General features: G+C 37.3%; 1 protein-coding gene, 1 non-coding gene and 1 pseudogene across 2 annotated transcripts; 2 read left to right on the top strand and 1 right to left on the bottom strand.

Annotated features, from left to right (window-relative positions):
* Positions 1–49472: 49472 nt before the first annotated feature.
* Positions 49473–49581, top strand: LOC112768255 (small nucleolar RNA R71). Its single transcript, XR_003185691.1, has one exon. It is a non-coding gene; the product is annotated as a small nucleolar RNA R71 (small nucleolar RNA).
* Positions 49582–70348: 20767 nt separating this feature from the next.
* Positions 70349–91029, bottom strand: LOC112765414 (DNA repair protein RAD51 homolog 3-like; annotated as a pseudogene).
* A 22239-nt stretch (positions 91030–113268) lies between these two features.
* Positions 113269–114292, top strand: LOC114925640 (protein FAR-RED IMPAIRED RESPONSE 1-like). The gene is made up of 3 exons (XM_029294275.1): positions 113269–113420; positions 113508–113674; positions 114030–114292. Exons 1-3 carry the CDS (start codon positions 113269–113271, stop codon positions 114290–114292), a joined length of 582 nt encoding a protein of 193 aa, XP_029150108.1.
* Positions 114293–144179: the final 29887 nt, after the last annotated feature.

The following is a 144179-nucleotide window of genomic DNA, read 5'->3' as shown; positions in this document are numbered from 1 at the left end:
GCGACGCAGCCACATGCCAGCGCGAAAAGGCATTGACGCGGCCGCATGACTGACGCGACCGCGCGCCTTAAGCAGAACACATATGACGCGGTCGCATGACTGACACGACCGCGTGACAAGAAAAACTCCGAATGACGCGACAGCGTGACCCACGCGGACGCGTGACAGAGGCCACGCACCAGATATTGCAGAAAACGCTCATAGCAAATTCTGAAGCCCTTTTTGGCCCAAATCGAAGTCCAGAAGGTATAGACCAGAGGTTATGAAGTGCAGGAATGCATCCATTCGAAGGAGAGTCTCCAATTAGTTAGTTTTTCATGATTTAGATTTAGTTTGGAGAGAGGTTCTCTCCTCTCTTCTCTCTTTAGGATTAGGATTTAGAATTAGGATTTTACTTGCTTTCAGGATTATCTCTTTATCAGGTTCAATATTCCCTTTTATTTACTTTTGCAATTTGATTTATGAATTCTTCCATATTACAAATCATTCTTTTGAATTAATGTTAATTGAGGTATTTCAGTTTAATATTGCTTTCTTTTATTTACATTATTGTTATTCCCATCTGAAGACATTTTTATTCCAGTAGATTTACTTTTCTCCTTTTGGTCTTGGTTAAGAAATCAGTAACTCAGGAGTTATCAAACTCAAACATGATTGATAATTGTTATCTTTGTTAATTAAATTGAACTTCAATAATCCCAATCTTTTCTTAGGAAATAAATAGGATCCGAAGATCAAACCAATTAATCCCTTGACCTTCTTTTGCCTTAGTAAAGGTTAACAAAGTGGAATTAAGATTCAATTTTCATCATCATTGATAAGGATAGCTAGGATAGGACCTCTAATTTCTCATACCTTGCCAAAAGTTTATTTACAGTCATCTATTTATTTTACTTGCCATTTAAATTACTTGTTCTTTATTTACTTTAATTGCTAATTAAACCATTAGCTCCTCATTCTCAAAACCCCAATTTATAACCTCCATAACCAATAATAAGAACATACTTCCCTGCAGTTCCTTGAGAAGACGACCCGAGGTTTGAATACTTCGGTTATCAATTTATTTAGGGGTTTGTTACTTGTGACAACCAAAACGTTTGTACGAAGGGATTTCTGTTGGTTTAGAGACTATATCTACAACGCGATTGTTTTTATAAAATTCTTTACTGGCAAAAATCTCAACGTCACAATGCAATCTACATTCAGTCTCCACCACAACTAAGGTGGAATTTCCACTGTAGTTAAAGTATAACATACACCAATTTCTTAGGATTCACTCAATCGTTTTCTCTCAAGTTCTCAAATAACTTGACTTGGTTATGCTAATACCTAACTCTTCACTCTAAGTGCTAACGCAACTTAGAAAGGGGCACCTCACAGGTACAAGACACAAGACATAAGAGACAACCTAAAGAAATCTGAAATCACTCTAGGCTTTTTTCTCAAGTGTTTCACTCAGCCTTTTGTCACTCATAGACTTTTTCTTAATTTTTCTCTTTCTGCCTTTTGCCTCTCAAGAAATTACAGAAAGATATACATTGAAAATAAAATACAATCTTTAAAATATAAAGGAAATTGATGCATTAACAGCCTCTATTGCTATAAGTTGAACTGAATTCAGCTAACTCTGATTAAGTTCTTCATCTTGGCAGAATACTTCTTTAACTAGAAAACACTGTCCAAAGTTGATAAGCTCTACAGAGAAGATCTTCGAAACAAAACTCAAAACTGGTTCTCTCTCATTGTCTTCAGAAAGATTAATATTTTTCTTTTTGTACCTCTTTGCAAGTTGCTGTACTGATCTCTTCTGAGTCAACTTTTCGAGTTGTATGCTTCCCAAACTTGTCATTTCACTTTCTTCTATTAACCCCCAAATTAGGGATTTCAAAGCTAGTCTTTTTTGTTTGACTGAAGACCTCATACCAGCAAAGAGAAATGTTTCAATGGTAAACCCAAATCTGAATCCTTGAGCAAGTGCTTTGTCCCCAGGAAATAATTTTAACCTTTGATTCATAGCAGTGATTATCAGAGAACACTTTCTCCAATCATCCCAAATTGGAGTTGTAGAAATTTAGAGAAGGAGTTAAGAAAGTAAATTGCAAGCAAATGGAAATAAATCACCTTTATCCTCTGACTTAGCTTAGCTTTCTTTGATTTGGGTTATTAGACATTAGCTTTTTTGTGATTTACTTTTTTCTCTCTTTCTTTTCTGATGAATGAACGAGAAGAAGAACGAAGCTCTCTCTTTCTTTCTGATTCTGACCGAAGCAAGCTTGTGAACATAGGCATTGAAATGCTTCTACTTGGTGGACTCTTCTTGGACTTGGGTTGGATATTTTCCATTCAGCCCAAATGTCTTCTTTCTCACATTTTGTTTGGGCTGTGTTTGTGAGTTTTGCACACTATCACAACTTCTGTTTCTTTGTTCCATTTGTTTTAGGCTGCTGCCATCTTATTTCTTTGACATGAAACGCTAATCAAACACAATCAAAACTAATTGGGAGTTTAACCCAATAAAATAATGTTTGTCATCATCAATTTAAAATTAGTTATACACTTCACTCAAAAATCTTTCCCTTGATGATAAACATAATTGTGACATTGATCAAAGTAATTGAATTTTTTATTAAAGTTAAAGTACTTCCCTTTAGGTGATGTTACTTGCATTTGAATTGCTCCCCCTTTCCTTTCTAAGAGTTGCTCCCCCTGAATTTGTGCTCTTCTCTTTGTTTCCTATATTTACATAGGGAACACAACAATGTGCTATTTACATATGGATAAAGCATACAGCACAAGTTTCAACCGTTTCAATCATCACCTAAACCAGACCCTAACAATGTACAAAACAGCAAGAACAAACAGCCTAGAATATAAATATCAAACTACAAAATGCTACTACCACATATGCAAAATTACTAATACTTCTCCCTTTTTTGTCATCAAAGGAGGGAATAAAACGAAAGCAAGACCTACAAAAGAGCTGTTAGAGTGCAGAGTTCATAAAACTAAAAGAATCAATAAAACAGTGGGTAATCAGTTTAAAGTTATCCGAGACAAACAAAGGGAGTCCAAAACAAATTACCAGTTTTTCATGAGACAAAATAAAAGGAACTTAACAGAGAAAATGAATAAACGAGTCAATCTCAGGAATCCGAACCATCCCCCTTAGAGTCAACAGGTTCTTCAGGGTCAAAGGCCACATTTTCATCCTCAAGAGTGTTTTCAATGAACTTCATGAGAACTACCACCCTGTCTCGAGACTTTCTGAGGTAGTTTTCATGCTTGGCAGCTAGTTTTCTTTGCTCTTTGCTTAAGGTAATCAGATGGTTGGATTGAGAGACAAATTCCTGTACCACATCCTTAACCACTCCATATAGTAGTGATTTGTATTCAGTGGAGGCTGAAGTCCCAGAGGAAGATGGTGGAGAAGATTCTTCTGGTTCATAGTCGTCATCATCATCATCATCAATAACCACCCTTTCAGTTCGAGTTGGTCCCTTTTTCTACTGTTTCACTGAACCACCTCCTTTTAGATGTGAGTGTCTATTTTCATATGTCTCATTTAACAAGTCAATACCAAAATGTTCAAAAATACAGGTTAAGAACATGCCATAAGGAAGAGTTTTATCTTTCTCACTTCTAACACAATCAAGCATGTATCTTACCATTAGGTATGCAAAAGAAATTTCAGTTTTTGTGAGAATAGCATACAAAACCAAAGTGTCACAGAAAGACACTCTTTGATATGAGCCACTCTGAGAAAGGATGATATGGTTCATTATGCGATGTAACTGAGCACCAGTGTAACCAAGAGCTTTGTGGGTTGGAGTGATGCCATCAATCAAAGATATGTGTTCACACACATAGGCCAGAGCATCATTGTAAGAGAGACCTACCCCTTCATCCCACTTACCCGAGGTGTATGCACAAGCACCAACATCGGTGTATTTTAAAGAGTCACTGATAGTTTCATTGTTCAGAACAAGGTCTCGACCTTTGACATAGGAGTGAATGCTACCCTCATGATAGGTCATATTTGCATAAAACTCCTTGACTAAAACTGGATAAACTGGTTTTTTTTATTTTAAAAATGTGGTTCCAGACCAAAAATTCAAAATTTTTAGCAAATACAAAACCTTTCTTTTTCAAATTTGGTAAATCAACCAAAAAAATGGGACATATGGTACAATGAGCAATAACACCATTATAGAAATCATTGTTCATGGCAAATCGAAAACGGTGAGGATTATAGCTTGAGTGAGAGGTCATAAAGTGTGATTTGTGTGTATAAAGGATCAATGGAGGGTTCTTTAACAGATTTGAGAGGAATACGAGTGTTACCTCTTTGAGAACGAGAAGGAGCAGACCTAGGTTTAAGTCTTGTAGGTTCAGGTGTAGGTTCCTCTGCGGCAGAGCGCTTCCCTTTCGAAGTGCTTGGCTTGGAAGGAGTGCTAAAAGGTGCCGTCGACTTGGAGGAAGAAGGAAACCTTGAGGGGTTTTTAGTTTGTACCATAGGGTCTGTACGAGGAGGAGAGGTAGGAGGAGATGGAGATGGTGTGAATGTCTGATCTTGGGAGCGAGTAGAGGGTCTAGGTTTCTCTAGGAGTTTGAGGATTTTAGCCCTTGGACTCCTTTGAATCACAGTTTTCCTCCTCATTGGAGTGAACTCGGGTTTTGAATGAAGCAAAATACTAGTGGTAGTGAGGAAGAACAGAAGAGGTAGTGGAAGGAGTTATGAAGAGAGAAGTTTGGTAACCGCACTAAGAAAGGAGGTTTCTTGAAATATGCAACTGCATCACCTATGACTAGACCTTGAAAAGACTTGACATCACGAAAAAGATGATTTGATTTTATTAGAAAATAAAATAAAACATAGTTAAAAGAAATTTTTTCACTAAAAGACAAAACACAAAATATCAGCAATATGCAAATAATGAATGATGACTTAAAATCCCTAGACTGGTCCTAAGCTTGTAAAATCTATCTTCAGCTAGTGGTTTAGTGAAGATATCTGCTAATTGATCTTCTAATTTAACAAATTGAATGCTAATATTCCCTTTTTGAACATGTTCTCTTATTGAGTGAAATCTCACCTCAATATGTTTAGTTCTAGAGTGCAAGACTGGATTTTTGAAAATATTTATGGCACTCATATTATCACATAGTAAGGGAATATTTTCAACATTTAATTTATAATCATCAAGTTGGGTTTTCAACCAAATAATCTGAGAGCAACATGAAGAAGCAGCAATATACTCAACCTCTACAGTGGATAATGCCACTGTGGACTGCTTCTTACTTGACCAGTCGTCTAGAGACTTTTCAAGAAAATAACATATGCCTGATGTACTCCTTCTACCCACTCTATTTCTAGCAAAGTCTGCATCACAATAACCAACTGCAAAAAACTCATCAATCTTAGGATACCATAAACCAAAATTAGATGTGCCATGAATATATCTAATAATTCTTTTAACTGATGAAAGATGAGATTCTTTAGGTTTTGATTGGAATCGTGAACACATTCTAACAATTTACATAATACCAGGTCTAGAGGAAGTTAGGTACATAAGAGATCCAATTATTCCTCTATACCTAGTCTTATCAACATCTTTCTCAGTTTCACCCTTTTCAAATCTTGAATTAGGGTACATGGGAGTTCCCATGGGTTTGGCATTTTCCATACCAAATTTCTTAACTAGTTCCTTAGCATACTTCTCTTGATGAATAAAAATACCATTTTCACTTTGCTTAATTTGAAGCCCAAGAAAAAAATTAAGTTCGCCCATCATACTCATGTCAAATTTACTAGTCATGAGTTTTCCAAATTCAGTACAAAGGGTCTCATTTGCTGATCCAAAAATAATGTCATCAACATAAATTTGGACTAAAATAAAAGAATCATTAGAATTTTTAATAAATAGAGTAGTGTCAGTGGTGCCTCTTTGAAATCTATTTTTGAAAAAAAAAAGAGCTAAGTCTTTCATACCAAGCCCTAGGAGCTTGTCTTAACCCATAAAGGGCTTTTGAAAGTTTGAAAACATGATTAGGAAATTTCTTATTTTCAAAACCAGGTGGCTGCGCCACATACACTTCTCTATCTATCACACTATTTAGAAATACACATTTCACATCCATTTGGTATAGTTTAAGACCACAATGAGCAGCATAGGCTAGAAGAAGTCTTATGGCTTCCATTCGGGCAACGGGTGCAAAGGATTCATCAAAGTCTATCCCTTCTTCTTGATTATATCCTTGTGCGCCAGTGTTGCTTTGTTTCTAGCAATGCTACCATCCTTTCCTAACTTGTTCTGAAATATCCACTTGGTGCCAGTCACTTTCTTTCCATTTGGCTTTGGAACAAGTGTCTAAACTTAGTTCTTATCAAATTCACCAAGCTCTTCCTCCATAACCTTTACCCAAGAGGGGTCTTTGAGAGCTTCATTGATGTTTTGTGGCTCCATTTGAGAGAGAAAAGCTAAATTTGTTTCTTCATTTGCTTTTCTTGTGGAGGAACATGTCTTAACACCTTGAGAAATATCCCCAATGACAAATTCTTGTGGATAATTCTTTAAGAATCTCCACTCACGGGGTCTCGTAGACTTAGGAGTAGTTTCGGTCACTGTAGGATCCAAAGAAGTTGTATTGTCAGAAATTTCACCAGATTCGTGAGATAAAACAGAATTATCTCCTGCAGAATCTCCTGCAGCAGCTTTATCATATTCAGATGGCCCAAAAATTTTATTCTCTTGATTTTTGGATTCTCCTTCTTTGCCCTGAACTTGATTTCTTGCATCACAATCTTTCAAGATACTTTGAACCAAGTTAGTGTCCCAAAAAATAACATGTATAGACTCCTTTATGATTCTAGCATCTTGATGATAAACTCTATAGACTTTGCTAGTTGTGGAATATCCTACAAATAAGCATTCATATGCCTTCGGATAAAATCTTCCTACATTTTCTTTGTTATTTAAAACAAAACATTTGCATCCAAAGATATGTAAGTAATTTAAGTTTGGTGGGTGACCTTTCCAAAGTTCATAAGGAGTTTTCTTCAAGAATTTTCTTATGATTGTTCTATTCAAAATGTGGTAGGCTGTGTTAACAGCTTCAGGCCAAAGAAATTTTGGAACATTACTTTCACAAAGCATAGTTCTTGTCATTTCTTGAATGCTTCTGTTTCTTCTTTCAATAACACCATTCTGTTGTGGTGTTCTTGGATAAGAAAAATTTTATGGCATTCCAAATTCCTCACAAAAGGATTCAGACGATTGATTTTGAAATTCAATTCCATGGTCACTTCTTATTGAAGCTATCTTTAAATCCTTTTCATTTTGAATTTTCTTACTAAAAATTTCAAAAGCCGAAAAGGCTTCATTTTTGTGTGCAATAAATAAAACCCAACCAAACCTAGTGTAGTCATCTACAATCACCAACCCATAATGTTTACCACCTAAGCTTTGAGTTCTTGTTGGACCAAATAAATCAATATGTAGCAATTCAAGTGGTCTTTTAGTAGAGATGTCTTTCTTTGATTTAAATAAACTTTTTGTTTGTTTTTTCATTTGACAAGCATTACAAGTGATATCTTTTTCAAATTTTATCAAAGGAAGACCTCTTACTAATCCTTTCTTAACAAGCTTGTTTATTTGAAACATGCTAGCATGGCCCAATCTCTTGTGCCATAGCCACTTTTCAGATTCTTTAGAATGAAAACAAGCTACATTTTGATCTTTTAGTTCATCAAGGGTAAGTCCATACATATTATCACAACGCTTAGCAATGAACAATACCTCATTGGTCTTTTCATTCACAACACAGCATTCCAAACTTTTGAATACCACCAAATAACCCAAATCACACAATTGACTTATGCTCAAAAGATTATGCCTCAAACCTTTAACCAAAAAATATCATCAATGAAAGTAGAATGATTGTTACCTACTTTTCCAACAGCAATGATTTTACCTTTTCCATCATCTCCAAAAGTCACAAAACCTCCATCATACTTATTGAGTTTGATGAAGAAGGTTGACCTTCCAGTCATGTTTCTAGAGCATCCACTATCCAAGTACCATATATCTTTCTTCTTATTGGATGCTAGGCAAATATGAATACAATCTCAAGTAACCTTAGGTATCCAAATTAATTTGAATCCTTTGAAGTTAATCCACCTTGGTTGCCGAAGTGCATTAAAATCACAAACAACATTGTAAGTTTGGTTTCCTACTTTTTGTTTTCAATGAAGCATTGTACGTAAGAGTGACCAGTTTTCTTACAATTAAAGCAATGATTTCTTGATGCATGTTGCTGAGGTTGATTTAAGTTTAGATGCTGAAAATGATTAAAAGGTTGAGGTATTCTAATTTTTGAAGAATGATCATTTTTCTTGACAAACTTATTTTTGTTATTTTTATTTCTTTTTGCAAGATCATTCGAATAAGAATTTTTGAAAGCATATGGGCTTCTTGAATAAGAGGTTCCTTTTTGAAGCTGTAGAATTTTGAAAACAACCTCATTATTTGAGACATGGCCCAGACCCAACTTGTTTGATATAGGTTCAGTTCTTAAAAATGATGCAGTTTCATCAGAATAAGATTTTTTAAATTTCTTTTCATAGGTGGGAACATGTCCCAAACCAGAGTTGTTGATGATAGATTTTGTTTTTGAAGATGATGCCATGAATTTTGTAGAAGAACTATCAAAAACTGCATTATCTTTTGTCATATATCCTAAACCAGATTTTTCAAAAAATGATCTTTGATTTGCAAGTAATTTATCTAAGTTGCTAGAACTTTGAACAAATTTTGCTAAATCACTATTCAATCTTTTAATCATTTCATTTAATCTTGATTTTCAGCAATAAGCTCTTGAGAAGGATCCTCAATGTGCTTTCCTTTTAGTTTCTCAAGTTCAGATTTCAAAAATCAATTTTTCTCAATAATATCCAAAGCACATTCGGTTTCTTTCACATTTTCTTTCAAAAAATCATTTTCAACTTTCAACATTTCTTTTTCAGATTTGCATTTATTGTATTTGTTCAGCAATTTTTCAGAATTGAGGGTGAGATCATCTATGATAACATGTAAATCACCTATGGACAGGTTATAGTAATTTACCTCATCAAGTTGATCCTCTCCAGCCATGAAGTAGATTTGAGCTTCGCATTCAGAGTCTTCTTTCTCATCCTAGTCGTTCTCAAGATCCTCCCAAGATGCCATGAGCACTCTTTTCTTTTCTTTCTTTTCTTTGTCTTCCTTCTTGAGTTTCGGACAGTTGTATTTGAGATGTCCGGCTTCCTTACAGTTGTGACAAATTACTTTGCTCATGTCCTTCTTGTACTTCTTTGAGCTTGAGTCCTTGTACTTGCCTTTGGTCCTTATTAGCCTTCTAAGACTCCTAGCTAAAAACACAAGTTCATCATCTGAAAAACTATCATTAGACTCACTCTCTTTTGATTTAACTTTTGACTTAAGGGCTATTCCCTTTTTCTTTGAGTCTTGGTTTGTGTGTGTGGTTTCATAAGCAAGAAGTTTCCCTATCAGCTCATCATAGGTTTTGGGACTTAGGTGGTTACTCTTGACTAGGATAGTGGCTTTTGTTTTCCATTCTTTTGTGAGGCTTCTAAGGACTTTTCTCACTAGTGTTTGTTCTGTGTGTGTTAAACCCATAGCATCAAGACTGTTTATTATAATTGAGAATCTCTCAAATATTTCATCAATACTTTCTCCATCCTTCATGTTGAACATCTCATACTCTTTTCACAGTATATCAATCCTTGTTTCTTTGACTTGTTAGGTGCCTTCATGTGTAACCTGGAGTTTCTCCCAGATTTCTTTGGCTGTCTTGCATCTAGACACCTTTTGGTACTCCTTAAAGTTGATAGCGCAGTGTAGAAGGTTGATGACTTTGGCATTCAGCTCCACTTTCTTTTTGTCATCATCATTCCATTCAGTTTTCTCTTTTGGAGTCACCATTCCTTCAGCACTTGTCTTTGTTGGAATCTTGGGGCCGCTCACAACAATCTTTCATATGTTGTAGTTAATGGATTGGATGAAGATTTGCATCATTTATTTCCAATAGGAATAGTTTTTCCCATTGAAGAAGGGAGGCCTATGGTTTGACTGATCTTCTGTTAAAGTGTAGGCAACTGTGGTTGTGCCCAAGTTGTTCGCCATTGGACCTTAGCTCCTGATACAAATTGAAGGTTATAGAAGCCTTAGAGAAGGGGGGTTGAATCTATGGCCTTCTTTTGCTTAAATATTTTAAGCCTTTAATGACAAACTTTCACTTAGAATCTGTTTGAACTGTGCAGTGGGAACTTTATAAGACAATTCCATTTTGTCTCATAAATATCAGAAAACAGAACTTAGATAAAGAGAAGAAGAATAACACAGGCATATATCCTGGTTCAGTTGCCTTGTGCAATGCAACCTACATCCAGTCTCCACCACAACAGTGGTAGAATTTCCACTATAGTCAAAGTATTACATACACCAATTTCTTAGGATTCACCCAATCCTTTTCTCTCAAGTTCTCAACTAACTTGACTTGGTTATGCTAATATCTAACTCTTCACTCTAAGTGCTAACACAACTTAGAAAGGGGCACCTCACAGGTACAAGACATAAGACAAAAGAGACAACCTAAAGGAATCTGAAATCACTCTAGGTTTTTTTCTTAAGTGTTTCACTCAGCCTTTTGTCTCTCATAGGTTTTTTCTTGATTTCTCTCTTTCTACCTTTTACCTCTCAAGAAATTACAGAAAGATATACATTGAAAATGAAATACAAACTGTAAAACATGAAGGAAATTGATGCATTAACAGCCTCTGTTGCTATAAGTTGAACTGGATTCAGCTGACTCTGATTAAGTTCTTCATCTTGGCGGAATGCTTCTTTAACTAGAAAACACTGTCCAAAGTGGATAAACTCTATAGAGAAGCTCTTCAAAAAAAACTCAAAAACTAGTTCTCTCTCCTTGTCTTTAGAAAGATTAAGATTTTTCTTTTTGTACCTCTTTGCAAGTTGCTGTACTGATCTCTTTTGAGTCAACTCTTCAAGTTGTGTGCTTCCCAAGCTTGTCATTTCACTTTCTTCAATTAACCCCCAAATTAGGGATTTCAAAGTTGGTCTTTTGCTTGACCGAAGACCTCAGATCAGCAAAGAAAAATGTTTCAATGGTAAATCCAAATCTGAACCCTTGAGCAAGTGTCTTTGTCCCCAAGAAATAATTTTAGCCTTTGATTCATAGCAGTGATTATCAGAGAACACTTTCTCCATTCATCCCAGATTGGAGTTGCAAAAATTTGGAGAAGGAGTAAAGAAGGAAATTACATGCAAATAGAAATAAATCACCTTTATCCTCTGAGTTAGCTTAGCTTTCTTTGATTTGGGTGATTAGATATTAGCATTTTTGTGATTTACCTTTCTCTCTCTTTCTTTTCTGATGAATGAACGAGAAGAAGAATGAAGCTCTCTCTTTCTTTCTAATTCTGACCGAAGCAAGCTTATGAACATAGGCATTGAAATGCTTCTACTTGGTGAACTCTTCTTGGACTTGGGTCGGATATTTTCCATTCAACCCAAATGTATTCTTTGTCACATTTTGTTTGGGCTGTGTGATAAACCCATATTTCATGAGTTCTTTTGTGCTTAATTAGAGTGATTTATTCAACTCTTCACCTACTTATTCACATTAATTGCATGGTTTTACTTTTCCTTCATTATTATGTCATATTGTGAAAAACATATTTCCTAAAGCTTTAAAATTGATTAATTTAATTACCTTTATTTCCATTCGATGCCGTGATTAGTGTGTGAGTAGTTTCAGATTTTCTAAGGCAGAATGACTTAAAGGATGAAAAAGGAAACATACTAAAATGGAAGGAGAAAGCAAAACGAGCTTTAAAGGAACTGGTATCCACGCGATCGCATGGATGACGCAATCGCGTGCCAAGAACGAATCAGCAGCGACGCGGCCGCATGACTGACGCGACCGCGCGCCTTAAGCAGAACGCATATGACGCGGTCGCATGACTGACGCGACCGTGTGGCAAGGAAAAGCTCCGAATGACGCGACCGTGTGACCCACGCGGACGCGTGACAGAGGCCACGCACCAGAAATTACAGAATACGCCCCCAGCGAATTCTGAAGCCCTTTTTGGCCCAGATCCAAGTACAGACAGCATAGACCAGAGGTTATAAAGTGTGGGAATGCTTCCATTCAAAGGGAGCTCGCATATTTTTTTACCTTTCAATGATTTAGATTTAGTTGAGAGGGAGATCTTCTCTCTCTCTTTTAGGATTTAGGATTTCTTCTTGTTTTAAGAGTAACTCTGGATCCCAGGTTTAATGTTCTTTTAGCATTACTTCTATTTATTTATTCCAACATTTGAATTGATTATTATAATTTGATTTATGAATTCTCTCATGTTACAGACTGTTATTTGAATTAATGATATTTGAGGTGTTTTCAGTTCATGATTGTTCTCTTTGATTTAAGTTACCATTGCTTCCTATCTAAGGATATTTTTATTATTATTCCAGCAATTTTACTTTTTCCCTTTTGGTTCTGGTTAAGAATTTAGTAACTCAACAGTTATTAAACTCAACATAATTGATAATCGTAATCTTGCTAATTGAATTGAACTTAAATAATCTCAACCTTTTCTGAGGAAATAATTAGGATTCAAAAGTCAATTTAATTAGTCCCTTGACTTTCCTTTGCCCTGGTAAAGGTTGACCAAGTGGAGTTTAGATTCAACTTTCATTATTGTTGAGAGAGATAACTAAGTTGGACCTCTAATTTCTCTACCTTGCTAAAAGTTGCTTTACAGTTATTATTTATTCTTAATTGCCATTTAATTCACTCGTCATTTAAATTACTTGCTTCTCACCTTCTAAACCCCGATTACAACCTTTATAGCCAATAATAAGAACATACTTCCTCGCAGTTCCTTGAGAAGACGACCCGAGGTTTGAATACTCGGTTAACAATTTTTAAGGGATTTGTTACTTGTGACACTCAACACGTTTGTACGAAGGGATTTTTGCCGGTTTAAAAACTATATCTACAACGCAACCGTTTCTATGAATTTCTTTACTGGTAGAAAACACGACATCACTGTGCTTGTGAGTTTTGCACACTACCGTAGCTTCTGTTTCTTTGTTCCATTTGTTTTGGGCTGCTGCTATCTTCTTTTTTTGACCTGCAACACTAATCAAATACAATCAAAACTAATTAGGTGTTTAACCCAATAAAATAATGTTTATCATCATCAATTTAAAATTAGTTATATACTTCACTCAACACAATTTGTTGTAGCGACTGGTCATCATTTGTCAATTGCTAGGTATGCGTTCTTCGCATTTTTAGAAATCATAATCTGCAGAAAATCAATCGATTTTTTCATTGGAATAATCAATTGGTTAGTGAATGGAAGTGTATGCCCTTCAAGGTTTAGACAAAAATTAATTTTTTTATTCAGTGATTAGCTAGTGAATGAAAATCTTTTCTTTTGCAATTTTTAGAAAAAATTTGATTTTTTTTTCAAGAAACCAATTGATTAGTGAATGAAAATCTTTCCTTTTTACAACAATCGATTATTTTACAAGAAAAAGTAAGTTTTTATGCAAGTCAATCAGTTTTATTACTTATTCAATTGGTTGGTTGAAGAAAATAATCGATTAGATTAATAGCAAACACGATTTTTCAATCGTTTACGCCTTTGAACAGATCAAAACAACAAATAGATCCAAAATGAAAGTTTGTTGATTCACGTTGTTTTTAATTTTTCTTAAATTCAAAAGAATTGTTTTACATTCTTAATTTTACAATATACACTTAAGTTTTAAAAATTAAATTAGTTGAACTTGTTCAGAAGTCAACCTCTTAATCATCATAGACTAGAATTAAGGTCACTGTTAATGGATATTCTATTTCTTGATCGTTTTCAATTGTTAATGATACAATTGTGAAGATAATATAAATGATGAATAATAAAATTATAATTTATGAAATAGAAGACAAATTTTAAAATAAAATAATATATAAAAACTAATTAATAAATAGTTTAAAAAAGAGTTATTCAACAATTATTAAATTATTTATAAAATATATTTTATTGGACTATCTAATTCTTTACTCCTTTTTTGATAAAAAAGAAATGCTCAAACAAGGTCATCCATGAGAGAGAAGGGAAAAAAAATAACAGAGGCTTCTGCCCCCTCAATCTCTTTGTATTTGTCACCTTCCTCGCTTCTGTGTGGATTTGGGCAAAGCTAAAGAAAAGAAGATCACGAAAAATAACCAAAAAAGCTTAGCAGAGGGAGAGAAGTGGAAAAATAGAGAATAAATGTGGAAAAATATAAAAGGGAAGAACTAAATTAGAACTTTAAAAGAAAAAGCAGGAGTAGCACTACAAAAAAATTGGTAATTACGGCAATTTTTTAGGGTTATTACGACGGTTTGAACCATCATTATTACCTTAAATAGAGATTAAGAAAAACCGCCGTAATTCTAAGCGTCATTTGGTTATTACGGCAGTTTTTAACATGTTAACACAGCAATTCAAACAGCTGTTATTTCTAGATAAAACATCAACTTTTTGGTTGGTTAAAACGTTAGTTCAAACTGTCATTGTTTCCAAATAAAATGGCATTTTTTAATTTGTTAAAATGACGGTTCAAATCGCTATTTTTACCAAGTTAAAATGACGTTTCATATTGTTTAAAATGATGTTTATGAACTGCCCATTTTTACCCTGATAAAGCTGCGCATTTATTATTAAAAAATGGCGATTTGAAACCACCGTTTGACCGAGTTAAAATGACATTTTAATTGTTTAAAATGGCAATTACAAACCGCCATTTTTACCGGGTAAAAGTGACATTTTTTTATCATTTAAAAATACAGTTTTAACCGTCGTTTTTACCGCATCAAACAAATAATTTTTTGTTTAAAATTTTACAATAACAAGATATCATAACCCATAAATAAAATATTACGTAACTCATAAATAAAATATTAAATACATTATATAGTTTTTTAATATTGAAAATCAAAAGGAATAACTTTTATACAAATAAAGTATCAAACATAACATGATTTTTTAATTCTAAATGTCTTAATATATAGTTCTTAATACATTAAATCTCCATCATAAAAAAATTACACTACTCTATTACTTACTCTAAAAGATCTACTTTCTGATTCTTTTGGTGATGGAATCTCATTATTTTTTTATCTAATTTCTACAACAAAAGTATAATTTAAAAACATAATAAAAAAGAATAAATAGATAAACCATTTCAGATTATAGCAGCAATTCAAGAACTAATATTTATATTTAAAACACTCCCATAACTATATTTATATTTATATACAGAAATATTAAATAATAACCATTCCTTAAACTAGTGTCTTGCATGTCCTTGTCATCAATCTACCTCAAAGAAAAGAAAATTATAATTAGCTGAGTTTCGGATTTAAGATAATATTTTACGAATAAAACCCATTGATCAGGATTTCAAATTTAAGATAATATTTTATGAATAAAGTCTATTGATCAGGATCAATATCTTTAGGTGTATTACTTGCTGAGGATGTTCTTGAATAATGTGACCTGAGAGTTAAAATTTGTGACTTGATAGTTGAAACTTGAGAGCACTAGAATGTCGTGTTTATCCTTAGGGCTCTATCTCTCCATACCTCAGTATCTAGCTAACTAATATTGTCTTCTCCTTATTTATATTGAGTTAACTCTTTTAACACTAAGTATTCTATAATTGTGTAAAAGGAAGAATTTAAAAGGGAAAAAAATTACGAAAAAAAAAGAATATAGTATTCTATCACATATTCACATGAGCAAAGTTCTAGAAAGAAGGAATAACAAAAGAGAATAGAAAATGAAAAGGAACAAATAGGAGATATTCATTTTATTTTATTTTATTTAAATTTAATTGAGATACTTTTATTTTCCAATATTTTATGATCAATATTCGTTACTGATGAATTAACTGCGTGCACACCAAGCCAGGCCAAATATAATTTTTATCAATAGGAGGTATTAATTTTATTTTATTTGTGATACTAATTAACTAAGTCATAGATAAAGGAACTACATGAAAATTGTGAACGAATTGCATATCAATTATATTGTACATACATAATGTTGCAATTAGAAATTCGGCAAAGAAAGAAAGAAACATGATTACAACGAGGTATATACTATTCGAGACGTGTGCAGCACTTGATGATGTCATGGGTTGAGAAAGAGAGTTTGGTTAACAGAAGCAATTAATCAAACAAGTGGTGACCACTCATCAGTACCACAAAGAAAATAGGGACAAAATGTGTTTGTGTTTATTTAGGCGTCATTAAATTAATAAAAAATAATTTTTTTATAAAAAAAGATTTTTTTAATTTTTAGTGTGTTTGACAAATTTTTAGTAATAAAAATAAAAGTACTAAAAAAATAAAAAAAATTTTAAGAAGTTACAATTTATATTTTTTTTAAAAGATTTTTTTTCTTTAAAAAAAGATATTTTGTATATAATAAATAAAAAAAAGTACTTTTATCTTATTTTACTCAAACAAAATTGATAAATAAAAAGATCATTTCACATGAGATATTCAAACATAAAATCACTTTTACTTTTATAAAAGATCTTTTAAAAAAATATCATTTAAAAAATATCTTTTTTAAGAATCGCGCCTAAACAAATTCAAAGTCTAATAGAAACAATTTTCATTCAAACAACATAATCTCCTTAACAAGTAACATTAGCCACCTAAATCCAATTTATAAAAGTACGGTCCTTATCAAACTAACCAACTAGAACTAGCAAGAAAAAGTAATAGTAAGTAGTAAAACCACAGAATAAAAAGTCAAGAATAAAAATTTTGAAGTACCCAACTAGGATAATGGAGAAAAGGATAGAAGAAGCTGAAGAAAAAGAAGTACTGGCCGATGAGAGCATTGGGGTGAACAATTGCAGTGGGGTGAATGAAGCATGGGTTTGTGGATTAATATCTTCTCTAACTCCGAATAAGTCTAATAGAAGAAACCGTAACCGCCATTAGAAAAATCCGAAGCTGGACAAAGGAAAACAAAGATGAATTGGATTTCTATCCAATTCTATAGAAAAAATCACACAAGTGTTAATTACAAAAGTAGTTCTTTTCACAAATGCAAAATAAGAAGATATTGAACTGTTCTTCAAAACATGAATTTATCCCTAAAACTATCAACCAAGATAATATGTTCGTGTCTATACTCTATACTGAATGCACGATTGAGGGATTCTAAACCCTAAGTTGTAAAAGGTAAAGAAAGGAATAGAGAAGAAATAAACTAGTCCAACATTTACTAGAAGAGAAAGGATAGCATGAGCTGCAATGCTTTCATCAATGGAACCAAAGTAAGAGTCCATTGTAACTTATTGCACTGCTCTAACAAAATAACATCATAAAAGCTGACCTGTAAATCAACAAACGATATCCTTTTCTGCTGAGATTTACTAGATATGGAAAGCTGCTAGATATATCTTAGCTTCCTTCTAAGGCACATCGATGGTGCAGCGTTGCCATTTCTTTTTAGTTCCCTACAACATAATGCAGCCAAAATTTTTCTTAATAACTATGAAAATAATCATTAGGAAATCAACCTCACATGAGTCACTGCTATTTATTTTATTTTTCTTATTTCATCATCATCATTGTTATTATTATTTTCTTTTACTTAGCTAAACTTTCAAGCTTCGGCTGCATAAAGCTCTTAATCTTCTTTGAAGTAAGAGCGTAACCAACAGTTAAGAATTTTTTTGGTGAAGAGAATCCAACATTCACCATCGAACACCATTGATCTTGAACCTTCTCCAATACCTTCTCCTCCTCCTTCTCAACCTCATCCATCATCCTCATACTTACGCACCAAAGAATCAAAACCCTAACACCTTACCGCAACATTAAAACTTGAATTGACTAGTTGATTTTCACAATATCACGGGGTATAATTATAAATTTAGCAAAAAATAAAAAATAGAGAGCATTTACCGCGAGCAAGTGAGAATAACGGTTCTTGATCTCATCAATCATGTCATGTGCATTTGCCAGAGTCGGCACTGCCTCCACGATTATCATTGGAGCTACATTGCGTCGAGACGGTTGCGACGGTTCTCTCCTCATCAATGCGCGGTAAAATTCTACCACTTCTGGCACCTTCGACAACAAAAACAACAATGCAGAAGAGTAATCAAAGTAAAAAAGAACAAGCATTCTCTGTTTCTTCCTACTATAGCATGAACTAAATCTAAAAATATAAAAATGAAGGAAAAATTAAAAGAAGATGAAGTAGATTACCTATTAGAAGTGATAAAAAAGGGGAACCAAATTGCAAAGGCTCGCTAAAAGAAGCAACAAAGACATTTCTTGCGGTAGTGACTAACCTTTAGATCGAAGCTAGAACCTCATTGAAGGCAACGACACGATTTTGCTTGATATGGTGATGGGATAAGTGACGGAGAAGAGATGAACAATGACGATGAAATAAGCGGCGGCGACAAACCTTCAGATCGAGGCTAGATCGAGAACTAGATTGAAAACTCGCTGAAGGAAACAACAACGATGTTTCTTGCGGCAGCAAGGATATGAGCTACAATAAGGGGACGAGCGGCAATGAGGAGATGAACGACGACAAGAGATTAGGGTTTGTCATTCACATCAGCCACACTTTTCCGCATGTAACCACACTAATCACTCTCAATATCTCATATAGTCATATGTAACACATCATTCGAGTTAATAAAAGAAAAAGAAAAATGATAGTGGAGCTTTTAAACCATCACAATCAACTAAAACTACCACAAAAAATATGAAAATTCTGGCATACGCTAAAACCGTTGAAATTAGTGCAAAACTGGCAGTTCGTAAAACCGTGATAAAATTAATATCATTTTAATATATTCTTTTTGTATTGTGAAATGATAGTGGGAGTAGTGGTTATCATTGCCACCATCGTGTGATCCAAAATGACATGTTCTCTTCTTCCTCTTATGGTTTGCCTTCTCCGTCTCTCTGGTGCACGAATTCCCACACTTCGTATAACTGAACTAGCAAGTGCACTGGGTCGTCCAAGTAATACCTGAGTGAGTCAGGGTTGATCCCACGAGGATTGTGATTTGAAGCAAGCTATGGTTATCTTGTAGATCTTAGTCAGGCGAATAGAAAAGTTGTTTGTTTATTTAATTTGCATGAAAAGAAAATAAATAAAACGTTACTCGGTTGATGGTGAATGCAATGATTTGGAGATTGTTAAGGCTTGGAGATGCTTTGTTCTTCTGGATTACTCCGGTCTTACTGTCTACTTCAACTGTGAATGATTTCTTCTATGGCAGGCTGTATGTGATCAACGCCTGTCTTACAAAGTCACTAATGCTCCTCTAGATCTGAACCCTAGGGTTAGTGCGAATCCATTCTGATTGAGGGTGAAGCCCCTGCAGTTCATTCTCCTTATTGATCCTACTCAAAATACCACAGACAAGGTCCAATCTTCTGGATCAGAGGATGCTGTGCCTTTGGTTCTAGCCTCTACCACAATGAATCTAATGTCCCCATACCTCGGCTAAACTAGTGTCTCAAGAAATCTCCAACGAAGTCGTGGATTAGCCATCTAAGAGATATATAATCAAGCTGGTGATTCATCATTGTCCGATGAAAGACTCACTCAGAACCGCTGTAGAATGAGATAACCTTGTGCCAGTTCAACGCATTCATAATCATGAAGAACGGATATATATATTAGAATAGAGAATTAAACACGTATTGAGATAGAACAGTAGTACTTTATTAATCAACCCAGCAGAGCTCCTCCCCTCAACCTAGGAAGTTTAAAAACTCATACTGATAGAAAATACAATGATAAACGAAAATATGATAGGTCCTCCCTTAGTCTATAAAAGTTCTCAAATAAATACTAAGCTAATGACTAAGGATTACATAAGAAGGGTAAAACAATCTTTTAGTGCTAAAATCTACTTCTAGGGCCCACTTGGTGAGTGTTTAGGCTGAGCTTGATTGAGATCCATGTGCTAGGAGGCCACTAGAGCGTTGAATGCTGGCTAGGGGGTCCTTTTTGGGCATTGGACGCTGGTCTCTTCTCCTTTGGGTGTTGGACGCCAGAATAGGGCAGGAGGCTGGCGTTAAATGCCAGTTTTGGGCCCTCAATTCTGAAGAAAAGTATAGACTATTATACATTGCTGGAAAGCTCTGGATGTTAGCTTTCCATAGCCATTGAGAACGCTCCATTTGGACTTCTGTAGCTTTAGCAAAGCTCTTTTGAATGCAAGGAGGTCAGATCCAAATAGCATCTACAGTGCTTTCTCTGTCTCTGAATCAGACTTTTGCTCCAGCTCCTCAATTTCAGCCAGAAAATACCTGAAATTGCATAAAAACACACAAAGTCAAAGTAAAATCCAAAAATGTGAAATTTTCACTAAAACCTATGAAAACTTAATAAAACTTAAACAAAACATACTAAAAACTATATGAAAATGATGCCAAAAAGCGTATAAAATATCCGCTCATCAGAACATCAAACTTAAACTGTTGCTTGTCCCCAAGAAACTTAAAATAAAGTGGGATAAAGAGAAGAGAAAGATACAATAAATTTTAGAGTTTTCAATGAAGCTCAGTTTTAATTAAATGAGCGGGAGTTAGTAGCTTTTTGCTTCTGAATAGTTTTGGCATCTCACTATCCATTGAAACTCAGAAGTGTTGGTCTCTTTAGGAACTTGGAATCACAGCTTTTAGAGTCTTGGTCGTGGCCCTAAGCACTTTGTTTTCCAGTATTACCACCGGATACATAAATGCCACAGACACTTAACTGGGTGAACCCTTTCGGATTATGATTCAGCTTTGCTAGAATCCCCAGATAGAGGTGTCCAGAGTTCTTAAGCACACTCTTTTTTCTTTGAATCGCGACTTTAACTGCTCAGTCTCAAGCTTTTTACTTGACACCTTCCACCACAAGCATATAGTTAGGGACACTGTTCATTTGAAGTGCTTAGGCCAAGATTTTACTCCTTTTAGGCCCTCCTAACCATTGATGCTCAAAGGCTTGGATCCCTTCACCTTTGCCTTTTGGTTTAAAGGGTTATTGGCTTTTTGCTCTTGCCTTTTGGTTTAAAGAGCTATTGGCTTTTTCTGCTTTTTATTTCATTTTCAACTTGCCTTTTTTTTTTTTTCGTATAAGCATATTTATATTTTTTCTTTTATTGCTTTTTTGCTGTTTTTTTTTTTTTTTTTTTTTTTTGCTTCAAGAATCAATTTTTGAATTTTTCAGATCATCAATAATATTTCACTTTTATCATCATTCTTTCAAGAGCCAACTTTTTTAATTTTAATTTCAAATATGCACTGTTCATTCATACATTCAGAAAACAAAAGCAATGCCACTACATCAAGATAATTGAACTATTCTTAAGATAACTCGAAATTCATGTATCTCTCAATTCTTTTCAAATAAAATCTTCTTTTAAGTAAGGTGAGAAATATATGGAACATTTTATAACTTTAAGACATAGATAGAAATGATCATGCAACAAGAACACGAGAACATACAATAAAACATGACAGAAAATAGAAAAATAACATAAGAAAAGGGGATTAAGAGAATGAATCCACCTTAGTGATGGCAGCTACTACTCCTCCTTGAGGATCCAATTTAATGCTTGATCTCTTTAATGTTACGCCCTTATCTTTGTTGTTCTTCCCTCATAGCCCTTTGTTCTTCCTTCATAGCCCTTTGGTCTTCTCTTATTTCATTGAGGATGGTGGAATGCTCTTGATGCTCCAACCTTAATTGCTTCATATTAGTGCTCAATTCTCCAAGAGAATTATGCAATTGGTCCCAATAGCCTTGAGGAGGAAATTGCATCCCTTGAGGTATCTCAGGGATTTCTTGCTGAGGCGGTTGCATAGGCTCTTGTACATGCTCTCTAGTTTGCTCCATCCTCTTCTTAGTGATGGGCTTGTCTTCCTCAATGAAGATGTCTCCTTTTATGATAATTTCAGCTGAATTGCATAGGTGACAAATGAGGTGAGGGAATGCCAACGTTGCTTTGGTGGAAGGCTTTTTATCTACCTTGTACAATTCTTGAGGTATCACCTCATGTACTTCCACCTCACTCCCAATCATGATGCAATAAATCATGATGACTCTGTCAATGGTCACTTCTGACCGATTGCTAGTGGGGATGATAGAGCGTTGGATGAATTCCAACTATCCTCTAGCTAAGGGCTTGAGGTCAAGCCTTCTTAGTTGAATGGGCTTGCCTTGGAAATCCCTTTTCTACTGTGCTCCTTCCACATAGATGTCTGAGAGCACTTGATCCAGTCTCTGATCAAAGTTGATGCTTCTAGTGTAAGGATGTGGGTCTCCTTGCATCAAAGGCAAGTTGAACGCCAACCTCACACTTTTCAGACTAAAGTCCAAGATTTTCCCTCGTACCATGGTGCTCCAATTCTTGGAATTTGAGTTCACACTAATGTCATGGTTTTTTGTGACCCATGCATTAGCATAGAACTCTTGCACGATTAAGATCCCAAACTCTTGGATGGGATTGGTTAGGAATTTCCAACCTCTTCTCCGGATCTCTCTTCGGATTTCCGAATACTCATTCTTCTTAAGCCTAAAAAGGACCTCAGGGATCACCTTCTTCTCTGCCACTACTTTATAGAAGTGGTCTTGGTGGGCTTTAGCGATGAATTTCTCCATCTCCCAAGATTCAGAGGTGGCGGCTATGGCCTTTCCTTTCCTCTTTCTAGAGGATTCTCCAACCTTGGGTGCCATAAGTGGTAATAGAAAGCAAAAAGTAACACTTTTCCCACACCAAACTTAAAATCTTTGCTTGACCTCGAGCAAAAATAAACAAAAGAGAAGAACGGAGTAGAAGAAGAAGAAAATAGATGGAGATGGAGGGAGAAAGCAATTCGTCCAAAGGGGGCTTTAGGGTGTATGAAGTGTATGTATGAAGGGTTAATAAGAGGTGGTATTTATAGGAGTGCGTTAGGTTAGGGTTCGATCATGGGTGGGATAAATAGGAGGGAAATTTGATTTTGAAGTGGGTAGGGGTTGGTGTGAGTTATGATGATTTTGGAAAAGTGATATGGATGTGATTGGGCTAGGGTTTATAGGGAAGAGTGTATGGGGAAGTGTGAAAATAAAGAAGGAAGAAGTGGGGTAGGTAAAGATGCTGTGGGACCCACTGGTCTTGAGAGACTAGGGAATTCAGATTCCCTGCCCTCTGCATGGGCGTTGAACGCCCAGCTAGTGCTCCCTGGCTGGCGTTCAACGCTAGCAAGACACTCCATTCAGAGTGGTCTGTTTTCATTGCTGAACCTTCCTGTCTCTATTCTGACTGCTTCACATGATCATGAACCTTAAAGAAATAACTTAAAGAAAATAAACTTAAAGAAAAACATAAATAATAACTATGGTTGGGTTGCCTCCCAACAAGCGCTTCTTTTACGTCACTAGCTTGACGGTTTGCTCCTTACAGAGATGAGTATGGGCTCAGAATTTTGCCCCTTACAGTGAACTTTCTTCCTATCTTCTCATGAATGAGCTCCACATGCTCTAGAGACAGGACACGACTCACTGTATGTGGTATAACTGGCTTCTTAGTGAAGACAACTCTCATGCCAGGTGAAAGGCCTTCAGTGGGGACTTTCTTGTCCCTCTAGCCTTTAGGTACTTTCTTCTTAATACCTTTATTCTCAGTGCTTGTTGATGGCTGTCCAACACCAAACTTAGAATTGGTGTTTGGGGGCTTAGTAAAGCTCTGCACTGAAAGAGATGGTTGGAACACTAAGTGCTGCACAATTATCTCTCTATTTTTAGAGGAAGAGTTGGGGTGAGGCATATTGAATAAGATGTGATCCTCCCCTAGTTGTAGAATCAGTTTTTCCTTTGCTACATCAATGATAGCATTGGCAGTGGCTAGGAAAGGTCTTCCAAGGATGATGGATTCATCCTCATCTTCCCCATTATCTAAGATAATGAAGTTTGTAGGGATGTAACGGTTTTCAACTTTCACCAATACATCCTCTACTAAGCCATATGCTTTTTTCATTGATTTGTCTATAATCTCTAGTGAAATGTTTGCAGCTTGCACCTCAAAGATTCCCAACTTCTCCATTAGAGAAGGTGGCATGAGGTTTATACTTGACCTTAGGTCACACAGAGCCTTCTCAAAGGTCATGGTGTCTATGGTGCAAGGAATTAGGAAGCGTCAAGGATCTGGAAGCTTCTAAAGTAGCTTCTGTTGAACCAAAGCATTGAGTTCTTTGGTAAGCACTGAAGGTTCTTCCTCCAAAGGCTTTGTACCAAATAACTTGGCATTCAGCTTCATGAGAGCTCCTAAGTACCGAGCAACTTGCTCTTCCCTAGTGTCCTCATCCTCATCTAAGGATGAATATTCATCAGAACTCATGCACTATAGGAGTGCATGCAAGGGAACCTCTATGGTCTCTATATGAGCCTTGGCTTCCTTTAATTCTTGGATAGGAATTTCTTGAGTGGGTATTGAGCACTCAGAGAGTGTGCCATTACTGGCGTTCAACGCCAACTCTGGTGGCTCTTTGGGCATTGAACGCCCATGATGTATATCTTTACTGGCGTTCAACGCCGGTTCCCTTACCATTTTGGGCATTGAAAGCCCAGTAGGGCTATCCTTGCTGGCGTTCAATGCCAGAGTCCCTGCCTGTTTGGGCGTTGAAATGCTCAGTGAGGACTTCTTCACTAGCGTTCAGTGCCAGCTTTGGTGCCAAGTTTGGCGTTGAACGCCCAGTGATATGCTCTTCACTGGTGTTCAATGCCATCCCAATTTCTCTAGATTCGGCCTCAGCCTCAGTGGTGATGGCCTTACACTCTTCTCTTGGGTTCACTTCAGTATTACTAGAAAGAGTGTTAGGAGGAGTCTCAGGGATCCTCTTGCTCAGCTGACCAACTTGTATCTTCAAATTTCTAATGGAGGATCTCGTTTCAGTTATGAAACTATGAGTGGTCTTAGAGAGGCTGGAGACTAGAATGACTAAGTCAGAAAGGCTCTGCTTAGGAGTCTCTATATTCCCTTGAGAAGATGGGAATGGTGGTTTGTTGTTGAACCTATTTTGGTTCCTTCCACCTTAATTGTTGTTGAAGCCTTACTGAGGCTTCTGTTGATCCTTCCATGAGAGGGTAGGATGATTCCTCCATGAAGGATTGTAGGTGTTTCCATAGGGTTCTCCCATGTAATTCACCTTCTCTATGATAGGTTGATCAGGATCATAAGCTTCTCCTTTAGAGGAAGCTTCTTGAGTGCGGCCAGCTGCAGCATGCATTCCAGTCAAATGCTGAGAGATCATATTGACCTGTGACGTCGGGATTTTTGCCAGTAAAGAAGTTCATAAAAATAGTCGCGTTGTAGATATAGTCTCTAAAACAACAAAAATCCCTTCGTACAAATGTTTTGGTTGTCACAAGTAACAAACCCCTTAAAAATTGTTAACCGAGTATTCAAACCTCAGGTCGTCTTCTCAAGAAACTGCAAGGAAGTATGTTCTTATTATTGGCTATGAGGGTTGTAATCGGGGTTTAGAAGGTGAGAAGCAAGTGATTTGAATGACAAGTAAAGTAAATGGCAATTGAAATAAATAAATACTGTAAAGCGACTTTTGGCAAGGTAAGAGAAATTAGAAGTCCAACTTAGTTATCTCTCTCAACAATAATGAAAGTTGAATCTAAATTCCACTTAGTTAACCTTTACTAAAGCAAAGGAAAGTCAAAGGACTAATTAGTTTGACCTTCGAATCCTATTTAATTCCTAAGAAAAAGTTAGGATTATTGAAGTTCAGTTCAATTAGCAAGATGGCGATTATCAGTTATGTTGAGTTTGATAATGTTGAGTTACTGATTTCTTAACTAAGACCAAAAGGGGAAAAAGTAAAATTGCTGGAATAAAAATGTCCTTAGATGGAAAGCAATGGTAACACAAATTAAAGAGAAAGCAATCAATAACTGAAATACCTCAAATAATCATTAATTCAAATAACAATCTGTAACATGGAATAATTCATAAGCCAATTGGGCAACATCTGTAGATACGAATAAAAGCATTAAAGTAAAAGTAGCATAGAAACACAAATTAAAGTATATATTAAACCTGGATCGAGAGTCACTCTTAAAAACTAAGAGAAGTCCTAAATCCTAATCCTAAGAGAAAGAGGAGAGAATCTTCCTCTCAAAACTAAATCTAAATCATGGAAAGTAATAAAAAATGCGAGCTCTCCCTGAATGGATGTGTTCCCCCACTTTATAACCTCTGGTCTATGCCTTCTGGACTTGGATTTAGGCCAAAAAGGGCTTCAGAATTCACTATGAGCGTTTTTTGCAATTTTTGGTGCGTGGCCTCTGTCACGCGTCCGCGTGGGTCACGCAGTCGCGTCATTCGGAGCTTTTCTTGCCACGCGGTTGCGTCAGTCATGCGACCGCGTCATGTGTGTTCTGCTTAAGGCGCGCGGTCGCGTCAATCATGCGGCCGCGTCGCTACTGATTCGCGCTTGGCACGCGATCGCTTCGTCCATGCGATCGCGTGGATGCCAGTTTCTTCAAAACTTTGTTTCGCACTTTCCTTCCATTTTTGTACGTTTCCTCTTCCATCCTTTAAGTCATTCTACCTTAGAAAATCTGAAACTACTCAACACACTAATCACGGCATCGAATGGAAGTAAAGGTAATTAAAATAATAAATTTTTAAGCTTAGGAAACATGTTTTTCACATACATCACAAAATAAGGAAGGGAAATTAAAACCATGCAATTAATATGAATAAGTGAGTGAAGGATTGAATAAATCACTCAAACTAAGCACAAAATAACTCATGAAATATGGGTTTATCAACCTCCCCACACTTAAACAATAGCATGTCCTCATGCTAAATCCAAGGTAAAGAATAAGGTAAGGTTAAAGTGGTGGAATGTTATGCAATGCAACCTATTCTAAATGTATCTACATAGATGAGTCATGCAAAATGTTTCTACCTACTTGGTCAAAAGTAAATAAGATCTTCAAGACAAACATAAATCAGATTTCACTAATTCAAAGCGTACAATAAAAAGCAAGTAAACTTGTAAGAAGATAGCTCATGAAAGCAGGAAACATAGAATCAAGCATTGAACCCTCACTGGAAGTGTATATCACTCTAATCTCTCAAGTGTATAGGGTAATTCACTCTAATCTTCTCTAATCATGCTTTCTAAAACTTTGTTCTTCATCTAACCAATCAACAAATATTTAATGTACCCATGCAAACATCATGAGGTCTTTTCAAGGTTGTAATGGGGCTGAGGTAAAGGTAAGGATATATGTATGGCCAAGTGAGCTATAATGTGAATCTTTAATTGACCTAAGCTCTCACCTAATATACATATACTCTATATACTTTTAAATCATACCTAGCTACCCATAATTCTCACTTTTGTATAATTCCCATACTCATGTACCAAATTCTCTTTAATTTTTATCACATGTGCATTGATTTTTCATTAACTTAAGATTGGGGTAATTTTGTCCCCTTATTTATTTGCTTATTTATTGAATATTTCTTTTTCTTTTTCTTTTTCTTTTCTTTCTTTCTTTTTTTTTTTTTTGAATCATAAAAGCAAACATAACTTATCAATGCACATGGATTTTCCATTATTTTTCTATTTTGATTTTTCATGATACATTCCCTTATTAACCCATGTTCCCACAGTTTTCCCACACTTAGTTGATGCACAATCTCTATCTTAAGCTAACCAAAGATTCAATTGGGATATTTAATTTGTTTTCCGCTTAAGGCTAGTGATGTGGTAAAATACAAAACAAATGGGGATTAAAAAGGCTCAAAGTGGCTGGCAAGGGTGATTTAAAGGGTAGGCTTATTTGGGATAAGTGAGCTAAAATCAAATAATGGCCTCAATCATATGAAAGCATGTAAATACACTAAATATTGGACATATAGAATGGAACAAAGCTAAGATTACAATTATAGAGAAGAAAAGACACAAGAATAAAAATATTACGGTTAAATAGTGTAACCATATAAATAAGCTCAAAATCTCACAGGTTGTGTGTTCTTTAGCTCAAAAACCATGTTCCAAATACAGCTTCAAACAAGTTTTAACACATAAAAATTAAAATATTTTTTTTCAATTTAAATTAGTAAAATTTTTCAAAAATGGAGTTACTTTAACCAAGTAGTAACTAAATGCAAACAATCAACTACACATGCAATCTATTATGCAATGCAACAATGAACTAATGAAGAAAATAAAACATTGGTGTTGAGATAGAAGATAACTAACCCCTGGAAGTCGGTATCGACCTCCCCATACTTAAATATTGCACCGTCCTCGGTGCATGCTGAGATGTGCAGGTGGACGGGTTGTTCCAACTGATGCTTTTCTCCAAGGATTGTGCAGATGGACCTTGTTTGTCTCCCCTTGTAAACGTCTTCCGATTCTCTTCCTGGTGGCCATCCTGAAAGAAAAAAGGGAAGAAAGGTAACCCAATAATAAAGATAAGAAAATAAATGAAGTATGGTTGGGTTAATGCCAAATGATAAGGGTCTCATTTACATGGAAGCTTCAACATGTACGTGAGAAAACAATAGAAGCCATGACATACCAGTGGTGCAGAATATGCAACAAAGGGGAGGAGTGTGGGTAATGAAATATCAATATAAGTTCATGTCAATGCAATTTGAAGTGCAAATAAAAGATTGGCATTGGCAGATAATTAATATCATCCCACAGTGTAAAACAAGTCACTAAGCACCAAAATAATTCAAGATACAACAGTTGAATAAGAGCATTTAACACCAATGGTAAAATAATAAATTTAGAAAAAAGAAAGAAAAAATAAAAATATGCACAAAATTAAAATGCAATGAATGAAATATGCAAATAAATTAAGTAAAATAAAATAAAAGATAAGAAGAATGAGAAGGGAAAGGAGGGAAGAAGAAATAAGTAAGAAAGGAGGGAGGAAAAATTAGGATTGGGGAAGAAAAGATAAGATATTTGGCAAATTAGGATAAGTTGTGCGGCGCAAGTGACACGGTCGCGTGGGGCACGCGGTCGCGCGGCTCGCGCTTAAACTGATTGACGCGATCACGTCGGTCACGCGGTCGCGTGACCCGTTTTATGCTACTGGCGCGAGGGCAGCCTCGCTCTCGCACAACTCTCTGTTCAAAAATCATTAATTGCCAAATATTGGGTGACGCGATCGCATGGGGCATGCGATCACGCGAGTGGCCACTTAGTAGGATGTGACGCGGCCGCGTGGGGCACGCGATCGCGTGAGATGGGCTGCGCGTCCAGCGCCAGTCCAGCACCACTCTAGCACAACTTTCGGCTGTGCACCATTATTACGTCGAAATCCTGGTCACGCGGCCGCGTGGGGCATGCGGTCGCGTGGGAGGCCATTATTCCCATATGACGCGGTTGCGTCAGTGATGCGGTCACGTGGGTCGATTTGTGCCACTGGCACGCCTCCAGCCACGCTCCAGCGTGACTCTCTGTTCGTTTTTATTTTCTCCCCTCTCCTTGCGACGCGGACGCGTCACTGATGCGGTCGCGTTGCGTGGCATTTTTCTCTCTTTTTTTTTGTTTTTTTTTATATATATATGCAATTATGTAGTATGCAATATGCAGTGCTAATGTAGATGCTATGAAAACTTCCAGGTTCAATGAAAATAAAATAAAATAAAAATAAACAACACGAAATAAACTTGAAAAAGAACGATCATACCGTGGTGGGTTGTCTCCCACCTAGCACTTTTAGTTAAAGTCCTTAAGTTGGACATTGGAGGAGCTTCCTGTTGTGGCGGCTTATGTTTAAATTCATCCAAAAATCTCCACCAGTGCTTGGAATGCCAATAGCCTCCGAGGTCCCAAACTAGGCATGTAAAGCTTCTGAGCAGCTTCAAACAGATTTTCAGGCTCCCGGGGTGACGAATGTCAGAATAGATTCCAGGATCTCAAGCTTTGCTATTAAATCCACCTCTGTCTTGATCTATATGTTTCCATCCGGGCGGTTTAAAAAGTAGAATCTCACCATGGTGACCAAACGTTCTCTGTGATCCATGCAATTGAGCATGATACCAATCCGTGTACTTCGAGGTGAAGCGTGGAACCTTATTGAACCTTGTGCACCAGCTCTGAGTACGAGCCATTTCCCTCTTACTCTTAAAGCCGCAGAGAGCTCTAAGCTGGCCATCTGTTTCAAGTAAACCATATTCAAGTGAATAAGTAAAGTTATAGGTTAAGGATTGTACCCACTTAAAGCTTGTATTAGGTGGTGATGGTCTTGGGGTAGGTGTTTCTGGTGGTTCTGTAAGTTCTACTCCCTTGTTCTCTTCTGTGAATTCCTCCACTTTCTTGTAAGGTTCTTCAAATGCATCTGAGTCCTGGTCAAAGTCTTCTATGTCTTCCTCATCACTTGAGTCATAGATTGGAGGTTGAGAAATCTACCTCTGCATCATCTTCGTATTCATTTGGGGAAGATTCTTCAATCTCAGAGGATTCACTTGCGGATGCCAGTTCATTACTAAGAGAATTTGACTTGTGACTATCATCATCAAGAGAATTTGTGTCCTGGGTTATTCCGTCCGATTCTTCATAAACAACTTGCCTTGGAGATTGTACAATATCCTCCTTAGCATCAACTGTAGCGTCCTTGACGGAGTTCTCCTCAGTTCTGGATTCCCATGGAGGTTCAGCGTCTCCTAGATCTTCAACCAACTCTTCTTCTTGAACAATGACAGCTTCTTCTACTTGTTCTAGTACGAATTCATTCTCTGTCTTGTCCACTGGAGCCTCTAGTATCTCCTTCATGCTATGCTCTTCATGAAATTGTCCACATGGGGCTGTGGTTGATCCTTGTGTATTTGAGCGCCTAGAAACCCATTGAATTATTGCTTGCTCCAGTTTTCGAATGGTTGTTTGAAGTTTATTTACTGTTTCCTTTAGGCGAACCTCTGCTTCTCGGGTTGCCGGACTTGGACTTGATACATAGGAAAGTGGCGGTGATTGGGAGTGATTGGATTGGTACTGGGGTAAGGAAGGATCATATGGTGGCGAATGGTGAAGAGAAGCTTGTGAGTGTGGTGGTTCGAGGTTATGTTGAAAGGATGGTTTATATGCACGGGGTGGGGCTTGTTGGTAGTTACGATGTTGTCCACCACATCTTTCAGCTGGGTATGCACGGTAGAATGGTCTTTGTCCAGGATATCTCGGAGGGTGTTGCTGCCTAAAGGGTTGATTAGATCCTCTTGGCTCCATCCATCCTTGATTGGTCTGACCTTGATGCATATTCCTGCTGTAACTTCTATATCCTTCAACAAAGTTAGAACCAAACTCAAAGCGAGAGGGGTGAGAATTCATGGTAGCAAATGAAAAATAAAAAGGAAAAACAGAAATAAATAAACAAGTAAAAGAAAAATATTTACAATAACCAATAATAAGGCACACGTTAGCAGTTCCCCGGCAACAGCGCCATTTTGACGTCAGGATTTTTGCCAGTAAAGAAGTTCATAAAAACAGTCGCGTTGTAGATATAGTCTCTAAACCAACAAAAATGCCTTCGTACAAACGTTTTGGTTGTCACAAGTAATAAACCCCTTAAAAATTGTTAACCGAGTATTCAAACCTCGGGTCGTCTTCTCAAGGAACTACAAGGAAGTATGTTCTTATTATTGGCTATGAGAGTTGTAATCGGGGTTTAGAAGGTGAGAAGCAAGTGATTTGAATGACAAGTAAAGTAAATGGAAATTAAAATAAATAAATACTGTAAAGCGACTTTTGGCAAGGTAAGAGAAATTAGAAGTCCAACTTAGTTATCTCTCTCAACAATAATGAAAGTTGAATCTAAATTCCACTTAGTTAACCTTTACTAAAGCAAAGGAAAGTCAAGGGACTAATTAGTTTGACCTTCGAATCCTATTTAATTCCTAAGAAAAAGTTGGGATTATTGAAGTTCAGTTCAATTAGCAAGATGGCGATTATCAGTTATGTTGAGTTTGATAATGTTGAGTTACTGATTTCTTAACCAAGACCAAAAGGGGAAAAAGTAAAATTGCTGGAATAAAAATGTCCTTAGATGGAAAGCAATGGTAACACAAATTAAAGAGAAAGCAATCAATAACTGAAATACCTCAAATAATCATTAATTCAAATAACAATCTGTAACATGGAATAATTCATAAGCCAATTGGGCAACATCTGTAGATACGAATAAAAGCATTAAAGTAAAAGTAGCATAGAAACACAAATTAAAGTATATATTAAACCTGGATCGAGAGTCACTCTTAAAAACTAAGAGAAGTCCTAAATCCTAATCCTAAGAGAGAGAGGAGAGAATCTCCCTCTCAAAACTAAATCTAAATCATGGAAAGTAATAAAAAATGCGAGCTCTCCCTGAATGGATGCGTTCCCCCACTTTATAACCTCTGGTCTATGCCTTCTGGACTTGGATTTGGGCCAAAAAGGGCTTCAGAATTCGCTATGAGCGTTTTCTGCAATTTCTGGTGCGTGGCCTCTGTCACGCGTCCGCGTGGGTCACGCGGTCGCGTCATTCGGAGCTTTTCTTGCCACGCGGTCGCGTCAGTCATGCGACCGCGTCATGTGCATGCTGCTTAAGGCGCGCGGTCGCATCAGTTATGCGGCCGCGTCGCTGCTGATTCGCGCTTGGCACGCGATCGCTTCGTCCATGCGATCGCGTGGATGCCAGTTTCTTCAAAACTCCGTTTCGCACTTTCCTTCCATTTTTGTACGTTTCCTCTTCCATCCTTTAAGTCATTCTGCCTTAGAAAATCTGAAACTACTCAACACACTAATCACAGCATCGAATGGAAGTAAAGGTAATTAAAATAATAAATTTTTAAGCTTAGGAAACATGTTTTTCACATACATCACATAATAAGGAAGGGAAAGTAAAACCATGCAATTAATATGAATAAGTGGGTGAAGGATTGAATAAATCACTCAAACTGAGCACAAAATAACTCATGAAATATGGGTTTATCAACCTACTGGGTCAAGATCTTGTTCTGAGTCAATATGGCATTCAGAGTGTCAACTTCAAGAGCTCTTTTCTTCTGAGGGACCCCATTGTTCATAGGATTTCTCTCAGAGGTGTACGTGAATTGGTTGTTTGCAACCATCATAATGAGTTCTCTTGCTTCTGCAGGTTTTTTCTTCAAGTGGAGTGATCCACCTGCAGAGCTGTTGATGATGACCAAGAGCATAGGTTTGGATTTTCACACTAAAAATAGAATTTGTCCGTTGCAAGTATAGTCCAAACCCAACAATTGATCATCAATCAAATTATCATTCTAAAGATTGTCACAAAACAAAGCAAATATAAACCGAGAGTATTTAGACTCCCGGGTCGTTCTCCCTAGGAACTAATGCCAAAGAGTGCACACAATTTTGGTTGTGGGAAACAAGTGGTGTTTTCAATAATAAGGAAGCAACAAATAAAGAGATAAAATAACTAGACAAAATTGCAATTAATAAACTAATGAAGGAATTAAAGAACTATGTATGTAATATGGACAAGTAAGACTCAAAATTGATGGAAAAGTGGTTTAAAACATGAATGAAACCTTGACTTGGGATGAGTTATAGAATTCCTTCCTTGCCATAACCACAACTATGATAATTATGATGTGCACTAAGTTAACCCTCACATCAGAGAGTAAGTTAAATGAGCATAAGTGTTCTTAACTCACAAATCCTAACTTGCTTGCTAATTACCTTAGCAACAAATTAGCGTTAGTGGGAACAAGAACAATTAACAACCCAAGAATTATCACTAAATGTTGGACATTATGGCTCTAGTAATCCATAAACTCATTTTCCCCAAGCCAAGGGGTGGAAATTACCCCATAATCAAAATTGACATTTTATCAAACACATAGTGGGCATAAACATAAAACATGGCAAAATTGGTAAATTAATGAACGTTGTGAATCACAAATGCTCAAAATCAATAAAGGCAACTCAAACAAACATAGAATAAGCATCAAACATTAAATTCATCAACTAGAAATTCAAAATTGCAAAACTATATATATATTGACAAAGGAAAGTAAAATATATGAAAGTGTAGAATAAAAGAGAAATTAAAGAAATACTTACAATGAGATAGCAAAATCCAAAGCCAAAATTGAAGTATAAAATGCTACAAACCTTAATTAAACCTAAGAGATAATTTCCTAATCTACACTACTCCTACTCCTACTATGTGTTTCTACCCTACAAGTGAGCTCTCCTTTGTTATGTGTTGATATGCCCTTAATATAGCCTCTCAAACCAGCCTTTAGCACTTCAGAAATGGGCCTAGAGACCCCCAAAACCATGCAGCATGTGACTTTTTAATGGATTCATGCGCTAGTACCTGTGCGGACTGACGAATGGATTTTTGCTAGTAAAGAATTTCACAAATAAATTTTCGTTGCTAGTATAGTTTCTAAACCAACAAAGAATCCTTCCGTACAAAAGTTTGGTTGTCACTTAAGCAAACACAATAAAAATATAAACCGAAGTATTTAAACATCGGGTCGTCTCTCAAGGAATTGCAGGGCGGTGTATTTATTATTTGTTTTGGAAAAGTATCTTTTTCGGTTTTGAAATAAGGAACAAGGAAATAAATGGCAAGAAAGTAGATTAATAACTAGAAAAGCTCTTGGCAAGGTATGAGAACTGGACGTTCTATCCTAGTTATCCTTATCAATTGTGATGAGAATTGTTCATTGCTCCTACTTAGTTAACCTCTAACTATGAAGGAAAGTCAAGTCGACCAATCAATTTGATTCCTCAAGTCCTAGTCTACTCCTAAGGAAAGACTAGCTTTAGAGGGATCCAAATCAACCAGCAATTTCTAATTATCAATCAACAAAAGAGTTTGATAACTCAAGTGTCTCCAATTACTCAACCAAAGCCAAGAATATAAAAATCTAACTTAAAACTCTCCCAAGCATTTTGTCAAACACTTGGAAGGCATAACATAAAAAAATAGAAAAGTAATAGGTAATGTAAAATCTAAAACCAACAATTGGAAGCATCAATAATAACAATTAAAGCAAGAAGCAATAGATCTAAAATACCTCAAATTACATTAAATAGGAAAATAAAATCTAACATGAAAAGTTCATAAATTCAATTGGAAAGATAAATAAACTAGAATGCTAAGACAATTAAAAGTAGGGAAAAAAACTAAATTAAAGCAACATTGAACCTGGAATTGAGAAGAAATAAACCTAAAACTAAGAAAAATCCTGAAACCTAGAGAGAGGAGAGAGCCTCTCGCTCTAGAAACTACATCTAAAACCTAATTGTTGTGTATTGATGAAAGAATAAATGATTGATTGCATGAATGAATGATTCCCCCATTCTGCAGCTTCTATTCTGTGTTCTCGGGCTTGGAATTTGGCCAAAACGGAGCCCAGAAATCACTCCCTGTGCTTTCTGCAACTTTCCACACGTGGCGCATGTCACACGTACACATAGGTAACGCGAGCACGTCATTTGGAGATATTACTTGTCACGCGTATGCGTCGGTCACGCGTACGCGTCGCTCGTCTTCTGCGCTAGGCACGCGTACGCGTCGCCCATGCGTGCGCGTCGCTGCCAGTTTTTCAAATACTTCATTTTTCGCGTTCCTTCCACTTTTGCATGTTTCCTTTCCATCCTCTAAGCCATTCCTGCCCTCTAAAGCCTGAAAGTACTCAACACACAGATCACGGCATCGAATGGTAATAAAGGATAATTAAAATTGACAGTTTAAAGGCCTAGGAAACATGTTTTCAACTAAATTACAGAATTAGTAAGGAATTGTAAAACCATGCAAATTATATGAATAAGTGAGCAAAGAATCGATAAAAACCACTCAAATTAGCACAAGATAAACCATAAAATAGTGGTTTATCAATCTTCCACACTTAAACATTAGCATGTCCTCATGTACGAATCTTAGCACAAGTGGTTAGGAAGTTTTGAAAAAGATATGATTTGAAAAGGGTTTTAAATTTCGAAAAAAAAAATCTGGATTTTAAAATTGATTTTTGAAAAAAAAAAGCTTTAAAATAGAGAGAAAATATATTTTTGAATTTAAAGAGGAAAGAGAAAAACAATAAGATAGCACAAGATTTAAAATTTTTAGATCTAATGCTCCTTGTTTTCGAAAATTTTTGGAGGGAAAACACCAAGGAACACCAAACTTAAAAATTTTAAGATCAAGACACAAGGAGAACTCAAGAACACTTTGAAGACTCACAAGAACACAAGAACATGAAGAAAGAACACCAAACTTAAAATTTTTAGAAAACCAAATTAAAATTTTCGAAAAACAAAGAAAAATCAACAAGAAAACACCAAACTTAAGGTTTGGCACAAGATTTATTCAAAGAAAAATTATTTTTGAAAAAGATTTTAAAAATAGGATAGCCAAATACCAAGAACATAAGCACCACGCTCTAGCTAATTGAGCTATAAATTTAAAGTGTTTTAACAATGTATAAATAATAAAAGACTCTAAACCAAAAAGAAAAATTTTTCCTAATCTAAGCAACAAAATAAACCGTCAGTTGTCCAAACTCAAAAAATCCCCGGCAACGGCGCCAAAAACTTGGTGCACGAAATTGGAAATCACAATTCTTCACAAATTCGCACAACTAACCAGCAAGTGCACTGGGTCGTCCAAGTATACCTTACGCGAGTAAGGGTCGATCCCACGGAGATTATTGGCTTGAAGAAATCTATGGTTATCTTGTAACTCTTAGTCAGGAAGACAATAAAATAATTCACTTATCAAATTTGATTGCAAGGAATAAAAGGGCAGAACACAAATTATACTTGTATGCAATGATGGAGAATATGTTGGAGTTTTGGAGATGCTTTGTCTTCTGAAATTCTGCTTTCCTCTGTTTCTGATTCATGCACGCACGTCCTCCTATGGCAAGCTGTGTGTTGGTGGATCACCATTGTCAATGGCTACCATCCATCCTTCCAGTGAAAAGGGTCCAGGTGCGCTGTCACCGCACGGCTAATCATCTGCAGGTTCTCAATCGTATCGGAATAGGATTTACTCTCCTTTTGCGTCTGTCACTACACCCAGCACTCGAGAGTTTGAAGCTCGTCATAGTCATTTAATCCCTGAATCCTACTCGAAATACCACAGACAAGGTTTAGACTTTCCGGATTCTCTTGAATGCTGCCATCAATCTAGCTTATGCCACGAAGATTCCAATTAAGAGATCTAAGAGATATTCATTTATTCTACGGTGGAACATAAGTGGTTGTCAGGCACGCATTCGTGGAGGAATGATGATGATTGTCACGTTCATCACATTCATATTGAAGTGCGAATGGATATCTTAGATAGGAACACGCATGTTTGAATGGAAAACAGAAATACTTGCATTAATTCATCGAGACACAGCAGAGCTCCTCACCCCCAACAATGGAGTTTAGAGACTCATGCCATCAAAAGGTACAAAGTTCAGATCTAAAATGTCATGAGATACAAAATAAATCTCTAAAAGTTGTTTAAATACTAAACTAGTAACCTAGGTTTACAGAAAATGAGTAAACTATGATAGATGGTACAGAAATCCACTTCTGGGGCCCACTTGGTGTGTGCTGGGGCTGAGACTTAAGCTTCTCACGTGCATGGGCTGTTTTGGGCGTTCAACGCCAGGTTGTAACCTGTTTCTGGCGTTGAACTCCAACTTTTAACTTGTTTCTGGCGCTGGACGCCAGACTGCAACATGGAACTGGCATTGAACGCCAATTTACGTCGTCTATCCTTGACCAAAGTATGGACTATTATATATTTCTGGAAAGCTCTAGATGTCTACTTTCCAACGCAATTGGAAGCGTGCCATTTGGACTCCTGTAGCTCCAGAAATTTCATTTTGAGTGCAGAGAGGTCAGAATCCAACAGCATCAGCAGTCCTTTTTCAGCCTGAATCAGATTTTTGCTCAGCTCCCTCAATTTCAGCCAGAAATTACCTGAAATTACAGAAAAACACACAAACTCATAGTAAAGTCCAGAAATATTAATTTTGCCTAGAAACTAATGAAAATAAACTAAAAACTAACTAAAACATACTAAAAACTATATGAAATTATCCCCGAAAAGCGTATAAAATATCCGCTCATCACCCAACCTTGATCCAAGCTCTCATTGTAATCTCCTCTTGCTACAACATGATTGTAACCAAACTCATAGCCAGAGGGGGTGAGAATTCATAGTAGCAAGAGAAATAAAAACTAATAAAAAGTAATGAAAATAAACTCCTAAAACTAGAAACACTAACAAATAAATGAAAAAGCAAGATTATTCACAATATTCACAATAACCAATAATAAGGCACACAATTGCAATTCCCCGGAAACGGCACCATTTTTTTACGAACGGATTTTTGTTAGTAAAGAATTTCACAAATAAATTCTCGTTGCTAGTATAGTTTCTAAACCAACAAAGAATCCTTTCGTACAAAAGTTTGGTTGTCACTTAAGCAAACACAATAAAAATATAAACCGAAGTATTTAAACCTCGGGTCGTCTCTCAAGGAATTGCAGGAAGGTGTATTTATTATTGGTTTTGGAAAAAGTATCTTTTTCGATTTTTGAAATAAGGAACAAGGAAATAAATGGCAAGAAAGTAGATTAATAACTAGAAAAGCTCTTGGCAAGGTATGAGAACTGGACATCCTATCCTAGTTATCCTTATCAATTGTGATAAGAATTGTTCATTCCTCCCACTTAGTTAACCTCTAACTATGAAGGAAAGTCAAGTGGACTAATCAATTTGATTCCTCAAGTCCTAGTCAACTCCTAAGGAAAGACTAGCTTTAGAGGGATCCAAATCAACCAGCAACTTCTAATTATCAATCAACAAAGGAGTTTGATAACTCAAGTGTTTCCAATTACTCAACCAAAGCCAAGAATATAAAAATCAAACTTAAAACTCTCCCAAGCATTTTTTCAAACACTTGGAAGGCATAACATAAAAACATAGAAAAGTAATAGGTAATGTAAAATCTAAAACCAACAATTGGAAGCATCAATAATAACAATTAAAGCAAGAAGCAATAGATCTGAAATACCTCAAATTGCATTAAATAGGAAAATCAAATCTAACATAAAAAGTTCATAAATTTAATTGGAAAGATAAATAAACTAGAATGCTAAGACAATTAAAAGTATAAGAAAAACTAAATTAAAGCAACATTGAACCTAAAATTGAGAAGAAATAAACCTAAAACTAAGAAAAATCTTAAAACCTAGAGAGAGGAGAGAGCCTCTCTCTCTAGAAACTACATCTAAAACCTAATTGTTGTGTATTGATGAATGAATGATTGATTGATTGCATGAATGAATGATTCCCCCATTCTGCAGCTTCTATTCTGTGTTCTCGGGTTTGGAATTGGGCCGAAACGGAGCCCAGAAATCGCTCCCTACGCTTTCTGCAACTTTCTGCACGTGGCGCATGTCACGCGTACGTGTAGGTCACACGTGCGCGTCATTTAGCGATATTCCTTGTCACGCGTACGCGTCACTCGTTTTTTGCGCTAGGCACGCATACGCGTCGCCCATGCGTGCGCGTCGCTGCTAGTTTATCAAATACTTTATTTTTCGCGTTCCTTCCACTTTTGCTTGTTTCCTTTCCATCCTCTAAGCCATTCCTACCCTCTAAAGCCTGAAAGTACTCAACACACAGATCACAGCATCGAATGGTAATAAAGGATAATTAAAATTGACAGTTTAAAGGCCTAGGAAACATGTTTTCAACTAAATCACAGAATTAGGAAGGAATTGTAAAACCATGCAAATTATATGAATAAGTGAGCAAATAATCGATAAAAACCACTCAAATTAGCACAAGATAAACCATAAAATAGTGGTTTATCACGGACGCACAGGTGTGTGCGTCTGCACACTTCGCCGAATTTCCACTTGTGCATACGCACGTATGGTTGTGCGCACGCACGCATGCTGATTTCTTCCTTGTGCGTACACACGCATCCCTGTGCGCACGCACGCATGGTTGTGTGCTTTTCCTTTGTTTTCTTCATGTTTTCCCCCTTTGTACATGCTTTCTTCCACTTTTACCTTGCCAAACTTGCCTCTAGGACCTAAAATCACTCAACAAACATGTCATGGCATCGAATGGCATAAAAGTGGAATTAAAAATTACTAATTTAAGCTCAAAATCACATGTTTTCACATTTAGGCACAATCTAGAGAGAAAACACAAAGCATGCTATTTTAGTGAATAAGTGTGAGTTTATGTGATGAAATTCATTCAAATCAAATAAAAATACATCGTCAAATATGGATTCATCAATTCCCCCACACTTAAACAATAGCATGTCCTCATGCTAAACCAACAAGGAGAATGATCAAAAAGGGTAATCAACTTATTGAATGCAACTATCTATATGCATGCAAGTATGTATATACTATAAATACCTATATATACTATAGTATCCTATTGAATTGGTGAAAACAAACAATCAAATTCCCAAGCAAGTATATAGACATATAGGACTGAGCAAAGAAGTAGCTCAATGCAATCAAAATCTAAAGAATTGATTCAACTCATCAAAAAGAAGCAACTTGCAAGAATGCATGATAAGAAGTATGGAAACATAGAATTGAGTGATCGAACCCTCACTAGGTGTGTATACACTCTCAACGCTCGGTGTTTAGGGTTTAATCACTCAAGTCTCCTCTAATCATGCTTTCAAGGATTTGCTCTTCATCTAACAATCAACAAGTATTTGATGCATGTATGAAACTATCATGAGGTCTTTAGAAGGTTGTAATGGGGTTGGGGTAAGGGTAGGATGAGTATATGGCTAAGTGGACTAAAGGATTGAATCTTTGATTAGCTCAAGTACCCAACTCAACCTATATCAATCAACCCACAAAAAAAATGCATTCTAGCCACCCATTACTTCTTTTCACACACATTCATGCCTTAGTTTCTATTCAAAACACATATGCATTTCTTATTCAATTTTTTTCTTTGGGGCAACCTTTGTCCCCTCTTATTATTTTTTTTCATTTCATTTTTTTCTATGACAAATGCATATGGTTAAAGCAAATTAACACATGAATGCGCACCCATTTTTTCCAAATTTTCAATAAGTACTCAAAACAAATTTTTCAATCACTACCAATGTTTTCCAATATTTTTCCCACACTTAAATGACACACACATCTCAACCTAAGTTAATCAAAGATGCAATTCAAGGTAATTCATGATTTTTCTCTTAGGATTGTGATGTGCTAATAATTAGAACAAAGGGGATTAAAAAGCTCAAAAGGGGTTAACAAGGGTAGATGCAAGGGTAAGGCTATATGGGTGAGTAAGCTTAATTTAAAGATGGCCTCAATCATGCTAAATGCATTCAAGACATCAAACATCGGAAATAAAGAATCAAGCAAAATCAAGATCACAATCATAGAAGGAAAAAAATCACACTATGAACAAAATTAGTGGTTAGAATGTGTAACCACTCATTAAGGCTTAGTAACTCACAAGGCATTTTATTCTATCTCTCTTCTATGTTCCATAAAGATTCATTCAAGCAAGTTTAAAAACGATTTTCTCAATCAATTCAATAGAATGCCCTTGAAACAAAATTTGTTGTTTTTCACCAAAATTATTTCCTATATGTATGTAGGTTGTGATGGATGCAATTTTTCAAAATTTTCTAGTTCTTTTCCTAATTTTCAACAAGAAAAAAATAACATGAACAATTAGGACAAAATTGAACTAGGTGCTATACTATTCACATCATCCAATCACAACTTCTATCTATAAAATATATACTAAGAAAAATATGCAAAAATGCAGCATATATAAAATATATACCAACTAAAAATGCAAAATGCAATAGTATAAGCTAAGATATATATACTAGAAGAGAATGCAATGCAACAATTAAAAAGCACTCTAAATATCTATAAGAAACATAATAAAAAGAAACAAAAATAAAGTGCAAAGTGTTTGAAAAAGAAAGTTTACGCCCCAAAATGACGAATCCTCCCCCACACTTAAACGTTGCACAGTCCTCCGTGCACGAACATAATCCGGGGGAATGAAGCTTTACGTTCTTCCACTTGGCATCTCCATCATCGGTTTCCTTCTCCTCTCCCGGCTCAGCTCCTTGCCTTTATGTCTCATCCTCAAAAAGAAGGAATAAAGTATAATTAGGAATCATAGGGCAATTAGCACAAAAAGGTAAAGGAGGGAGTAAATAAGCATCTAATTGAGTAATTTTGCATAGTGGTATGGTATGATAGAAAGATGAGCCATGTGTGTATTCCAATTATGCGCGCGGTTAGAATACACACAATGGCCGGTTAAAATGGAATCCACACAATCAAAAAGTAAGCATGAGTTCCTCAACTAAATGGCCTAAGATGCAACTAAGAGATGAGCATCAATTAAAAGACAAGCAAGCTTAGGCAATTACAACAAGAGTGAATTAAATGTAGGAATTATTGGATATTGAAGGTGTGCAAGTGAAAGAGCAAAATTGATATAAAGTAGCACAACAAACAATAACCAAGGCAATGATGAACGAAAAACTCCTTATTCATCATGAAACATAAGGAAAAAGTCACATGGTAAAGATACTTGTTACAAAAAATGACAAGCTTGATGAGAATCAAGTTGAGTCACTCAAACAAATGCAAAGCATTAACAAGGAACAAGTACCGGTCATGTGATGAATTTAATATAAAGATCATGATGAACAAGTAATTTCAACTCAATTCACTTGATTTAATGTGCACTCATAAAAGTTTTACCTAATATGCAACAAAATGTAGATGTGCAAATCCGATTAGGTGCTAGTAATTTAAGGCAAAGTACAAGTGCATTGACGAAATTCAACCAAGAAACAACCCAATCAACATCAAACAAACACTTGCAACTTATTCAAATAACAAACAACTAAAGCAAAACGAATAGAATTACTAAAATAAAAATGAAATGCAATGAAAACTAATTAAAACAAGTAGAAAAATATGGAAAAAGCAAGGTAGGGGAGGGATGGAGGGGAAAAGAAGAGAAGAAGTAGAGAGAAGAGAAGAAAAGATATAAAGCGAGAGAAAACAAGGGCGTGTGTACGCACAGGCACGTGTGCGTATGCACACTACATAAAAATAGGGGAGGTGTGCGCTCGCACAAGGTGTGCGAGGGCTCCAAACAGAAGAGAGATTGAAAAGTGTGCGCACGCACAAGCTTGTGCGTGCACATAGAACACTTTTTTTTAGGGATGGATCATGTGTGCGTGCGCACAAGGGTCCGTGCGCACGAACAAGAGCGAAAAGAGGTATGGGGTGTAGGCGCACAGTCTGTGCTAATGCTCCCAATAGAAGGGCTACAACCTCGCGTGCGGGCGCACAAGTCTGTGCGGCCGCACAAATAGTGCAATAAGGAACATGCGTGCGTGCGCACAAGGTGGTGCGCACGCACAGACCAAGGGAAACAAGGGTGCACCCATGCACAGACTATGCTGGTGCTGCAAACAGAGGGCAATACACAGAGTGTGCGGGCGCATAGGCTTGTGCGCTCGCACAGGTCGCAAAACTCACAGTTGTGTGCGCACACACAGCAAAGTGCGTACGCACAGATGCCCGATTTTGCAAAAAAAAAAAATTTCATTTCTAAGGTGTTATGCCTTAGCTCAATCAATATTTCAACCCCAAAACATTCAAAACATCACAAAATCATGGTCCATTTGCAATTCAACCTATCTAACTCGAATTTAAACTAATCCTAAGCTATCTAAGATGAGCAAACATGCAATAAACTAAGACTATAAACAAAGAGAAGGGGTAAGAAAGATGTTACCATGGTGGGGTGTCTCCCACCTAGCACTTTAGTTTATAGTCCTTAAGTTGGACTTATTGGGGAGACTCTTGCTAGGGTGGTTTGTGTTTCCACTCCTCCTTGAATCTCCATCCAAGCTTGCACTTTGAGGCTCCTCCGGGATCCTATATTCTAGGCATCCGGTCACCTTCTTGTTGATTTCTATGCTCCAGGCCGGATGGAAAAGCTCCTAATTGACCCTTGTAACAACCCAACATTTTCCAAAAATCACCGAACCGTGCTCTACACACCACTTGAACTCCGATTCTTGAATTAACCTTCTTGATGATCCTTGGAGTCCTTTGGCTACCAACACTCCTTTCTCCACCACTCACCAACCCAAGAAAGATCTTGAGTTGGTAATCCGTTTCCAAGATAGCATATTGATGGGGGCCAATGAAGTTCATAGATGAGATTGCCACCCACTCAATGTGCTCTTGGTTGCTAACTCCTTCCTCACCAACCTCTTCCTCCTCTTCCCCATCACTTACATCATAACAAGGAGGTTGTGAGAAGTCTACCTCCATGTCTTCCTCAAACTCAATGGGAAGAGGCTCATTAGGGTCATTAAGGGGATTGACCAAGGAGGACAAAAAATCATCAATGATGGAATCCTCATCTTGATCAATCTTCTTCAATTCACCCTTTCTCTCCTCCGGTTCACATACTTCCCCTTCTCCTTCTTGTTGCACTTCATGCTCTAACCCTTCTTCTTTTCCTTGTGGCTCCATGCTCTCCTCTTCACTACACCCTTCAATTTCTACTTCACACTCTTCAAGAGGAGTGCCTTGATCGGATAAGCGTAGCAAAACTGATGACAAGTCATCTTAGGCTAATTTCACAAGCCTATTTCATTAGTTTTCACTTGGTTTTCATGCATTTTTAGGAAATAAGTAAGTGTTTGAGTGAGAATTTTATGCTTGTCTAGATTCAATCAAACATTGGTAATTTTATGTATTTTCATTAGATTTCTTGCAAGATTTAGTTGATAATATGAATGATGCAAGAGTTGATGATTATGCCAAGGCTTTGATGTATTTGTTTAGTTGATGATAGGTGAAAATATGAAGGAGAAGGAGCAATAAAAGCACTAAAAGAAGAATCACAACCCCAAGGTGGCAAAAGAGTAGAAACAGACTCAAGGAGGAGGAAAGAGGATTTGCAATCCTGACCTCTTTACACTCAAACAAGAATAACTCGAGCTACAAAACTCCGAATGAGGTGATTCTAGTGACATTGGAAAGTAGGAATCTAGAGCTTTCTAAGAATATATGGCATTGTATGGTGGACACTAAATCTGAGGGAGAAAACTTACCCCGAAAGTGCAAAGATGAATATAGTATGAACTTGTAGTAAGGCCAGCTGACCTCTCCATCTTCCAAGGAGGATAACTTGAGCTGTAGAGATTGGAATGATGCGCTCTCAAATGCATTGGAAAGTAAACATCCAGATATTTCCAACGATATATAATAGTATGGGGTGAACATTAAGTTTGGGCCTCAAAAGCTAGTGATAACTTTGGCCTCCAATGTAGCGTTCACTAAGTGAACGCCTTAGTGAATGCCACGTTCACTAAATTGAACGTTTTCGGCCTCCAAAACAGCATGACCATGCCTTCTTCAAAGGACCATAACTTGAGCTACAGATGTCCAATTGATGCGCTTCCAGTTGCATTTGAAAGCTGACATTCATAGCTTTCCAACGATATATAGAAATCTATATTTGGCATGAAATTGAAGCACAAGTGATAGGCATCTTTAAGGCCCAAGAACCACACTCAGCAACACTTTTGGAGTAACGTTCACTTCCAAAGTGAATGCTACGTTCACTAAAGGCAACATTTTCATGACTCTTGGGCAAGGGAGCTGGGCGTGCATCAAATCAATGAAGGGTAGCACTTAAAAATTTGAGCGCAGCGTTTCCTTTTGGCAATGTTTTCGTACTTCTCATGGGGAGGAAGGCTCAGCATCAAGCATAGCGCTCACAATTTGAGCGTGGCATTCAGAAATTGAATGCTATAGGCAAGAAGAAATAAGCACGTGAGGAAGCATGCTTGGAGCAGTGAATGTAGCGTTCACTTAAGCAAACTGAGCGCTCTACTGGAGCATGCCTCCAACCCAATTTCAACCAAAGCCACCCGGATCCATTCTTCATTCAAGGCCACATTTGAAAAGCCCATTCCAAGCTTTGAAAACCAAAATAGAAAGTGTATAAATAGGATTTAATTTGATTTGAGAGAGAAACTTTTAGCTCATTTAGTTTTCACTTTTAATTTTCATTTGTTTTGAATTTGGGATTTGGGGATTGGATCTATTTTCTTTCTTTTTGTTCTTTCTTCTACAACTTCTACTTTCTGTTTTGAATTGAGATTGAAGAGCACCATTGATTCTTAATCTGAGAATCATCTTTTGCTTTTCTTCTCAATAGTTCTAAGAATTGGATCTTAATTTTCTTTTCTGGTTTTCATTTTCATTTTCTTGTGCAATTTCTCTTCTGCTTGGTCAAGAGAGTAATTGAGATCCAGATCTGCTCTCTGATCTCATTGCTCTTCTTCGATCTTCAATTTCTCTTTTAGAATTTCATAATTGAGCTAAGTTTTATTATTGTTGGTTTCTTCAAGCAATTTTTCATTTCTGTTTTGCTAGTGAGCTGAATCTCTTCATCTCATAGCTCTTTGATTTACTTTAGTTTACATTTTCTGGTTCAATTTGAATCCCAACACCCAAATCCCTTTACTCTTAATGAAATTTACATTTTCCAGCAATTTAGATTCAGCAATTTAAATTTCTTTTACTTTAAGTTTCAGTTATTTATTTTTCTTGCAATTTAAGTTTCAGCTTTTACTTTCTTGCTCTTTAAGTTTCTGCAATTTACTTCTTCAGCACCTTTAGATTCAGCCAATTTTCATTCTGCGCTTTTATTTTCTTGCAATTTAGCTTTTGTTGATCAAGTTTCACTCAAATCATCAAACATTCGCTTAACTAAATTCATCACCTAACTAAAATTGCTCAATCCATCAATCCCTGTGGGATCGACCTCCTTCTTGTGAGTTATTACTACTTGATGCGACCCAGTACACTTTTTGGTGAGTTTTGTGGGAATCATTTTTCCCTCATCAAAACCAAGCGGTTCACCGCTTCGGCTATGGTAGCCATGAATTGTCCTTGTGTGCTTCGGAATCCTTCTTGCTCTTGGAGAAAGGCTTGAAGGTCTTGTTGGTCTTGGGCCAAGGATGGGAAAGCTTCACATTGGGGTGAAAATTGAGATTCATAATTTGGGAGAAAGGTTGTATATGTGGGAGGTGACTCATGTTGGCAAGTGTTTAGAGGTGGTATGTAAGAAGGTGTATAGTGGTGGTGGTGTGGTGTTTGAAAATATGGTGATTAAGAGTTATGTAGGGGTATGGATCATAGGTATATGGTGGTGGAGGTGTATAATCAAAGTGAAATCCACCATATCCTTGGTTTGGATATGCATATTGGGGATGGTTTGGTTCATCGTAATATAGAGGAGGTTGCTCCTTCCAAAATTGATGCTCCAATCCCATGATGCAATCCAAAGTAGAAGTTATCAAGCCCTACAAAATGATAACAACCAAACTCCAAATCAAGAGGGTGATAACTCATAGAGGAAATAGAAAATAAAAACTAAAGACATCAAGTAACAAAAGAAACAAAATCCTAATTAATAGCAAAAACAGGCAAACAACCCAAAAAGTATCTATTCACACTATTCACATATTTACAAGAACCAAAATATAGCACTCATGACGCTAGCTCCCCGGTAACGGCGCCAAAATTTGACGATGACCAAGAGCATAGGTTTAGATTTTCACCCTAAAAATAGAATTTGTTCGTTGCAAGTATAGTCCAAACCCAACAATTGATCATCAATCAAATTATCATTCTAAAGATTGTCACAATGCAAAGCAAATATAAACCGAGAGTATTTAGACTCCCGGGTTGTTCTCCCTAGGAACTAATGCAAAGAGTGCACACAATTTTGGTTGTGGGAAACAAGTGGTGTTTTCAATAATAAGGAAGCAACAAATAAAGAGATAAAAGAACTAGACAAAATTACAATTAATAAACTAATGAAGGAATTAAAGAACTATGTATGTAATATGGACAAGTAAGACTCAAAATTGAGGGAAAAGTGGTTTAAAACATGAATGAAACCTTGACTTGGGATGAGTTATAGAATCCCTTCCTTGCCATAACCACAACTATGATAATTATGATGGGTTAATCTCACTAAGTCAACCCTCACATCGGAGAGTAAGTTAAATGAGCATAAGTGTTCTTAACTCACAAATCCTAGCATGCTTGCTAATTACCTTAGCAACAAATTAGCGTTAGTGGGAACAAGAACAATTAACAACCCAAGAATTATCACTAAATGTTGGACATTATGGCTCTAGTAATCCATAAACTCATTTTTCCCAAGCCAAGGGGTGGAAATTACCCCATAATCAAAATTGACATTTTATCGAACACATAGTGGGCATAAACATAAAACATGACAAAATTGGTAAATTAATGAACGCTATGAATCACAAATTCTCAAAATCAATAAAGGCAACTCAAACAAACATAGAATAAGCATCAAACATTAAATTCATCAACTAGAAATCCAAAATTGCAAAACTATATATATATTGACAAAGGAAAGTAAAATATATGAAAGTGTAGAATAAAAGAGAAATTAAAGAAATACTTACAATGAGATAGCAAAATCCAAAGCCAAAATTGAAGTATAAAATGCTACAAACCATAATTAAACCTAAGAGAGAATTTCCTAATCTACACTACTCCTACTCCTACTATGTGTTTCTACCCTACAAGTGAGCTCTCCTTTGTCATGTGTTGATATGCCCTTAATATAGCCTCTCAAACCAGCCTTCAGCACTTCAGAAATGGGCCTAGAGACCCCCAAAACCACGCAGCACGTGACTTTTTAATGGATGCATGCGCTAGTACCTATGCGGACGCACAAGTGTGTGCGTTCGCACACTTCGCTGAATTTCCACTTGTGCGTACGCTCATATGGTTGTGCGCACGCACGCATGCTGATTTCCTTCTTGTGCATATGCACGCATCCCTGTGCGCACGCACGCATGGCTGTGTGCTTTTCCTTTGTTTTCTTCATGTTTTCTCCCTTTATACATGCTTCCTTCCACTTTTGCCTTGCCAAACTTGCCTCTAGGGCCTAAAATCACTCAACAAACATGTCATGGCATCGAATGGCATAAAAGTGGAATTAAAAATCACTAATTTAAGCTCAAAATCGCATGTTTTCACATTTAGGCACAATCTAGAGAGAAAACACAAAAGCATGCTATTTTAGTGAATAAGTGTGAGTTTATGTGATGAAATCCATTCAAATCAAACCAAAATACATCGTCAAATATGGATTCATCAGCTGTCCAATGATATTTTGGACATCTCAGACAAGCCATCATAGAAGATGCCTAGGATAGACCATTCTGAGAGCATGTTAGGAGGACACCTCCTGATCAGTTGCTTGTATCTTTCCCAAGTTTCATAGAGGGATTCACCTTCTCTTTGTCTAAAGGTTTAAACTTCCACTCTGATTTTGCTCATCCTTTGAGGAGGAAAGAATTTGGCCAAGAAAGCATTGACCAGCTTCTCCCAGGAGTCTAGGCTCTCTTTAGGTTGAGAATTCAACCATATTTTAGCCCTGTCTCTAACAGTAAAGGGAAAGAGCATAAGTCTGTAGACCTCAAGATCCACTCCATTGGTCTTAACAGTGTCATAGATTTGCAAGAATTCAAATAGGAATTGATGTGGATCTTCCAATGGAAGTCCATGAAATTTGCAATTCTATTGCAGAAGAGAGACTAATTGAGGCTTAAGCTCAAAGTTGTTAGTTTCAATGGTACGTATGGAGATACTTCTGCCACAAAAATCAGAGGTAGGCATGGTGAAAGCACCAAGAACCTTTCTTGCCTCTCCTTCATGATTAGGCTCGGCTGCCATGTTGTTAACTTCCTGTTCAAAATTTTCTGAGAGGGTTCTTCTAGAGTGTTGTACTTTAGCTTGTTGTAAACGCCTCCTTAGAGTTTTCTCAGGTTCAGGATCAAGATTAAAGAGAAGTTCTTTATCTTTGTTCCTGGTCATAAACAAGAAAAAAAACTAAGAAAGAAGGAGAATAGGAGCTCTATGTTTAAGAACAGAGGACCCCTTGTGAGATGTGAAGAAGAAAGGAAAGAAGAATGAAGATAGAAGAAGGAGAAGAAGAATTCGGCTATGAGGAGTAGAGAATTCGAAAATTAAAAGTGAAAAGAGAAACAAGAATTAAAATATTTTTATTTTTATTTTATTTATTAATGAAATTTGAAAATAGAAGCTAATTAATTAAAAATATTTGAAATTTAATTAATGAATTTTTGAAAATAGAAGAGAGAGAAAGAGAGAAGATATTTTCGAAAATTAGAAGAGAGAAGAATTAGTTAGGAAGTTTTGAAAAAGAAGAAAGAGAAAAAACTAACTAATTAAGAAAGATTTGAAAACAAGATAAGATAGAAGATTAGAAAAGATTTAATTTTAAAATTTGAAATTAGAAAAGATAAGATAAGAATTTGAAAAAGAATTGAAAAAGATTTAAAAATATAAAATTCAAAATTTGATTTTTGAAAAAGATTTGATTTTGAAATTTGAAATTTAAATTTTGAATACTGAAATTGAATTTTTAAATTTTGAATTTGAAATAAGATAAGATAAGATTTTTGAATTTTAAAGAAAAGATAAAAAGATAAGATAGTGGTTTGAAAAAGATATGATTTTTGAAAAGATTTGAATTTTGAAATTTAAAACTAAGATAAGATAAGATAATGATTTTGAAATTAAAAATTGAAAAATTGGTTGTAATTTTCGAAAACTGCAATTAAAGATAAGAAAAGATATTTTATTTTTTTATTTTTGAATTTAATGAAGAAAGAGAAAAACACACAAAAGATATCAAACTTAAAATTTTTAGATCTAAGGACACTACTGTGCGAAAATTTTAAAGAAAAACACAATAGGACACCAAATTTAAAAATTTTAAGATCAAAACAAGAAGAAAAACAAGAACACTTTGAAGATCAAGAAGAACACCAAGAACAAAATTCAAAGAAAACAAAGAACATGCAAAAGACACTAAACTTAAAATTTTTGAAAACCAAAGACACAATTTTCGAAAATTATAAAGTAAAGACATAAGAAGACACCAAACTTAAAAATTGACACAAGATTCAACTAAAAGACATTATTTTTGAAAATCTTTAGAAGAAAGACTCAAGAAATTCGAAAAAGACTCAAACAAGAACAAGAACAAAGACTCAAATAAAAAATCAGAATTAATAAAGAAAAGAAAAGGTTTTTGAAATTTTTTTTTAAAAGAAGAAGAAAATAAAAAACTCAAACAAAATTAAAAACAATACCTAATCTAAGCAACAAGACAATCCGTTAGTTGTCCAAACTCGAACAATCCCTGGCAACGGTGCCAAAAACTTGGTGCACGAATTCCCACACTTCACACAACTGAACCAACAAGTGCACTGGGTCGTCCAAGTAATCCCTGAGTGAGTCAGGGTCGATCCCTCGAGGATTGTGATTTGAAGCAAGCTATGGTTATCTTGTAGATCTTAGTTAGGTGAATAGAAAAGTTGTTTGTTTGTTTAATTTGCATGAAAAGAAAATAAATAAAACGTTACTCGGTTGATGGTGAATGTAATGATATGGAGATGGTTGGCTTGGAGATGCTTTGTTCTTCTGGATTACTCTGGTCTTACTATCTACTTTAACTGTGAATGATTTCTTCTATGGTAGGCTGTATGTGATCAACGCCTTTCTTACAAGGTCGCTAATGCTCCTCCATATCTGAACCCGGTTAATGCGGATCCATTCTGATTGAGGGTGAAGCTCCTGCAATTCATTCTCCTTAGTGATCCTACTCAAAACGCCACAGACAAGGTCAAATCTTCTGGATCAGAGGATGTTGCACCTTTAGTTCTAGCCTCTATCACAAAGACTCTAATCTCTCCATACCTCGGCTGAACTGGTGCACGAGAAGTCCCCAATGAAGTCGTGGATTAGCCGTCTAAGAGATGTATAATCAAGCTAGTGGTTCATCATTGTCCGATTAAAGACTCACTCTAAACTCCTGTAGAATGAGATAACCTTGTGCCGGTTCAATGCATTCATAATGATGAAGAACGGATATACATCTTATAATAGAGAATCAAACACGTATTGAGATAGAATAGTAGTACCTTATTAATCCATAAAACCCAACAGAGCTCCTCCCCTCAACCTAGGAGGTTTAGAAACTCATACTGATAGAAAATACAATCATAAACAAAAATATGATAGGTCCTCCCTTAGTCTATAAAAGTTCTCAAATAAATACTAAGCTAATGACTAAGTATTACATAAGAAGGGTAAAACAGTCTTTTAGTGCTAAAATCCACTTCTGGGGCCTACTTGGTGAGTTTGGGCTGAGCTTGATTGAGATCCATGTGCTAGGAGGCCTCTAGGGCATTGAACGCTAGCTAGAGGGTCCTTTTTGGGCATTGGATGCTGGTCTCTTCTCCTTTGAGCGTTGGACGCAAGAATAGGGCAGTAGGCTAGCACTGAACGCCAGTTTTGGGCCTTCAATTCTGAAGCAAAGTATGAACTATTATACATTGCTGGAAAGCTATAGATGTTAGCTTTCCATAGCCATTGAGAATGCTTCATTTGGACTTCTGTAGCTCCATAAAACGTCTTTCGAATGCAGAGAGATTAGATCCGGACAGCATCTGCAGTGCTTTCTCTGTCTCTGAATCAGACTTTCGCTCCAGCTCCTCAATTTCAGCCAAAAAATACTTGAAATTGCATAAAAACACACAAACTCAAAGTAGAATCCAAAAATGTGAATTTTGCACTAATACCTATGAAAACTTAAATAAAACATACTAAAAACTATATGAAAATGATGCTAAAAAGCGTATAAAATATCTGCTCATCACTCTCCTCTCCTTATTTTTCTGGTTTTGATGAAATCTACTGCGGTTATGACTAAAAGGATTAGAGATGGCAAAACTTTCCGAAATGCAGGGATTCTTGCGGGAACCGACCCAAATGGAGATTCAAAAATTGGGAATTTTTCCACAAAGATGGAAATGGGGGAAAAAATTTTTCCGAAGTAAACATGAAAACTCGAGCCAAAATCCTCGTCCCATTTCCACTAATCTCCGAATTATTAAATTTACTTAAATATATTTCTGTTATAAATTTTTTAGTCATTTCACATACCATATATATATTAAAAAACTTAATCCTAATTTTAAAAATGTCTTCCCTTCTCTCCATAACACTAACACTGTGTCATCTCATTCCTCAGTCACCCCAAAAGGTCAAAACTCACAAATCTCAATCTTTCATAGTGTCACAACCATACCCCTCGCCACTCTTGCTTAGTACTCATCGTGTCATCACCCTCTTGCCGCCTCATTGTCTCTTATCGCGACGTCCTTTCTCCTTTTCACCGCTGTGTAACTGTGTCCTTGTATGTTGTAATAATATTATTTATTTATTTTTTTAATTTTTCATTACAACTTTGATATAAATTATCAATATAGAAAGATGGGAAATGAGACTCCGCAAAAAATGAATATGGGGCAATATTCGAAAATTGGGACAGAAACGGAAAGCAAATCTAGAGTAGGAATAGAGAGTAGGAAGGTATCCCCCACCCTACCCCCATTGCCATATCTAAGAAGGCTTGAAAGTGTGTAAAATGGGTGAATAAGTAGATACTAGGGTTAGTATATTTTAGGTCTAATTCTTTCAGTTTTATTTTAACCCAAAATACATTTTCTTCTTCTTTTTTGGTTTCTTAAGATTTTTTTACTGTTTTTTAAGATTGATTCTTGATAACATATTTAATTTTTTTCACTATATGTTATAATTATTTTTAAAATATTAACATAAAAAGTTTTGATAGCCTAAAGAATGGAAGTTTAAATTTAGGGATATTTTTTTAGCTTTTAAATTTTGATACAAAAATAGATTTAGAAAACAAGTTGCAGTTGATTTTGGTTTAACAATTATGCAGGGGATAAAATAATTTTGTTTCATAACAAACATAATAAAACAGAGCAGAGGAGAAAAGTTTACATCACCATATATCCTAGTTCAGCCACTTTATGTAATCCTATATCTAGTCTCTACCACGACTATGGTAAAATTTGTACTATCTTTTTCAAAGATTACAAACACCAATACCCTAAGATTCTTCCTAATCATATCAAGGAACTCACAAGCTTCTAATAAAACTTGTTTCGGCTAGGCTCTCTAACCTAGACCCTCAACACTAAATGCTCACCCAACTTTATGATAAGCACCATTTTATCGTTCTAAATTTTGTTAAAAAGTATGAAATTTATCAACTATCTTATAAAATTTTAGCCTAATTAATTGAGTTTTTTGAATCTTGCTTGTGATGAAATTGTAAATGAAAAATATGCTTTTTGTGCTCCAAATCATTAATTTTTTAATCTCTATTATGTCATTTGATGCCATGATCAAATTTATTTAAGTGTTTTAAGGTTAAGGAACATCAATGGTTTCAAAAGATTGAAAAGAATATAGTAAAGAAGTTAATTCGAGAAGCAATTTGGAAGAGAAGCTATCTGGCAGCTGATGAGCGGATATTTTATACGCTTTTTGATATCATTTTCATATAGTTTTTAGTAGTTTTTGTTTAGTTTTTATTGATTTTTTATAGGCCTTAGTGTTAAATTCACATTTTTGGATTCTACTATGAGTTTTTGTGTTTTTTGGACAATTTCAGGTATTTTCTAGCTGAAATTGAGGAGCTAGAGCAGAAGTCTGATTCAGAGACAGGGAAAACACTGCAGATGCTGTCCAGATCTGACCTGCTTGCATTTGAAAGACCTTTTCTGGAGCTACAGAAGTCCAAATGGAGCGCTCTCAATGGCTATAGAAAGCTGACTTCCAGAGCTTTCCAGCAACATATAAGAGTTCATACTTTGCTTTGGATTTGAAGGCCCAAAACTGGCATTCAACGCCAGCCATCAGACCAGTTCTAGCGTCCAGCACCAGAAAGGGATTCCAAGCTGGAGTCCAACGCCCCAAAAAGGTGCCAGGACTGGAGTTCAACGCCCAAGGAAGCCTAAACACGTGGATTTCATCAAAGCTCAGCCCAAACACTCACCAAGTGGGCCCCAGAAGTGGATTTTAGCACTAAATAGACTGTTCTATCCTTACTAGTCATCTGTTTAGTATTTAAGGGATTAAGTTTATGTAATTCGCACCTTTTATCAGCTTTTAGACACGTTTTACCATCATACACATTTTATCATTGTTTTTACTTCAGTATGAGTTTCTAAACCTCCTAGGTTGAGGGGAGGAGCACTGCTGAGTCCTATGAATTAATAAAAGTATTACTGTTTCTTCTTCGATCCGTGTTTGATCTATCTCTAAGATGTATATCCGATCTTCATCGTGGTGAATAGGATGATCTGAAAAATTAGCTCTGTTAATCACATTAAGATGAACGTGTCTGACAAACACTTGCATCTACTTGGGTTCGTGTGAATACTTGGAAGGAAAGCACGAGCCAACAGCTATGTTTATACATCTCTCAAACGGTTAATCCACGACTTTATTGGGGACTTCTCAAGACACCAGTTCAGCCAATTTCTGGGGAGATTAGGGTCTCTGTGGTATAGGCTAGAATCCTAACAAGTAGCATCCTCTGATCCGGAAGATTTGACCTTGTCTGTGGCGTTTTGAGTAGGATCGCCAAGAGAATGACTTGCTAAGAGCTTCACCCTCCGTCATATTGAATGACCATGGGCAATGGCATTTGACCTGTAGTTGAGGAGATCAATTACTACGGGAAATGACTTTGATCACTTACAACCTGCCATAGAAGAAGATCATTCACAAGCAAGGAAGACAGTAATACCAGAGTTCATTCAGAAGGACAAAGCAACTCCGACTCTCAACTCTATTCATATCATAGATTCCAATTCAGTATTCTTAGCATACATTACTCTTACAACTTCAAACCAATGACCTTCTAATCTGCCTGACTAAGACTTGCAAGATAACCATTGCTTACTTCAAGCCACAATCCTCGTGGGATCGACCCTGACTCGCTCATGTATTACTTGGACGACCCAGTGCACTTGATGATACTGATGTACGGAAGTGTGGGGTTTGCATACACGCACCGTTTTTGGCACCGTTGTCAGGGATTGTTGAGTTTGGACAAACTGCCAGATTGTCTTGCTCCCTAGATCAGGTAATTTTTATTTTTGTTTGAGTCTTTTAATTTTTGTTTTCTTCTTCCTTAAATTTTCGAAAATCTTGAAACTTTTTTTAAAAATATTTGTCTTTTCTCTGTTTGAGTCTTTGTTAGTGTTCTTGGTTTGAGTCTTTGAGTCTTTTATTTTTATTTTACTCTTCAAATTTTCGAAAAACCATAAAAACTTTTTCAAAAATATTTTTATTTTTCTTGTTTAATCTTTGTTCTTAGTTTGAGTCTTTTTGTTTTATTCTTGTTGAGTTTTTCGTCCCTTTTAAGTTTTTCTTTCAAAAAAATTTTCAAAAATATTTTTCTTTGGTTAAATCTTGTTTCAATTTTCAAGTTTGGTGTTTTCTTGTTTATTTTCTTGTCTTTTTCGAAAATTTTGTTTTGGTTTTCTAAAAATTTTAAGTTTGGTGTTCTTTTTATGTTCTTAAGTTCTTTGAGTCTTTAAATTTTGTTCTTCGTGTTCCTGTGAGTCTTCAAGGTGTTCTTGAGTCTTGTATGTGTCTTGATCTTAAAATTTTTAAGTTCGGTATCCCTTGGTGTTTTCCTCCAACAACTTTCGAAAAACAAGGGTGCTAGATCTAAACATTTTAACTCTTGTGCCTTTTTTGTGTTTTTCTCTTTCATCATAAATTAAAAAATCAAAAAATATCTTTTCTAACTTAATTTCATCTTAATTTTCGAATTTTTTCATTAAAATTCAGATTTCAATTTTAAAATTTTATCTTATCATATCTTAGTTGTCAAGTTTTCAAAAAATCAAATCTTTTCAAAAATTAAACATCTTATCTTTTTCAAAAATTTTATCTTTTTCATATCTTTTTCAAAATTCAAAAAATCTTATCTTATCTTTTTCAAATTTCAAATTTCAAAATCATATATTTTTCAAAATCAAATTTTAAAATCTTATCTTTTTAAAATCAAATTCAAATCTTTTTCTCATCTTATCTTTTATTTTTTTTTTATTTTTTATCTTTTCTTAATTAATATCTTATCTTCTCTCTCATTTTTTTTAAAACCACCTAACTAACTTTTTCCTCTCTTAATTTTCGAAAATACTTATCATTCTTCTCTCTCATCTTTTTCAAAACTTCCTAACTAACTCTCATCTATCTTAATTTTCGAAAATTCCTCTCTCTTCTCTCTCTTCTATTTTTCGAAATGTACATTTAAATTTTAAATTCTTTTTAAATTATTAACATAGTTTTCGAAAACTTAATTTAATTAATTAATAAAATAAAAACAAAAAATATTTTAATTTTTCTATTTATGCTTCTTCTCTTCTCATCTCTATTTATTCGAGCTCTACTTTCTTCTCTTTACCTACAATTATTTATCTTCTTTCCTTTCTTCTTCACATCTCACTTGAAGCTCTTTTGTCCAAGTGGTACAAAAAGCTTTCTTGTGGTTTCTTTTCTTCTTTCTTTTATTCTATCCTCTTTTATTTACTCTTATCTATTATTTCCAAGGTATTTTTTCTTCTACTTCTTTTATTTATTTTTAATTTTATTTTTTTATCTTCTTCTTCTTTCTCTACTTCTGACTTTAAGGAGGAGCTTCTTGTCTATTGGCATAGTCTCTTTTCTTCTTTTCTTTTCTTCTTATTTATGACTAGGAACAGGGATAAAGAACCCCTCTTGACTCCTGATCCTGAACCTGAGAAGACTCTAAGGAGGCGTTTACAACTAGCTAAAGCACAACACTCCGAAAGAGACCTTTCAGAAAGTTTTGAACAAGAAGCAGAGGACATGGCTGAACTACAAGAGCAGCCCAGAAAGGTCCTTGGTGACTTCACCATGCCTACCTCTAACTTTTATGGCAGAAGCATTGCTGTACCTACCATTGGAGCTAACAATTTTGAGCTAAACCCTCAGTTAGCCTCTCTTCTGCAATAGAACTACAACTTCCATGGACTTTCAATGGAAGATCCACATCAGTTCTTAGCAGAATTCTTACAGATCTGTGATACTGTAAAGACTAATAGAGTAGATCCTGAAGTCTATAAGTTGATGCTCTTTCCCTTTGCCTTAAGAGACAGAGCTAAGTTTTGGTTGGATGCCCAACCTAGAAAGAGTGTTGACTCTTGGGAAAAGCTTGTAAATGCTTTTCTAGCTAAGTTCTTTCCTTCTCAAAGGATGAGCAAGATTAAAGTGAAAGTTTAAACTTTCAGACAAAGTGAAGGTGAATCCCTCTATGAAGCTTGGGAAAGATACAAGCAACTGATCAGGAGATGTCCTCCTGACATGCTCTCAGAGTGCTCCACCATAGGCGTGTTCTATGATGGTTTGTCTGAGATGTCCAAAATCTCATTGGACAGCTCTGCAAGTGGATCTCTTCACTTGAAGAAAATACCTGCAGAAGTAAGAAAGCTCATTGAGATGGTTGCAAACAACCAATTCATGTACACCTTTGAGAAGAATCCTGTAGATCATGGAACCTCTCAGAAGAAAGGAGTTCATAAAGTTAAGACTCTGAATGCCATCTTGGCTCAGAATATGATCTTGACCCAACAGGTCAACATGATCTCTCAACATCTCACTGGGATGCAAACTGCACCTGGCAGTAATCAGGAAGCTTCTCTTGAAGACGAAGCTTATGATCCTGATCAACCCACCATGGAGGAGGTAAATTACATGGGAGAACCCTGTGGAAACACTTACAACCCTTCATGGAAGAATCATCCTAACCTTTCATGAAAGGATCAACAGAAACCTCAGCAAGGTTTCAATAACAACCAAGGTGGTAGGAACCAGAATAGGTTCAATAAAAGACCACCATTTCCATCTTCTCAAGGGAATATGGAGACCTCTAAGCAAAGCCTTTCTGACTTAGCCACTCTAGTCTCCAGCCTCACTAAGACCACTCATAGTTTCATTAATGAAATAAAATCCTCCATTAGAAATTTGGAGGTACAAGTTGGTCAACTGAGTAAGAGGACCCTTGAGATCCCTCCAGACACTCTTCCCAGTAATACTGAGGTTAATCCTAGAGAAGAGTGCAAGGCCATAACCATGGAGGTTGAGGCCGAATTGGAGAAGAATGGGAAGGTGTTGAACGCCAGTGAAAAATACTTCACTGGGCGTTCAACGCTCACAATGGTAGCAAGCCTGGCGTTAAATGCCAGTGAGAAAGCCCTCACTGGGCATTTAACGTCCATCCTGGCAAAAAAGTTGGCGTTGAATGCCAGCCAGGGAGCACTGGCTGGGCGTTCAACGCCCAAACAGGAAGGCTTTCTGGCGTTGAACGCCAGTAAAGAACCCCTCATTGGGCATTCAAAGCCCAACCAGGCAGCCATGCTGGCGCTGAACGCCAGTGAGGAACCCTTCACTGAGCGTTCAACGCCCACCAGCCCAGGGAAGCTGGCATTGAACGCCAGCAAAGACATCCCTGCTGGGTGTTTAACACCCAGAATGCTAGAGGGATTGGCGTTTAACGTAAGTCAGTGTGGACAGCAAGGGCGTTTAATGCCCAATAAGCTGACAGAGCCGGCATTGAATGCCAGTCAAAGCACACCCTTTGAGTCCTCAAAGCCTACTTAAGAACCCTCTAGCCCAGAACCAAAGGAAACCATAAAGATTATTGAGGTTCCTTTGAATGCACTTCTGCAGTGCATGAGTTCTGATGACCACACATCCTCAAGTGAGGATGAAGACACTAGGAAAGAGCAAGTTGCTCGTTTCCTAGGAGATCTAATGAAGCTAAATACCAAGCTATTTGGTACAAAACCTTTGGAGGAAGAACCTCCACTGCTTACCAAAGAACTCCATGCTTTGGTTCAGCAAGAGCTACCTCAGAAGCTTCCAGATCCTGGACGCTTTCTGATTCCTTGCACCATAGGCACTATGACCTTTGAGAAGGCTCTATGTGACCTAAGGTCAAGCATCAACCTCATGCCACTCTCTGTAATGGAGAAGCTGGGAATCCTTGAGGTACAAGCTGCACATGTCTCTTTAGAGATGGCAGACAAGACCATGAAGAAGCCATATGGCTTAGTAGAGGATGTCTTGGTTAAGGTTGAAAACCACTACATTCCAACAAACTTCATTGTCTTGGACATAGGAGAGGATGAGGATGACTGTGTCATCCTTGGAAGACCTTTCCTAGCCATAGCTAATGCTATCATTGATGTGGCTAAGGGAGAACTAACCCTAAAGTTAGGGGAGGATCACATCTTATTCAAGATGTCTCATCCTAATTCTCCCTCTAAAAGAGAGATAACAGTGCAATACCTAGTGTGCCAACCCTCTCTTTCTGTGTAGAGCTCTACAGAGCCCCCAGACATCAATTCTAAGTTTGCTGTTGGGCAGCCCTCAACAAACTCTAAGCACAAAGGTACTATGAAGAAAGTACCTAAAGGCTGGAGGGACAAGAAAGTTCCTACTGAAGGCCTCTCACCTGGCATGAGAGTTGTCTTCACTAAGAATCCAGTCCTACCATATACAGTGAGTCGTGTCCTATCTCTAGAGCATGTAGAGCTCATTCATAAGAGGACAGGAAGAAAATTCACTGTCAAGGGTGAAAATCTGAGCCCACACTCTCCTCCAAAAAGGAGCTAAAGGTCAAGCTAGTGACTTTAAAAGAGCGCTTGTTGGGAGGCAACCCAACTTTACTCAATTGCATTTATTTTTTATTTTTCTTTCAGTTGTTAGAGTCATAATCATGTGTATCAGTCAAGAGACAGAATTCACAGTAGTGAAAACAGAACACTCCGGAAAGAGTGTCAAAGTTGAACGCCAGTGAGGAAGTCCTCACTGGGCATTCAACACCCCAAGAGGGAAGCATTACTGGCATTGATCGCCAGCCAGGGAGCATCCCCTAGGCATTCAAATGCCAGTAAAAAGAAGCAGGGAATCTGGAATTCCCTAGCCTCTCAAGAATTGTGGGTCCCACAGAATCTTCACCTACACCACTTAACCCCACCTTCTCTCACACTTCCCTATACACATGCACTTCCCCAAAAACCCTAACCCAATCACATCCATTTCATTTCCCCAAACCATCATAACTCCCAACTACCCCCACCCACTTCAAAATTAAATTTCCCACCCAAACCCACCCTATGGCCGAACCCAAGCCCTACCCACTCCTATAAATACTCCTCTCCATCACCCTTCATACACACACCTCTCATACCTTCTCCACCCCACAAGGTCGAGCCCTCTCTCTCTCTCCCTCTCCCTCTCTCTATTTTCTTCTTCTTCTTCTCTATTCTTCTATTTTTGCTCGAGGACGAGCAAAGTTTTAAGTTTGGTGTTGGAAAAGCATAGCTTTTTTTCTTTCCATTACCATTCATGACACCCAAGGTTGGAGACTCCTCTAAGAAGAGAAAAGAAAAGGCAGTAGCCAATCCCTCTGAGTCTTGGGAGATGGAGAGATTCATCACCAAAGCTCATCAAGACCACTTCTATGAAGTAGTGACTGAGAAGAAAGTGATCCCTGAGGTCCCTTTCATGGTCAAGAAGAATGAGTATCCGGAAATCTAAAGAAAGATCTGGAGAAGAGGTTGGGAAGTCCTAACCAATCCCATCCAATAGGTTGGGATTCTCATGGTGTAAGAGTTCTATGCTAATGCATGGGTTACCAAAAACTATGACACTAGTGTGAACCCAAATCCAAGGAATTGGATCACCATAGTCTGAGATTTCAGCTCTGAAAGTGTGAGGTTGGTGTTCAACTTGCCTCTATTGCAAGGAGACCTTCATCCTTACACTAGGAGAGTCAACCATGATCAGAGATTGGATCAAGTGCTCTCAGATATCTATGTAGAAGGCACACAGTGGAAAAGGGATTCCCAAGGCAAGCCCATTCAGTTAAGAAGGGTTGACCTTAAACCCATAGCTAGAGGATGGTTGGAGTTCATCCAAAGATCCATCATCCCTACTAGCAACCGGTCAGAAGTGACTGTTGACAGAGCCATCATGATTCATTGCATCATGATTGGAACTGAGGTGGAAGTTCAAGAGGTGATTCCTCAAGAACTGTACAAGGTAGCTGAGAAGCCTCACACTAATGCAAGGTTGGCATTTCCACACCTCATCTGTCACCTATGCAATTCAGTTGGAATTGTCATAAATAGAGATGTCTCCATTGGGGAGTTTAAGCCTATCACTAAGAAGCGAATGGAACAAGCTAGAGAGCATGCACAAGAACCTGTGCATCTGCCTCAGTATGAGATCACTGAGATGCCTCAAGGAATGTATTTTCCTCCGTAAAACTATTGGGATCAATGGCAAACTTCTCTTGGAGAATTGAGCACTAACATGGAGCAATTGAGGATGGAGTATCAAGGACATTCCACCACCCTCAATGAAATCAGAGAAGATCAAAGAGCCATAAGGGAAGACCAAAGGGCTATGAGGGAAGAGAAACAAAGGCAAAGGGATGACATAAAAGAGATCAAGCAGCACATTGGATCCTCAAGGAGGAGCACCAGACGCCACCCTTAAAGGTGGACTCGTTTTCTTTTTATTCCTTTCCTGTTATTTTCTATTTTCTATCTATTTATTTATCTGTTTTCTTGTCTTAGTTGCATGATCATTTGCATTGATGTCTTAAAGTTGTAAAATATTCCATATATCGATCACCTTGCTTAAATAAAAATTTTTATCTGAAAAGAATTGAGAGATGCATGAATTTCAAGTTTAAAATAAGATTAGTTTAATTAGTTTGATGTGGTGTCATTTGCTTTTGTTTTCCGAATGTATGATTAAACAGTGCATATTTGAAGTTGAAATTTTAGAATGTTGGCTCTTGAAAGAATAAGGAAAAAAGGAATTTATTGATAATCTGAAAAATCTGAAAATTGATTCTTGAAGCAAGAAAAAGCAGCAAAAAGAAAAAGAAAAAGCATGTTCTTAAAGAAAAAAAAATATATATATATATATATATATATATGCATGCAAGAAAGAAAAAATGGCAAAAAAGAAAAAAATAATAAAATGAAAAATCCATTACTGCCCAAAAATGCAGGAAAATGAGGGCAGATTGAAAAAGCCAGTAACCCTTTAAACCAAAAAGCAAGGGTAAAAGGACCCAAGGCTTTGAGCATTAATGGATAGAAGGGCCCAAAGGATTAAAATCCTGGCCTAAGCGGCTAAACCAAGCTGTCCTTAATCATGTGCTTGTGGCGTGAAGGTGTCAAGTGAAAAGCTTGAGACAGAGTAGTTAAAGTCGTGGTCCAAAGCAAAAAGAGTGTGCTTAAGAACTCTGGACACCTCTATCTGGGGACTCTAGCAAAGCTGAGTCACAATCCGAAAAGGTTCACGCAGGTAAAGTGTTTGTGGCATAAATGTATCTGGTGGTAATATTGGAAAACAGAATGCTTAGGGTCACAGCCAAAACTCAGAAAGCTGTGTTCAAGAATCAAAATAAGCTTAACTAGGAAAGTCAATAATATCATCTGGATTCTAACTTCCTAAAGATGCCAACATCTCTGAGTTTCAATGAATAGTGAGATGCCAAAACTATTCAGAAGCAAAAAGCTATTAAGTCCAGCTCATCTTATTTTAACTAAGCTTCATTTGAAACTTAAAAATTTATTGTATCTTAATTTTCTTTTCTATCCTACTATGTTTTTAGTTGCTTGGGGACAAGCAACGGTTTAAGTTTGGTGTTGTGATGAGCGGATATTTTATACGCTTTTTGACATCATTTTTATATAGTTTTTAGTAGTTTTTGTTTAGTTTTTATTGAGTTTTTATAGGTTTTAGTGTTAAATTTACATTTTTAGATTCTACTATGAGTTTTTGTTTTTTTGGACAATTTCAGGTATTTTCTGGCTGAAATTGAGGAGTTGGAGCAGAAGTCTGATTCAGAGACAAAGAAAGCACTGCAGATGTTGTCCAGATCTGACTTGCCTGCATTCGGAAGAGCTTTTCTAGAGCTACAGACATCCAAATGGCACGCTCTCAATGACTATAGAAAACTAACTTCCCGAGCTTTCCAGCAATATATAATAGTTCATACTTTGCTTTGGATTTGAAATACCGGTCTTTGGGTACGAAAGAAGGAGAAAAAGGTATATATAGAATCGCAAAGAGCCGGGAAAGAAGAACGAGAGATTTGGATCAGGTTAACTGCATAAAGGATAAGGATGGAGAGGTGTTGGCTCAAGAGGAGAAGATTAATCAAAGGTGGAAGAGCTACTTCTACGAGTTATTTAATGAGGGACAGAAGACTCTTCCGAGCCTTGGTCAATTATGCACAAGGGAAGAAGATCAAAACTTTGACTACTATCGAAGGATTCGAGACTTCGAGGTAAAAGAGGCTCTAAAGCAGATGAAAAATGGCAGGGAAGTAGGACCTAATAATATCCCGATTGAGGTTTGGAAGGGTCTTGGAGAAAAAGGCATTAACTGGTTAACCAAGCTTTTTAATGAGATTTTAAGGTCAAAGAAGATGCCTGATAAGTGGAGAAAGAGTACCTTGGTACCTATCTACAAGAATAAGGGGGATATATAAAGTTGTGGAAACTATAGAGGAATCAAGCTTATGAGTCATACTATGAAGTTATGGGAAAGGGTGATGGAACGGAGGTTGAGAAAAGAGATACAAGTAACAGAAAATCAATTTGGATTTATGCCAGGTAGATCTACCACTGAAGCGATATACCTATTAAGAAGGATGATAGAGAGGTATCGTAGTAATAAAAGGGATCTACATATGGTGTTTATTGATTTGGAAAAAGCGTATGATAGGGTTCCAAGGGAGGACTTATGGAAGGTTTTAGAAAAGTAGAGAGTAAGGATCGCATATATTCGGGCAATTAAAGACATGTATGATGGGGTCACAACTAGTGTGAAGACTCAATGTGGTGTGACAGAGGAATTTCCTATTGGTATAGGATTACACCAGGGATCATCCTTAAGTCCATACCTTTTCACATTAGTCTTGGAAGTACTCACAGAGCACATCCAAGAGCCTGTGCCATGGTACATGCTTTTTGCCGATGATATCGTCCTTATGGGAGAGTCAAGGGAAGACCTAAATAAGAAGTTGGAGTTATGGAGAGAAGCTCTAGAAGTGTATGGTCTGCACATAAGCCGTAGCAAGACGGAATATATGGAATGCAAGTTCAGTCCGAGAAGGGAAAACCCTAATATAGAGGTGAAGATTGGAGAGAACATCCTACGAAAAGTTAAAAGTTTTAAGTATCTTGGGTGCATCATACAGGATAACGGAGAGATTGAACAGGATGTAAATCATAGGATCCAAGCAGGTTGGTCAAAATGGCGGAGTGCATCTAGTTTTATATGCGACAAAAAAGTGCCTTTAAAACTTAAAGGTAAATTCTATCGCACCGCTATAAGACCGGCTATGCTTTATGGTACGAAGTGTTGGGCGGCTAAAGGGGAGCACGAACATAAGCTGAGTGTGGCAGAGATGAAGATGATGAGATGGATGAGTGGTCATACGCGATTAGATAAAAAAAGGAATGAAGATATAAGGGAGAGAGTTGGAGTAGCACCCATTGTGGAAAAGATGGTTGAATCGCGTCTCAGGTGGTTTGGACATGTGAGAAGAAGACCGATAGAACATCCAGTCAGGACCGATGAGATGGAAGATAGACAAAGGGCGAAAGGCAGAGGAAGACCTAAGAAGACCATCTGTGAGGTGGTCAAATGAGATATACATATAAACGGTCTCTCTGTAGACATGATACATGATAGAGCACAATGGCGTCGTTTGATTCATGTAGCCGACCCCACTTAGTGGGACAAGACTTTGTTGTTGTTGTTGTATAAAAGGATAATTTGATAATTTTAAAGCAAAAATTAACTGAGTCAACTATAAATTTATCAATTGAATAATTTTATCGAATAAAATTTATTTTAATAGGTATAAAATTAGTTTTAATTTTTTATTGTTAGTTTTGTCGGTTTTTAAATATTTGATGAAGATTAGAAAGAATTATTTACTCTAAAAACAAAATTTAAAATGTTTTTATGATTGTGCCAGTGAAAATGTGAAAAATTTTGAGTTCCCATTTTAGCTGATGGTACCAGTAAAAGTACACCTAAATTTTTATGACGACCGGGTTCTCACACACACACACACTCGTATATGCTTTCCACCCATAAATTATTTAAGGAAACAACAGAAAGTCACAAACACAACATTATATATATAAAATAAAATAAATTTGATATTTATACGTTTGACTTAATTTAGTAATAGGAATAGTAGAAATGTAGAACTAAGTTGATATTTATACATTAATGTAGTGTTATTTTTGGTATTGCATTAACTTAGTGTTTATTTAGTAATATTATTCCATGGGTCGTCATATAATATTATTCCACGAAATTTTCATGTCGGCATCACAAGTCGGACGTTGCCACTTGAAGGAATCTGGACCTCACATTCAGTTCCAAATCAACATTGTAGGTAATCTCAGAAACATTGGCACCCACAACCCTTGATAATGGCGGATGATAAAAAAGATGGTCAAACAACCACTCGACATAGATAGCATGCAAGCATATTAAAAAGAAGTTGGAATACAGTTTCTATGGATACCAGAAACTCTGAAAAATCTTCTCTTAATGGACAAATGATATCAAATAGGGATGATGATTCTATTTCTACAGTTAATTTGGATTAAATATACCAAGCGGCAAAAACGAGGATAATGCACTCGTAGACACCAACCATGGTGGATTGGAAATTGCAAATTCTTCACCATCGTCAAATAAAGAAAAAAAGAAAAAGGGAACGTGAATTCCTTGCCTATCCCGATTTTCTTGTAGGATGGACAACAATATAGTACTTGGCTTCTTCTCAAACTCGGAATTTGTCATTGTTGTGCCGACTTACAACCTTGGAAAGAATCACGATATCCACCCATGGTAATGGAGCAGTTGTATGTTCCAAATAAATAAAATATCCCATATTGGCCAGTAATTGAAGGAGGAATAGAAAACGTTGGTAAAAACAATGAAACTTTTCTTCCCAACTTATGTTAGAAAATGCAGCATCAGCCAATTTAAATGCAACCCAATCAGAAGATCCTCAGGGCACATCTTTTCTTGGTTGTTAACAAATTGCATCACCAATAAAGATGGATGACATCTAGAAAGGAAAGCTCGACCTTCTCCCTGAAGTCTGAGAAAGAGATCGGATTAAGGAGGAAGTTCTAAATCAAAGGATGGCTCTAAGATACAACCAAAAGGTGATCAAGAGGAGCTTCACCACTAACGACCTCATCCTGATCCAAAATGACATCGGAGTATAGAAATCAGGAGAAGAAAAGCTGGTTGCTAATTGGAAGGAACCTTACAAAATAGTTGAGATACTAGGCAAAGGTTACTACAAAATGTCCGACCTCCAAAGGCAGGAGCTCCCAAGGTCTTGGAACGCATGTAACCTAAGAAAATATTATAGCTAAGTAACAAGTCTTGTGTCTTAGAGCATTCTTTTTTCTGACCAAAGGTTTTTTAACGAGGTTCTAACACAAGGGCTAGCGGTACTCAAGCCCCTAGTTCTATGTAAAGGAAATTTTTGGTTATTAACAAAAATTCCTATTTCTTTCTTTAAAAGCTTCCTATTCAGAACACATTATTTTAAGCTTGACAAACTGCGAAAATCATTGTCCGACCTCAATGGTTGACAAGATGAAACGACGAGGTACAAGTTAATGTAAGAAGCTATATAAACAACTCGTACAAAGTGACCTCAAGAAGGACGGATAAAAAACGAGTTGTAAAAGTAACTTAATAAAGACCGACTACTCGAAGTTAAAACTAGAAAAGGAAACTAATAACCTAACAAAGTTGCTAAGACTTAAAGTCAAGCAAACTCTGTCGGAGTAGAAGTCACAAAATGCTCGAATCCGACCTATGAAAATATCAGGACTCAAACAGAGGCACTGTTCATACTCTGACCCAAAACAAAAGTCAAGCCCAATAAAAAAGAAAATGGTGGCTTTTACCGTATACCCAACCTCCTTAAAGAGGTCGGACACGTCAAAAAGGGGCAACTTATGCTTATCTAAGTAAGTAACTGCCTCCCTGAATCTCTCCAACTATCACTCTCTTTCCTGAAATATAGATCCTAACAAACTCCCAAAATAAAGGGAATGGTTATCCATAAAAAAAGATGAAACTACTCCAACAAAAGTGGTTATCTACTCTATTATAAATATATTGACACCCCTCACGTATATTCACTCTCCAATCTACTTAAAATCTGCTTAAACCCCTTGCTAACTTAAGTATCAGAGTCTTTTGCAGGTAGCCCCCTTTTCACGAGGAACTCGGACAGATAGCATCTTGACATCACAAGTCAGACGCTGCCACTCGAAGAGATCTGGACCTCTCATTCAGGTCCAAATCAACATTTCAGATAAACCCAGAATAGATTTCTAATTTTGGTTTGATCCAAAAGGGAGGCTAATAAAATTGCCAATTGATAGCTAAAGAAGGAGCTCAATCAGAATTAGATTTCCGGGAGTGGCTAAGTGTAAATAGTCCGGTTCATGCCACTATTATGTTGTATTGTGGTTGTTAGGAACTGATGCGTGAGCATCTTTCCTATCTTTTCCTAGTGAATTTGCATGTAATTTGTTGAGTTTAATTAAGAATTAATTATATTTTAGCCACTATGGATGCTATTTTGAGTTTTGTGCAATACTATTTATTTTAGGTAGCATTCGGCGGAATTTGATGGAGTTTCTGCAGCACAAGAATCAAAGGAGATGGCAGCGAGGAGCGACGCATACGCGTGACTGACGCATACGCGTGAATTGAAGATTTGCTCAACGATGCGAGCGCGTGACCGACGCGTCCGCGTGACTCGCAGAAAAGACCATCGACGCGTACGCATGACTGACGTGTACGCGTGACATGCGCCACGTGCAGGAAACGCAGAAAAACGCTAGGGGCGATTTCTGGGCTGTTTTAACTCAGTTTCCAGCCCAGAAAACACAGATTAGAAGCTGCAGAATGGACAAAACAAGTGGTCTCCATCCATCCATTGAAGACTTGATTATTTAAATTAATTCAAATTTGAATTCTAGGAAAAGATATTATTTTAATTTTGAAAATTAGATTTTAAATTTATTAGGATTAGTTATAAAAGGGAGAAACTTTCCTTCCTTTAGAGATGTCAGGATCCCATTCCAACCCAATTTACAATTCGTATTTTCTCTAAACCATGAGCAACTAAACCTCCACTGTTAAGGTTAGGAGCTCTGTCTATTGTATGGATTGATACTATTATTTTTCTATTTTAATTCATGTTTTGATTTATATTTAAGAATTGTTTTTGTTCTTTATTTTATGAATTTGGGTGGAACGGAAGTATGACCCTCTTTCTAAATGCGTTCTTGTATAACTTGGAAAAGCTCTTTACTTGAACAACAGCTTGAAAATATATTCTCCTAAATTTCTAATTTATCTAGATTTAATAGGATACGTGACATATAATCCTTTTATATTTGGGTAATTAGGATTTCTGTGGCATATAACTAGAATTGAACTTCACCCCCTAATTGGAATTAATTGACCACGGAATTGGCTGTTAATGAATTTTAGAGGAGACTAGAACGGTCTAAGGAATTAAGGTCTAGTCACATATAGTTGCCATAAATTAGATCTTACATGATTGAAATAAAATAATAAGAAAAGTCAATCCGGAAAATAGATAACTCTGAAACCTTAACTGTTTCTTCATATTTTATTCCTCACCTATTCACCTGCCTGTCTTCAAAATCTTCTTTATTTTTTATGCTTTTGAACTTCCAAATACTATTTTCTGTTTGTCTAACTAATCCTATCAAATACTATTGTTGCTTAATCCATCAATTCTTGTGGGATCGACCCCTTACTTACGTAAGGTATTACTTGGTACGACCCGGTGCACTTGCCCGTTAGTCTGTGGTTAGAAATAACGCACCAGGAACTTAGTTATATTAGTTTTTTTGTCTTTAGATTTGCCTTTTCTTTTCGTTCTCTTTTGTATCTCATTCACTCAAAATAAAAGAAAATTAGGCTAGTCAAGAAAATGAGTTTTAGAGTGTATTCCCAGCCAAAAAGAATCTCACACCATCTTGATTCGTTTGCAGCTTGAATTAGAGTTACGGATCCCTCTAGTGGTCACGAAAAACGTTGCAAATGCTGATTTTAGAGAGGGAAATTTGTCAATATATGCATGGCGTTCATCGCCATTCCAAAATAAGATGATCCAATTCGTGCATGAATGCGACTAGCTATCGCCTGTTCAATCGTTATAAACAACAAACAAAGCTTTCAACAAAAATGCATCTGATCAAGGGATGAATTCAATAAAAGTAAAAAATAAAACACTTACCTAGTGCAAGGGTCAATTGATATGAACCTTCAATGTACTTGGTTGTCACTTGATTCAAAAGAACAACCTACCAAACACAAAATCAAGATTTAGTTTTTGTTCACTGTTAATGGAAAAAAAATATACAGACATCTATTTATATATGATTACATCAGTAAGCATAAGAAATATTTATATCCACAATATAAAAGAATAAATTTGATCGAATGGAAAAAATCTAAGGTGGTAAATGTTACGGATCCGAGCCACGGATCCTGGACCCGGGACTACACCCAAACCCGGCTTCCCGGGCCCGACCCGCACCTCTCTCCTAGAAGGCCCGAAACCGGCCCTCCAGAGCTCCTAACCAACTTTCGAATTCAAACGTCTACCTTATCTTAGCCAAATAAGATAAGATAAGATACTCGTCATCACCTATAAATAGGGGACCCAAGTCCCTCCAGGTATTAACTAATTCCACACACTTTACACCTCTCAGATCCATTCTTACTTGAGCGTCGGAGTGTCTTTGCAGGTACCTCCCCCCATCGCCCCAGTCACGTGACCCGGTTTTCGCCTTGACCCGCAGGTTCCCGATCTATCCTTCAACCCGTACCAGAGACATCTTGTACATTGGCGCCGTTTGTGGGGAACTGCGCCGTCCAAAGCCGGAATGGGGGACATATTGGAAGAAACCTCCTCAGGCCGGGATGACTCTCGACCGCTCCATCCAACCCTAGAACACCAGGAGGTCATAGACCAAGGCAGGATAGCAAGCACTATCCACCACATGAACGATCATATCACGGAACCGCGACACCCTGAGAAAATAGGGGACAAAGCGGCATAAATCATTCAAGACCTCTGCCTCCGGGTCCAAGAACTCGAAGGCAAATTGGCCACCAAGGAAAGACACAACAACGAACACGGAAGCCATGCAACTTCCCGATCAAAATCTCGCCACTGCAGGTCGCCAACTCGGCGACACGACAGAAGAAACGGTCGCAGCACCTCCTGCAACCACGGACGAGAGAAATCGCCAAAACGGCGACACAGCAAAAGGCACAACCGTAGCACTTCCCGTGATCTGAGTCGTCAGCACGACTCGGACAAAGATCGGCGACATCGAGATACCAAGCGCACAAGAAACGACCACACAATAATGGGAGCCACACCTTTAACAGAAAGGATTTTAAGAGCAAAACTCCCTAAAGGTTTCGACAAACCCACCGACATAAAGTACGACGGAACCAAAGATCCCCAGGAACACCTAACGGCCTTCGAGGCCAGGATGAACTTAGAAGGAGCAGCCGACGCGGTCTGATGCAGGGCCTTCCCAGTAACCCTAGCTGGACCGGAAATCAAATGGTTCAACGCCCTCCCAAACGGATCCATAGCCAGTTTCCACGACATAACGCGAAAGTTCATGGCCCAGTTCATGACCAGAATCACTAAAGCCAAACACCCCATCAGCCTACTAGGGGTCACGCAAAAACAAGAAGAATCCACAAGGAAATACCTCGACCGCTTCAACAACGAATGCTTAACGGTCGATGGACTCACAGATTCCGTCGCAAGCCTTTGCCTAACCAACAGGCTCATGAACGAAGACTTTCGCAAACACCTCACCACCAAACCAGTATGGACCATGCACGAGATCCAAAATGTCGCTAAAGATTACATCAATGACGAGGAAGTCAGCCAAGTCGTTGCCGCCAATAAACGGCAACACGGCAACGCCCAACACGGCAACTCGGCGCCCCGACATAACCCACCACCTAAAGAAAATCAAAGGGACCACCCCAAACCGACAAACACAAACCGACCACCAAGAATCGGAAAATTCTCTAATTACACGGCCCTGACAGCACCAATTACCGAGATATACCACCAGATCGCGGATCGAGGCATCATCCCAAAAGCCCGACAACTCAAAGAAAGAACAGGCGACAACAAAACCCTTTACTGCGACTACCACCGAGGTTACGGGCACAGAACACAAGATTGTTTCGACCTTAAAGACGCCCTCGAACAAGCCATAAGAGACGGCAAGCTCCCAGAGTTCGCCAAAATCATCAGAGAACCAAAACGTGCAGAAAGAGACAGGATGCCAGAAAGAGAAGGGCGCAGCCCAATAGCGCAAAAACAACCCCCTAGGAAAAACCCAGAAGAAGACCCAACCATCATAGTAAACGTCATCACTGGCAAAGACATAACGGGCAAGTCAAAATCAACATTGAGAAAAGATCTCAAGGTCATGGCTGTCAGAAACCAAGCCCCTACCACCTTGGCTGACAATACGATAACCATCCTACCCGAGGATTGCCAGCACGGCACCTCAGCTGAAGACGCCCCTTTCGTCATCTCAGCAAGGATCGGAACAGGACTAGTACAAAGGATACTGGTAGACACCGGAGCAGACTCAAACATCCTTTTTCGAGGAGCCTTCGACAAGCTTGGACTCCACAACGACAACCTCTAAACACACCGCAATGGTGTCACGGGACTCGGAGATAACTTCCTTAAACCAGACGGCTCGATCACCCTCCCCATCACCATAGGGACAGGTAACCAAAGGAAGACAATCCTAGCCGAATTCGTGGTCCTCAAAGACTCCACAGCCTACAACGTCATTCTCGGAAGGAAAATAATCAATGACTTCTCCGCTGTCATCTTCACCAAATACCTCCTCATGAAGTTCACAACTGACGACGGCGCGATCGGCACTATCCACGGAGACAGAGAAGTCGCAGAAGAATGCGACAACACCAGCCTAGCCCTACGGAAGAAATCCCGAGATGCGGCCGGAATATTCCTAGCCGACTTGGACGCCCGACAAGACGGCCAACCCAGGCCAGAGCCAGAAGGCGACATTGAAAAACTGCAAATAGGGCCAACCAAAGAGGAATACAACTTCATCAACAGGAACTTCCCATACGATCTTAAAGAGGATCTTTCCCAACTCCTGAAGCAAAATAGAGACCTATTCGCATTCACACCAGCCGACATGCCGGGAATAAACCCCGACCTAATGTCCCACCGGTTAGCCGTGGACCCCAAAGCTAAACCCGTAGCACAAAGAAGACGAAAAATGTCACCAGACCGAGCCGTCGAAGTCAAGAAGCAAGTCAAAGCCTTACTCGAAGCCAACTTCATAAGAGAACTCCCCTACACGACCTGGCTAGCCAACGTCGTACTGGTGAAAAAATATAACGGGAAATGGCGAATGTGCGTCGACTACACGGACCTCAATAAAGCTTGTCCAAAAGACACCTTTCCCCTACCAAACATCGACGGATTAGTAGATGCCGCATCCGGCCATCGATACCTCAACTTCATGGACGCATACTTCGGCTACAACCAGATTCCGATGCACCGACCTGACGAAGAAAAAACAGCATTTATCACCCCAGAAGGGACATATTGTTACACGGTAATGCCCTTCGGCCTAAAAAACGCCGGAGCCACTTACCAAAGACTTGTCAACAAGATATTCCAGAATCTGTCCGGAAGCAAACTAGAAGTCTACATAGATGACATGCTCGCCAAGACCGAGTCAGGCAAACAACTCGTCAGCGACCTTAACCTCATAAAGAACACCCTACGGAAACACCAGATGCGACTCAATCCAACAAAATGTACCTTCGGAATGGAGGCAGGAAAGTTCCTCGGCTTTATGATCACGCAACGCGGAGTCGAAGCCAACCCGGAAAAATGTCGTGCCATCCTTGAAATGACAAACCCTAAAAACCTTAACGACATCCAAAAGCTCACCGGACGGCTCACGGCGTTATTCCGCTTCCTCGGAGCATCGGCACAAAAAGCAATACCCTTCTTTAAGTTAATGAAGAAAGGAGCCCCTTTCAACTGGGAAGCAAAATGCGAAGAAGCATTCCAACACTTCAAAAGAGTCTTAGCAGAACCACCGGTTCTCGCCAAACCCCAAACAGGAGAAACCCTGTACCTATACCTCTCCATAACAGAAGAAGCGCTCGCAGCGGCGCTCATCTGCGAAAACAAGAGAAAGGAACAAGAACCTATCTACTTCATAAGCAAAGTCTTGCAAGAAGCGGAAAATTGCTACTCACATCTAGAAAAATTAGGTTTCGCACTCCTCACGGCTTCCCGGCGCCTGCGACAATACTTCCAGGCCCACCCCGTGACGATCCGAACCGACCAGGCGGTCAAACAAGTATTACAAAAACCCGACCTAGCGGGAAGAATGCTAGCATGGTCCATTGAACTATCTCAATTCCAAATCAAGTTCGAACCCCGAAACGTGATCAAAGCACAGGCCATGGCCGACTTTATCACTAAGATGACCCCAGGAAACTCCACCCCCGAATCATGGAAACTACATGTTGACGGCTCATCGAACGTCACCTCCGGAGGTGCCGGAGTCATTCTCGAAAGTCAGAACGGAGTCATAATCGAACAATCAGTACAATACGAATTTCTAGTATCGAACAACCAAGCAGAATATGAGGCCCTCTTGGCAGGCCTAGCCCTAGCCCGGAAAGTCGCAGCAAAGGTCCTAGAAGTAAATATCGATTCACAGGTAGTCAGTTCCCAAATTAACGGAGACTACCAGACACGAGATCCCCTACTCCAACAATACCTCACCAAGGTAAACAAACTGAAAGAAGGATTCGAGCACGTTACCATACAACACGTTCCTAGGGAACGAAACGCCAGGGCAGACCTACTTTCCAAACTAGCCAGTACCAAACCAGGACACGGTAACAAATCGCTAATTCAGGAAGTCGTTAAGTCGCCCTCCGTGTCAACGACAACCAACGCTCATCTGACATTCTCGAACCAGGGATCTTGGACCTACCCTATCCTACAGTACCTCCTCAACGGAACGCTACCGCCGGACCCCAAAGAGGGAAAACGAATAAAAAGGAAAGCTGCCAACTATACCGTTGTCGCAGGACAACTATACAAACGTGGATTCTCGCAACCTGATGAACAAGTTTTGCTCGATGGTCTAGATTTTCTTCTTATAGAAAGAATTACTTCGTTGTAAGCATAGCTCCAAACCATCAAACAATTCCCACATCAAAAATATGAGTTGTCACAATTAACAGACCCCAAATAAGAAATAACCGGAGTATTTTAAACTCCGGGTCGTCTCACGAGGAATTGCAATGAAGTGCTCAATTATTGGCTATGAAGGGGTAAAAGCGGGGGTTTGGTTGATAATTGGGCAAGAAAATAAATGGCAAGAAAAGTAATTCAAACAAGTAACTAAAGAAAGCAAGTAATAAAGAGAGACATTCATGGAAAGTGTTGAGATCATAGGCTTTCTATCCTAGTCATGCAATGATTAATTCATCTTATTTAGTCAACTCCAACAAATATGGAGAAAGTCAAACAAGACTAATCAATCATACCATAATAATAAACAAGCATTTATCTTATTACGTCATCTCCAACATTGGAAGAAGGTATCATATTATCTTCCATGAGAGAAAGTCTAATAAGACTAGCTAATCTCAATCCAAAAGTCCTAATCAACTCACTAATTTAATTAGCAAAAGATTAGCGTCAATGGAAACAATATTAGCTAACAACTCTAGATCACCAACATAAGTTGGATTTTCATGACTCAAGATTGCCTAATTACTCTTTCCAAGCCAAGAATGCTCAAAATCTACTCTAAAGACCAACCAAGAATTTTATCAAACACTTGGAAGGCATAAAAGGAAAGCATAATAAATGATAAGAAATAGTAAAATCTATCAACTACCAATTGCAAGAAAAGTAAATCAACAATTCAAATCATCAATTAAAAGAACATCAAACATTAAATTGTATTAAAAGAAAATGGAAATCCAACAAGGGTTCATCAACATAAAAATAACAAAATAAAGGAAATGAACAAGAGAAACTAGAAGAGTAGAGATGTAGCAACAAGAAATTAAAAGAGAAAACTAAATCAAAACAAGAATTAAAAGTGAGATTCAAGAAAATTAAACCTAAACTACCCTAAATTCTAGAGAGAAGAGAGAGCTTCTCTCTCTAGAATTTTATCCTAAAACATGATGGAAAACTAAACTATGACTACTTAGTTCATTCCCCCTTCAATCCTTGGGTTCAATAGCATCAGAAATGGGTTGGATTGGGCCCAAAATGAGCTGCAAAATCGCTGGGGGCGATTTCATAAAAGTGGGCCACAGACAGCATCGGCGCGCGCGCGCAAAGTGCGCGTGCGCGCTCCTTAACGCGAAGCAAGATATGGAAAAATTTATCATTTCGAAGCCCCAGATGTTAGCTTTCCAACGCAATTGGAACCGCCTCATTTGGACCTCTGTAGCTCAAGTTATGGTTGTTTGAGTGCGAAGATGTCAGGCTTGACAACTTTATGGTTCCTTCATTTCTTCATGAGTTCTCCCACTTGCATGCTTTTCTCCTCACTTCTTCCATTCAATACTTGCCTTATGAACATGAAATCACTTAACAAACATATCAAGGCATCGAATGGAATTAAAGTGAGTTAAATTTATCTATTTTAAGGCCTAAAAAGCATGTTTTCACATTTAAGCACAAATCAAGGGAGAATTGCAAAACCATGCTATTTCATTGAATAAATGTGAGAAAAGTTGATAAAATCCCCCAAAATAAGCACAAGATAAACCATGAAATTGGGGTTTATCAAATCTCCCCACACTTGAACCAAGCATGTCCTCATGCTAAGAATAAAGAAGGACAAGAAAAGGGTATGAACATTTATTCAATGCAAATAAACTATATAAACCTATCTACATGCATGCAGCTAAATGCAAAATGATTCTACTTACTTGGTTAAAAGTAAATCAATCTCCAAGAACATATATAAGCAAGTAGGACAAAGGTCATATGATGACTCACAAACTCTACCAATTCAAATATCAAAATGAAGTTCAAATAGACTTGCAAGAAGAACACTCATGAAAGCCAGGAACAAGGAATTGAGCATCGAACCCTCACCGGACGTGTATCCGCTCTAGTCGCTCTAGTGTATAGGGTTGATCCACTCAATTCTCTTCTAATCATGCTTTCTATGATTTATTTTTCATCTAACAATCAACAATTATACAATGCATGCATACATTCATCATGAGGACTTATTCATAGGTTGTAATGGGGCTAGGGTCAAGGTAGGATGCATATGGTCAAGTGAGCTTGAAATTTGAATCTTTGATTAACCTAAGCTCTCACCAAACACATATAACAACCTATACAATTCTAATACAATACCTAGCTACCCATGATTCCCACTTTTTCCACATACTCATGCATTCTTTTTAATTCACATTCCATATGCATTGATTTTTATTGAACTTTAGCTTGGGGCATTTTTGTCCCCTTTTTATTTCTTTTTCTATATATTTTTCTTTTTTCTTTTTTCTATATTTCTTTTTATATATATATATATATATATTTTTTTCTACATTTTTTTTGAAAATTATATACAAACACATCAATGCATATGGTTTTACATATTTAATGCATAAGCATGTACCCAATTCCCAAAAATCTTCAACAAAAATACAAAAACACACTTTTCTCTCAACCAATGTCCCTAGTTTCCCATACCCAAATGATACACACCCTCACTAGCCTAAGTTAATCAAAGATCCAAATTAAGGGATATTTATTGTTTTTCACTTAGGGGTAGTGATGTGCTACAATTAAAAACAAAAAGAATTAAATAGGCTCAAAGTTGGCTAACAATGGTTGATGAAAGGTAGGCTATTTGGGTAATTGAGCTAAATAAAATGATGGCCTCAATCATATAAATGCATGTATACATGGAATAATGGACATAAAGAATCAAACAAATCAAAGATTACAATCATAGAAAGAGAATAATGCACACAAGAATGAAAATAAGTGGTTATAAAATGTAACCACACAATTAGGCTCAAAACTCACATGCTTGTGTTCTTAGCTCAAAAACCATGTTCCAAAATACATTCTTCAAGCAAGTTTGTCACAAATTTTTTTTTTTCAAATTGGTAGGGTGCCCTAAAAACCATTTTCTTGGAAAAGAAATCATCACCCTAACCAAGTAGTCCTAACATAAAAAGAAGTGGTAAAATATGTACAAATTCTAACTAGCATGCAACCTATCATGCAATGCAATAACTAACTAACAAAGACAAAAATTAAGAATTTGGTGTTGAAAAAGGAAGTTGTTACCCATGGAGGTCGGTCGGACGACCTCCCCACACTTAGAAATTTGCACCGTCCTTGGTGCATGCAAAGAATAGCAAGGTGGACGGGTTGCTAGAATTGATGAGCTTCTTCAAAAGGTTGTGCGGGTGAACTTGTTTGTTGCCTCATTTAGAAGCTTCCTTATTCCTTTCCTTCTTGGTGGCCAACCTAAAAGGAGAGAAAAAGAAAGACAAGTAAGCCTACAACAAAGATATGAAAGCAATTAGAACATAGGCGGGGCGCATGCCAAATAAGAGTAAGGTTCTCACTACATGTTAGCTACGCATGTAAGTGAGAAAACAATTCAAGCAAAGGCATATTAACTAATACTTGATGCAAGAGGAAAGTCAAAGCATAAGTGAATAACATGAAGAGCATGTCGAGCATCAAGTTCAAACAACAATTAACACAAACAAGGTTAGTGATAAGCATGAGAGCATTTGGTCCCATCCTAACTCAATGATGATGAGGTATAAAAACAAGGAATCATGAGTTAGGAAGGACTAAAGCACTAATCTTGTGTGTAGAGCAAATATTACAATTAATGTCAAACAAGTCACAAAGCACCGAGATTAACCAAGAAATCCTCAACAATTGAATATAAGAATCCAACACCATTATTAAAACAAGAACTTAGAAAAGAAAATATGAACAAGCTATAAAAACAAAATTAAAATGCAATAAATGAAAATAAGCAAATGCAATAAAAGAAAATGGAAGAAAAGAAAATTTTTTTTTTGACCTGCGCGGACGCGTCATGCACGCTTCCGTGTCGATGCGCAGTTTGGCTAAAGGACGCGTACGTGCCAGGTGCGCGCACGCGTGGGTTGCAGGCGTAGAATAGGCACAAACTTGGCATAACTCTCTGGTTTTTTTTGGCTGAGAGGGCAGGTAGCGCTATCGGTGCGCACGCGCACAGCGTGCGTCCGCGCGCATTGCGTGACTAACATCAACGGCGCGTACGCGCCAGGTGCGCGCATGCGCGGGTGGTTTGTGCTCCAGGCATCGTGCTGGCACAGTGTAGGCACAACTCTCGGGTCAATGTATGGAGGGGTGAGGTTTTTGCATCCACGCGTCCGCGCATATGGCGCGTCCGCGTGGATGATCGAAAATGCTTGAGGCGCGCGTACGCGCCAGGTGCGCGCACGCGCGGGTTGGTGCTCTGTTTTTCAAAATTTTTCCAAGTTCTTGCACCAAACCAAGCATTCTAAACCTCCAAACAGCTACCCAAACACCCTAAAACCTTATTTAACATCTTATACTACCAAATAAACTCAACAAACAAAATAAAACATGAAATCAAACCTATTCTACCAATATTTACAAAAGAGAAAAATGAAAAGAGTTTACCATGGTGGGGTGTCTCCCACCTAGCACTTTTGTTTATTGTCCTTAAGTTGGACTTATGGGGAGCTCCTCTTAAGGTGGCTTGTGCTTATACTCATCCTTGAACTTCCAGGAATGCTTGCTCCTCAACTGGTTGTCAGAATTTCCAACTATCTTCACCAAGCTTTGGGGAAGTTCTTCCTAAGATATGAGCTCCCAAAATTGGTCTTCATGTTGTGATCCGGGATCCCATATCTTGTTTTCACACCCATCTTCAAATTGATCATCATGGTTCCAATTGGGTGGCATGACCTTAGAATTCTCAAAGAAGCTTCCAAACAACCTCCTAGACCCATGCCATTTGGTTTTACACCAACCATTGCCATTCAACTTTGAGCATGCAACCATCATGAACTTAGAATGGTGTTTCTAACCACTACACAACTCTCTCTTACTCTTAACTCCACAAAGAGCTCTAAGTTGACCATCATTTTCAATCAAACCATATTCAAGTAAGAAAGTAAAGATTAGAGATAAGGATTTTACCCACTTGAATGTTATGTTGGATGGTGACTTAGGAAGAGACATCTCCAATGGTCTTGTAAGTTTCATTCCCTTGTGCTCTTCTTTGACTATCTCCACCTCTTTACAACTTTCCTCAACTTCAACCTCTTCCTCTTGGTGGCTTGCTTCCACTTCAATTTCTTTTTCATTGCTCACCAAATGCATGAGAGGTTGTGCATCTTCTTCTTTGATCTCAATTTCAAGCCTAATGGGAGAGGATTCAATTGTAGATAGGAACTCCTCAATGATTGAATCCATCTCTTGATTAACCTCTTCAAAGTTTCAATCATAATATTCTTTGGAGGTTGTACACCCTCCTCAACATCAATATCAAGCTTCTTGAAAGAGGGCTCTATAATGATACATTCCCATGGACTTCCAACATCTCCTAGGTCTTCAACCACTCCTTCCGGCTCAATTGTCTCATGTTCCTCCCCTTGTGGCAATCCTTGTTTCAACTCTTCTTCTCCACCTTGAAGCTCTAAACTCACTCCCTCACTATGCTCCTTGGTTTCTTCTCCACATTTGTTAATGGGAGTTCCTTGATTGCTTAGTTGGGAGGAGGCCATATTGCTAACTGCTTCCACTAGGATAGCCATCTTGGCTCCTAGCTCTTTAAACTTCTTTTCATCCTCCTCTTGTCGCCTTAAGATATGAGATTCAAGATCTCTCAATTCATGCGTGGGGGTTTCATCGGGAGGTGATGGTGGAAGAGAAGGTTTATTATTTGGGAGGAAAGTTTCATAATTGGAAGGTGGTTCATCTTGGTAAGGGTATGGAGATGGAGCATATTGAGGTGGTTCTTGAGAGTAATTATGTTGGAATGGTGGTGTTTCCATGTGTGGTTCATATGGTTCATAAGGTGGTTGGTATGGTGGATAAGGATTAGGGTCATAATGAGGTGTTTGGTGGTAGGGGACTTGTGAGTAAGGTGGTTCAAAATCATGTTGAGGGGGTGGTTCATAGGCACGTGGTGGTGGTTGTTGACAATCACAATAAGGGTCACCACATCCATTAGATTGATATGCATTAGGATGAGAGTTATACCCATAAGAATCCGGAGGTTGTTGTTGCCAAGAAGGTTGATCAATCCCTTGAGGCACCTCCCATCTTTGATTGTTCCATCCTCGATGCACATCCTCATTGCAGCTCTCATTTCTTACAACATAATTTGAGCCAAACTCATAGCCAAAGGGGTGAGAATTCATAGTGGCAAATAAAAACAAAAGCTAACAAAAATAAGCAACAAAGTTCTAAAACTAACAAAAACTAACAAACAAGCAAAAGACAAACATATTCACAATATTCACAATAGCCAACAATATAACACCATTGCAACTCCCCGGCAACGGTGCCATTTTGATACAAGTTTTGCTCAATGGTCTAGATTTTCTTCTTATAGAAAGAATTACTTCGTTGTAAGCATAGCTCCAAACCATCAAACAATTTCCACATCAAAAATTTGAGTTGTCACAATTAACAGACCCCAAATAAGAAATAACCGGAGTATTTTGGACTCCAGGTCGTTTCACGAGGAATTGCAATGAAGTGCTCAATTATTGGCTATGAAGGGCTAAAAGGGAGGTTTGGTTGATAATTGGGCAAGAAAATAAATGGCAAGAAAAGTAATTCAAACAAGTAACTAAAGAAAGCAAGTAATAAAGAGAGACATTCATGGAAAGTGTTGAGATCATAGGCTTTCTATCCTAGTCATGCAATGATTAATTCATCTTATTTAGTCAACTCCAACAAATAGGGAGAAAGTCAAACAAGACTAATCAATCATACCACAATAATAAACAAGAATTTATCTTATTACGTCATCTCCAACATTGGAAGAAGGTATCATATTATCTTCCATGAGAGAAAGTCTAATAAGACTAGCTAATCTCAATCCAAAAGTCCTAATCAACTCACTAATTTAATTAGCAAAAGATTAGCGTCAATGGAAACAATATTCCAAAAGTCCTAATCAACTCACTAATTTAATTAGCAAAAGATTAGCGTCAATGGAAACAATATTAGCTAACAACTCTAGATTACCAACATAAGTTGGGTTTTCATGACTCAAGATTGCCTAATTACTCTTTCCAAGCCAAGAATGCTCAAAATCTACTCTAAAGACCAACCAAGCATTTTATCAAACACTTGGAAGGTATAAAAGGAAAGCATAATAAATGACAAGAAATAGTAAAATCTATCAACTACCAATTGCAAGAAAAGTAAATCAACAATTCAAATCATCAATTAAAAGAACATCAAACATTAAATTGTATTAAAAGAAAATGGAAATCCAACAAGGGTTCATCAACATAAAAGTAACAAAATAAAGGAAATGAACAAGAGAAACTAGAAGAGTAGAGATGTAGCAACAAGAAATTAAAAGAGAAAACTAAATCAAAACAAGAATTAAAAGTGAGATTCAAGAAAATTAAACCTAAACTACCCTAAATTCTAGAGAGAAGAGAGAGCTTCTCTCTCTAGAATTCTACCCTAAAACATGATGAAAAACTAAACTATGACTACTTGGTTCATTCCCCCTTCAATCCTTGGGTTCAATAGCATCAGAAATGGGTTGGATTGGGCCCAAAATCAGCTGCAAAATCGCTGGGGGCGATTTCATAAAAGTGGGCCACGGACAGCATCGGCACGCGCGCGCAAAGTGCGCGTGCGCGCCCCTTAACACAAAGCAACATATAAAAAAATTTATATCATTTCGAAACCCCGGATGTTAACTTTACAACGCAACTAGAACCGCCTCATTTGGACCTCTGTAGCTCAAGTTATGGTCGTTTGAGTGCGAAGAGGTCAGGCTTGACAGCTTTACGGTTCCTTCATTTCTTCATGAGTTCTCCCACTTGCATGCTTTTCTCCTCACTTCTTCCATTCAATACTTGCCTTATGAACATGAAATCACTTAACAAACATATCAAGGCATCGAATGGAATTAAAGTGAGTTAAATTTAGCTATTTTAAGGCCTAAGAAGCATGTTTTCACATTTAAGCACAAATCAAGGGAGAATTGCAAAACCATGCTATTTCATTGAATAAATGTGAGAAAAGTTGATAAAATCCCCCAAAATAAGCACAAGATAAACCATGAAATCGGGGTTTATCACAACCCCTGCTCAAATGCGTCGAACCCGGGGACACAGAGTACATACTCCGCTAAATCCACGAAGGTTGCTGCGGCCACCACGTCCGAGGTAAAACATTAGCCCAAAAAGTCATCAGGGCAGGCTACTTCTGGCCCACGATTATCCGGAATTCCATACAAATAGTTAAAAACTGCGACAAATGTCAAAGGCACGCCAATATCCACCAAGCCGCCCCTCACCAGCTCAGCATCATATCGGCAGAACGGACATTCGGCACTTGGGGGATCGACCTCGTCGGGCCCTTCCCTACGGCACCCGGTCAACTCAGGTATCTCATCGTCGCCATAGACTACTATACCAAATGGATCGAAGCCAAACCCCTGGCCTCCATAACGGCAACCCAATGCCGAAAATTCCTTTGGCGACAGATCATCACCCGATTCGGGATCCCCGAGATCGTTATCTCGGACAACGGAACCCAATTTGCTGACAAAAAGTTCAGAGAATTTTTAGAAGGGCTACGTGTATCTCACCGTTTCAGCTCGGTAGAATACCCCCAAACAAACAGACAAGTGGAATCCGCGAACAAAATAATCGTCAAAGGACTCAAGAAGCGACTCAACGAAGCCAAAGGACTATGGGCCGACGAACTCGGATCGGTCCTATGGTCATACCGAACCACACCTCAAACGACCACGGGAGAAACACCTTTCCGATTAACATACGGTGTGGAGGCGGTCATTCCGGTAGAGCTCGGAGACCCAAGCCCCAGAAAAACGGTCGGAGGTAACGATGAGGAAGCAAAACGCGACCTCATTGACGAAGAAAGAAGCATAGCTCATATCAAAGAGCTAGCCCTAAAACAAAGAATCAGCTTAAGATACAACCATGGCGTCGTCCGACGAGAATTCGCAACCGACGACCTCGTCCTACGATGAAACGACATCGGTCCCCCAACCCCAAGAGAAGGGAAACTCACTCCCAACTGGGAAGGACCATACAGAATCAAGGCTGTAATCAGAAAGGGAGCATATAAACTCGAACGGCATAACGGCAATGAAGTCCCGAGGACGTGGAACGCCGCCAACTTACGGCGCTACTACACTTAAACCAACCTCCCTAGGTCACCCCTTTTTTCTCTTATTTTATGTTTTTCCTTACCTAACTTCCCCTTACAATTTTCAACTTTTCGATTTTAAAGTTTAAAAATTCGCTTAAGTGTCAATCTCGGGTACTCTTTCCCGCCACAGACGGAGGGTTTTAACGAGGCCCAACCATCAATAAAATTCCATTAAGCTATTTTCTATATTCTTCTTATGTCCCAAATACGGAATGCATACACGGCCACAAACGAGGGACCGATCACCTCCGGGGCCCGAAATACGGATATCCACAAAGCACTGACCTCCCGACAGTCCTCTCATCCCAAACAAAGGGAACAAATAAACGAAAACAGAACAGCTTAAAAATGGAATACATAAAAGAGGCCCGAACGGCACAAAAGTCATTCACCGAAATCCAAAAAGCTACGAATCCACGGTTACACGGCCGATGGCCAACCAAACATCCGAAATTAAAAAGTTTAAAACAAACTAAAAATAGCAAAGTTACAACCAAACTACTCAAGATCAACAATCTGGCCATCACGAACGGCCTTAAAAGCTCCCATCACGGACACATCCACACCCGGAGCCAACACCGCCGCTTGAGCCCTCATCGTCTCCTCGGTGGCAGCAACAGCTTCCTTCACATCGGCAAGCAACACAGCTTTTTCCTCTTTTAAAACCACGGCCTCCGCTTTCAAGCCGGCCACCTCATCCTTCAAGGTACCAACATCAGCCAAGAGCACGGCCAACCGAGACTCAGCATCCGAAGCCTTCCTCCGCTCTTCTCCAAGTTGAGACAAAAGAGAAGGCTCAACCTCAAAAAGGCGAAGGATCTCGGCGCCAGACTCCTCGGACAGCTTCACCGCCCGCTCTCTCGCTGACTCGGCATCAGCAAGTAACCCTTTCAACCTCGCCACCTCGGCCTGAGATTGACGAAATTTCTTATCTAGAAGGCCCACCTGAGCCATCACAGGCTCGGCCTTCCGGACAATCACGGCGGAGCGAAGAAGAGACCGATAAAGGGACTTAGCCTGGAAAGTCACATCACACTCGCGAAAGAAATCTTCCATGCCCAGCATGAGGAACTCGTCAATAAAGGTGGGAGCATCAAAACGGTGATCCATCACTGACGGAACCTCGCCCTCCCCCTCCACCAAATTCTCGCTCTCAACATCCTCCGACCTCTTCCGTTTCCGAGGCGTACCCTCTAGCGACACCACAACAACATCATCATCAGCATCCACACCCCGACCCGACCCCTCGGTGCCACCCTCAGTCAACACGAGATCCTCAGAAAGGGTTCTCGTACCATCAGTAGGTCGCGAGCCCGGAGTGGAAGGAGTGCCGCCAGAAGAAGTGCCTTGAGACAATTGAGCCTTCAAACGGGCAAGAGTTGTCAAACCTCCAGCCATCTCAACTGCAAACGATAAAAAGCATAAGTACCAAAACTCGGAACCTCCAAAAAAAAAAGGGCACACACTGACATATGACCGACAAGCAACCGGGTCACCCATCACATCCCGAGGATTAAGAGGACGCTCCCCAAACAACTGCCATAGAACAAGAGCGACATCCCGTTCCTCCGAAGTCAAGAACTCTTGCGTGACCCGAGTAAAAACCGACGGCCCCGCCTTAAAGTTCCAATAGGTAGGAAACCGCCGCTCACCCTCCAACGTCAGCCAGAAAGGATGATGCCCCCTTGCGGGACGGACCTTAAAATACCCACTCTTAAAACCGTGGAAGGAATCTTCATACAACCCGAAGACCCGACGATGAGGCTGAGCCCTAAAAGACATATACCCCTTCTTGTGCTTCCCCTCCTTGGTCGAAAGGGTACACAAGAAGAGGAAAAGGAAAACGTTTACCGAGGCAGGAAGCTCCAGAAACTCACAAACGAGCTCGAAAGACCGTATTGCCGCCCAGCTATTCGGATGTAGCTGGGACGGCGCCACGGAACACCGGCTCAGTAACTGCTGAACAAACGGGGAAAAGGGAAGCCGAACACCGAGCCGGGTGAACATCGCCTCGTACACCCACATCCAATCCGGTACAGTCGGGGAGTCAAGATTGGTATAGCAAACCCTCTCGTCAACCCCAGGGAGAGAAAGCTCGTAGTGGCGTTCGGCATCGCCACCCCCACAAACAGCTCCTTGATCACGGAGCTGCTGGAGGTCCGCCTCCGTCATCCGCGATGGCGTCCCCTATACATCACTAGTAACTCAAGAGAAAAGATCGGGGACACCCCCCGCTGGGCCACCGGAGCCCTCACACCCTCAGTCCTTCGACGAGCCATACCTAAAATAGCGACGAGCACCACCGTCAGCCAAACCTCGCGGCAGAAAACGGTGGAGGAAACCAAACAGACACCACTATACGCTACCAATTACACGGTGGCGCTCACCCCCTTACAAAACCCACTACCCCAACAGAACTATCTACCACCATGCAATACCATCATACACCGAAAAGCAATTCTAAACTACACTAAGCAGAGACAAAACAAAATACAAAGGAAGACAAAGTATAAATCACAGAAGAAATAAAAAGAAACAGAAGAATACCAACCTGATGATGCAAGGAAATAAACCCCCAAAGAGAAAATGCTATGGCAGAAGCTCGACCAAAGCCACAGAATGTGAAAGGAAAGAAAAAGATGCTCTTTCAGAGAAGAAAGCAATAGAGAAATGAAGCAAACGAGGGAACTGAAGAGAGAAAACCAAAACAGTTTTGAAAAAATAAAATAACGCAAATACCCCTGGAAAGCAAAGCAAACATAAGGGCAATAGAGGAAAAACGTCCCCTCACAATAAATGCCCCCTTGGAAAAAGAAAACTAATAAATCACGCCTCGAAGAACGCAACGGGCGCAACAGATACGGAAGAGTCACGTCAGACTAAAACGGTCAGACGAATCTTCCAGGAGACAAAACTGAGACACCGACCTCCTCTCGAAAGAACTAAACGGCCACTCGAGAAAAATTAAAGACCTAGCCCACGGTAAAAACAATATCTCCCAGCGACAGACCGACCTTGCTCGCTCTCCCGCTGCGGGGGCAACTGTTACGGATCCGAGCCACGGATCCTAGACCCGGGACTACACCCAAACCCGGCTTCCCGGGCCCGACCCGCACCTCTCTCCTAGAAGGCCCGAAACCAGCCCTCCAGAGCTCCTAACCAACTTTCGAATTCAAACGTCTACCTTATCTTAGCCAAATAAGATAAGATAAGATACTCGTCATCACCTATAAATAGGGGACCCAAGTCCCTCCAGGTATTCACTAATTCCACACACTTTACACCTCTCAGATCCATTCTGACTTGAGCGTCGGAGTGTCTTTGCAGGTACCTCCCCCCATCGCCCCAGTCACGTGACCCGATTTTTGCCTTGACCCGCAGGTTTTCGATCCATCCTTCAACCCGTACCAGAGACATCTTGTACAGTAAAGAAGTAAAGAAGAGTAAAAGATAACAGAGAGAAAGCCATCAAGTATTGGGCATGAAGAAGTCAAGGTAATAAGAGCAACTTGATTTGGTTGTAATCACATATTATAAAGTTCAAAACAAAACACCTATGGCAAAAAGAATAAAAATAGTTTCTTACAGCCAAACAGAACTTTCTTGCAAGTTTCATCAACTTCAAAGCCATTTCATTCAATAACCGAGTCCTGAGTGCCATGTCATCGAAATCTTGGCGGAAATGGAAGGTGACACTGTCAATAATGATGATTTTTACCTGGAATAGCATAATCAGTACTGATCATGATAGAACTCTTAAAAATGTACAACAAATATTAATTGAAAACAATTGGAAAGAAAACAAAAAGCTACTTCTATAGGTCCATGTCTAGAATCCAGCAAATACTATGTGACTGACTAATGCTAAAATAAAAATTGAGAATTGTCATCAAAATGCATTTATAAAAGTTATCAATTAATGGATAAAATATACTCACATTTTTATGCTCTTCGATGAATTTATCTAAGTAATTCACCAAAGCAATTTGTTCAGTATAGCTGCAAACGCGAAAATCGAATATATTTTCCAATATACTATTAGGGTGCATTTTGACTTCGCAATCTTGAACATTGTTGTGAAAGTGGTGGCTATATTCTGACATGTCTTCTATGCATGCTTCCGCAATTTGTAAAACACGTTCAACCATAAAACTTCCCTCTATGTCTGAGTATAACACAGGTGAAAAAATTCCAATAAATGATCTTAATAAATCAAATGTTGCATGAGTTATAGATATGATTAAGGCTCTTACCAATGTATATGCCTTCCCACCTAGACCACCATACTCTAGTGGAATCTGAACATTTACTGCAAGTTGAATCCTGCAAATGTAAACAACCAAATTTCATTACTAAAATTAACCAAAATAATTCACAATTTAGGATGAAATGAAAACAAGAATATGAGGCAAAAAATTGGGATGACAAAGCATACCCAATTTGTGTTTTACCAATGCCAGGAACTCCACCTAATTAAATAAACACAGAATTATATTGCAACCCGCGATAAGGAAGAAGGAAATAAGAAAAAGGTTGTAACATTCATGCTCATAAACAAGTTAAAGAACATACAATTTAATTAGAAATCATAAACAATTTCATCATATTAGGAGAATCCAAAGCAGTCGCTAACCTAATTCAGTAACTTCTTTGCAGGTAATCCCTCCACCAAGGATGTTATCTAGATCCACACAAGATGTCATAATGCGAGTACTAAACTTTTCGTCATTGAGCATAGTCCACGCAGTCTGACCACCTTACATGACACAAAACACCAAATGAATAAAAAGCAACACAAAAAGGAAGGATTATATGAAATTCTTTGGACAATCATGCACAGTAGAATCCTAAAGCAAATTGAATTCACGTAACACACAAAACAAAATATAAGCATTCTAATAGTAAGGGAAAGTCACATACTCACATAACCTCGTAACCGTAATATTTTATAAAGAAATAGAATGTCAAATAACTCATAAGCATAGCCTCCTAACAGCTTTTCAAGTTTCAACTTCTCCATCAGCCAGTAATGTTCACATACTCATTGCGCGGACAGTTTCTTTTGACGAAGATTAAACTAATGGTTTAGGAGAGTCAACTACCTAGCTATTAATTACTTGGTATAGATTCAGTCATAGCATCTATAACATAATACAAGCTTCCAAAAGCTTTGATCACATAACCTGAAACTTCTATGGCACGGTAGTTCCAGTTTTCAATAGTACAGCACCAAAAACAATTGAAGAGAGCTTTCCCTATCCTCATTCTGTTTGGACGATTACTTTTTTAACATAAATTAACAGTATCCACTCTATTCCTTAGAGTAAACCACCATTTTAAACCCACAAAAGATTGGTACATCATGCCCCCAACAAAAGGATTTAGTCCGCCTCACAAAATGCACCGAAGTCAGATTAAATCAATCCTAATTTTCTTGTTACTTCACCACTATGAAATAATGGTGTACTCATTTCACGTTCGTAACCGAACACAACTATTACATATAACAATACCATAAAAAAAACTCAAAATTTTGATATCAAGCCAAAACTAAACAATTGCTAAGTTAAAAATTAGAAAAAAGAGAAAAACAAATATGAAATAGCAATGCTATATGGCCAGCAAATATTATTAATTTGGACCAGTATTTCACTGGCAAAAGTTTCCACCTATATTTACAATATTTTTACAGATAAAGCACATGGTTTATATTAATATTTAACCAAGTTTAAACATAAGTCAACATAATTTGCACCCACATTTATCAAAGTTTGCATAAATAAATCAGTAAAATTTATTTGTTGAAGATAATTTGATACTTATACTGACTAAATCCTGGCCCAAATTGATAAAAAATGCTCAAGAGTTTCTGAAAATGAAAAGTAGCCATTTATGAGAAAATCAGAATCATCACATACCATAGAGGTCAGAAGTATTACTATTCCCAATTGATGGGTCCAAAGCACTGTGGCAAGTTGTGAAGCGGAAGCACGGGAAATGGAATGGAGTGAAGTGTAGCCAGCTGCCAAGAGCTTCCCTCTCTTCGAAGCTGATATTGGAAGCATTCCCACCTCCATATCTCTCTTAACTATCTTTCATCTTCTTCACTCTTGACTGGTTAGTAGAGAATGTTTGGAACTACAAGAATCGGAATTCATTTAAAAATGGAATTATTTTTTGTTATAGTTTGAAACAAATAAAAATAAATAATTTTAATTTATTTTACAATTTTAATTTTTATGTTTACAAATTAGATTAGAAGTGGCCAATTTTTAAATTAATTCTCATAATACCCATGTTTAACTTGAAATATAAAAGAGAAAGTATAAGGAGCCAATGTATATGGTGTACAATGTGTATAATGGGAATTAAATTAAAATTAAAGTCAAATTATAGTCAATTAATTAATTTTAAATAGTTGTTAATTTAAAATTTGAAACAAATTAGGATTGTCGTCAGTTATACAAACACAAAAATGAAGACTCTCTCTATATGGTGTTACCTCTTTCTCTCCCTTTCGTCTCGTTTCTCATCCGGAGAGTTTCGACTGACGCTGACGTCCGCACGTTCTGATCGTGTGGGTCATACTCGCGGCACCGCAGCCAGCATGTACCTTCCTCCCGACGTTGACGACGCAAGATAAAAGAGCCACAAGTGTGTTTCCTTTGATACGTCTTTCATCGCGTGGAAGTTCGTAAATAGAGTGCAATTTCGTTGAACCGTTGTGTCGTGTTCCATCTTCTATCGGTAATGACAATTCATCAAACCCACATGAAAACATTCCCAAACATTTTGTCGTCGAGGGTGAGAAATCTAATAAGGTAAGCAACGTATGTTGAAACATTGATAATAGACGGTTATTTCCATATAATTTAGATGTTTATACTTAGTGCAAGTGGAGTGTTTTATTTTATGTTAACTGCTTACCTAAATGCAACATAAACATTCCTGATTCAATCAAATTTGTGCTGGTTTTAAATTCATGGTATGTGATGAGTGGATATTTTATACGCTTTTTGGCATCATTTTCATATAGTTTTGAACATGTTTTGTTTAGTTTTTATTAAGTTTTCATATGTTTTAGTGTTAAATTCACATTTTTAGATTCTACTATGAGTTTTTATGTTTTTGTGCAATTTCAGGCATTTTCTGTTTGAAATTAAGGAGCTGGAGCAAAAGTTTGATTTAGAAACAGAGAAAGCACTGCAGATGCTGTCCGGATCTGACCTCCTTGCACTCGGAAGAGATTTTCTGGAGCTACAGAAGATCAAATAGAGCATTCTCAACGGCTATGGAAAGCTGACTTCCAGAGCTTTCCAGCAATGTTTAATAGTCTATACTTTACTTCAGAATAGAAGGCCCAAAACTGGCGTCCAACGCCAGCCTCCTAACCCCCTTTCAGGCGTCCAGTGCCCAAGGAGAAGAGACCAGCGTCCAAACACCCAAAGAGGACCCCCTAGCTAGCGTTCAACACCTTAGAGGCCTCCTAGCATGTGGATCTCATCAAAGCTCAGCCCAAACACTCACCAAGTGGGCCCCAGAAGTGGATTTTATTAGCACTAAAATACTGTTTTACCCTTCTTATGTAATCCTTAGTCATTTGTTTAGTATTTAAGTGATATTTTACATAATCAGAGGACTACAACTTATTTTCGTTCATCATTGTATTTCCTATCAGTATGAGTTTCTAAACCTCCTAGGATGAGGGGAGGAGCCCTGCTGAGTTCTATGAATTAATAAAAGTATTACTGTTTCTCTTCAATCCGTGTTTGATTTAATTCTATGATGTATATTCATTCTTCAACATGATGAATGGGATGACTCGTGACAATCATCTTCGTTCTTCATACTAAGACCACATGCTTGAGAAACACCCGCGTTCTTCTTGGGTTCGTGTGAATACTTCAGTGGAAATCATTGAACCGCCAGCTTGATTATACATCTCTTAGACGGCTAATCCATGACTTCGTTGGGGACTTATCGAGACACAGTTCAGCCGAGGTATGGGGAGATTAGGGTCTCTGTGGTAGAGGCTAGAACCAAGGCGCAGCATCCTCTGATCCGGAAGATTCGATCTTGTCTGTGGTGTTTTGAGTAGGATCACCAAAGAGAATGAACTGCAGGAACTTCACCCTCAATCAGAATGGATCCACACTAACCCTGAGGTTCAGATCTGAAGGAGTATTGGCGGCTACTCAAACCAGCGTCAATCACATACAGTTTGCCAGAGAAGAAATCATTCACAATTAAAGACGATAGCAATACCGGGGTTAATCTAGAAGGACAAAGCAACTCCAAGCCTTAACCACATTCTTATCCCTAACTATAATTCAATTTACAAAGTATTTTATACACTTTTTATTCCTTTTATGATTTTAACCAAATTCAAACCAATAACTCTTCTATCCGCCTGACTAAGACCTGCAAGATAACCATAGCTTGCTTCAAACCACAATCCTGGTGGGATCAACCCTAACTCGCTCAGGTATTACTTGGACGATCCAGTGCACTTGCTGGTTCAGCTAACAAAGTGTGGGGATTCGTGCACCAAGTTTTTGGCGCCGTTGTCGCGGATTGTTCGAGTTTGGACAACTAATGGATTATCTTGTTGCTTCGATTAGGTAAATTTCTTTTTCTTTACAGGTTTAATTTTATTTTATCTTAGTCTTTTATTTTCTTTTCAAAAATCTTTCAAAAATATTTTCTTTTCTTTATTAATCTTGATTTTTTTATTTGAGTCTTTTGATTTTGTTCTTGTTCTTGCTTAATTTTCGAATTTTTTTCGTTTTCTTTTGATTTTTTCTTACTTTGAGTCTTACGTATTTCTTGTTTTCTTTTTCAAAATTTCTTCAAAAATTTTTTCTTTTCTTTATTAATCTTTATCTTTTGTTTGAGTCTTTAGTTCTTGTTCTTGGTAAAAGTTTCGAATTTCTTGGTGTCTTTTTCAAAAAAAAGTGTCTTTTGTTTGAATCTTATGTCAATCCTTAAGTTTGGTGTCTCTTTATGCTTTTCCTTTTCGAAATTTCGAAAATTATATGTTTTGATTTCAAAAATTTTTAAGTTTGGTGTCCTTTGCATGTTCTTGTTTTCTTTGAATTCTTTAAGTTTTGTTCTTGGTGTTCTTCTTGATCTTCAAAGTGTTCTTGTTTTTCTTCTTGTTTTAATTTTAAAATTTTTAAGTTTGGTGTCTTTTGGTATTTTTCCTTTCAATTTTCGAAAATTTAGTGTCTTAGATCTAAAAATTTTAAGTTTTGTCTCTTTTGGTTGTTTTTCTCTTTTTTTTTGTTAATTCAAAAAATCAAAAAAATATCTTTTCTATCTTTATTTTACAATTATTTTCGAAAATTTTACTTAAAATTTCAAATTTTAATTTCAAAATTTTTATCTTATCTTATCTTGGCTTTAAATTTCAAAATTAAATCTTTCAAAAATCTTATCTTTTTCAAAATCTTATCTTATCTTTTTATCTTTCTTTAAAATTCAAAAATTAAAAAGGAAAAGTCTAGGGGCCAGCAACTTTTTCAAATTCTAGCCAGCATGTAACCAGCAAAGAAAAGTGAGCCATTGGATGAAATCTCACACCATTAAAATCATCATTGATGGCTATTTGATGGCTACAAATCACAAAAGTTGCTAGTCCCCTAGCACTCCTCAATTAAAAAATCTTATCTTATCTTATTTCAAAATTCAAATTCCAAAATCCAAATTCAAATTTCAAATTTCAAAATTTAAAAATTAAACCTTTTTTAAAATTCAAATCTTTTTCAAAATCTTTATCTCATCTTGTTTCAAATTAAAAAATTCAAAATTTTAAAATTTTAAATTTTAAATTTCAAAATTCAAAATTCAAAATTTAATTTTTAAATTTCAAATTTTAAATTCAAATCTTTTTAATTTTAAAACTTATCTTTTCTTAACTTCCTTATCTTATCTTTCTTACCAAACTTATCTTATCTTTCCTATCATATCTTCTTTTAAATTTTAAAATTAAATCTTTTTCAAATTTTTTTAATTCTTATCTTATCTTGTTGACTTTTTCAAATATTTTCAAAATCAAATCTTTTCTAATCTTCTATCTTATCTTATTTTTAATTCTTTTCTTAATTAGTTACTTGTTCTCTCTCTTCTTTTTCAAAACTTCCTAACTAATTCTTATCTCTTCTAATTTTTGAAATCTCGTCTTCTATTTCTCTCTCTTCTTTTTTGAAATTCATTAATTAATTTTTAATTCTTTTTAATTAATTAGCTTTTATTTTCGAAATAAATAAATAAATAAAATAAAATAAAAATATTTTAATTACAATTTACACCTTTATCTTTTATTCTTTCTCTTCTTCTACCTTTCTTCATCATGAACCCTGATAAGCGGATAATTTATACGCTTTTTGTCATTGTTTTTAGTATGTTTTTAGTAGGATCTAGTTACTTTTAGGGATGTTTTTATTAGTTTTTATGTCAAATTTACATTTCTGGACTTTACTATAAGTTTGTGTGTTTTTCTGTGATTTCAGGTATTTTCTGGCTGAAATTGAGGGACTTGAGCAAAAATCAGATTCAGAGGTTAAAGAAGGACTGTTGATGCTGTTGGATTCTGACCTCCATGCACTCAAAGTGGATTTTCTGGAGCTACAAAACTCAAAATGGCGCGCTTCCAATTGCGTTGGAAAGTAGACATCCAGGGCTTTCTAGCAATATATAATAGTCCATACTTTGGCCGAGTTTAGATGACGTAAAAGGGTGTTGAACGCCAGTTCTATGCTGCTGTCTGGAGTTAAACGCCAGAAACACGTCACAAGCCAGAGTTGAACGCCAGAAATACGTTACAAACTGGCGTTCAACTCCAAGATTGACCTCTACACGTGTAACATTCAAGCTCAGCCCAAGCACACACAAAGTGGGCCCCGGAAGTGGATTTATGCATCAATTACTTACTTCTGTAAACCCTAGTAACTAGTTTAGTATAAATAGGACTTTTTACTATTGTATTATAGATCTTTGATCAGTTTTATGCTATCTTAGACTTTCATGGGGGCTGGCCATTCGGCCATGCCTGGACCATTATCACTTATGTATTTTAATACGGTAGAGTTTCTGCACTCCATAGATTAAGGTGTGGAGCTCTGCTGTTCCTCAAAGATTAATGCAAAGTACTACTATTTTTCTATTCAATTCAACTTATTCCGCTTCTAAGATATTCATTCGCACTTCAACCTGAATGTGATGAACGTGACAATCATCATCATTCCCCCACGAACGCGTGCCTGACAACCACTTCCGTTCCACCTTAGATTGAATGAGTATCTCTTGGATCTCTTAATCAGAATCTTCGTGGTATAAGCTAGATTGATGGCGGCATTCATGAGAGTCCGGAAAGTCTAAACCTTGTCTGTGGTATTTCGAGTAGGACTCTGGGATTGAATGACTGTGACAAACTTCAAACTCGCGAGTGCTGGGCGTAGTGACAGACGCAAAAGGAGGGTGAATCATATTCCAGTATGATCGAGAATCTCAGATGATTAGCCGTGCTGTGACAGAGCATTTGGACCATTTTCACAAGAGGATGGGATGCAGCCATTGACAAGGGTGATGCCTCCAGACGATTAGTCATGCAGTGACAGCGCATCGGACCATTTTCCAGAGAGGATAAAAAGTAGCCATTGACAACGGTGATGTCCTTACATAAAGCCAGCCATGGAAAGGAGTAAGACTGATTGGATGAAGACAGCAGGAAAGCAGAGGTTCAGAGGAATGAAAGCATCTCTATACGCTTATCTGAAATTCTCACCAATGATTTACATAAGTATTTCTATCCTTATTTTATTATATATTTTCGAAAACTCCATAACTATTTTATATCCGCCTGACTGAGATCTACAAGGTGACCATAGCTTGCTTCATACCAACAATCTCCATGGGATCGACCCTTACTCACGTAAGGTTTATTACTTGGACGACCCAGTGCACTTGCTGGTTAGTTGTATCGAAGTTGTGAATTAAAAATGATTTATTAAGACGTGCGTACAGAGTTTTTGGTGCCGTTGCCTGAGATCACAATTTCGTGCACCAAACCCAAATGGGAATGAGGAGTTCAGAAGAATTCTGAGGTCTTATACAAACCCCACTGCTGACTTCTATGGAAAAAGTATTATCATACCCCACATCAGAGCAAGTAGCTTTGAACGAACCCTCAACTCATTACTTTAGTGCAGCAAAAATGCAAATATTCTTGACTTCCACAGGAAGAACCTATAGAGTTTCTAGCAGATTTTTTAAAGATTGCTGACACAGTACACAATGAGGGGGTAGACCAAGATGTCTACAGACTATTGCTCTTTCCTTTTGCTGTAAAGGACCAAGCAAAGAGGTGGTTAGATAACTATCCCAGATCTAGCTTGAAAACTTGGAAACAGTTAGTAGACAAGTTTTTAAATTAATACTTTCCTCCAAGAAAGATGACCCAGTTGAGACTAGACATCCAAGGCTTCAAACAAGGAGATAGTGAATCTCTTTATGATGCTTGGGAGAGGTATAGAAGGATGCTAAGAAAATGCCCCACTGAAATATTTTCAGAATGAGTACAATTAGACATCTTCTACTATGGACTTTCAGACATGGCTAAAATATCTCTAGACTACTCTGCTGGTGGTTCCATACATATGAGAAAGACCATTGAAGAGACTCACGAGCTTATTGAGACAGTTGCCACTAATTAACATCTGTACTCATCTGCTGAGACTTCTATGAAAGGAGAGGTTAAGGCAATATCTACTGAACCTAACCCTCCAGAACAGGATAGTCCACTGACTCAGCAACTTCACGCCCTTGCCCAGCAACTATTGGAATTGTAAGAGGCTTTGCGAGAAACTCAGGCTTCTAACAGGAATGTAGAAGCCCAGCTGAGTCAAACGAGGCAGCAATTATCTAAGTAGATAACAGAGGAATGCCAGGCTATTCAATTGAGGAGTGGAAAATTCTTAAAAACTCAACCTCAGAACAACAAGAAAGAAAAGCTAACAGAGGAACACCAGACTGATGTCCAAGATGTCTTTGAGGGCATTGAATGCCCAAAGAGGAATGTCTTTGGCATTCAACGCCAAGAAGGGGGTATCCATCCCTGGCATTGTACGCCCAATTGAAGACACCAACAATGGCGTTGAGCGCCCAAAAGGAAATAGTGTTCCTGGTGTTGAACGCCAGGAAGGGGGCAGCCCATGCATTGAATGCCAGCCCAAGGGAGACCAGACATGTGTAAGTGCTGGGAACACCTCTCCTAAGCAGGTTGGTAACCCTTCTTTAGGCACCATGGACACTCACCTTGCACCACTCATGGCCCTTGAGTACAAGGCCAAGTTACAATACCTTCAAAGACTCCAGAAAGCAAAAAGGAATAGGCAATTTGCCAAATTCTTAGAAGCTTTTAAGAAGCTGGAGATCAAAATTTCCTTTGCAGAGGCTCTTGAACAAATGCCTTCATATGCTAAGTTCAAAAAGGAAATACTGAACAACAAGAGGGATTGAAGGGAAGTAGAGACAGTAGCTCTTACTAAGGAGTGCAATGCAGTCATTCAGAGGAACCTTCCTCTGAAACTGCAAAGACACCCTAACACTCTTCTCAGAGACACAGAAGTGAATCCAAGAGAAGAGTGTCTAGCCCTCATTAGTACCAAGGAGGCTGAGCCTCAGATGTTACACACTGATGAGGAACTAAATAAAGAAGAGACTCAAGAAAAGGCTGGGAGCACATTGTTGCACGCCCCTCTTATGGGAACAAAGCCTGAAGTACCACACCCTCAGATGCCCCAAAAGGAGACCAAGGATGAGCAATGCTCACAATCCTTGGAAGGCTCTGAAAAGATGCAAATCAATATTCCTTTTGTTGAGGTTGTGGAACAATGGTCTCTATCTACTGGAAGAAACCTCTCTAATGTTGAGAGAGGCGAATTAGTGATGAGGTTATAGAAGGATTACATGGTTATCAAGGTCCTTCAACCTCTACTACCCCCTGATAAAGGAGGTACTTCCATGCAGAGTACAATACTGGAGCCTCCTCCCTTGGTGAAAACTCATACAGTTTCCCCAAACATCAAACTTAAGTTTGGTGTTGGACAATCATCACCCACCAAGGAGGAAGGTCCCAAGAGGAATATGCATAGGGGATAGAGAAACAATACAACCCCTACCCTAACAAGCAAGGAGAATCAAGCTTGTAAGGCCCACATCGGTTGGAGAGGGGAACGAAGCATGCCTTATAAGGGTGTGGATACCTCTCCCTAGCATGACGCGTTTTGACGAGTGAGTGTGGGGGGCTTCGGCTATCATCCCAATCGTCAAAGGCAAAACCGTGAGGCCTTGTGTGCCAAAGCGGACAATATCGTGCTAGCGGGTGGTCTAGGCTGTTACAAAGCTCATCACACTAAAAGAAAGCTTGTTAGAAGGAATTCAAATTTGAAGGTACTAATCTCCTCCTCTACTCCCATGGAGTCATTTCTATTAACCAACTAGAAGAATAGGAAGAAAGTCAGCAATCGAGTGTCAAAATGAGGAAAGAGAAAAGATATTTTTGAATTAAATGAGAAAAGAGAAAAAAACAATAAAATGACACCAAACTTAAAATTTTTAGATCAAAACGAAGAAAACAACTAAGAACAACTTGAAGGTCAAGATGAACACGAAGAACAAATTTTTGAAAAAAAAAATTTAATAACTAAATAAAAACCAATAACCTCTTAATTTATGAAAAAGCAAAAATAAAAACAAAAATAAAAATAAATAAACAAGTAAAAAGCAAATATTTACAATAACCAATAATAAGGCACACGTTTGCAATTCCCCGGCAACGGCGCCATTTTGACGATCGGTTTTCTATCGGTAAAGAAATATGAAAATATGATTGTGTTGTAAGTATAGGTTCTAAACCAACAGAAAATCCTTTCGTACAAACGTTTGGTTGTCACAAGTAACAAACCCCTTTAAAATTGATAACCGAAGTATTTAAACCTCGGGTCGTCTTCTCAAGGAATTGCAGGGAGGTGTTCTTATTATTGGTTATGAGTCTTGTAAATTGGGGGTTTTTTAAAATAAGGAACATGTAATTTAATTGACAAGAAAAATAAAATAATAATAATAAAATCTCTTGGCAAGGTATTAGAACTGGAAATCATGTCCTTGTTATCCTTATCAGGTGTGATGAGAATTAGGTTTTAATCCCACTTAGTTAACCTTTACTAAAGCAAAGGAAAGTCAAGTGGACTAATTAGTTTGATCCTCAAGTCCTAGTCAATCCCTATGGGAAGACTAGCTTTAGAGTGATCTAGATCAATTAGTAATCTGCCAATTTCAACCACTGCTGAGTTTGACAACTCAAGTGTTACCAATTACTTAACCAAAGTCAAAAGGAAGAAAATATCTAAATTAAATTAAAAGCATCAATATAAATAAAGCAAAGTAATCTTAAATCTGAAATACCTCAATAATGTGTATTAAATAAGAAAATCATAACATGAATGTAGCATAAGTCAAGTTGAAAAGATAAATAATAATTAAAGTAATAAATAAAAATGGAAAATAAATTAAAGGAATATTGAACCTATACTTGAAGAGAAGTAATCCTAAAATTAAGAGAAATCATAATCCTAATTCCTAAGAGAAAGGAGAGAACCTCTCTCTCTAAAAACTACATCTAAAACTAAAAATTATGAATTATGAGCTGATGATTATGAATGAATGGATTTCCCCACTTTATAGCCTCTAATCTGTGTTTTCTAAGCCGCAAACTGGGTCGAAAACACCTCAAAAATCGCTGGAGAAGAAATCTGCCACGCTGATTTTCGTCACTGCAACGCGACCGCGTGGAGCGAGCGTTCGCGTCACCTAGCGTCAGAGTAACTATGGCATATTATATATCAAATCGAAGCCCCAGACGTTAGCTTTCCAACGCAACTAGAACTGGGTCGTTTGGACCTCTGTAGCTCGAGTTATGACCGTTTTAGTGCGAGAGGGTCAGGCTGACAGCTTTGCAGTTCCTTCAACTTCTTGTATTCCTTCCACTTTTACATGCTTCCTTTCCATCCTCCAAGCCATTCCTGCCCTGTAATCTCTGAAAACACTTAATACACATATCATGGCATCGAATGGTATAAAGGGAGAATCGATATTAATGAAATTAAGGTCAAAGGAGTATGTTTTCAATCATAGCACAAAATCGGGAAGGAAAATATAAAACATGCAAATAGTATGAATAAGTGGGTAAAGATTGATAAAATCCACTCAATTGAGCACAAGATACACCATAAAATAGTGGTTTATCAACCTTCCCACACTTAAACATTAGCATGTCCTCATGCTAAGCTCAAGAGAAGCTATAAAGGAGTGAAGAGGAATGATAGAATGTATGAAATGCAACCTATCTGTATGAATGCAACTACATGCAAAATGTTTCTACCTACTTGGTTAAAAGTAAATAAGCTCTTCAAGATAAACATAAATCAGATTTCACTAATTCAAATCATACAATAAAAAGCAAGTAAACTTGTAAGAAGATAGCTCATGAAAGCAGGAAACATAGAATTAAACACTGAACCCTTACTGGTAGTGTATATCACTCTAACTCTCAAGTGTCTAGGATTAATCACTCTACTCTTCTCTAGTCATGCTTTCTAAACTTTGTTCTTCATCTAACCAATCAACAAAAATTTAATGTACCAATGCAAACATCATGAGGTCTTTTCAAGGTTGTAATGGGGCTAAGGTAAGGGTGAGGATATATATATATGGCTAAGTGAGCTATAAATTGAATCTTTAATTAACCTAAACTTTCACCTAACATACATATACTCTATATAATTCTAATTCATGCATAGCTACCCAAAATTCCCACTTTTGCATCACATACTCATGTATCAACTTTTCTTTTTTAATTTATCACATGTGCATTGATTTTTCATTATTAAACTTAGCATTGGGGTAATTTTGTCCCCTTATTTATTTACTTATTTATTGAATATTTTTTTTGGATTTTTTTATTTTTTTTATTTTTTATTTCTTATTTTTTTTGAACATGAAAATAAACATAGCTTATCAATGCACATGGATTTTTAAATTTTTTTATAGTTTCACATGAGTAGGTACACAAATTTTCATTATTTTATCATGGTAGAAACATAACACATTCCCTTATTAACCCATGTTCCCACAGTTTTCCACAATTAATTGTTACACAATCCCTATCTTAAGCTAACCAAAGATTCAATTGGGATATTTAATTGTTTTTCTGCTTAATGCTAGTGATGTGGTAAAATATAGAATAAATGGGGGTTTACAAGGCTCAAAGTGGCTGACAAGGATGATTTAAAGGGTAGGCTTATTTGGGATAAGTGAGCTAAACAAATAATGGCCTCAATCATATGCAAGCATGTAAATACACTAAATATTAGACATATAGAATGGAACAAAGCAAAGATTGCAATCATAGAAAAGAAAACACACAAGAATAAAAATTTATGGTTAAATAATGTAACCATGTAAATAAGCTCAAAATCTCACAGGTTGTGTGTTCTTTGGCTCAAAAACCATGTTCCAAATACAACTTCAAACAAGTTTTAACATAAAAAACATTTTTCAATTTAAATTAGTGAAATACTATAAAAATTTCTTGAAAAAGAAAATATTACTTCAACCAAGTAGTAACTAAATGCATAAAATCAAACAAATATGCAATCAAATATGCAAATGCAACAATGAACAAACAAAGAAAATAGAGTATTGGTGTTGGAAAGAAGGTAACTAACCCCTGGAAGTCGATATCGACCTCCCCACACTTAAAGATTGCACCGTCCTCGATGCATGCTAAGACGTGCAAGTGGATGGGGGTTGTGGTTCCTCAGCTGGGGCTCTTTTTGTTCCTTTCCTTGCCGGTGGTTTGGGAGTAGCTTTCTCTTTACCCTTCTTGGTGGCCATCCTGAAAAGGAAAAAAGAAAGTAACTTTTAAAGCTAAGGGTTAGAGCAAGGAAGAGAGCGGGAAAGGTGGTAATCAATGCACAATAAAGAAGAATGATGTTAACACAAGGTCATGACTACATGTGAAAAGTTCATCAATGGAAATATAGCAAGTGCATATAATGACAATAAAATGCAAGATGTTTATTGGCATGCTGGCAAAGGCATGAGTAGCATAGATTAAGCATTCCATGTCCAAGTTAGATTACCAAGTCTTTCAAACTAACAACATGTTTGTAATAACAATTATATTTAAGTAATAAAATATAAAAAGGGTTTTGTGAAAAGCAAGCATTTAGAGTAGTAGATAGAAAGAAATCGAAAAATAGTGCACAATGCCATAAGGACTTTTTCACAAACACATAGCAAGATGGTAAATAAGCTATTGAAAGTATTAAATTGAACATGCAAGCAACCCTTTAAAAGGTAATATATAATTTTCAAACAATTCCTTTAATAATCCACAAAAATATAGAAAATAATGATCCAAATAAATTTCTAACACCAATGAAAATAATGCAATGAATGAATGTATGCAAATAAATTAAATGAAATAGAATGGAAGTGAAGAGGGATGAGAAGTTAAAGAGATGAAGAAGAAGAAAGTAAGAAAAGGAAGAAGAAAGAAGAAAAGATAGAAGAAATTAGGATTAGAAAAGAAAAGATAAGATAATTGGCGCTGATCTGGATAAGTTGTGCGACGCAGGCGACGCGGACGCGTGAGTGACGCGGTCGCATGGTACGCGATAAGGTCAGGTGACGCAGACGCGTGGGTCACGCGATCGCGTGACCTGATTTGTGCGATTGGCACGAGTGCAGCCTCGCATTCGCGCAACTCTCTGTTCGAAACTCTTTTTACCAAATTTTTAGGTGACGCGGTCGCGTAGTTGACGCGATTGCGTGAATGGCCATACTTTGAAAAATGACGCGGACGCGTGGGGCACGCGTTCGTGTGGTGGGGCTTGTGCTTTTAGCGCGGTTCCAGCCCCACTCCATCATAACTTGCTGCCATACACCCTTTTTACGTCGATTTTTAGGGCACGCGTTCGCGTGGGTGACGCAGACGCGTGAGAGGCATTTTTCACAAATGACGCGAACGCGTCAGCGATGTGGTCGCGTGGATCAATTTGTGCCAAAGGCATGCCTCCAGCCACGCTTTCGCGTGACTCTCTGTTCAATCTTCTTTTCTTCCCAATGCACTGGTGATGCGGACGCGTCGCGTGCGATTTTTTTTATGAAAAATGCAGAATGCAGTATGCAGATGCTGATGCAGATGTTATGAATAATTCCAGGTTCAATAAAATAAAATAAAACTCAAAAACAAACAAAACTAAATAAGATTGAAAATGGAACAATCATACCACGGTGGGTTGTCTCCCACCTAGCACTTTTAGTTAAAGTCCTTAAGTTGGACATTTGGTGAGCTCCCTATTATGGTGGCTTGTGCTTGAACTCATCCAGGAATCTCCACCAATGTTTGTAATTCCAATGGCCTCCGGGATCCCAAATCTTGTTTCTACACCTGTCTTCAAGTTGATTATCATGATTCCATCCGGGTGGTTTAGCTTTAGAATTCTCAGTGAAGCGTCCAAACAACTTCCTAGACCCATTCAATTGAGCTCTACACCAACCTTTGCGTTTAAACTTAAAGCTTCCAACCATAATGAACCTTGCAGGACAAAATTTACCACTAACCATTTTCCTCTTACTCGTAATGCCACAAAGAGCTCTAAGCTGACCATCCGTTTCTAGTAGCCCATATTCAAGTGGGAAAGTAAAGGTCAAGGATGAGAATTTTACCCACTTGAATGTTGTGTTGGACGGTAATAGCCTTGGGGGAGGTGTCTCTAATGAACTCGCAAGCTCCACTTCCTTGTGCTCTTCTTTGACATCTTCCACCTCTTTGCAAGCTTCTTCAATTTCAACCTCTTCCTCTTGGTAGCTTTCTTCCAATTCAATCTCTTCTTTATTGCTCACCAAGGGCATGGAAGGCTGTGCTTCTTCTTCTTTAATCTCTATCTCTTGACCAACCTCTTCCAAGTCTTCAACTATGATATGCCTTGGAGATTGTACACCCTCCTCAACATCAAATGCAACCGTCTTGGAAGGAGGCTCTATGTCTTGACTTTCCCATGGACGTTCAGCATCTCCCAAGTCTTCAACCATTTCTTCCTCTGCAACTATTATGGCTTCCTCCACTTGTTCCAATACAAAGCCATGTTCCTCATTGTTCACCGAAGTTTCTAGTGTCTCCTTCATGCTACGCTCTTCTTTTGATTCTCCACATGCAGCCATGGGAGTACTTTGAGTGCTCAGATGTTGAGAAGCTAATTTATTTACTACCTCGGTTAAGGTAGTCGTGAGTTCCAATACACTCATTTGCATCCTTGCTTGCCCTTGAAGAATACCACGAAGGATGTCATCCATTGGGAATTGGAATGGATATGAGGGTTCATTATTTTGGAGAAAGGGTTCATAATAGGAAGGTGGTTCTTCTTGATAAGGATATGGAGATGGTGAATATTGAGGTGGTGGTTCTGGGTGTGGTTCATATGGTGGTTGGTATGGTAGATAAGGATTAGAGTCATATGGGGTGTTTGGTGGTAAGGAGCTTGTGAGTATGGTGGTCCAGAGTTGTGTTGAGGAGATGGTTCATAAGCATATGGCGGGACTTGTTGGTAACTACAAGGGGGTCCACCATAGTCATCATTTTGGTATGCATCACAAAATGGTTGTTGGTTATAGTGCATTGGAGGGGGTTGTTGCTAAGAGGGTTGATCAAATTCTTGTGGCTCCTCCCATCTTTGATTCTTCTAACTTTGATGCCTATTATAGTTTCCATTCCTTACAACCACATTGGAACCAAACTTGAAACGATGGGGGTGAGAACTCATAATAGCAAATCAAAATTAAAAACGAAAATAAAAACAAATTTAAATTAAAAGGTTATTGAAATTTAAATTTTGAATTTGAAAATTAAATTTTAAAATTTGAATTTTAAATTTTGAAATTTGAAATTTGAAATTTTTTTTTTTAAAATTGAATTTTTTAATTTTGAAATTTGAATTTTGAAAAAGTCAACAATATAAGATAAAGCTTTGCAAAAGATTTAAATTTTGAAAAGGTTTGATTTTTAAAATTTTAAATTTAAGATTTTAAATTTGGATTTTGAATTTTGGAATTTAATTGAAATTTGAAATTTGAATTTGAAATAAGATAAAATAAGATTTTGAAAAAGATTTGAATTTTGAAATTTAAAACTAAGATAAGATAAGATAAAAATTTTAAAATCAAAATCTGAAATTTTTTTTATGGAAATTTCGAAAATTCAATAAAAATAAAGAGAAAAGATATTTTTGAATTAAATGAGGAAAGAGAAAAAAACAATAAAATGACACCAAACTTAAAATTTTTAGATCAAAACGAAGAAAACAACTAAGAACAACTTGAAGGTCCAGATGAACACGAAGAACAAATTTTTGAAAAAAAAAATTTTTAATAACTAAATAAAAATCAATAACCTCTTAATTTATGAAAAAGCAAAAATAAAAACAAAAATAAAAACAAATAAACAAGTAAAAAGCAAATATTTACAATAACCAATAATAAGGCACATGTTTGCAATTCCCCGATAACGGCGCCATTTTGACGATTGGTTTTTCTATCGGTAAAGAAATATGAAATATGATTGCGTTGTAAGTATAGGTTCTAAACCAACAGAAAATCCTTTCGTACAAACGTTTGGTTGCCACAAGTAACAACCCCTTTAAAATTGATAACCGAAGTATTTAAACCTCGGGTCGTCTTCTCAAGAAATTGCAGGGAGGTGTTCTTATTATTGGTTATAAGTCTTATAATTTGGGGGTTTTTTAAAATAAGGAACATGTAATTTAATTGACAAGAAAAATAAAATAATAATAATAAAATCTCTTGGCAAGGTATTAGAACTGGAAATCCTGTCCTTGTTATTCTTATCAGGTGTGATGAGAAATGGGTTTTAATCCCACTTAGTTAACCTTTACTAAAGCAAAGGAAAGTCAAGTGGACTAATTAGTTTGATCCTCAAGTCCTAGTCAATCCCTGTGGGAATACTAGCTTTAGAGCGATCTAGATCAATTAGTAATCTGCCAATTTCAACCACTGCTGAGTTTGACAACTCAAGTGTTACCAATTACTTAACCAAAGCCAAAAGGAAGAAAATATCTAAATTAAAATAAAAGCATCAATATAAATAAAACAAAGTAATCTTAAATCTGAAATACCTTAATAATGTGTATTAAATAAGAAAATCATAACATGAATGTAGCATAAGTCAAGTTGAAAAGATAAATAATAATTAAAATAATAAATAAAAATGAAAAATAAATTAAAGGAATATTGAACCTGTACTTGAAGAGAAGTAATCCTAAAATTAAGAGAAATCCTAATCCTAATTCCTAAGAGAGATGAGAGAACCTCTCTCTCTAAAAACTACATCTAAAACTAAAAATTATGAATTATGAGCTAATGATTATGAATGAATTGATTCCTCCACTATATAGCCTCTAATCTGTGTTTTCTGGGCCGCAAACTGGGTCGAAAACAGCCCAGAAATCGCTGGAGAAGAAATCTGCCACGCTGATTTTCATCATTGCGACGCGTCCGCATGGAGCGCGCGTTCGCATTGCCTAGCGTCAGGGCAACTATGGCATATTATATATCAAATCGAAGCCCCGGATGTTAGTTTTCCAACACAACTAGAACCGCGTCATTTGGACCTCTGTAGCTCGAGTTATGACCGTTTTAGTGCGAGAGGGTCAGGCTGACAGCTTTGCAGCTCCTTCAACTTCTTGTATTCCTTCCACTTTTGTATGCTTCCTTTCCATCCTCCAAGTCATTCCTGCCCTGTAATCTCTAAAAACACTTAATACACATATCATGGCATCGAATGGTATAAAGGGAGAATTGATATTAATGAAATTAAGGTCAAAGGAGCATGTTTTCAATCATAGCACAAAATCGGGAAGGAAAATATAAAACATGCAAACAGTATGAATAAGTGGGTAAAGATTGATAAAATCCACTCAATTGAGCATAAGATAAACCATAAAATAGTGGTTTATCAGTGCTGCCATGTCACCTGCACGTAAATCAACCGAATCAGTAGAAAGGGAGCTTGTTTCTTCCTTACGTGACGTTTCAGATTCGCCATCGGGGAGGACTAACCGACGCCGAGCTTGCCTTATACATGAAATAGTTCTTTCGATCTCAGGATCAAATACTGGCAAGCTTGGATCAGGAAGTGAACTCCTCATTTAACGAAAGAAACATGCAGCTCATAGTAGCAAAATAAAATAAAATGCAAATAAATAAATTCCAATCAATAACTTAGCACGCTATTGCAACTCCCCGGCAACGGCGCCAAAAATTGATGTGGCGGAAATTGGTGAGTTAAGAAATTATTATAAGAGATACGTTGCAAGTATAGTTCTTAACCAACCAAAAATCCACTTATCAATTTAGAAGGGGTTGTCACAAAATTAGAATTAAAATATTGGGAGTATGAATCCCAGGTCGTCTCCCAACGAGTTGCAGAAATGTGTGCTATTTTATTAATCAGATGTTTTCTAAAATGGTTTGAGTTGATAAACAGGAAATTAAATCAGAGAGTTTATGTAAATTAAATAAAAACCTTGACCGGGAGTAGATTAGTCGGAAGGCCTATCCTTGTTGGAGTTTTCCCAAGATAAAAGTGATAATTGAAGGTTGCCTGCTCAATTATCCTTTACCAGATAAAGGAAAGTTAAGCAAGTTGGAAGTTAGTTTCTATTCACAAGTTCTAATCCTCTCCCTTGGGAAGAACTAGTGTCAGTGATTAGAGGGCGGCCCAACGCTAAACCCAACTATAATTTTACTCTTGAGCATCCAACTCAAGGTCCTCCTTTCAATCAACTCCCAATCAAGTTATGGAACTACTCGCTCATTATGAATATAAACTTCGCAAAATGAGAAATGGAAGTAAAGAAAGACATGATAAATAACAATCAAAAGGATCAATTAAAATAAAAATAGTTCTTGTATTAATGAATTCTAAAAATAATCCAATAGTAACTCTGAAGAAATTAAGGATATGGAAGAGTAAGTGACAAGTAAGAAACAAACTAGAATGACGGAGTCTTGACGGAAGTAATAACTCTTCTCAATATCCCAGTCCAAAAAGCAATAAAATCAAAATCCTAAGAACTATGAATGTGTAGAGAGAAAACCTAGAGGAGCAGTAAAATCAGATCTAAAACTAGAATTATGCGGAATGAATTTGTTCTCTGGTCTCTGCATGTTCTCTGGCTCTAATATGCTTTTCTGGGCCGAAAACCGAGTAAAAATAGGGCCCAAAATCGCCCCCAGCAAATTCTGCAGATTCTGCAGATCGCGCACGTCACGTGATCGTGTCATCCGCGCGTTCGCGTCATCCAGCGTTTTGCCTTACCACGCGTGCGCGTTGTCCACGCATTCGCGTCACTCTTGCAGCCTCCAATTCACGCGTTCGCGTCAGGCATGCGAACGCGTCACTGCAATTTCCTCTATTTCGCGCGGTCGTGTGAGCCAGGCGTTCGCATCACTTCTCGCTGGTCATCTCCTCAATTTCTTGTGTTCCTTCCATTTTTGCAAGCTTCCTTTCCAATCTCCAAGTCATTCATGCCCTATAAAACCTGAAACACTTGACACACAGATCACGGCATTGAATGGAATAAAAGAGAATTAAAATACATAATTAAAAGTCTCTAGGAAGGTTATTTTCAACCATGGAGTAATTTTGGGAAGGAGTTGTAAATACATGCTAATTTGATGAATAAGTGGGTAAAGATTTGATAAAACCACATAATTAAACACAATGTAAACCATAAAATAATGGTTTATCACCTACCCTACCCATTGCCAGCCGTAGATATTTTATACGCTTTTTGGCATCATTTTCATATAGTTTTGAGCATGTTTTGTTTAGTTTTTATTAAGTTTTCATAGGTTTTAGTGTTAAATTTATATTTTTGGATTCTACAATGAGTTTTTGTATTTTTGTGCAATTTCAGGTATTTTCTGGCTGAAATTGAGGAGTTGGAGCAAAAGTCTGATTCAGAGACAGAGAAAGCACTGCAGATGCTATCCGGATCTGACCTCTTTACACTCGGAAGAGCTTTTCTGGAGCTGCAAAAGTCCAAATGGAGCATTCTCAACTGCTATGGAAATCTGACTTTTAGAGCTTTCCAGGAATGTTTAATAGTCCATACTTTGATTCAGAATAAAAGGCCCAAAACTGGAGTCCAACGCCAGCCTCCTACCCCCTCTCAGGTATCCAACGCCCAAGGAGAAGAGACCAGTGTCCAAACACCTAAAGAGGACCCCCTAGCCAGCGTTTAATGCCCAAAAAGGACTCCCTATCGAGCGTTCAATGCCCTAGAGGCCTCCTAGCACGTGGATCTCATCAAAGCTCAGCCCAAACTATCACCAAGTGGGCCCCAGAAGCCTCCTACCCCCTTTCAGGTGTCTAGTGCCCAAGGAGAAGAGACCAACATCCAAACGCCCAAAGAGGACCCCCTAGCCAGCGTTCAATGCCCTAGAGGCCTCCTAGCACGTGGATCTCATCAAAGCTCAGCCCAAACACTTAGCAAGTGGGCCCTAGAAGCCTCGTGCCCACTTTCAGGCGTCCAACGCCCAAGGAGAAGAGACCAGCGTCCAAACGCCCAAAGAGAACCACCTAGCCAACGTTCAATGCCCTAGAGGCCTCCTAGCACGTGGATCTCATCAAAGCTCAGCCCAAACACTCACCAAGTGGGCCTCAGAAGTGGATTTTAGCACTAAAATACTGTTTTACCCTTCTTTTGTAATCCTTAGTTATTAGTTTAGTATTTAAGTGATATTTTACATAATCAGAAGACTACACCATATTTTCGTTCATCATTGTATTTCCTATCAGTATGAGTTTCTAAACCTCCTAGGTTGAGGGGAGGAGCCCTGTTGAGTTCTATGAATTAATAAAAGTATTACTATTTCTCTTTAATCCGTGTTTAATTTAATTCTAAGATGTATATTCGTCTTTTAACATGATGAATGGGATGATCCGTGACAATCATCTTTGTTTTTCATACTAAGACCGCGTGCCTAATAACCACCCGTGTTCTTTTTGGGTTCGTATGAGTACTTCAGTGGAAAGCATTGAACCGCCAGCTTGATTATACATCTCTTAGACGGCTAATCTACGACTTCGTTGGGGACTTCTCGAGACACCAGTTCAGTCGAGGTATGGGAAGATTAGGGTCTCTGTGGTAGAGGCTAGAACCAAGGCACAGCATCCTCTGATCCGGAAGATTCGACCTTGTTTGTGGCATTTTGATTAGGATCACCAAAGAGAATGAACTACAGGAACTTCACCCTCAATCAGAATGGATCTACACTAACCCTGGGTTCAGATCTAGAGGAGTATTGGCGGCTGCTCAAATCAACGTCAATCACATACAGCCTGCAAGAGAAGAAATCATTCACAATTGAAGAAGACAGTAATACCGGAGTTAATCTAGAAGGAGAAAGCAACTCCAAGCCTTAACCACCTTCTTATCCATGACTATAATTCAATTTACAAAGTATTTTATACACTTTTTATTCCTTTTATGATTTTAACCAAATTCAAACCAACAACTCTTTTATCCGCCTGACTAAGACCTGCAAGATAACCATAGCTTGTTTCAAACCACAATCCTCGTGGGATCGACCCTGACTTACTCAGGTATTACTTGGATGACCCAGTGTACTTGCTGGTTCAGCTGTACGAAGTGTGAGGATTCGTGCACCAGTATGCTTATATGTATGAAGAATTTGCATGTGTTAATTAATCATGGCATGATGTTGGATGAAACTAGTTCTTTTTTGGACTATTCTATATGAATATATGTATTTATATAATCAAATTTAACTTGCATGTATAAGCATAAGAGTTGGCTTCATTGAAAAACTTGCTACTTAATAATAATCATCCATGTTCTTGTGCATGATGCCCCATAGTCCCGCTGGAACCTTATTAGTGTAGTATATGGAATATAAAATAAAACTAATGATATTATTATTATTAAGAATATTTCTAAAAATGAAAATTAAAGTCACAAGTGTTATCAATTCATGGGCTACTTAATTTGCTTCCTACATGTTTAGATTAGGCATATATATATATACATATATATATATATATATATATATATATATATATATATATATATATATATATATATACATGATAGATGGTGAATGAATAAAAAAAAGCAACTCTAGTGACCATGGGCTCTGAAATCGAGGATTGAACTAAGTGCATGGTAGTTGTATCTACTACATGTTGATCTATGTGATGTACAGTGTTATTGTGAAAGAGAATAGTAGTAGATAAAATATTTATATAATAGGTAAAATGAAATAATTAATTCAATTACTAACATTAGGTGATATTCATGCATTTGCTTCTACGCTAAAATGGGTAGGATGATGGAGTTGATTTCTATTTGTCTCACATTGTTTGTGTTGTGTAGTGAGTGTTTATGTACATGACATTTACTAAGGATTTATCTAATTATATTTTTGTTTGGATTTTTGCGTTTATTTTGCGATTGTAGGCCGTGCAATTATCAGATGTTACTGAGGTTGGAAGTGAAGAGATGGATCTGGGTTACGTGGTTTGGACTCTAATTTAATTTTGTGCAGTCATGAACCGCATGTTTTATTTAACGATTAATGGCATTGATTTTTTTTAAATCTGAAACGTAGTTACCGGATCATGGTTGCCTTCGGGAAGACAAAATACCAAGAGTTGCAATGCTGTTTGTGCAGTTGCAACTGGCTTATGAATTCTATATTAGCTACGCAAAGAAAGTAGGATTTGCAACTAAGATAAGGATGACAACATGTGACAAGATCACGATGGAACCCATTAACCAAGCTATCCACTGTAATCAGGACGGGTTTCACGGGTCTCATGTCAAAGCACCAACACAGAAGAACACGATTTTCAACCGCTAGGTGCAAGGCAAGGATATATGTAAAGATAGACAGGGAAAAGCAAGAGTGGGTTTTCTTCAAGGTTGAGTTGAGGCACACGCACCCATGTTCAGTGAAAAAGGCAGTGCACTACCATGAGTATAGGGAGCTGACCATGCATGCGAAGTGCGTGATTGAGGATAATGATGAGGCTGGAATTCGACCAAACAAGACATTCCTAGCATTGGCTAATGAAGCTGGGTGCCGTCGAACCTAGCTTCTCAGAAAAGGACTTAAGAAACTATATAACATCAAGACTCCGAACCAGCAACGTGAATGCAGATGTTAGGGAGATGATGAACTACTTCATGTGAATGAAGGACATCAACCCAAACTTCTTCTATGCGGTGAATTTGGACGAGGAGTGTAAGTTTAGGAGTGCAGTATGGGTAGATGCAAGGTGCAAGGAGGCATATGAATATTACGAAGACGTGGTGTCTTTTGATAGCACATACAGTAAAAACAGGTATGACGTAGTTATGTCGGTTGTTTTTAATTTTTTCTTCATACGGTCATGAATAGGTTTTCTTATATGTGGTTGTTTTGCTTTTAGGCATAGATTACCGTTTGCGTCGTTCGTCAGTGTCAACCACCATGGTAAGTTGACCCTGCTAGGCTGTGCTTTGCTGGAGAATGAGAAAACTTCAAGTTATGAGTGGGTTTTCACCCAATGGGTGAAATGCATAGGAACTGCTCCACAGTGGATCATCACTGATCAATGTAGATCTATGTTCGGTGCAATTAGAAAGGCCTTACCGATACATGCCACCTTTGGTGCATCTGGAAAATTATAAAGAAGTTACCGCACAAGCTTTGAGGTTATTACCAGTACAGAGAGTTGTATGCTGACCTCACTGATATTGTGTGAAATTCTCGGAGGGTAGAGTCATTTGAGGATAGCTGGTCTGAATTTATAGATGAGTACCACTTACATAACAACACATGGTTGTCAGGTTCGTTATTGTGAAGTTACATTATGCGCTTTAAATAATAATTCTTTGGTGCCTGGCTTTATCCGTTTTATAGTAATGAGTTCAGTTTAAGGTTTATGTGCTCAGAATGGTTTTTTTTGTAGATCTTTGTAACGACCGACGTATGTGGATCCCCATATTTTTCAAGGGTGAATTTTGGGTTGCTATGAGGAGTGCGCAAAGGAGTGAGAGTATGCACGCATTCTACGATGAATTATTACACAGCAAGACTAGCTTGGTCCAATTTGTTCATGAATATGACAATGTGCTTGGAATCAAGGAGCAGAGAGAATTAGAGGATGATGCAGCAGACTCGAGGGGAGTTATCCCGTGTGCAACGAGCTCTCCTATGGAGAGACAATTTTAACAGGAGTACACTACCAGCATGTTTATGGATGTTCAAATTGAGTTTGTGAAGAAGGCCAATTGCAGAGTTTCTGTTGTTGCTGAAGAGGGTGAATCAATATGCATGAAGGTGTAGGAAAAACTATTCAAGGACACTATTATTTGCGTTCCATATGACGTCCAGTTTGACTGTTCAACACAGGAGGTTCGTTGTGATTGCAATCTTTTTGAGAGTTCAGGTGTGTTATGTTGTCACTGTCTTGTAGTTTTTCATTCGTACAAAGTGTATAAAGTACCTACCTACTATGTTGTCCCTTGTTGGAACAAGAACATAAAGTGCAAGTATACTTATGTCAAGAGTAGTCACGACGTGAGTCGGTCGGATGAGAGTCATACTGCATTCAGGGGATTATGTGCACACTTCTTCAACATTGCTCAGGAGTTCATCAATGACATGACAAAACAGTCTTGTTGCATGCTGCTTTGGAAGAAACAAAGGCGAAGCTAACCAAGCACCGTGCCAAGAAGAGGTCCAAGAGCGTTGCGGATACTCACACCAGCATTGGCTCACAGAATTCGAGCGTCATGGGTCTAGATGACATTCAAGACCCGTTGAAGGTCACCACAAATGGCCGGCCAAAGAGTAAGAGGTTTGACGCTGCCTTGGAGAAGTCCTTCAAGAAATTTTCTCGGAGGAAAAACAAGAATGTTGCCCCGGTACATGTTTACGTTAATCTGACCTTGTACGGTTATTTGGTATATTACTATGCAAGTAGTTAATTGTTGTCATCTTTTTGTGTTGTTTAGTAGGTGGTTCGTCCGGAGGACTCTGGAAATATAGACTTAGGTGCTCCTGTTGGTCGGAATGAGTCCCAACAAGTTGGTGGCTTCATGTCTTTGTTAAGCTTCTTTGGCAATGGTTAGAATATGTTGGACTTAGGGTTTCGATGGTTATTCATTTATTAGCAAGTGTATATGAGGATGGTATTTTCCCTACAAGCAAATGCACCATGTGTGATGATATTGTTGTACGGGAGGGGTGGGTTTATTTTCTAATAACATAGGTTTCAGGTTTGTTTGTAGTTAATTCAAGAATCTAGACTTGATTAATTTCAACAAAACAGTATAATGTGGAGTAATTCAGATGTTTAGTTGTATATGATGTTGGATGGTTATTCTTTATCTTACACATATGGTTATTAAATTCATTACAAATTTTCATATGATATATCACATAGTCATTTGGTATTCAGTTGGTTGTTTTAGATAGTGATTACATGATTATCTTTACTGACGTACGTTGGATGTTCATTTTTGTATGACACCGGATGTTCATTGTAATTGTATACGTGGATGGTTGTTAACAATTAACAAATTCAAGTCCTTTCACTTTGAAATATGAAAGAGATATCTCTGTATTAGGACATAATATACCGGATGTTCGGTTTAATATGTATCTAGATGTTTACTTTCATATACAAAATAGATGGTCATTTTGACTCACTCATAGGTGTGTCATGCTTGAACAAATGTACACTAAAAAATTCACAGAGGTTTTAAAAAATAAAGGATCCACCACAAATAAGTCCTTCAAATGTATCATAAAAAAAATCCCAAGACTCTAACCAGTAAATACGCTAACTATGCAACTCTAATGTAGTACTTAAACTTAATTATGCTACTTTTTCCTGCCTTTGATCTTTCTCCCTTTTGGTAATCCTTCGGCACGTTGTATCAATGTCCTTGTGCTAGGTGCTGTGAATGGTGATCTCACTTCCTTCGCTTGTTTCGTGGTTGATTGCGGCATACAGGTTCAGCTTTGTACACCAATAATGAAATCACCTAATCAACCAATGCATTTTGTGGCCCATAAACAATGTCTAACATCAACTCCAACCTGAATGATCTAAGGATATCCTGTATGAAGATTTACATGTTGATTTAGGTGGTAAAACTGTGACAGTGATATGTGTTCTAATTTAAACATGATATATGCCGAAAAGTTCATTTAAGTCATCTCGTTCCATTAATCAAAAGCACGGCCTTCGGTCCAACTCTCCATGAATTTAATAACATAGATGCCACAATCAGAGCTACAGGCAAGTAAAACATTTGTGCAATTGGGATGATAAGAATGTTAGTTACGGTACGCCACATGAGAAAAAAAAAAGCTGAGCTATATTTTCAACTCACTTGTTCGACTACTTTGGAACACTCGCGTAAGAACGAGGCGGACCATTTCTATTCCACACATATTTAGGAATGGCAACTCTAGCCATGTCCTCAATTAGTCTCCCCTGGAAAACAAACAAAGATATAGTTGGATAATGTGTTAGAATTAAGTATTACAACTCCATAGCGGGAAAAGGGAATATATTATGTTACCACATATGCATCGAGTTTATCCCGTTCAGCATCAGGCGAAACAGAATGCATACTGTCGATTATCACAAGCCGCTTTGCATTCACGTCAAATGCATACACCCACCAGTGGCCCTCCAACAGTTAGGAATTAACCACTGCAGCAAACAGAGACAGTAGATTGAATATCTCTCTAAAAAAACAATTAAACTAACTCAATAATGGAAGATTAGATTATAACAATGCAACAACATGGCAAATTGATGGCATGTCATCATGTCATGTTTTTCTATGCTTTTTCATACAAGAAATTGATGATTAGTGCTTAAATATTGCATTCTTTTGTGCTTAAATGGTATATTTCTTTAATCTTTTGATTTTATAAACTTTGTAGGAAATAAGAAGAAAAAGAAGTAAAAAAAATCACAAAATAAACTAAAAAGAAGAAAAGATGAATTTTGGGCACGCTTTGAAACCTTAGGCCACGCTTTTTAAAGCATGGCCCATGACCATGGAGCCTTGGCATTAGCATCATGAACTATCATGCATTAATGCTTATGCATGCATGCATTTAATTATTAAGTGACCGAATGAATGATATGAATGCATGCATGAAACATTTAATTAATAATGCCAAATGAATGAAATAAATGAATGCTATGTTAATTAATTGGCATTACTCATTAAATGTAATAATATAATGAAAGCATGCATTCATGGAACAATTAATTACTAATGCTAATGAATGAAGGCGTTAAATGAATGAATGCTTTAACGTTAAAGCATTAGCATTATTAATTAAAGCCATACATTTCTAATGTAATTGGCAAATCAAGCTTTATGTTAATGCATTAATAAAAGCATGCATGTAATACATTAATAAGAAAGCCAATAAATGAAAGAAACAAAGGCTAGCGCTCATTAAAGGGAGCGCTACGTTAAATTTTGTTCACTTTTTCGGGCTTTTCTTTAAGCCTTGTGACAATATGACCATGCCTCCTTCAAAGGGCCATAACTTGAGTTACAGATATCCAATGGATGCGCTTTCAGTTGCGTTGGAAAGCTGACATTCAGAGCTTTCCAACGATATATAACAATTTATCTTTGGCATGAAATTGAAGCACAAGTGATAGGAATCTTTAAGGCCCAAGAAAAACACTCAACCAAGGGAGCAAAGGCCAGCACCAAGGCTCGAAAGGGGAGCGCTCAATCAAGACAAGTGGACACATCAAAGGATGGCGCTCAAAGAAGTGAGCGCTACACTCACAAGTGTGAGCATTCTCGTGCCTTAGAAGCAAGGGAAGCTAGGCGCATAAAGCATCAAGCCAAGGAGGTAGCGTTCTAAAATGTGAATGCTACGCTCACTTTCTTTCCCTTTTTCGTGATGCTGGCCAAGGGAAGCAAAAAGCGCACCACACATGCACTGGCCAAGGATCGAAGAGGGGGCACACATTGAAGCAACAAGGAGTAGCGCTCACAATTTGAGCGCAGCGCTCACTTAGTGAACGCTAGGAGAGCTAAGCCCATGAAGGAAGCATGCTTGGCCAAAGGAAAATGAACGTAGCGTTCACAAAACTCAACTGAACGGTCCTCTGGGAGTGTCACCAAGCCACTCCTAACCCAAGTCACCAAATGCATCCGGATCCACTCTCACTCAAATCCAAAGCAAGCAAAACCCAATTGACATCACTCAAAGGCACAAGGATTAGTTAGATTAGGAATTTCATTTAATTGTAATTTGTTTTCAATTTCAATTTCATTTTTTATTTTGTGAAGCCTATATAAAGGCATCTGTTTCATTTTCAAAAAAAAGCTGGCTTTGCTAGAGAGCAATAGGAGTAGGAGTAGATTAGAAGTTCTCTTTGAAACACTTTAACTTTTCTGCAATTGTCAATTTGGTTTATGAAATTTCATGTTTCTGAATCTTCTCTTCTGCAATTTTGCTTTCTGAAATTTTACATGAGTTTGCTGTGAGCTTGATCTATAATTTTAAGCAATTTAAATTTCCCTTCACCTCAATTCCCTTTTCCGTTGATCTGAATTTACTTTCCTGCAATTTAATTCCGCTGCAATTGTTCTAAGCTTTGATCTACTGCTTTCATTTAACTTTCCAGCATCTAAACCCCTTTACATTTGCTGCAATCTACATTTCTTGTTCTGTTTACATTGCTCCCAATTTACTTTCCTGCAATTTAAATCTTTCTGCAAGGGTTCTGAGTTTTGATCTATTGCTTCCTTTAATTTTCAGCACCCAGCCCCCTTTACATTTGATGAAATTTACATTTCTTGTCATTTAAGATTAGGTCAATTTACATTTCTTGCTCTTTAAGATTCTGCTCATTTACTTTCTGCAACTTTAAATTCACTGCTCTTTACATTCTGTTGCTTCAATTTCACTTCAATTCACCAATGTTAGCTTGACTAAACTAATCACCCACTAAAGTTGCTTGATCCATCAATCCCTGTGGGATCGACCTCACTCTTGTGAGTTATTACTACTTGATGCCACCCGGTACACTTGCCGGTGAGTTTTGTGTGGAATCGCTTTTCCACCCATCACAAATCCAAAGAGCAATATGTACAAAAAAAACAACTATCCTAAAAGTTAGAAAAATAACCATCCGTTTCATGTCAACTCAAGAATGAATATTTGAGTCTAAAGCCTGCTTTGGGCACCATATAGACATATGCCTAAGTAAAAAAAGAACATGCATAAAACAACACCTGTTTCAAACGAGCCATCAATATAGTAAAATGAAACAGGAGTCACTAAGAGGAAAGCTAACCATCCGAATCCATATTAAAGTAACCATCCAATTTGAAAGGAATCTCCGCATGTTTAGAATAAATACAATAATAAAAAGCGGTGCTATTTCTTGTAATAAAACATGCACACACAACACATGGAACATAACTAGAAAAAACAAACAAGGGGTTCAACATTTTACAAGTTGTCTAATAGATGCTGAACCGTAGACTAGTTCAAAAAAATTCTAACTGACCCATTTTCTCTTTGTAGCTTCCACTTTGTCAAAGAACCTATTATCTTTACCAAAGCTTGGATCAAACCCCACGTACACCGGACTTGCACCATCGACGAATGATTCCAAATTATGCTCTCATGTGACTGATTCCTGGAAAGCCGAAAGCAGTTAGAATCCTAACACATTCTAAAACATATTGCAATCAGTGAGAGAATAAATACCAATATTCCTAGACACACGCAACAGAAATCACGGTTGAATCTTGATGATTGGGATTCATTGAAAGTGTAGCACATCCATTGAATGATATACACTGTAGAGTATGCAAGAAGAAATTTAGTAGCGGTTACGATGTATTCAATTAAAATGCATGATTCAGCTCAGATACATACTATGTTGTTAACCCAGCTACGGGCTTTCAGAGTCCATAGGTCTTTCCTTCGTAGAACTAGGTACTCCTCCCGACCTTCGAAGGCTGCCAAGGGTTCCTCTTTGTCCAGTGACGAGTTCAGTATCCAACCTCTGATTTGTTTCTCCTTTTGCTCGCCCTTCTTTATATTCCTAAGCCTGGGATGAATCGAAGGGGTCGGCGGTGGGGTTGGTGACTTCTCAAGCTAAGTCAACCCTAGTGAGAAGCTGGGTTTTTCCCAAACTCAGAGTATGGTGGCATGGCTTCTTTGGCATCACTGTTTGAAGGGGCTCCATGCTTATGGGTCTTGTGTTTCGCCCTTGTTCAATAATTGCCAACATTTCATCGAACTCCGGACACTGCATTATGGAGATGTCAAATTCACTGCAACGAATGGAAATTATCGTTAGCTAAAACAATCGGCTATGCTTGGTAGGACAACTGATCAAGCCATGCATAAAAAAGACTGAGTCAATATAGTAAACCATACACAACTTGCCTGTCAAAGTTGTACTCGGTAAGGTGGACAAGTGCCGAGGATGGGGTACATGGAGCTGATTCCTTATGGCCAAGGTGTTCGTCATAAGACCCTTCATGTTCGACTTTGTCCTCGGTCTCCGCCGGGCAGTCATCATGTGGCAAACCCTTTTGTTGGAATAGTCGATTTCTTCTTTTGGCAAGTGGCTCGTTCACTTCATCATCAGAATCGGGGGAAATTAAAGGTGTGCCCTTGCTTTGAGGGACAGTTTCTGCTGGACATGTATTTTTGTTGGCTCGGCAGGATCGACTTCTGCGAATGGGCAACTTTCTCCTCGTATTAGGACTGCCTTCTTGTGGTGTACAAATTTTACACAACAATAAACATAATCAAACGAGCACACTAGGAATAACAAAAAATATAAAAAAGTTTATCATGATGGAGTAGAATAACATGTATGACTACAACAGTTGCAGCTATAGGCCCAAGATGGTCATTTGCATAACAAAAACTTAAACCATTCGCATACATACCAAAACGAACATCCAGGAAACTGCTAGAATGATCCAAGAAATAACAGTTACATGAACATCACACCACGTTGCCAACCCCTACCAAGAAGATTGAAATAACGAAGTATCAACCCTAATTAAATCAATTGTACTTTATCTTTCACCAACTTAAGTAGAAAAAAATATTTAAAATTGTGTCTTGCTGAAGAAGAGTAAAATGAATAACTACACTAGTCGCGGCTATAGTCCCAATATGGTTGTTTGGATAATAAGTACACAAACCAGTCACATACAAACTAAAATGAAAATCTAGCATAGTAGTAGGAGTAGTTTTAATGAATGGAATCACCTTTTGCGCATCTATATCTCTCTGCGAAAGTTCAGTCCTGCTCTGGGTATATGGTGACTGTTTTGAGCCCTTGTAGGGCGGCTTATTTCCATCACTGGCCTTGCCAAAATGCTGGAATGACGCAAGAAATAACATTCACATTAACATCACACCATGTTACCAACCCCACAAGGAAGAGTGGAAGGACAAAAAATTAACCATAATTAAAGCAATGATACCTTATCTTTCACCAACGTAAGTAGGTAAATACCTTGGGTGGTATGGCGGTTCTCTGCGCCCGCTTTCCGATTTGTTGTTGTGAACGTCTATGCCTTGCTTGGTCGTTATCTTCTTTGTGACTTGCTACATCCTTAGGTTTTTTACCTTTCCTGAACTTGTCCACGATGCATCCCTATATGTTCAATGGGGAACAAAGAAGAAAGCAAAATCAACTTAAACCACTTATACCATTTGTACTCAACTTAACACTAAACATGAAATCATTACAGATTGTACCTGGGAGATAACATGGATGGCCTTATTATCAAGTTCATCAGCCGTCTATTCAGCAACCCATGGCTCGCGTGCTTGACATACGTCTAATGGACCATGCTTTAACTGCTGAAAGTATAGAACTTGGATACAAGAAATTCACATGTTAGGAGTTATAACCTAAGTCATACATGCAGGACAAAACTATGTGAACTATTTGCGATACCAACAAGACGAACATGTATCCGCTGCATGTTTCATGGTTTTCGGTTCGGAATTTTCTGATTGTATCTTGCAACCACTTCAATATCTTATATGGCCAATGGAATTTTCTAGGGTTTGAGACATCCAGAATTGAGGGAATGTGCCATGGGAGATAGTCTGTTGGCTTGTTGGGCAAAGAAATATCTTTAACACCACTAGAATGAAGTCTCATCTAAAAGTCATCCGTTGTTCCTCGGTTTTCATTGGACAGCCATAGACGAAGTCCCATAGTTATGTTGTTGTTTTCTTTTGGAATTTCCTCTTAAGTGCAACATGGGAAGCATTTTCCTTGTTCAGTTTTGGGATGCCGTCCCCTACATTAACGAAACATTGTACAATAATCAATAAATATTTGCATAGGAAAACCGATAAAACATGCACAAAAACTCTCACAACATAAATGGCTGCTACTGACCTCTTGAAGGTATGCCTAGTACTTTGTCGATCAGCTCGGCAGTAACGCAGATGTCCCCTGCATCCACCCTCAGAGTGTTTGAATCCACATCATAGGCCTTTGCAAGTTGAAGCATGATGCTCTGCTTCACATGCCAATATGGCACCCGCCTTAGGAAATCAATTCCAATAGCCTCAATCTCAGCCAACTTTGCGTTATTGTTATGTTGTTCCAAATGGGAAAACAAGTTGCTGATGTAGCAAGGTGAGCATGCATCTCGACTAATTTTTGTCGAACAAAAATAAAAAAAAAACATTAGAACAAATAACAAGGATGTTTGTCTCATGCCGTAAACAGTGTGATACCTTTTTTACTCATCTGATTTTTCGTATCGACTGTAGAATTCTGGACAGTTGGAATGCCGTTAATAGCTAATTACGCAATAGGTCCTCTGCAATCCAATGCAAGATTCTGTTCAGTTTATAACCAAGTTAAAAAAATTATAATAACATTACAAATATATTTTTAAAACGTTCCAACTGCTACTTTTGACCCATTCCAAATTTCCTAGTAAAAAAATTGAAATAATCAACAGACACCATAGGCGCACACACTAAACACTGATCACCGGTTCACAAATGCAAGTTTGAATATGTTCACGGCATAAAAAAACTAAACTAAATCAAGTCATAAAAGGAGAACAATTTCGACTCACACAACAGTCACACCAAATGGCTTAAAAATAATTAATAGACTAAAGGGAGGATCACAGCCGCAACATCTTGAAACCATCAAAATTAAGATCCTTGTAGAGCACTACTATATACCAACAAAATGTAGTCAAATACAACACCCAGCAACTATAACAAAAAATACAACCCAATAATAATCTAACATTCTCGTTTGCCATGAAAAAGAAACAATTTTGCATCCCAAGATAAGACCCAACAACAGAAAGGATCCCTTCAGCAAGCATTTAAGGGGTCTCAAAGACTGTTTCAACCAATTATAAACACAATAATCAGCAAGATAAATTAGATTCACACAACAGAACAATATGGCACACCCAAACAACAAAGTCCTTAGTAAAATTCCACCATCCAGATATTTATTAAAGTAACTATCTATTTCATGTCAATCCAGGAATAAATATTCGAGTTCAGAGTCCGCTCTAGGGACCATATATACATTTGCTTACTAAAAACCAAGACACCCCTCAAACATCACCTTATTCAAACAAACTACCAATATAGTAAACATTCCATATATGTAAATCAACCATCCAAATATGGACGAAAACTGATCATATTTATTGGTCATATAACATTGGTCATTTTAGTAATTAATAAGTCATCAATTTAAATAACAAGATATATACATAATTAAAATTAGAGGATATACATCAGTAGTATTTCTGTAAGATAGAAATTTTTGTTACGAAAATCAAACTTTCTTAAAAGATTAGTGAGTAAGGACTTGAATGGATTGCATCCACACTTCTATGACTTCATGAAACAGAATATAGACACTTGAAGATAAAAACAACAAAAAGGTAATAGGAAAACGGTGACTTTTGTGATTTTATATGTCTTCAAATGATATGATTCATACACATAATATCATCTCCTGAGATTTTCTACATGGTTGCATCATCATTATTATGTATGGTGCCCGATAACATCTTAGTGAACAACCATTCGCACTACTGGACCCATATCTTGTCCTTTCTTCTAGTACAAAATATGATCCCTTCACACCTAACATCTGTTATATATGTTCTATATGTAAGTAAACTAATTTTAAATCACACATAAGAAAATTAATCTCTTTATGTGATACGTTCATAATAAAATTAAAGTAAGTCATATATGTGATAATAAATATCTAACTTGAACTTCTTCAAAGAAAATTACTAGTTAATTTTCCCAAAAAAAAAATCGGTATCTTGCATATTAATATTATTTTTAATTTTAAAAAATTTAAGTGTAATTCAACCCTAAAGAAAATTTTACACAGGGGTCACTATGACGAAAAATAACCATCTAAACGTTGTTTAAACTAACCATCCAATTAAGTGAAATTGCAACAATGGAGTTCTTCACTATGAAAAATCAAACATCTAAGCAAATTCATTGCATGTACAACTAGCAGCAACAGAGACAGTTATTATGGCATTATGAAATCTACCCACTAACCTCCAGTAGATCCTCGACGACACAAGGTGCTTGTGGGTCGCAACAACAACGACGTTGACGTTAGGGGTTTGGACGGAGGATGGGGGACGCAGGGTGCGCATACAGCGGTCTCGGTACTGGCGTCGAGTCGAGCAGCGATCGGTCCTCGTGCGATGTGCAACCCAGTTGACGTTGAGGCCCACCGGCAAAGTCCACCCGAGTATCGCGATGCAAAGCACCGGGGGCAACCGAACTTGTTGCTGCCGGTGAGGGAAGATGCGCGCGCAGATAGGTGAGCAATCGGGTGCTAAAAGGCACTGAGGGAGGTGCGGGGTCAGTCGGCACCGCTGCGGTGGGATGGTTAGCGGAAGACGCGAGGGTGGGGGTGAGAGGGTTGCCGTTGGTTCACAAATAAGGGATTGACTAAAGGATTAGATGGTTAGAATTAAAGTGAAACTAAAGGGTTTTGTGACACTAGGGTAAAAAGTGGGTCCATTTTCAATTTTAGCTTAAATTGGGCCAAATAAACAGCCCATTGTAGCCATTGTAAAGATACCCCATTGGCTTCCTAGAGGGATTCAATATAAAACATATGAAGCACAAACACTTCATTGAGTTGCGTGTCCGTGTGTCATGTGTCGAAAACATTTTAGACACGACACGCATCGACACTTGTCCGATACGCGTGTCTGCCGTATCCAGTTGTGTCTTACTAAAAAATAAAAAATTCTCTTTCGGATACGTTTGAAAAACCTAAATACTATCACGTGTCAACATATCCAGCTTTATTTTTAACATGTATTCTTAAAATAAATTTATAAATAATATATATTATTATTTATTTAAACAAAAAAATTTTAAATACTTTATATAATTAAAATAAAATATTAAAAATAATTAAAAAATTAATTATGTTTTAATATCAATAAAATATTAAAATATTATTATAGTTTATTTAAAAAATACTTTTCATTTATATATATGTATCTCCGTGTCTTATAAGATTCTAAAATTCGTGTCAACTTGTTTCGTGTTGTATCCTGTGTCAATGTCCGTACATCATGAATAAAAACTATTCCTAATTATGACAAAATGTTTTATAAAAAAAACTATCAAAATTTCACATCGTTTATAATTCCAAAACTTACAAACGAACAAATAAATACTTGAAAGATTTATAAACGTGACAAAAATAATTATATTAAATATAAATTCTAAAAAAATATATTAAAAGTTAAATTTTAATACAAATTTTTACAAGCATTATTAGAAAAATAAGATATTTTCATTCTTAAAACTTGATAATTTTATGCTAAGTAAATTTAAAAAAAAAAATATTGTGAATTATGAAATTTTCTTGAAAAATAAAAAAAAATTTAGAGGTCATATTTTTCTTTGATTTTTTGTGTTCACCATCTAAATAGCTATTCAAATATTGTCACAAAATTTTGAATCAAATAGATATGTTATTTGCTAAATAAAAATACTTTTATCATTTATAAAAAATATAATATTTATTAATTATTTTTGTTAAGTTTTCTAATCATTCAAAGACTTATTTGTCATTTGCTATGATGCACGGACATTGACACAGACACGGGACACGACACGATACGGGATACGCCGACACGCAAATTTTAAAATCTTATATGACACGGGGACACGTATACATATAAAATATAAAGTATTTTTTAGATAAATCGTAATGATATTTTGATATTTTATTAATATTAAAATATAAATTAAATTTTTTAATTATTTTTAATGTCTTATTTTAATTATATCAAATATTTAAAATATTTTTTGTTTTAATAAATAATAATATATACTATATCTAAATTTATTTTAAAAATATATGTTAAGAATAAGACTAGACAGGCTGATACGTGATGATATTTAGGTATGTTCAGACGTGTGTCTGGAGAAGCACTTTTTATTTTTTTTTATTAAGACACGGTTGGACACAGTAAACACGCGTGTCGGACGAGTGTCGGTGAGTGTCATGTCCGAAATGTGTCCGACACGCGGACACGGCAACTCAACAAAGTATCCGTGCTTCATAGGTCATTTGTATCTTTAAAATTTATTTTTATCGATGATATAAATTTTTAAATACTATTTTAATAATTTGTCCTTTATAAAAATAGACTTACCTATCTATAACAATATATAAAGGAAATATGAGAGTTGGTGTCCAATTCTATAATTTCGTATATATTATTCGTATTCTCTTATATCATTATTATCATTTTCTTTTCTCTTTGCATTTTTATTCTCACTCTTTTTTAATTCTTTCTTCTATTTATATTAACTTAGACATTCAATACAAAATTCTACACGTACAATTACAACAAACAAAAAATATGGACACCAAACTTCTTTCTTTCAATTATTTATCTTTATTATTATATATTGTGTTCTTTTTTTCTCTCCGAAAATTTTTTGTTTCTTCTTTTTTTCAACTATAACATATATCATTGCAAACACAATATAAAAGCAAGCATAGTACGGTAAATATATTGTCTTTTAATTTATCTTAATCTTAGTTTGTACAGTTTTATTTTGAGTACAGTACTCTGTGAGTATTGTATATAATTTAGTCTCATTGTAATTATTCTGTTAGAATTTCTTTGTAACGATCAAAATAATTACTATATGTAAATGTAGTGTTTTTCTCCTCCTCTCTTCCACTCTCTCATATTGTTTATTTTTATGTTAGTCTTGGTTTGTACTATTTATTCTGAGTGTTGTATACAGTTTACTCTCACTCTAATTATTTTATTAATTTCTTTTATAATGATAACAAAAACTATGTATAAACCTAGTATTTTTTCTTGTTTTTTTAATAAATAAAATAAATATTTTATTTAACAAAATAAATAACTTGGAGTGTTTTTACCAAAATACATAGTTTTTCTTATTTCGTTTACAGTGTAAATAAAATAAGATTACACGTATCTTGTTTAAACAGTAAACGAGATTAGGCCAAATAGAAATAAAGTGATATATCGTTTACAATGTAAATAAGATACGTGTAATTTTATTTCGTTTATACTGTAAACGAGATAAGAGATTAATTATGATGTTTATAGTGTAAACGAGATACGTAAAGACAAATTTCCAGTAGCTATAAAAAGATGTGCGACACTTTGTATTCTCTACAAATATTTCACTACTTCTTTTCTACCTATTTCTTCCTCTTCTTCACATTGGCGTCACTTTTGTTCGGGAGAAGTCGCCGGAGGGAGCTGCTGAACCTTCCATAGCCGCAACTGTGAGAGGCGTTGCCGTCGAGCTACCGCAAGAAGATTTAGACGAGATAGAGATAGAGGACGCGATGGAGAAGAGGATGAAGATACAAACACTTTAATCGATTTAGATTTTTTTATTAGAGTCACGGATTTCAAAAAATCGAGGTTGGAAGCTCGAAAGTTTCACAGTGTCTCTCTCTCACCTAGGATCTTTCTTTCTTTTCTTTCCTTATGGCTTCAGTTAATGAGAGAAGATGAGATGTTGATGATGATGATTAATGAATAAGGGGGGTTAGGTGTCACAAGGTAGGGGGAGTTGAAGTGTCACTTCTTTAAGCTATTGAGTCATCATTTCAAGTTATAAATATCTTAAATGGATAATTATGAAAACTAGATATATTAAAACACAAGTAATATTATATATATATATATATATATATATATATATATATATATATATAGGAATAATATATATGAGTTACTAATATAAATGACATTTAGTAACTTAAGGATAAAAGATATTTGATAAAGCATTAGCAACTCTAAGCTCATAAAAAAATACCGGTAATTACATATATCGGTAAAATATCGAACTTGATAATAATATTAACTAAATTTTATTTTAATCAAAATGGGTAATAATAATAATAATAATAATAATAATAATAATAATAATAATAATAATAATAATAATAATAATAATAGTTTTATCCTTTCTCAAAATATTTCGTTATAATAAAAATTATATACAAATCTTAATTAATTTAAACTCTAGTTATCATAAAATCAATTATGTAAAATATCTTATTATAAAAAGAACTATATAATAATCTTAATTAATCCAAAATCAAATCATAATAATAATTATAAAATCAATTTAACTTTTCCTGTTAAAATAGTTTCTAATAAATAGTTCAAACTAATAAAATAAATCATAAATAATTTGTTATTTAATTTTTTAGAAATCTGGGATCTTACAACACTTCGTTGACTCTTGCTATAAAAAGCACAGTCTACCTCCTCACCTCAAAAGTAGATCTCTTGGCAAGATCAACAATGTCACTGCTGAGAACTATGAAGATAGCAAAGACAGTGTCACCCTCTATCGTGAAGAAGCTGATTGCTCAAATAGTTCATTTACTCCAGCACAGAAACAAGCTCTTCTAGCTCTCCTTCAACACCATGGAACATCCACCACTCATAGTAACCATCAAGTTTTAGCTACAGATCCTGCCCCTTACAATGAAGGTAATAATGTGGTCATGTTAGTGTCTTTACCACACCATCATAGTCTCTAGATCATAGACACAGGTGCAACCATTCATGTGTCAATCTCACTTGAAGCATTTCACACTTATAAAACTATCACTCCCATTAGGGTCAAGCTGCCTAGTAAGTGTATCATTACTACATCAATTTCAGGTACTGTCTATTTTTCAGAAAAATTATATCTCACAAATGTCTTATACCTCCCTTCTTTTGCATATAATCTCATATCCATGTCTCAACTTGTTGTATCAATTGATTGTCAAATTATCTTTAATAAATTTGACTGTTAGATACAGGATTATCCTACCATGAAGATGATTGGAGCAGCTAATGTCAAAGAAGGGTTGTACACACTCAATCACAAAGAGAAAACTCTTTCACTCACTACACATACACAGTACAATTACCATTCACTGTATGAGTCAGAAATATGGCATTGGAGACTTGGACATTTTTCTTTTAATAGAATGTATTTATTACAAAAATCATATCTTTCATTTCAAAAGTTAAAAATAAATAAAGATGTAGCTACACACTCTTGTTATCCTTGCCATTTAGCTAAACAATGAAGACTACCATTTTATTTTAGTTTTAGCAAATATGAATTTTATTTTCAATTACTTTATCTTTACATTTGGGGTCCAATTGGAGTTCCATCAACTATGGGTAATAGATATTTTTTAACTATTTTTGATGATCACAACAGATTTACATGGGTATTTTTCATGAAACTCAAATCTGAAGCACCAACACTCATTCAAAATTTTATTACTTATGCAGAAAAATAATTTAATACGAATGTGAAGTGCATTAGACCTGATAACGGAAGGGAGTTTCACCTCAATTAATTTTATCAATCAAAAGGAATAATTCACCAAAAGTCTTGTGTTGAAACACCACAGCAAATGGGATAATCGAAAGAAAACACCAACACCTTTTACAAGTTACAAGGGCTATGTTATTTCAATTTAATGTTCCAAATTGCTACTAGGATTTAGCAGTCCTTCATGTTCCAACTATAATTAACACTTTTCCTAGCCTTCTATTAAACAACGATAGCCCATTTTAGATTTTGTTTAATAGGAACCCAAACTTTAACAAATTCAAAGTTTTTAGTTGCTTAGTTTATATCTCAACTATAAGTATTCATAGAAAGAAGCTAGAGTCAAGGGCAAAAAGATGCATATTTTTGGGGTTTAAATTAGGTACAAAAGGGTTCTTAGTTTTAGACATTCAATCTAACAATTTAATAATTTTAAAAGATGCAATTTTTTATGAAACTAAATTTCCTTAAAAAGATACCACTCAGCCAAATATTGATTCCATTACTACATCAATTCAACACTCTCCAATTGCACAACCATTACTCATTGATGACATTTTTACCAAAACATCTCAATTTTCAAACATTTTGCATAACTTTCAAAATAATTCACCACCTACTGCATTAGATTCTGGATCACAGCCATCTAATACGATGGACACACACTAGCACACAAATCACAAATTTACAACCTCTAAGGAGGTCCACTAGAGAAAAAAGACCACTTCCATACCTTAATGACTTTCAATGTATGACTACCTCTATTGATAAATCTGCCCAATCAATTTCTTCTAGGTATCCAATTTCAAATTATCTGTCTGATCATCTTTTGTCTTCTAATCATAAAATTCTTTCTGTGGCTATTGCATCCTCCATCAAGCCCAAACACTATGAGGAGGTTGTTGCACACTCTTGTTAGAGAGAAGCTATATCAGCTAAATTGAAAGCTTTGGATATGAATAACACTTGGTCTCTCACTTCTTTACCTTTGGGTAAGCATGCCATCGAATGCAAATGGGTGTTTAAAATAAAATTGAAGCCCAATGGGAGCATTGAACAACACAAGGCTCGATTGGTAGCAAAGAGGTACACACAAACACCCCGATTTGATTTCTTTAACACTTATAGTCCAGTTGCTAAAATGGAAACTTTGAGAATGCTTTTAGCAATTGGAGCTGCAAAGAACTGGCATATACAGCAACTGGATGTCAACACTGCTTTCCTACGTGAGGACTTAGATGAAGAAGTTTACATGAAGATCCCTCAAGGCTTGACAGTGCCAAAAAGCAATCTTGTGTGCAAGCTTCAAAAATTCTTGTATGGGTTGAAGCAAGCTAGTCGGCAGTGGAATGTGAGGCTTACAAGCATGTTGTTAGGCCTTGGATATACTCAATCAAGACACGATTACTCTCTCTCTCTTCACTAAGCTGTAAGATGGTCATCTCACAACCATTTCAGTTTATGTAGATGATCTGATTTTAGCGGGTTCTAACTTGGTAGAGATCAATTTTCTAAAGCAGAAACTGGATAAGGCCTTTAAAACTAAAGACATTGGAGCACTAAAATACTTTTTAGGCTTGGAGATTGCAAGAGGATCAAAGGGTATCACTATGAATAAGAGGAAACATGCCATTGATCTGCTTGAGGAATTTGGCATGATAGATTGCAAACCGGCTTCTACTCCGATGGACTATTCAGCAAAATTGGTGAAAGATGGTGCTCCAACCTACTCAGATATTTCCCATTATAGGCGATTAATTGGAAGGTTAGTTTACTTGACCATAACTAGGCCAGATATCACTTTCGCGGTGGTGAAGTTGAGGCATTATTTAGATTGTCCAACCTAAGCTCACTACATAGCGGCTTTACGTGTGCTTAATTGGTTACTACTTCTATCTTGACAGCTCTCTTATATCATGGAAGAGCAAAAAGTAACCCATTGTGGCTTGATCATCCTTTGAGGCAAAGTATCGCGCACTTGCTCTGGCTATTTGTGAGGCTCAATGGATCTCCTTCATCCCTACTTATCTCCACCTCCTGGTTATAAAGCCCATACACCCTTTATTGTGATAGTCAATCCGCACTCTACAGAGATGTCAACCCAGTATTTCATGAGAGGACGAAACATATTTAATTTGACTGCCATGTTGTTAGAAAGAGAGAGAGCCATTTCTGGTTTAGTGAAGTTGCTTCCAATTTTCACCAAGGCTCAAGTCGCTGACATCCTCATCAAACCGTTATCTTCAGAACCATTTCAAACATGTTCTTCCAAGCTTGGATTGTACAATATGTACACTCTAAGCTTGAGGGGACATGTCACTTGATTCTGTCATTACAATCCATCTTCACATCTTTTTCTTTTATTATTTTGGCATAGGATTCAATAGTCCCAGAACGTTTGGACCATTAAATGGTCCAGTAATAAAACATATTTTTTTAATTTTTTTAATAATTGCTAAATAGTCTTTATTTGATTTTAACTACAACTTAATCCTTTATATATTATTTAATTATTAAATTTACCCTCTATTTTATAAATTATTATTTTATTATTCATATATCATGTTTATTAATAATTAGAAACAAAAACAACAACGAAATAAATCTTTCATTAATCGTGACTTTCATAAATATTATAGCAATGCGACTCAACGAATCTTTTTTGTCCCTCGATCCGTTACATCTGTAAACACTAGGAAAATCATGTTTCTTGGTAATTCAATTGATTGGACATACAACACAATCGATTGAATATTGCATGTTTCTTCAAAATTCAATCGATTGAATTTTACAAAGCAATAAGGGTATTTTCTTATTCAATCGATTGGCATGGTAACACAATCGATTGAATTGTGCTGTAGAATGAGTTTTCTCAAAATTCAATCGATTGGTTTTGTAACACAATCGATTGAATTTTGTACGTGATTAAGGGTATTTTTGTATTCAATCCATTGGTATGAGAATACAATCGATTGAAATTTTTATGTGATTAAAGTTTGTTATGTATTCAATTGATTAGTACTATACTATACATATATATCTTAGTTTAAAAAACTCATATTTTTATGATGAGATAGTGTCATTTTCATTTATTATTTCAACAACCATGTCATACAAATATTATGTCTTCTCAATTACATTTTATTTTATATATTTAATTTGTTCATAAAAAAATATTTTTTTTATTTATTTGTATTCTATTTATATGTTTTCATATATTAATGTTATTTCCATTCTTTAGATGTTTGTGACATAAATTGATATTTTTTAATTTTTACATAGATTTTTTTTTTAATTTTCTACCATTCTTTAGAGTAATGTATTTTGTATCGATTAACCCTTGGAATAGATTTCTCTAGAGAATTGGAATTCTGTTTTATGTTTTGGTATAAAAATAGCACCCATTTCAATTTTAATGAGATTTCAATTCTCATGTTAAGGTATACAAATTAGACTAAAATAAGTCTGATTTCTAATTTCATTAGATTTGTTCCTCTTTATATCTTATTCTGTGTAACTGCTCAAGCACTGACACTTTAACAAAGTTAAAAAAAAAGGGGATTCCTTAAAAAAATTGGAGAAAAAACAGGAACAGAGAATAAAAATGGCGAAGTACGAAGTGTGAAAGCCAACAATTGAAGAAGAAAATGCAGCAACCACAAGGAGAATTCACAGCGGAGTGAATGAAGACCAACAAGGAAGAAGAGCAAACAAGCACTAGGAGTGTCTTTTTAGCGTGGTTGGTTTGCTCAAATAGTGCTGGTTTCTTGGTGCACGAAATTGTGATCTCCAGGATCGAACAAATCCTGGTAATGGCTCCAAAGCTTGGTGCTCTGATCTTAATTCATAATTGTCACAACTTCGATACAACTAACCAGCAAGTGCACTGGGTCGTCCAAGTAATACCTTACGTGAGTAAGGGTCGAATCCCACGGAGATTGTTCGTATGAAGCAAGCTAAGGTCACCTTGCAAATCTCAGTCAGGCGGATATAAAGTGATAATGGTGTTTTCGAATTTAATATAATAAATAGAATAAGGATAGAGATACTTATGTAAATCATTGGTAGGAATTTCAAATAAGCGAATGGAGATGCTTTTCGTTCCTCTGAACCTCTGCTTTCCTGCTATCTTCATCCAATCAGTCTTACTCCTTTCCATGGCTGGCTTTATGTGATACATCACCACTGTCAATGGCTACTTTCGGTCATCTCTCGGGAAAATGATCCAATGCCCTGTCACGGCACGGCTAATCGTCTGGAGGCATCACCCTTGCCAATGGCTTCATCTTATCCTCTCAGTGAATAATATGCTCACGCACCCTGTCACGGCACGGCTATTCATCTGTCGGTTCTCGATCATGCCGGAATAGGATTTACTATCCTTTTGCGTCTGTCACTAACGCCCTGCAATCGCGAGTTCGGAGCTCGTCACAGTCATTCAATCATTGAATCCTACTCGGAATACCACAGACAAGGTTTAGACCTTCCGGATTCTCTTGAATGCCGCCATCATTCTAGCTTACGCCACGAAGATTCTGGTTAGGAGATCTAAGAGATATTCATTCTAGCTTATTTCATGTAGAACGGGAGTGTTTGTCAGGCACGCGTCCATAAGGGAGAAGGATGATGAGCGTCACACATAATCATCACCTTCATCACGTTCTTGGGTGCGAATGGATATCTTAGAAGAGAAATAAGAAGAATTGAATAGAAAACAGTAGTACTTTGCATTAATCTTTGAGGAACAGCAGAGCTCCACACCTTAATCTATGGAGTGTAGAAACTCTACTGTTAAAAATACATAAGTGAAGGTCCAGGCATGGCCGAGATGGCCAGCCCCCAAAACGTGATCAAAGGATCATAAGGTAATCCAAAGATGCCTAATACAATAGTAAAAGGTCCTATTTATAATAAACTAGCTACTAGGGTTTACATGAGTAAGTAATTGATGCATAAATCCACTTCTGGGGCCCACTTGGTGTGTGTTTGGGCTGAGCTTAAGTGTTCCACGTGCAGAGGCCATTTGTGGAGTTGAACGCCAGGTTTTGATCCATTTCTGGCGTTCAACTCTGGTTTTGGATCCTTTTCTGGCGCTGGACGCCAGATTTGGGCAGAGAGCTGGCGTTGAACGCCAGTTTACGTCATCTATTCTTGGCCAAAGTATGGACTATTATATATTGCTGGAAAGCCCTGGATGTCTACTTTCCAACGCAATTGGAAGCACGCCATTTCGAGTTCTGTAGATCCAGAAAATCCACTTTGAGTGCAGGGAGGTCAGAATCCAACAGCATCAGCAGTCCTTCTTCAACCTCTGAATCTGATTTTTGCTCAAGTCCCTCAATTTCAGCCAGAAAATACCTGAAATCATGGAAAAACACACAAACTCATAGTAAAGTCCAGAAATGTGAATTTAACATAAAAACTAATGAAAACATCCCTAAAAGTAACTAGATCCTACTAAAAACATACTAAAAACAATGCCAAAAAGCGTATAAATTATCCGCTCATCACAACACCAAACTTAAATTATTGCTTGTCCCCAAGCAACTAAAAATCAAATAGGATAAAAAGAAGAGAATATACTATAAATTCCAAACTATCAATGAAACATAGCTGCAATCATATGAGCGGGACTTATAGCTTTTTGCCTCTTGAATAGTTTTGGCATCTCACTTTATCCATTGAGGTTCAGAATGATTGGCATCTATAGGAACTTCAGATTTTGAATAGTGTTATTGACTCTCCTAGTTCAGTATGATGATTCTTGAACACAGCTTCTTTATGAGTCTTGGCCGTGGCCCTAAGCACTTTGTTTTCCAGTATTACCACCGGATACATAAATGCCACAGACACATAATTGGGTGAACCTTTTCAGATTGTGACTGAGCTTTGCTGAAGTCCCCAATTAGAGGTGTCCAGGGTTCTTAAGCACACTCTTTTTTTTTTTTTTTGCTTTGGACCTTGACTTTAACCGCTCAGTCTCAAGTTTTCACTTGACACTTACACGCCACAAGCACATGGTTAGGGACAGCTTGGTTTAGCCGCTTAGACCAAGATTTTATTCCTTTAGGCCCTCCTATCCACTAATGCTCAAAGCCTTGGGATCCTTTTTATTTGCCCTTGCCTTTTGGTTTTAAGGGTTATTGGCTTTTTCTGCTTGCTTTTTCTTTTTCTTTCTAAATTTTTTTTTTCGCCCCTTTTTTTCTCTCTCTTTTTTTTTTTCTACAAGCTTTGTTCTTTGCTGCTTTTTCTTGCTTCAAGAATCATTTTTATGATTTTTCAGATTATCAAATAACATGTTTCCTAGTCATCATTCTTTCAAGAGCCAACATATTTAACATTCTTAAACAACAACTTCAAAAGACATATGCACTGTTCAAGCATACATTCAGAAAACAAGAAGCATTGTCACCACATCAATATAATTAAGCTAAGTTCAAGGATAAATTCGAAACTCATGTACTTCTTGTTCTTTTGAATTAAAACATTTTTCATTTAAGAGAGGTGATGGATTCATAGGACATTTATAACTTTAAGACAAAGTTACTAACTACTAATGATCATGTAATGAAGACACAAACATAGATAAGCACATAACATAGAAACGAAAAACAGAAGAAACAAGAACAAGGAATGAATCCACCTTAGTGATGGTGGCGTTTCCTTCTTGAGGAACCAATTATGTCCTTGAGCTCTTCTATGTCTCTTCCTTGTCTTTGTTGCTCCTCCCTCATTGCTTTTTGATCTTCTCTTATCTCATGAAGCATGATGGAGTGCTCTTGATGTTCCACCCTTAGTTGTCCCATATTGGAACTCAATTCTCCTAGGGAGGTGTTGATTTGCTCCCAATAATTTTGTGGAGGAAAGTGCATTTGAGGCATCTCCGGAATCTCATGGTGATGAGCTTCATACGCCTCTTGAGCTCCATGAGTGGGCTCTCTTGCTTGCTCCATCTTTTTCTTAGTGATGGGCTTTTTCTCTTTAATGAGGATATCTCCCTCTATGTCAATCCCAGCTGAATTGCATAGGTGGCAAATGAGGTGAGGAAAGACTAACCTTGCCATAGTGGAGGACTTGTCAGCCACCTTGTAGAGTTCTTGAGGTATAATCTCATGAACTTCCACCTCTTCTCCAATCATGATGCTATGGATCATGATGGCCCGGTCTATAGTAACTTCAGACCGGTTGCTAGTGGGAATGATTGAGCATTGAATAAGCTCCAGCCATCCTCTAGCAATAGGCTTGAGGTCCAATCTTCTTAGTTGAACCGGTTTGCCTTTGGAGTCAATCTTCCATTGAGCTCCTTCTACACATATGTCCATAAGGACTTGGTCCAACCTTTGATCAAAGTTGACTCTCCTTGTGTAGGGGCATGCGTTCTCTTCTATGTATGGCAAGTTGAACGCCAACCTCACATTCTCCGGACTAAAATCTAAGTATTTCCCCCGAACCATTGTAACATAGTTCTTTGGATCCGGGTTCTTACTTTGATCATGGTTCTTGGTGATCCATGCATTGGCATAGAACTCTTGAACCATTAGGATGCCGACTTGTTGGATGGGATTTGTTAGAACTTCCCATCCTCTTCTTTGAATTTCATGTCGAATCTCCAGATACTCATTTCTTTTGAGTTTAAAAGGGACCTCAGGGATCACCTTCTTCTTGGCCACAACATCATAGAAGTGGTCTTGATGGGCTTTGGAGATGAACCTTTCCATCTCCCATGACTCGGATGTGGAAGCTTTTATCTTCCCTTTCCCTCTTCTAGAGGATTCTCCGGTCTTAGGTGCCATCAATGGTAATGGAAAAATAAAAAGCTTATGCTTTTACCACACCAAACTTAGAATATTGCTCGCCCTCAAGCAATAAACAAAAGAATAGAAGAAAAAGAAGAAGAAATATGGAGAGGGAGAGGGAGATGTGGTTTCGGCCAAGAGGAGTGTAGAGGGGTGTGTGGTGTGAATTTGATGAAGAATGGAGGGCTTTATATAGGGAAGGGAAGGGGGGGAAGGTTTCGGCCATATGGGTGGGTTTGGGTGGGAAATTGGTTTTGAATTTTGAAGGTAGGTGGAGTTTATGAGGTAGGTTTATTGGGAAGAGTGGGTGGATGTGAGTGGTGAAGGTTTAATGGGGAAGAGAGATTGAGGTGATTGGTGAAGGATTTTTGGGTAAGAGTGTTTATGGGGTTGTGTGAAAGAGAGTGGTGAGAAGAAGTGAGTGGAGGTAGGTGGGGATCCTGTGGGGTCCACAGATCCTGAGGTGTCAAGGCATTTACATCCCTGCACCATTAGGCATGAAAAAATGCCTTTGTACCCAACTCTGGGCGTTCAGCGCCAGGTTGGTGGCCATTTTGGGCGTTCAACGCCCATCTGTGTGCCATTTCTGGCGTTGAACGCCAGAACCATGCCTGTTCTGGCGTTCAGCGACCAGAAGCTGCCTATTTTGGGCGTTCAGCGCCAGAACTATGCTCTGTTCTGGCGTTTGAACGCCAGACAGATGCTCCTCCAGGGTGTGATTTTTCTTCTGCTGTTTTTGATTCCGTTTTCAATTTTTTATTTATTTTGTGACTCCACATGATCATGAACCTAAGAAAACATGAAAAATAAAAATAAGAATTAGATAAACATTGGGTTGCCTCCCAACAAGCGCTTCTTTAATGTCAATAGCTTGACAGTGGGCTCTCATGGAGCCTTACAGATGTGCAGAGCTTTGTTGAGACTCTCCAACACCAAACTTAGAGTTTGGATATGGGAGTTCAACACCAAACTTAGAGTTTGGTTGTGGCCTCCCAACACCAAACTTAGAGTTTGACTGTGGGGGCTCTGGTTGACTCTGCTTTGAGAGAAGCTTTTCAAGCTTCCTCTCCATGGTTGCAGAGGGAGATCCTTGAGTTTTGAATACAAGGGAGTTCTTATTCCATTGAAGGACTATTTCACCTCTGTCAACATCAATCACAACTCTTGCTGTGGCCAGGAAAGGTCTTCCTAGGATGATGGATTCATCCTCTTCCTTTCCAGTATCCAGGACTATGAAATCAGTAGGTATGTAAAGGCCCTCAACCTTTACTAATACATCTTCTACTTGTCCATAAGCCTGTCTTCTTGAGCTGTCTGCCATCTCTAGTGAGATTTTAGCAGCTTGCACCCCATAGATTCCCAGTTTCTCTATTACACAGAGGGGCATGAGGTTTATTCCTGAACCAAGGTCACACAGAGCTTTAAAGATCATGGTGCCTATGGTACAGGGTATTATGAACTTTCCAGGATCCTGTCTCTTTTGAGGCAATGTCAGTTGATCCAGATCACTTAGTTCATTGATGAACAAGGGAGGTTCAACTTCCCAAGCATCAATGCCAAACAATTTGGCATTCAGCTTCATGATTGCACCAAAAAACTTGGCAGTTTGCTCTTCAGTGACATCCTCATTCTCTTCAGAAGAGGAATACTCATCAGAGCTCATGAAGGGCATAAGGAGGTTCAATGGAATCTCTATGGTCTCTAGATGAGTCTCAGATTCCTTTGGTTCCTTAGAGGGAAGCTCCTTATTGATCACTGGACGTCCCAGGAGGTCTTCCTCCTTGGGATTCACGTCCTCTCCTCTCCTCACAGGTTCGGCCATGGCGCTTATGTCAATGGCCTTGCACTCTCCTTTTGGGTTCTCTTCTGTATTGCTTGGGAGAGTACTAGGAGGGATTTCAGTGATCCTTTTACTCAGCTGGCCCACTTGTGCTTCCAGATTTCTAATGGAAGACCTTGTTTCATTCATGAAACTTATAGTGGCCTTAGATAGATCAGAGACTAGATTTGCTAAATTAGAAGCATTTTGTTCAGAGTTTTCTGTCTGTTGCTGAGTTGATGATGGAAAAGGTTTGCTATTGCTAAACCTGTTTCTTCCACCATTATTAAAGCCTTGTTGAGGCTTTTGATCCTTCCATGAGAAATTTGGATGATTTCTCCATGTTGAGTTATAGGTGTTTCCATAAGGTTCACCTAAGTAGTTCACCTCTGCTATTGCAGGGTTCTCAGGATCATAAGCTTCTTCTTCAGGAGAAGCCTCTTGAGTACTGTTGGATGCAGCTTGCATTCCATGCAGACTCTGAGAAATCATATTGACTTGCTGAGTCAATATTTTATTCTGAGCCAATATGGCATTCAGAGTATCAACTTCAAGAACTCCCTTCTTCATAGGCGTCCCATTACTCACAGGATTCCTTTCAGAAGTGTACATGAACTGGTTATTAGCAACCATGTCAATGAGTTCTTGAGCTTCTGCAGGCGTTTTCTTTAGGTGAATGGATCCACCTGCAGAAGTGTCCAGTGACATCTTTGATAGCTCAGACAGACCATCATAGAATATATCCAGGATGGTCCATTCTGAAAGCATGTCAGAAGGACACTTTTTGGTCAACTGTTTGTATCTTTCCCAAGCTTCATAGAGTGATTCACCTTCTTTCTGCCTGAAGGTTTGAACATCAGCTCTAAGCTTGCTCAGCTTTTGAGGAGGAAAGTACTTGGCTAAGAAAGTCGTGACCAGCTTATCCCAAGAGTTCAGGCTGTCTTTGGGTTGAGAATCCAACCATAATCTAGCTCTGTCTCTTACAGCAAAAGGGAAAAGCATGAGCCTGTAGACTTCAGGATCTACTCCATTAGTCTTAACAGTATCACATATCTGTAAGAATTCAGTCAAGAACTGAAAGAGATCTTCAGATGGAAGTCCATGAAACTTGCAGTTCTGCTGCATTAGAGAAACTAATTGAGGTTTAAGCTCAAAGTTGTTTGCTCCAATGGCAGGAATGGAGATGCTTCTTCCATGTAAATTGGAATTAGGTGCAGTAAAGTCACCAAGCATCTTCCTTACATTATTATTATTTTCGGCTGCCATCTCCTCTGCCTGTTCGAAAATTTCTAAAAGGCTATCTCTGGATTGTTGTATTTTAGCTTCTCTTAATTTTCTCTTCAGAGTCCTTTCAGGTTCTGGATCTGCTTCCACAAGAATGTTCTTATCCTTGCTCCTGCTCATATGACAAAGAAGAAGGCACAGAAAAATAATAATAATAATAGAGATCCTTTATACCACAGTATAGGGATCCCTTTGTGAGTGGAAGAAAAGAGGGGGAGACAAAAAATGTGATGTAAAGGAAGAAACACAACTGTACCGATGGAAGAGATGTGAGATGAGATGTTAGGATATGAATGAATAAATAGAATAGGATGGGAGAGGGATAATTTTCGAAAATTATTTTGAAAAAGAGTTAGTGATTTTCGAAAAATGGTTTTTTTGAAAAATGTTAGAAATTTTCGAAAAATTTTTAAAATTTAAAAATAAAAATAATTAGTTAATAAAAAAGAAATTTTTGAAAAAGAGGGGAGATATTTTCGAAAATTAGAGAGAGAGAGAGTTAGTTAGGTAGTTTTGAAAAAGTTAAGAAACAAACAAAAAGTTAGTTAGTTGGTTGAAACAAATTTTGAAAAGGTAAGAAGTTAGGAAGTTAGAAAAGATATTTTGAAAAGATATTTTTGAAAAAGATAAGATAAGAAGATATTTTTGAAAAGATATGATAGGAATTAGTTTTTGAAAAAGATTTAATTTTTAAAATCTCAATTAATGACTTGATTCATAAGAAATCACAAGATATGATTCTAGAATTCAAAGTTTGAATCTTTCTTAACAAGCAAGTAACAAATTTCAAATTTTTTAATCAAAACATTAATTGATTATGTTATTTTCGAAAATTTGGTCTAAAAATAAGAAAAAGATTTTTGAAAAATATTTTTAGAATTTTCGAAAATAACTAAGAATTTTGAAAAAGATTTGATTTTTGAAAAAGATTTTGAAAAAGATAAGATTTTCAAATTGAAAATTTGATTTGACTCATAAGAAACAACTTGATTTTAAAAATTTTTGAAAAAGTCAACTCAAATTTTCGAATTTGATGAGAGAAAAAGGGAAAGATATTTTTTTTTTATTTTTGAAATTTTTATGAAAAACATGAAAAATATGCAAGGCATGAAATTTTTAGATCAAAACAATGAATGCATGCAAGAATGCTATGAATGTCAAGATGAACACCAAGAACACTATGAATGTCATGATGAACATCAAGACACAATTTTGAAAAATTTTTAATGCAAAGAAAATATGCAAGACACCAAACTTAGAATTCTTTAATGCTGAGACACTAAGAATTCAAGAATGCATATGATAAACATGAAAAGACACAAAACAAAAAATCATCAAGATCAAACAAGAAGACTTACCAAGAACAACTTGAAGATCATGAAGAACACTATGAATGCATGATATTTTCGAAAAAATGCAAGATGCATATGCAAATGACACCAAACTTATAATGTGACTCAAGACTCAAACAAGAAACAGAAAAATATTTTTGATTTTTATGATTTTCTGATTTTTTTGGATTTTTTCGAAAATTTATTGAAATAGAAAAAATAAAGATTCCAAAATTTTTAATATGAATTCCAGGAATCATGCATTCTTAGTCTAAAGCTTCAGTCCAGGAATTAGACATGGCTCACTAGCCAGCCAAGCTTTCAAAGAAAGCTCCAGTCCAAAACACTAGACATGGCCAATGGCCAGCCAAGCTTCAGCAGGTGATCATGGATTAGCAGCAGGTGGATGAGCAACAACTAATTTGCTCTTGATAACAAATTGCAAGCCTCAGTCCAAATGAATTTAGACATGGCTTTACAGCCAGCCAGGCTTCAACATGCTTCATGAAACACTAGAACTCATTCTTAAAAATTTTGAATAAAAATTTTTTGAAAACATTTTTTTTTTCGAAAACAGATGAGAAAAGTTTTGAAATATTTTTGAAAAATTTTTGAAAATAAAATAAAAAGAAAATTACCTAATCTGAGCAACAAGATGAACCGTCAGTTGTCCAAACTCGAACAATCCCCGGCAACGGCGCCAAAAACTTGGTGCTGTTGCCGGATCAAAAGGGAATCTGGCACTGATGTTACCGGACCAAAAGCTTGCCGAAAACTCAAACAATCCCCGGCAACGGCGCCAAAAACTTGGTGCACGAAATTGTGATCTCCAGGATCGAACAAATCCTGGTAATGGCTCCAAAGTTTGGTGCTCTGATCTTAATTCATAATTGTCACAACTTCGATACAACTAACCAGAAAGTGCACTGGGTCGTCCAAGTAATACCTTACGTGAGTAAGGGTCGAATCCCACGGAGATTGTTGGTATGAAGCAAGCTAAGGTCACCTTGCAAATCTCAGTCAGGCGGATATAAAGTGATAATGGTGTTTTCAAATTTAATATAATAAATAGAATAGGGATAGAGATACTTATGTAAATCATTGGTAGGAATTTCAGATAAGCGAATGGAGATGCTTTTCGTTCCTCTGAACCTCTGCTTTCCTGCTATCTTCATCCAATCTGTCTTACTCCTTTCCATGGCTGGCTTTATGTGATACATCACCACTGTCAATGGCTACTTTCGGTCATCTCTCGGGAAAATGATCCAATGCCCTGTCACGGCACGGCTAATCGTCTGGAGGCATCACCCTTGCCAATGGCTTCATCTTATCCTCTCAGTGAATAATATGCTCACGCACCCTGTCACGGCACGGCTATTCATCTGTCGGTTCTCGATCATGCCGGAATAGGATTTACTATCCTTTTGCGTCTGTCACTAACGCCCTGCAATCGCGAGTTCGGAGCTCGTCACAGTCATTCAATCATTGAATCCTACTCGGAATACCACAGACAAGGTTTAGACCTTCCGGATTCTCTTGAATGCCGCCATCATTCTAGCTTACGCCACGAAGATTCTGGTTAGGAGATCTAAGAGATATTCATTCTAGCTTATTTCATGTAGAACGGGAGTGTTTGTCAGGCACGCGTCCATAAGGGAGAAGGATGATGAGCGTCACACATAATCATCACCTTCATCACGTTCTTGGGTGCGAATGGATATCTTAGAAGAGAAATAAGAAGAATTGAATAGAAAACAGTAGTACTTTGCATTAATCTTTGAGGAACAGCAGAGCTCCACACCTTAATCTATGGAGTGTAGAAACTCTACTGTTAAAAATACATAAGTGAAGGTCCAGGCATGGCCGAGATGGCCAGCCCCCAAAACGTGATCAAAGGATCATAAGGTAATCCAAAGATGCCTAATACAATAGTAAAAGGT

This window comes from Arachis hypogaea, chromosome 17 (assembly GCF_003086295.3).
Source record: "Arachis hypogaea cultivar Tifrunner chromosome 17, arahy.Tifrunner.gnm2.J5K5, whole genome shotgun sequence".
Classification (NCBI taxonomy): domain Eukaryota; kingdom Viridiplantae; phylum Streptophyta; class Magnoliopsida; order Fabales; family Fabaceae; genus Arachis; species Arachis hypogaea.
This window is presented reverse-complemented; position numbering and strand designations above follow the sequence as displayed.

What these genes read in the sequence shown, in the direction of transcription:
- LOC114925640 (XM_029294275.1), top strand. Translation starts at nt 113,269, where the DNA reads ATGAAGGACATCAACCCAAACTTCTTCTATGCGGTGAATTTGGACGAG. An exon ending in AGCACATACAGTAAAAACAG is followed by an intron (nt 113,421 to 113,507) that starts GTATGACGTAGT and finishes TTTTGCTTTTAG; the next exon opens with GCATAGATTACCGTTTGCGT. An exon ending in GTGGATCATCACTGATCAAT is followed by an intron (nt 113,675 to 114,029) that starts GTAGATCTATGT and finishes TTTTTTTTGTAG; the next exon opens with ATCTTTGTAACGACCGACGT.